The sequence below is a fragment of the Mytilus galloprovincialis genome, chromosome 10 (genome assembly GCF_965363235.1).
Source record: "Mytilus galloprovincialis chromosome 10, xbMytGall1.hap1.1, whole genome shotgun sequence".
In the NCBI taxonomy this organism is placed as follows: domain Eukaryota; kingdom Metazoa; phylum Mollusca; class Bivalvia; order Mytilida; family Mytilidae; genus Mytilus; species Mytilus galloprovincialis.
This window is the reverse complement of record NC_134847.1, coordinates 47060347-47204525: the sequence shown is the minus strand read 5'-3', so window position 1 is coordinate 47204525 and position 144179 is coordinate 47060347. Positions and strand designations below refer to the sequence as shown.

At 31.6% G+C, this 144179-nt stretch overlaps 6 protein-coding genes across 10 annotated transcripts; 4 read left to right on the top strand and 2 right to left on the bottom strand.

The window, feature by feature from the left end:
* The first annotated feature begins 12367 nt into the window (after nt 1-12367).
* On the top strand, nt 12368-22230 carry LOC143047686 (glutathione S-transferase A4-like). 2 transcript variants are annotated; one of them, XM_076220893.1, is made up of 6 exons: nt 12368-12505; nt 17019-17070; nt 18894-19026; nt 19432-19564; nt 20662-20796; nt 21840-22230. In XM_076220893.1, exons 1-6 carry the CDS (start codon nt 12425-12427, stop codon nt 21954-21956), a joined length of 651 nt encoding a protein of 216 aa, XP_076077008.1. In that variant the 5' UTR covers nt 12368-12424; the 3' UTR covers nt 21957-22230. The 2 variants fall into 2 exon arrangements, with proteins under 2 accessions (XP_076077008.1, XP_076077007.1); XM_076220892.1 differs by lacking the exon at nt 12368-12505 and adding an exon at nt 14786-14943.
* Nucleotides 22231-26827: 4597 nt separating this feature from the next.
* LOC143047685 (glutathione S-transferase A4-like) lies at nt 26828-31237 on the top strand. The gene is made up of 6 exons (XM_076220891.1): nt 26828-27036; nt 28493-28544; nt 29403-29535; nt 29905-30037; nt 30700-30834; nt 31035-31237. Exons 1-6 carry the CDS (start codon nt 26956-26958, stop codon nt 31149-31151), a joined length of 651 nt encoding a protein of 216 aa, XP_076077006.1. The 5' UTR covers nt 26828-26955; the 3' UTR covers nt 31152-31237.
* Nucleotides 31238-38210: 6973 nt separating this feature from the next.
* Nucleotides 38211-53363, bottom strand: LOC143047684 (large ribosomal subunit protein bL19m-like). The gene is made up of 6 exons (XM_076220889.1): nt 53259-53363; nt 45149-45296; nt 44055-44179; nt 43214-43348; nt 42004-42191; nt 38211-38486 (listed from the first exon to the last, which is right to left on the bottom strand). Exons 1-6 carry the CDS (start codon nt 53311-53313, stop codon nt 38238-38240), a joined length of 900 nt encoding a protein of 299 aa, XP_076077004.1. The 5' UTR covers nt 53314-53363; the 3' UTR covers nt 38211-38237.
* A 4708-nt stretch (nt 53364-58071) lies between these two features.
* LOC143047682 (serine/threonine-protein kinase 40-like) lies at nt 58072-72348 on the top strand. The gene is made up of 9 exons (XM_076220887.1): nt 58072-58140; nt 60697-60884; nt 61201-61286; nt 61712-61846; nt 62562-62795; nt 63625-63793; nt 67310-67454; nt 67868-67987; nt 71358-72348. Exons 2-9 carry the CDS (start codon nt 60770-60772, stop codon nt 71692-71694), a joined length of 1341 nt encoding a protein of 446 aa, XP_076077002.1. The 5' UTR covers nt 58072-58140; nt 60697-60769; the 3' UTR covers nt 71695-72348.
* LOC143047683 (uncharacterized) lies at nt 65143-66031 on the bottom strand. Its single transcript, XM_076220888.1, has 2 exons — nt 65855-66031; nt 65143-65565 (listed from the first exon to the last, which is right to left on the bottom strand). Exons 1-2 carry the CDS (start codon nt 65943-65945, stop codon nt 65273-65275), a joined length of 384 nt encoding a protein of 127 aa, XP_076077003.1. The 5' UTR covers nt 65946-66031; the 3' UTR covers nt 65143-65272.
* A 10992-nt stretch (nt 72349-83340) lies between the features above and the next one.
* Nucleotides 83341-141821, top strand: LOC143047681 (uncharacterized). Of its 4 annotated transcripts, none has more exons than XM_076220884.1 (8): nt 83341-83434; nt 113496-113707; nt 128468-128591; nt 132372-132518; nt 134462-134605; nt 138906-139097; nt 140155-140364; nt 140871-141821. In XM_076220884.1, the coding sequence occupies exons 1-8, from the start codon at nt 83356-83358 to the stop codon at nt 141275-141277; spliced, it is 1515 nt and encodes a 504-aa protein (XP_076076999.1). In that variant the 5' UTR covers nt 83341-83355; the 3' UTR covers nt 141278-141821. The 4 variants fall into 4 exon arrangements, with proteins under 4 accessions (XP_076076999.1, XP_076076998.1, XP_076077000.1 ...); XM_076220883.1 differs by having other exon boundaries at nt 83374-83676; nt 140871-141818; XM_076220885.1 differs by lacking the exon at nt 83341-83434 and adding an exon at nt 87478-87578 and having other exon boundaries at nt 140871-141818.
* Nucleotides 141822-144179: the final 2358 nt, after the last annotated feature.

Below are 144179 nucleotides of genomic sequence, written 5' to 3'. Positions count from 1 at the left end.
ATCATAAACTACTATTTATATTAAAAATTGTAGAATGTTATTATTACAGTTATCTTTGAGCATAAGAAAGTAAGTAATATAATTATTTCTTTGATTGCAGCAGTAATATGATATTTTTTCAAAACAAAAATTGATGCCAGAGTTGGTTCTTTGAAATTAAAGTTTCATTTTGAAGTCTCTTTAACACCTAAAAGCAAACAAAAAGCTTAATAATTGACCAAAAAATTGATATTCTGTTTTGGTATTACTGCTTTAAACCTCTATCAATTATTAGTGGAAATTAGACTAATTATAAAATTCAACTTATCAAAAGGTCATCTCAAGTTAAACCCTATATAGGACTCATGAACCTCTGAAGATTTTTTTCCTATTCCACTTCAGAGTTAATATGTTTCATTTTTTCATTTACTTCAGCCAATGATAGGATTAACATATATGACTTGGCTTTGTAACGCTCTGAAAAAAAAAAAAACAACATTAAATATAAATACTGACCTATTTCTTATGACAGATGAAAATCGAAATATTAACTTGATGTGGCTTCAAGATATTTACAAAGTTGTTAAATCTGTCCTGTATTTCATAGAAAGGTTGCCCAATTTATAACTTGTAATTATTCAACAGTTCTGCATTAAACTTTTTCATCCTTTTTCCAAGTTTATAAAGTTCAACTTGTAACCTCTGTTATTGATAATATCATGATCAGTTCAAGATGTATTCTTATTTTTATTAAAAAGTTCTTTATGCAACTCCAATGATATGAATCCAGAAAAGATCAGTCAGAACAATAAAATTTAAAAATCGTTAGAGATTCTTTAGACAAGAACTTTCTCAAGATGAAAAAGAACTAGCTAAGAGATGATTCAGACAGGAAGAAATTGTTTAGACAAGAACTTCCTCAAGATGACAAAGAACTAGATAAAAGAGCTGATTCAGACAGAAAGAGATAGTTTAGACAAGAACTTTCTAAAGATGACAAAGAACTAGCTAAAAAGGCTGCAGTGAAAAGAATGAAGATTGTTAGACAAAAACTACCTCAAGATGACAACGAACTAGCTAAAAAGGCTGCTATGGAAAGAATGAAAATGTTTAGACAAGAACTTCCCCAAGACAGTAGAAAAATAGAAAGGAGGCAAAACGTAAAAGCTTTGAAGGAAAATCATTACCTTATGATAGACTTCAAGATAAGTTGAAGTTTCAAAGAAATCGAATGACCATACTAAGACAGAAAAGATCACTTGACATTTATCATAAACTGAGATTATTTAGGAAACATATTAGTGAATCTCCAGAGTATATTTGTACAGTATGTAACAGAATGTTATACAAATCAACAGTTATCAGACTAAAAAATGATAAATTCAAGTTTAAAGACATGCTGGCGAAATGTAGGACTGAGAGTCAGTCCAGAGATAATATTGAATACATATGCAAGACCTGTATATGAAACATATCCAAAAGAACAAAATGCCAGCACAAGCAGAAGCTAATAACATGATGTTGCCAGATGTACCCAAAATAATTCAGGATTTGACACCACTTGAAGCACGCATCCTATCTACACGTTATCCATTCATGAAGTTGTTAGCCTTACCAAGAGGACAATAAACAGGAATAAAAGGAGCAATGATTAATGTGCCAGTTAATGTACAACAAGTATGCACATCTCTTCCACAAACTCCAACCAGTGCTGGAATTACACCTATCAAAATTAAACGGAAGAAATGTTACAAGGGACATGCATTTTTTCAAAACATAAGGCCCAAAGTAATACTTGAATGCCTACAATGGTTTAAAAAAAATAATCCTCATTATTTTAATAATATGGAAACCTCAGACTGGGAAAATACAAGTGCAGGTGAAGATAAGGAACTTTGGAATGCTATTACTAAGGATGATAATAACATTACTAATAATGATGATTCCAATGACCACAAAGATGATCTACAGGATGAAGAATCAGAAGAATCAGACGATGGAGATGAACCTGATACTTCTAAACAAAAAATGTCTTATATGATACATGCATTCAACGAACAGATCCTCATTTGGACACAGAAAATATAATAACTCTTGCACCAGGTGAAGGAAAATCACTAGTAAATATTATGTTGAATGAAGGGTGTGAAGAATTGTCTTTTCCACAGCTTTTCACTACAGGTCAATTTGGCTTTCACCGGCACAGAAATGTACACCTTACACCTAAAAAGTACTTTAATGCAAGGATACTGAATAAAACTGGAATGTTTGCTAAAAACATTGAGTATCTCTTTTTTGCCCAATACGTAACAGAATATAAACAAATTATGGACTCAATATCAATAGCAGTGAGAAAGGCCTATAGTCATTCATTAGGAGAGGCTGTCAATGTTGGTATGTTGAAAGATCCTGTACGCCTCCAAAGTTTAATAATGAAAGACAAGGCATATAGATTTCTGCAAACAATACGAGGTACTCCACCATATTGGCAAAAAGCAATGTATAAGTTGCTATCTCCAGTGAAACAACTTGGTATATTTATCTCTTTGTCACTTTATCTGCAGCTGACATGACACAATAATAGTTATTACAAGGCAACAAGGAAAGTCAATGTCCAAAGAAGAAGCAGGTAAACTCACATGGGAGGAAAAATTTGGAATTTTGAGATAAAATCCTGTGACAGCAGCTAGGCATTTTGATCATAGATTACAGTGCCTGTTGAGGGATGTTATACTTACTAATGCTGAACCTTTAGGAAAAAATTCTCATTATTCTTATAGAATAGAGTTTCAGCAAAGATGATCCACTCATGCGCACTGCGTGCTTTGGGTTGATAATGCACCAAATCCAGATACACCTGTAAAAGATCTTGTCAAATTCATTGACAAATACATAAGATGCTCAATACCATCTGTCAAAAGACACCCAGAATTTCATAATTTGGTTAAATCTGTACAGTTCCACAATCATACAGCAACTTGTAAAAAGAAAGGCACATACTGCAGGTTCAACTACCCAAAACTACCTTCATTAGAAACAATAATTGCTCAACCATCAGATTTTCATAACCCTAATGAGGCCAAATTAGCATTGGAAAATGCAGCTTTAATTCAATCCTAAGTAATTGAAAAATTAGAGACAAAAGACTATACGTCATTGAATCATCTGTTAAAGGATTCAAACATTTCACCTCAAGAATACAAATCAGCACTAGAACTATCAAAACGTGGAAAACTTATTATTTACAAAAGAAACCCGACTGAGATTCAAATAAACTCATACAATAAACATTTACTACGTGCATGGGAAGCAAATTTGGATGTTCAGTACTGTTTGGATCGATATGCTTGCATTGCATACATGGTTGCTTATATCACCAAAGATGAACGAGAGATGAGCCAGATCCTTCAAGCAGTGTCTAATGAAGCAAACACTTTAGATTTTAAGTCATCAATGAAAAAATGTGCTTCTGCATTTTTTAATGCAAGAGAGGTTAGTGCTCAGGAAACAGTTTACCGTTTGCTGAGTTTTCCATTATTCAAGAGTAACTTTTCCACTGTATATGTTCCAGCAGACAAAACAGAAAAGCGTATATGTTTACTTAAACCTATTTCATCGGTCAAAGACAAGGAAGCTGAAGATGAAGATGTTTATCAGACAAGTATTTTGGATCGCTATGCAGCAAGACCAACAAAGTTAGAAAATCTCTGTTTGGCAAAATTTTCCATCTGGTATACATATGATAACAGTAAAAAAAAAGTGAAAGCTGTGAATATGATATTGAATCAGCTAAACAATACAGCATCAAGTACTATAACTCTTAAAAATGAACTAGGACAAATGCGAAAGACAAGAAAACCAGCAATTTTGAAATATCATAAATACTCAGAATTGAAAGAAAAAGAGGATTATAGTTATTCACAATTATTACATGCCTTGTAGAAATGAACATGAAGATCTAAACAAACTTGATATGTATTAGCTCTATGATAATGTGTTTGACATAATTGACAGCAATAGACAAGATTAAGAACATCATGCAGACATTATTGAAGAAGCATTAGATCAATTTGAATCTATTGGTCCACCTGAGCATAGTTGGGATACTATTGCACTACAAGTAGAGCAGGAAAACTTTTCCTTTTTAACACACAGAAGAAAAACAAAAACAAAAAGAAAAGCCTGTCATATGTAACACTGTTCCTGTTGGCATGGCAGTAGAACTGAGGCCACTATTTTTGACTGATATAGGATTATCGTGAAATAATTCGCAGCCTCAATGCCAAACAAAGAGACATTTTCCAAATATTATTGTAGTGTTGTGAGAACCTAGCACATATGGACATCTCAAAGAAGGAGAGTGACCCACTGCGTATGTTCATTTCTGATGGACCAGGAACAGGAAAGTCTCATTCGATTTCTTGCATTTATCAGATGGCATTACGCAAGCTACAAACTATTGGAGGCAATCCTGATCATGTTCATTTCCTATTAACAGCCTCAGCAGGTACAGCTGCTCACAACATTTCAGGTGTGACATTACATTCTGCCTTCTTGCTACCTTTAGGACAACTAAATCATATATAAAATTATCAGATGACAAAAGAAATGCATTAAGGTCAAAAGCAAGCAAAATAAATTTATTTCTATTCCGTTATATTTGGAATTTCCCTATTCTATTTCTATCTTTAGACTTGTGGTACAAGTTTGGCTAGTATGTAAATCAGAAGTGGTCTGATGTTACTGTTGTTTTCTGCACGAATATTTCGAGGGCGGTAGTACGGGTGGGGTTTTATAAGTCCTGATTACGTTTGATTATTATCGATGTGCTCGAGTAACTTTGATAGACGAAGTTAACGTTAAGCTCTGCATAATATGTCCGAGGAAGGCTCCGACCATGATGAACGCCGTGCTACTACTCAACATGCTGAAAATAGTAACGAAACAGAGTTAAGTACGGACGGGGCTATTTCGCTTTTCACTTCAGCTTTAAACAATGCTTTAGAGAAGCAAAAACATTCCTTGATTAATCATTTCGAAGCTCGTTTAGGAAAAAGTGTTAAAGCAACCGGTGTCGATCAACCAGAATTTGTATTCCATAGTGAGGGAATTAAAGTGCAACATTCGTTTAATACCGAGCGTCTGGAGAGGCTTGCTGCCGTTGAAAGTTGTATAAAGCTTGGAAACGCTTCCGAAGTTAGTGAAATCATTTCCCAGGAAAAGGAAATCATAGTGATTTGCGTGCTGCTATTTCCAGGGCTTCTCGTAAAAGAAGTTACAAGCCGTACAGTAAACCAGAATCTTCCAATAGTGGTTCCGGAAAAGGAGAATTCAATTGTAGGAGTTTTTTTCGTGGCCTTGGCCAAGTCAGTGATACCGAGTTCTCCAAAGCAGGCAAGTCAGAAAGTTACAAGTGTTTCTATTGTAACCAGCCCGGGCACTTTGCAAGGAACTGCCCCGAAAAAAGGATTCCTACAGCGACAGTTGGTGCAACAAAGTTCCAGGAACAGAACACAGGAAAGACCCAGTAACAAAACAGATACAGACATAGATGAAGTTGAGTATTGTTTTCAATTTGTTAACAAGTATGAGAAAAAATCTGGTCAAAATCTTATAAATGTGAAAGGAAATTTAAGAAAACATGCATTGTTTTGGAAAAATGTACTTAACGCTAATGATTTTATAATGAATGTTATTAATTTTGGTTATAGAATTCCTTTTCTGAGTGAACCACCGACTATTTTTCTAAGTAATAATAGATCCGCGTTAAAACACTCAGAATTTGTGGAAAATTCTATTGAAGAACTTTTAACTAAAGAATGTATAAAAGAAGTAAACCGACCATTTGTCGTTAATCCACTTACTGTGTCGGTAAATAGTACGGGTAAAGAAAGATTAGTCTTAGATTTGAGACATGTTAATAAATTTGTCGAGAAACAAAAAGTTAAATTTGAAGGGGTTAAAGAAGCTATGACATTTGTAAATTTTAGCGGTTTTGGGTTTAAATTTGATTTAAAGTCTGGTTATCACCATATAGAAATTCACCCTGATCATCAAAAATATTTAGGATTTTCTTGGCAATATGGTGATACAGTGCGTTATTTTACTTTTTTGGTTTTGCCTTTTGGAATTTCATCAGCTGGTCATATATTTACCAAGACAGTACGTGTGTTAGTTAAATACTGGAGATCTTTAGGATTTCCCATGGTGATTTATTTAGATGATGGTATGGGTACAGCAGAAAATTTTGATACATGTTTTGAATTATCGAAAACAGTAAAAAATGATTTACTACTTTCCGGTTTTATTGCTAATACAGAAAAGAGTGTCTGGGAACCAGTACAAAATATTGATTGGTTAGGTTTTGTTTGGAACTTTAAAGATTGTACTTTAGAAATATCGCTTAAAAATTATTTGCTTTAAAGCTGGTAATATCGAGCGTAGTAGATGGCAAAACTATTTTGACTTATAGATGTATTGCTAAAATATGTGGAAAAATCATTTCTATGATTCCTGCTCTTGGTAATGTTTGTCAAATGATGACGAAGCATATGCATATGCTAGTCTGTTGTAGATCTGCATGGGACGATGTCATCCCTATAAATGACAACATTTTGAAGGAACTAAAATTTTGGTATTTTGAATGCGAGTCATTATCTTTCCAACGCATTGTACCTATAAATAGAATACCACAGCGTGTAATTTTCACTGACGCTAGTCAGTATGCCGGAGCAGGGTTTATAATGAATGATAACAAAATTGTACATTTTATGTTTGATAGTCATGAAAGAAGCAAAAGTTCTACATGGAGAGAATTGAAAACTGTAGAAAAGAATATTTCTTCTTTTAAATCTGATTTAACAGGAAAATTTGTTAAACTTTATACAGATAACCAAAATGTAGTACAGATTGTTAAAAAGGGTAGCATGAAAGTAGAATTACAAGACATTGCTTTAAGCTTATTTCATATTTGTTTGTCACATAATATTTTCTTGGATGTTGAATGGATACCTAGAGATAAAAATACTTATGCAGATTATCTGAGCAAAATTTTTGATTATGACGATTGGGGTGTTTCCTATCAAATTTTTATATATTTTGATAAATTATGGGGACCATTCACATGCGATCGTTTTGCAGATTCGAAAAACAAAAAAGTAGACTATTTTAACTCTAGATATTATTCACCGGATACTTCCGGGGTTGATGCTTTCGCATATGATTGGTCTGCTCATAATAACTGGTTAGTTCCACCAGTTTGTTTAGTTAGCAAGTGTTTAAATCATATGCGATTATGTAAAGCTAAAGGCACTTTAGTTGTACCTAAATGGCCATCAGCGTTATTTTGGCCTATCTTAGTGAATAGGTTTTCAGACAGATTTAAATATTTTGTTATAGACTTTAGAGAGTATGTAAAACCTATGAACTTTTTTACAAAAGGTTCACAAGAAAAGAGTATATTTGAACAGAGACCTTTTAACAGTAATGTATATGTTTTGTTGTTGGATTTCTCGAAGTATTGAGATTTATGCATTGAATGTTGTATACAGACTGTAGTTGATTTAGTTTTCTGCGATGGTTATTTGCCGCAGTTATCAGATATGAGACTATATTCGAAAGAACGTTAAATTTAACATTGTGATTTTTTAACTGCAACAATTAGATATATCATTGTTAACATTGTTGATTAATTGTTTATGAATACAGTGAGGGTTAATGCCACTGTATATATATAAGTATATGACTTTTTTAAATACTGTGAGGTTGAATGCCACAGTAAGTGTGCGAGGAAAATGCCGCATTCATTTGTTTGCGAGGAAAATGCCGCACTCATTTGTTTGCGAGGGAAATGCCGCATTCATTTGTTTGCGAGGGAAATGCCGCATTCATTTGTTTGCGAGGGAAATGCCGCACTGGGTTGTTTGCGAGGGAAATGCCGCATTCATTTATAGTAGTAATGTTAATTATATTTACTTTGTTTATAGTTATTACTTGGTATTCATTATTATATTTATTTTACAGATCAATGGAAACAATTTGAGTGTTATGCCAATGATTCAAGATTTGCCAGTATCATACGAGATTTACCCTCTTTTGTCGAATCGTCTAGATCAAATTCTACAATTAAGAAATACAAGTGCTATTTTAAAAAGTTTGAAAAATGGTGTGTTTCATGTTCACTTGAGTGTTTACCAGCGACAACTACTACGATTTCTATGTATATAGGTGGACTCATTCAACAGGGATCCAGTGTTACGATTTTAGATGCAAGTTTTTATTCAATAAAATGGTTTCATGACTTTAATTTCAAATATAATCCTTGTTCAGACAAATTCCTTGGTCTTATTTATGAAGGAGGAAGGAGATTGCTAAGTAAACCTATAAACAAAAAAGAACCTATTACGCCAGATATATTAAGGAAAATTGTTTTGAAGTTCGGAGATCATAATAATCTCAAAAAATTGCGTGTAGTAGTATTATTTCTGTTAGGATTTTCTGGATTTTTGAGGTATAGTGAATTGGCTAACATTAAGATGAATAATATTGAGTTTCAAGTCAGTCATGTTAAAATTCGCATTGATAAAAGCAAAACTGATTTATACAGAAGGTGTAATTCTGTTGTTATAGCTGCAACAGGTACAGATTTATGTCCAGTTTTTTGGTTAAATAAGTATATCAATTTAGCTGAATTGAGTAAAAATTCTGATAGCTATATTTTCAGAGCACTGTCTTTTATGAAATCGAAAGATGTTTATAAATTATGTAATGTAAATAGTCCATTGTCCTATACCAGAGCGAGAGAAATTTTGTTAGAGAGTTTATCAGATATTGGTTTAGATAAGCTTAAGTTTGGGCTTCATAGTTTGAGAAGTGGTGGCGCTTCTACGGGGGCTAATAGAGGAGTCTCTGATAGGTTACTTAAAGTCCACGGTAGATGGGCTTCTGATAAAGCCAAAGATGGGTATATTAAAGACAATTTAAAATCTCAAATGGCTGTTTCCTTGAATCTTGGCATATAGTTCTCAAATTATTTATTCCTTTGTTTTATCGAAGTTACTGCGAGCAAACAAACCTAAATTATGACCTGTCTCTTATTTAGCCATGTATTTAGTATAGAAATGTTTTAAATTCGGACGAATTCATGAGGGAGAATTTAAATTTATCTCTATTCCGTTATATTTGGAATTTCCCTATTCTATTTCTATCTTTAGACTTGTGGTACAAGTTTGGCTAGTATGTAAATCAGAAGTGGTCTGATGTTACTGTTGTTTTCTGCACGAATATTTCGAGGGCGGTAGTACGGGTGGGGTTTTATAGGCATATATAAGTCCTGATTACGTTTGATTATTATCGATGTGCTCGAGTAACTTTGATAGACGAAGTTAACGTTAAGCTCTGCATAATATATTACAGTTATGTTTGTATTGATATGTATTTAGAGGACATTGTGAATGTATATAGATGGAATTGTGGTATATTTTTGTAAATTGTAAAATGTTCACAAGATATTAAATGTTGTTTCGCTGAGAAAATAAGAAAGTTACTGCGAGCAAACAAACCTAAATTATGACTTGTCTCTTATTTAGCCATGTATTTAGTATAGAAATGTTTTAAATTCGGACGAATTCATGAGGGAGAATTTAAGACTTCTTATCATTCATGAGATATCCATGGTAGGATCAGAGCTGCTTCTACAAATACATTACAGGCTTTTGAAATAACTGGAATCAATGAAGCATTTGGGGGTAATTTAGTTCTGGCATTTGGAGATCTTTTTCAATTACCACCAGTTATGCAGCAGTTTGTATTTAAACCATCTAAAGACCCATTAAGTCGTATGTCACTTTCTCATTATATGAGCTCACTGAGATAATGAGGCAAAAGGATGATTTCAAGTTTGCTGAATTATTAAATAGAATTAGAAATGCTACTTTCACAAGTGAAGATATAGAAGTATTGAAAAGAAGAGGTACAACAATTCATTCATTAAGACATCCCATAGACTGTTTACATGTATATTTAACTAATGCAAAGGTGGACCAGCATAATACCAAAATGTTGTCAACTTCAAAGGAACCCATGGACATATTAAAAGCAATTGATAAAAAGCCTCATGACTTTAAGAACATAAATCCAAAAAATGATCCTAGATTTACTGATGGCTTGCCTGATGAAATTACAGTAGCAGTTGGAGCAAAAATCATGCTTACAAGAAATGTTGATGTAACAGATGGACTTGTAAATGGTGCTCAAGGAACAATTAAAATGATTATAAAGCGTAGAAACAATTCCTCTACAATTTCAAATGTAGTTGCTTTGTTGGTACAGTTTGATGATGCAAATACAGGATCTAATGCAAGAAAACAATCTCGATTCCCAGTTGAAAACAAACAATTCAGTTCAGCCACACCTATTGCACGGAGTGAAATTTCATTTACATTATCATAAAAAAACAAAGGACTAAAGATGTCCCGTCTGCAATTCCCTATCAAATTAGCATGGGCCTGTAGCATACACAAGGTGCAAGGGATAACTGTAAACAAAATTGTTGTATCATTTCAGAACACGTTCTTTGATGGGCAAGCATATGTGGCGTTGAGTACAGCAAAACATTAACTGGATTATATCTAGAACATTTTGAGGAAAAAAAGATTTAAGTAAACAAATCTGTTCTCAAAGAAATGGAACCTCTTGGGGGGGGGGGATGTGTCACTGATCGATTTTCACCTTCTTTAAGGAAGACCAAAGAGAGTTTTTGATATCTGTTATCAACGCTCGTTCCTTTCTACTACATGAGAAAGATATTCTGTCGGATCCTTCTCACTCAAATAGTGATGTGATTATAATTACAGAAACATGGTTAACTGAAAAATTAAAACAACATCTTTAGAACATTTCAAAACACATAACATTTACAGAGTCGACAAACCTGGATACAGAACTTGTAGGACAGCAGGTTTTATTATAAATTATAAGAAATGACTGTAATATTTTTTCTGTCTATTCGAAATAACATAAAAAATTTGGTGCACACTGAATAACGCGCGTAGCGGGTTATTTAACAGTGTGCACCACATTTTTTATGTTATTTCGAATAGACAGAAAAAATATTACAGTCATTTCTTATAATTTAATTCTAAATTCCATTTAACAATGCCATCTAAGTGCGAGGTTTGGCATGCCACAAAACCAGGTTCAACCCACCATTTTTTTCTTTAAAAATGTCCTGTACCAAGTCAGGAAAATGGCCATTGTTATATCATAGTTTGTTTTTGTGTGAATAACATTTTTACGTTGTGTTACCGTTGTGTCGTTTGTTTTCTCCTATTTTTGAGTGTGAATTCACATAACTATAAGACGTGTCACGGTACTTTTCTATCCCACATTCATGTATTTGGTTTTGATGTAATATTGGTTATTCTCATCGGATTTTGTCTAATGCTTAGTCCGTTGCTGTGTGTGTTACATTTTAATGTTGTTTCGTTGTTCTCCTCCAATATTTAATGTGTTTCCCTCAGTTTTAGTTTTTTACCCCGATTTTGTGTTTGTCCATAGATTTATGAGTTTTGAACAGCGGTATACTACTGTTGCCTTTATTTTTAAACCGTAGAAAACCTTGAAAAAACGTTGATGACGTCACGGTCACATGACTAAATTATGTCTATGGTCTGATAACAAAATAACGTCGGCCAATTAGAAGACGCGTTACATCCAAAATTAAATTATTCAATAGTAATAATCAGCCTTTTTAATGAAAGTAGTATAGTATGAGTTGTAGTCTATCAACCGGTAACTTAATACACAGGTTACATTTATCATTTCCCCCTAAAATGCATTACAAATTAGGATGTTACCCTCAATTTCATTAGACAAAGAGAATAAAATGTGAGCGGGACATGGTGTCTTTTGGGCACATACTCTTGTTTCTATATGAAATGTTGTCTATATATTTCGTAATGTATCGTTAAAGGGAGGATACTTAAAATTATATTTTGTCTAGGCCTGTTTATCGATACAACATGGATAGATTGTCATGATATTTTGTTTCATTGATATTAAGGGAGGTTACTATCATAATATTAATTAGTATTTTGAACAATGATAGAATGAAAGTGTTTTAGTTCAAAATAACAAACAAACCGAAGTTAACTATATTTGTTTGTGTAATTCTCCCATATATAAATTCTAAAATAAGCTAGTATATATGATTGTTGAGAATAACTGTAAAAACATAAAATTTTAAAGAAATATTGTCCATGCAGATGAGGTTTAAATATCGTAAGTCTGGACATCGAGTCTCTAACACGAGAAAAACGTTCCCAAATGGCAAGAAAAATTTAAGTACGAACTTAGGTAAAATATATAATAGCTAAAAATAGAAAAGGGATTTACAATAACACGACCCATATAAATGTAACATATAGTAACTGTTACAATCGTTATAATGTCTACAAAACTAACATATGCTAATGGCAGGGGTAAAGCGGAAATAATAAGAATCATTTTGGCAGAAGCAGGGTTAGAGGTATGTTACAGACAATCAAAATTATCGACATTTGTAAAGTAAATTAAAACACACTCACGGTGTGTTTTGTGTAGCACGTTTACATTACAGGTATATAATTTGTAAAGCGAATAAATTGTCCGATGAAAGGGTGTCTCCAGCGCAAAATTTCTTGTTTATGTATTATTTTAATTTTAACTGAATTCTGTTTCGGCCTACAGATCGAGACATAATTTCCGAGATTGATTGTCATGAAATTTGTCACATTTTATAAAGGGAGGTTATATATAAATCAACATTTAGGACAATGTTATCATTACCGTGTTTAACCTAGGATAATTGATTGATATATGAAATGCTTGCCTTATAAGATATTTTCAGTTATAAATCTCCAGGTAATTCTAGAATATGCGTGGTTGTGAAGTTGTGTACTGAATATTTGTATTATTCAATGCAATATGTCATTGTTATATATGTTAATTGTGTACAAATTATCAGGTTGTACAAATCAATTTGTACAACAAATTTGACTTAATTCATTTATAACTTGTACGATAATTTATAGTATGGATTTTGATATAAAAAAAAAAGCATTGAAACCGAGTTTAATCCACGTTTTTTCTACAACAGAAATGCCTGTACCAAGTCAGGAATATGACAGTTGTTTTCCATTCGTTAAAAGTGTTTGAGCTTTTGATTTTGAATTTTATAAAGGTCTTTCCGTTTTTTATTTCCCTTGCAGTTCAGTATTTTTGTTAATTTACTTTTTTTGATACACACTATCAAATTTTTAATCAATGACCACACAATAAAAATTATTTACAAAATACAAAAGTAGTTCTGCATCATTTTTTTGAGCACATGAATGAATTGTGAATTGATGGAATTTCACATCATCTTTTGCTTTTAACATTAACATTTAGAAGTGCAGTAACCCCTGTACATTGCATGGAAGTAACTTCTGACTTCGAGTTTGTTGACGCCTTTTAAGTGTTTCACATAGCGAAAGTGCAAGCTCGTGAACCGTTGGCTCTTACAAAGATGTATCTTTAGCAACTTCAATTTGATTTCTCGACAAATATCCTGTTGAAACCCCTTCAGCTGCTCAAATGCGGTTCCCAAATTCTCCAGATTCAATTATTACACCTACTATATTACGAAGATCAGTGTGGGCACGAGCACACTGAAAAAAGGTAAAATGACATTATCCGCCCACATCAAGTTCTGGTAATCTTCGTCTCGTTTTCTTAATTAGATAGTCGGCTTTGATATGTTGACCAGACAGCGCACGCTTCATTAATCGTGAGATTGGTGTTCATCCTGATTGTCAATCAGTCAATTTCTATTCTACTCTCAGAATGGTTACTGGGGCCGATTTCTATTCTAATATCAGAATGGTTACTGTGTCCAATTTCTGTTCTACTCTCAGAATGGTCACTGAGGCCAATTTCTATTCTACTGTCAGAATGGTTACTGGGGCCAATTTCTGTTCTACTCTCAGAATGGTTACTGAGGCCAAATTCTATATATTCTACTCTCAGAATGGTTACTGGGGCTAATTTCTATTCTACTGTCAGAATGATTTCTGGTGCCAATTTCTATTGTTTTATCAGATTTATCTGGCATGTATGTATCAATATCATTTCTTGTCTCCATCTGAGTATATATGTATTTTGTAAATAAAGTTTATTGTGAGGTCATGAAATACAATTTCTATAGCTTGTATCAATGCTTTTTTATTACAAAATCCACACCATAAATTATTATACAAGTTATATTAGTAATTGAATCTTAGTCTAAAGTAAACACTTTTTGTTCAAATTATGAATTAATCAAGCACCAATCAATCAATTAGCCATCTCTGTATTTACTTCTATTTGATAATATGGAGAGGGAAAGACAACAGCAATCTAGGAATGAATATAGTGATCTGTAGCTGTAGGACGGGATAAAAAAAAATCTACCCCACAAAATACAGGAGTTATTAGGAATACAAAAGATAACTAAATTTCGGACGATATAAAGAAGCCGACCTAGTAACACATGAAACATAATATTCAGCCCGATGGGGATGGAAATTTTTTACCATCTTGGCTGGCTATACAGCTCTTGACTGACTATCTTTGAATTATAATAATACTAGGAGTAATTAACATCTCTAGCATGTTGCTTTTAAAATGAAGAGGACTAAAAATAAAAGTTTAACCCTTTCTATGTCAGGAACAAATATATTTCAAGAGAGTGCAGACAATATTAGAGATGCAAAAAAAAATCCTCAAATATCCTCTGACCTTTATCAGGAGCGGTCCCAAATGGTAGCTCCTCTGACGAGAACCTTCGTGTTAAGAGTTGCATCTACTTATAATTATCAGGAGCAGTCCCAAATGGTAGCTCTTCTGACCTCAACCGACGTGATAAGAGCTGTGTCTTCTGAATTTTATCAGGAGCGGTCCCAAATGGTAGGTTTTCTGACATCAACTGACGTGATAAAAGTTGAGTCTTCTGATAATTAAAGTCAAGAGTAGTATACTGCCGTTCAAAAATCATAAACCAATTGAGAGAAAAAATAATCCGAGTTATAAATTAAAACCGAGGGAAACCAATATGAACACGAGCTCTGCAATTGCAGTTTTGTTTCCAATTTTGAATATATACAAATTGTACAGTTCAACCATGAATGGTAGCAATGTAATAAGGTTTTGTGAAATTTGGAAGCACTAGAACTAGCTCTAATATTCTTGGATTCATTAACAAAATTAGATTGTTAACGGCTATTTTACATAAGGAAACCTCAGAAGTCAGGAGAAGGGATTGCCAATGTTTTACAAAGTCTGTACGTATGTCAAATATTATAACTGAGGTGGAAAGTTATTCCCAAAAATCTGCTTTAAAATATTTCCAAAAAGGTCAAGGCCATACATGGTTTCTACAGCATTTGTTCAAGATGTCAAAATAAAAAGGAAAGATAATATAATATCTATAAAATGTTGTTTTTTTTTAATTCAAACATTAAGCTCACAGGCACTGAAACCAATATACTGGGGATTATCCATAGATCTATGCATATTTTCAGATACCTTTCATATAGTCTTCATTCGAATTGCATGCATATAGGCTCTCTATTCAGCATTTTCTTTACAGGTTTCAGACTATGCCATTGGGATTTGGGTTGCCCCAAGTTTTTTTTATAAATAGTAATGGATGTAGTGGGATCTATTTGTGATGTGAGCCGTATGGATGTGTCCGGTCGATCGGCCTTGAGAAAGAAAAATGTCACATGTTTTTTTGCAACGTCAATTGTTTCAAACATCCAATCTCCATGTAGATGTGGGTCAAGAGGTCAATCTATAGACAATTTAGAGTTCATACCCACCCAATATATTGTGTATCTAGGAGCAGTATTCCATTTAAAAGAATGTATAGTTTTCCCTTGGAATATATATTAATTTTTGTGGCGATTCAGCAGGCTATAAGAGGACAAATATCAGAATAAGGCTTGTGTGTTCTACCAAATACTTGGCTTTATGGCTTTGTATAAACATGGGCTCCTTCCTCATTTACATATGGGCCCAATTCAGTTGTAGTTCCTGTGTATTTTGCGCCCATAATAGGATGGCCTAAACATTTTGAATCCCAGTAATTCAATATATCGGTAATGATTGATTGCAAAAGAGACACCATTCGTACGTTTTTATTATCATTTTCTGGTTTTTTTTAACGGATGTGTCTCAATGTGGATATGGAACTCGTTAACTCATTTTTTCCTATAGTCAGTGGACAAAGAAGTTCATACTTCAGCATGTCAACCTGCTAGAGATAAAGGCAGTTTTTAATGTTCTGAAAGATAAAAAAACAACAACATTTACGGTTATTGCAATTTTCACAAAGTAATGGGACACCCCTAAAGAGAATCTGTGTTTGATGGTGGGATATGCATCCGTCACATCATTCAGATACATGCAGTTCACATAACGCAGAAATAAAAATCTCGTTTTGACTGCTTTTCTCAGGATAGAATGCTACTGAACTCTTCAAGGGGAACATTTCCTACTAACGAAACTTTGAATTTTTGAAATACTAAGGTTTTCTACCTCAGGAATAGATTACCTTAGCTGTACCGGGAAAAACTTTTTGGTCCTCAATGCTCTTCAACTTCGTTTTTTATTTGGCCTTTTTAACATTTTTTTATTCGAGCGTCATTGACGAGTCTTTTGTGGACGGAACGAGCGTCCGGCGTAAATATAAAATTTCAAGCCTGGTTTCTATGATAAGTTTATTTCCATACATTATAAATATAGGTGCTATTTTTTAATATAATGGGATGGTTTATTTTCCTCATTTACTATACCCCTACAAATGAGACTAAAAATCGGAGCACTCTTAGTTGCTTTCCTGGGCAACTTATGGTTGATATAACAGGTGATGATTAATAAATTATGTTTAAAAAATAAAAACATGTCCACGTATGCCTTTCTCCCACCAACTTCATGGAACTTTTCATAGAAATTCTTCTGTTTACTATTTATATTTTCAGTACACCGAGGAATATCTTACCAGCAAAGAACAATGGGAGGACTTAAAAAAGAGTAAGGATTACTTTTAATTATCCATAAAGTCATTAATTTTCAGTGTTTCTTAAATTCACAGGTGCATTGTGAAAGAATAACGTATGTCATTAATAATTCTTTTGTTGTTGCTCACTTCAGAACTGAATTTTGTAGTAACCTCTCTTATGATTAATTTTCAGTGTTTTTTTAAATTCCCAGGTGCATTGTGAAGGAACAACGTATATCATTATATAAATAACACATAGCTGAGAGGGTGATAGAGCAGATTGGTACCCCGAGAAAACATTGTCAACCGCGGCGAAGCCAAGGTTGACAATGCTTTTTCAAGGGGTACCAATCTGCTCTATCACCCTCTCAGCTATGTGTTATTTAATTTATTATACTGAACGTCCTACCATTTTTGTCTTTTACAGATTAATTTTATTTCAAAAGGATTTTCAATGACGTCACGTACATAACAACGTTACGAGTATTAGAAATAAACAACAAGATGGTTTTTTTTTATTTTGACAGTTAAATAATAAAATTTGATCCAAAACGTAAAACTTAAGCATTGTATTTAACTACTTGGTGTAAATTCAATCCATTGTCCTTTAAATTGTCGATTTTTGATTGGTTTAGACGAGAGGGTAACATTCAAAAAAATTGTCACCCTCTCAGCTATGTGATAGAGTAAAATGACACCCTCGTCTTAGCCAATCAAAATATGGCATTTTAACGTGAAGTATAATAAAAATAATTGTTTTATTGTTGCGTCCTTCAGAAATGAATTTTGCATAAACCTCTCTTATGATTAATTTTCAGTGTTTCTTAAATTCCCAGGTGCATTGTGAAAGAACAACGTATATCAAAAATAATTGTTTTGTTGTTGCGCACTTCAGAAATGAATTTTGTATGAACCTCCCTTATGATTAATTTTCAGTGTTTCTTAAATTCCCAGGTGCATTGTGAAGGAACAACGTACATCATAAATAATTGTTTTGTTGTTGCGCACTTCATAATTGAATTTTGTAGTAACCTCTCTAATGATTAATTTTCAGTGTTTTTTAAATTCCCAGGTGCATTGTGAAGGAACAACGTATATCATAAAGAATTGTTTTGTTGTTGCGCACTTCTGAAATGAATTTTGCATAAACCTCTCTTATGATTAATTTTTAGTGTTTTTTAAATTCCCAGGTGCATTGTGAAGGAACAACGTACATCATAAATAATTGTTTTGTTGTTGCGCACTTCAGAAATGAATTTTGTAGTAACCTCTCTAATGATTAATTTTCAGTGTTTTTTAAATTCCCAGGTGCATTGTGAAGGAACAACGTATATCATAAAGAATTGTTTTGTTGTTGCGCACTTCCGAAATGAATTTTGCATAAACCTCTCTTATGATTAATTTTTAGTGTTTCTTAAATTCCCAGGTGCATTGTGAAAGAACAACGTATATCATAAATAATTGTTTTGTTGTTGCGCACTTCATAAATGAATTTTGTAGGAACCTCTCAAGTGATTGTCGCTCCGTAGCTATATATTTGTGGATTCTTTGTTGTTCTCGTCTCTTGTTCATGACATAGTTTCTGTAGTTTAAAGGAGTAAAACAACAACCCAACATCACATAATCATCTAGATGTGAACATATAATGTCAGCAGAATCAACCCATATAAAGATCTATATTGCCCGAGTTTTTTTTTTTTCAAATCATCTACAATCACAGCATTTCAAATCGTCTACAACCCCTTCATTTTAAATATGTTTCAACTACTTTTTTCATTATAATGGTTATTTTGTCTAAAACGGCCAAACATTCTGTATTAAAGCAATGATATAATTGACGAACATCATATTACAGGTGGTAAATTACTATACAATCAAGTACCTTTACTGGAGATAGATGGTTTAGAATTGGTACAGACTGGAGCTATTGTCAGATATCTAGCTAGGAAATACAACATGTATGGTTCAAACGATCAGGAGGCTGTCAAGTAAGTTAAATAAAGGCAACCGTAGTAAATAAAGCTGTTCAAAAGTCATAAATCGATTGAGTGAAAACAAATCCGGGTAGCAAACTAAAACCGAGGGAAACACATCAACTTTTAGAGGAAAGCAACGAGACAACAGAAACCCTGGAGAAGTGCAACAAAAAAACAAACGAGAAGTTGTTTTGGGATCCAAGAGAAACATGGGTTCCCATGCATTGATGGAAGAATAACTATATATACATAGCATTTAGTTAAAAATAACTTAACCCAACAAAGTGTGTTTACATTGTCTCGGTCTTAAATGTTCAGACTGAAATTTATTTCTCAGAAATTTATAAGACGTACCTATATTATAAATATTGCATATTGTACTTCACTATGTTTAGTATGTTTTTCCATTTATTTTAGAGTAGACATGTACTATGAAGGATCTAGGGACTTCTATGCAGTTTTCTTAGCTATGGTCTTCACTGATGAAAACGAATGTCTGAAAAAAGCGAAAGAGGTTATGGTACCAAAATATTTTCCTGTATATGAAAAGGTATAATCGTTTCAAAGTACATGTGCAGTATATTCTCTACATTACACAATATTTTATCCATTCCTAAAATCAAAAAATCAGTTATATATGACTACAAAACTCGTGCGGGGTTCAACGTAATCCTATATCTCGATTGCTGCAGTCAGTATATATATAAATAAAAGTAAAATCCCAAAAATACTGAACTCTGCGGAAATTTCAAAAAGGAATTCCCTAATCAAATGCTATAAGTTCAATGTTGACCGTAAAACTGTTGAACCAAGATATCAGTTAAGAACGGAATTAAAACAAAAATCTTTCTCATTTCTTGAGATGCTATTTCTGTATAAATCAGTTTTGTCCAAGTTTTATAATAATCGAGCTATGGACTCTATTTTAGTAAAACAAATTATTTGAGACTATTTTGATTGAAAAAACTGAGTCGACCTTTCAGTTAAGTTAAATATATAAATAAAAAAATAGGTGATACATTGTGTGCAGATACCTAAAAAAATATCCTTGAAAAATTAAAGCAAAGTCAACTACTAGATGCTTTCATTATATATTTTTGGATTCATTTTTTTAAACGAGTGATAAATTAAAGTACCGGGTAAGGTTGATTTTTGGCATGTATACCAGGTTTAATTCATCATTTTCTACAAAAGTAAAAAGATATAAAAAGATGTGGTATGAGTGACAATGAAACACATTTCCATCCAAGTCACAATTTATAAAAGTAAACCATTATAGGTCAAAGTATGGTCTTCAACACAGAGCCTTGGCTCACACCGAACAGCAAGCTATCAAACTATAAATGTCTGTACCAAGTCAGGAATATCATAGTTGCTTTCCATTCTTTAGATGTGTTTGAACTTTTTATTTTGCAATTTGATTTCCGTTTTGAATTTTCCTTTGAATTCGGTCATTTTGTTTTTACTTTTTACTTCATTGTTTTTTATTCTAATTCGATTCATCATGTCTCAAAAAAGTAAAAAAAAAGTCCATGAGTCATTAGATGGTGGCTATTTAGTAGTGTCCATAAATGAATTCGACAATCTTGTGATTTTTTGTTTTATTGAGAACAACACATATTTTTGAACATTACTGTATGATTTTAGATTTTGAAAAGTTGCACTACAAAATACCTCGTTGGAGATTCTATAAGTATTGCTGATTTAGGGCTGCTTGAGTGCCTGTTGGCTGTAGAAGAATTCCTTGGAATGGAATTAGTAGATTCATACCCTAAACTGAAGGTATTTATATCGCTTTAAAATACACTTAAAAAATAGTGTGTAGATCCTAAACACAATTATAAGCACATCTTTTGTGTACCTTTTCTTACATGTCTTGGTTTAAATGTGTCTCAGCACAATGTGTTTATGATTGTGTTTAGAATCGTTTTTAGCTTTAAAATAAGTGTTTTATTCCTAAACACTTTCATTCTAAAACACATTTAAAAGTATTCAAAAATTCAAACATGTTTACATTTTACGTGCTTACTACGAAATGTGTTTAGAAATTAAACACAATCCTAAGCATGTATTACAAGTGTTTAATTTTTAAGCACGACTTTTACAGTGTAGCCGATTAGTCCATTAAATATTTCATGATCTTGCAGTGCTATAAAACACAAAGTTATTTTGAAATGATCTATCTTTATTAAAAACTAACTAAAATTAAATTAATACTGTTTCATTCTGTTCCTCCACCTCTTGAACATCAAATGGTTTTACCATCTTCTTATTTCACAATTAAATGCAGTCACATAATTTCTTTTTCCTGTTATAATTTGTTCTAGTCATGAATTTGAATCTTTATTTGGGCATCTGAGATTTTTAACAGTGAAATATTTAACTTTAATAAGATAAAAAAAAAATCAAATTGAAATTAATGGCATAATTTTTAATTACAGCTAGTGGTTGGTTTTGTATAATTAAATATACATGTATATTATATATACATGATATATGTTAACAATATTAAATTGTCTTTATACTTAAAATGATAGCTAGACCATCATGTTATTTTGAAAACAGAGCAATCTTCTAACAAAAGTTCTGACATAAAATGACTGGAGTTGCTATTGATGTTGAAGCATCATGTATCACAGTGCATGTCTTAATAATATCAATATCCTCATAAATATGGTGTTCTGTTGTAAAAATATGCAAAATAGACTTGCAAAAAATAATTATGATACATAGGAGCCTTTGAAAGTTTGCCTTTTTCATGAAGCCAAACAGAAAAGACACTCTTTACAAATTACATTTTAAGGCATATAATATTTTCTTTCTAGGAATACTATCTAAAACTGAAAGCTTTAGACAGAATATCCACATTTTTGAAAGGACCACACAGAAAGAAGAGGAATACTGAAGAATATGTGGCCGAAGTCAGAAAAGTCTTATTCTGAAGATTTATATCCATACCATGTTATTGCGTGTAATGTTCATGTTTGCTCTTAAATAAATTCATTATCACGACTTATTGGTCATAGCCTAAGCATGGGCAAGGGATGGAAGCACCTTTCCAAAGTGACAGAACATTAAGTTTCAAAAAAAAGTAATTAGCTATGGCATGTTAATTGCAATGACATTTCAACACATTTGTAGCCGTTTGAGTGATTTGCACAATTTATTTGTATTTCTCAAAAGAAATAAAAAAAATATTCTCAATCTTCAAAAAAATATTCTAATTCACCCTGCCTTTATAGCTTTCTTTTAAAGTCAAAACATTGTCTTGAAACCCTTCGCTTCACAATTTGAATACATAAAAAGAGTGCAATCGCTAAAATGTCATGACTGCTTTACTTATCAATGAATGAATTTCATACCGTACATCAAATATAGTCAGCATATTGCTTATAGTATCTGACAAACATACCAAATAAGAAGCACACGCTGAAATGTCTCACCTGCTTACTGACCATTAATTTTATGTTGAAAGATTTAAAGATAAAGGTTTTATTAAAAGCATTACAGAAACTTAACATTTTAAAGATCAATGACAGTGAGGTCTAGGTCAGATAAATCGTGTCACACAGCAGTCTGATTAAAATCAAACCTCTCAGCGCAACATATCAGAAACAGGTACGCTGAGTGGTTTGATTTTAACCAGACTGGTCACACAGATATTTACACCTTACACTTGTTATATAAACCAAATATATATGACCTGGTGTGTATACTTTTAGAAAAAAAACGAAAGAAACACAAACACGTAACATAGATCAATGTTAAAGGTCAGGTGATATATGCCAGATAGACATGTGTATCTTTTAATTATTCCATACACACAAATATAACTGACCTTTTGCTTTAAGTATTCGAAACCGGACAATAACACAAAAACTTAACGTTGACCAATGAACCATAAATATTAGGTCAAAGTCAGATGATACCTGCCAGACAGACAAGTCTACTGTACAATCATGCCATGTACCAAATACAGTTGACCAGTGACACACAAAAACTTAACATTAACATACAAACAAGCAATTGCATAAGGTCAAGGTCAGATGATGCCTGCCAGACAGACATTTACACGGTACAATAATTCCATACAACAAATTTATTTGACCCATTGCTTATAGTACTTGATACACAAACACAAACATACAAAAGCTTAATATTGACAAATGAACCGTGAAGGTACGGTCTTGGTCAGATAAAACATGCAAGACTGCCATGTACCCATTGGACTACTAACACAAAGGTTTCTGGTTCGATTCCCGTCTGGGATGAAAATTTCAGGGACTGAATTTTCGGCTCTCCCTTGACACCATTTGCGAGTATTGTCTTGAGGGAACGATGATAGTCCGTCAGAAGGGGGCGGTAAATGGCTGACCCGTGTCAAGAGCTCTTGCACGTTAAAGACACCCTTGTAGATTTTGAAAAAGAGCAGGCTTATGCCGCCACAAGGCAACACGACTCGCACCCGCAAAGTGGAAAGGGATTAATATAAGTTGCAAAACTTGTTTCCCAATCCATTAAATAAATATGTTGAAACTAAACTACCCATCCCAATCATTACATACACCAAATTTAGTTGATCTACTGCTTATGGTATCTGAGAAACGGACAAAATCACGTAACTTGAACCTTGATCACTGGTCTATGAAATGAGCTTGAGGTCAATTGAACTTTGTCTGACGGATATGTGGACGTTGCAAGGAACACATTTACAAAATATAATTATCCTAGTACACATTACAAGTGAGAATTTCACATGACAAAAAAAACTTGTTTTTTTTATCTGTAGTCGCTAAACAATGAAAGTACATTGGACATATTGTTGACAGAAACTGATTCATAAGGTATTGCATAAAAGATATGAAGTATCCATTCAAGTCTTCTACCTTCTGAAAAAAATAAAAACGCCTTATACAAATAGTTTAGGCTTAACATTCTAACATGTAGATTATTTACAGAAAAAGATGATGAGATTATTTGAGGTGTTATGGCCAAATGCAGTGAGGCTCGTGGATACTTTTGATTTCTGTAATCAAAAGTTGGAAAGCTGTTATGTCGTCTGCACAACAATATAAACTTCTATTTTGCGGAAGTAATTTTTTTGTTCTTCCCCGCAAGGATTGTAACTCATATTTATCAATTATAGACTTTTGACGAGGTCATTATGTTTTATATGGACCTGTTCAAATTAAATTGACCACCAATATACATATAATAGAAACATAGCGTCAATATAACTTTAAAAAAAAACAAGGCTATAGATACGTAAAATAACATTTGAAACACGTGATAGTAATATACAATGAAAATAGTAAAAAGATACACCATATGTAATATTTATATATCTATCTAAACGTTCTATGTAAGTACGTCTGAACCAGTGCCAAATCGTCAACAGATTTTATCCATCGGGTAACCAGTGACGGTGATACAAGGCTGAAAACACATTTCGTATATTTAAATCGTCTAAGTACCATCTCGACAATGTTAGATCTGTAAATTTTCGGAAGCAAATTTTTGTTCTTCCCTAGGCGGGATTCAAACCCGTCCTACTGATATATCGTGGCACCAAATCGCCTTGTGCTAGTCGACTCAGCAGTAAGATTCCATCATCATGCCTTATTTGTCATGAACTGTGTTACGTCGACGCTAGATAAAACAAATGACAAGGTAACACTTGGCCACCGAAAGCTTGATTTTTGTCGAGCCTACGTAGTCGAGTGGTCAAGCGCGACGGACAAAGTGCAAGGCGATTTGTTGCCATGATATCTCGGTACCAGTTCAGGGAAGAATAAATATTTACTTCCTCAAATTTACAGATCTAACATTGTATATATAACGTCTAGAAATTATTAGTCAAAGATTTTTCTAACGAGGGCGCTGGATCTTTACGAGAAATGATACATGTATACAATACATTTAATTTACACCAATACTTAAGAATGGAAACATTAAATTCAATAATCCTTAGATATTTCGGATAATCAGATTTCCTTCATTACTATGATTATGTTGTAAAATGATGTGTTAGATATTATCAAAACGTTTACTTAATTTTTCCATAGATATAAAGATTTGGTTTTGAACTAATAGAAAACATTAAATATTTTAATGAAACTTTGTTTATGCAAAACTTTTGATTATGCTTGATTTAAATTTAACTTGCTACAACATATTTTACTTAAGATCTTGATAAAAAATTTTCAGAATGACAGGTTACTCCTTCAAAGAATCAACCCGGACAATACCAGTTTCCATGAATTATGATATAAGGCGTAAAATAATGATCTATGTATAAAGGTCATTATTTTCCACTATAAAAATGCAAACTATAATATACTTCAACGTTTATTTCGTTTGATGATTGGTTGTTACCAATTTGGAGAATTATTTTTTGATATTCCATCTCTGACAATGTCTGATAGGTTCAATGCAGAAACTATGTTTTCCTTCGTATGTGTAGACTGCAATACAAAACAAATGACTCGCATTTCATATTTCAATAATTACATTAGATGTATGTTTGGTTATAAAACTTAATTCTGATTGGCTAACTGCACATCACGTGTTATTCCTTAAGCAATTGCATTACTCAATAAAATTTATCATTCATAATAACACGTGGTCCCACAATAAAGTGCACTGGTGAATTAAATAAAAAAAGAATAAAATTCGTGTTTTCATGATCATAGCTGAAAAATGTAATTATAAGTATTGAATGCTTCTTTTTGTAACTTCATATGGTTGTAAAAGCGTTGACCGTACGCACATTTTTAGAATGAAGCGCGGAAACAAAATGTACTTCGGTCAACGCTTTTACACCCCAATGAAGTTACACAAAGAAGCATTCAATTCTTGAATACAAATGATGTGAAGTTTTGTTAATTAGTCACTTCAATATATGTACACATATTTAGATTTTTTGAATATATATTTCGATTTTATGAACATGTATTCGTTTGTAAGAACTATAATTTAACATTATGGACACATATATTCTATTTTTGTAAGTATTGCAACGTTTGACACGCCATAGGTGACAAGCCTTTAAATTCGATCAAAAATGCACCTGTTAAGGTAGCACAATACAAAGATTTTATAACTCCAACTCCCAAGTTTTAAAATGCTGTAACTTTCTTAATAATGCTTGAAAATTTATAAAAGTGGTAGTTTTGGATAGCTAACAGATCACTCTTTCAAATAAATGCAATGTTAGTATTATGCAACAATTATGTAACCAATTATAATGTTAACTGTGTCTAAAATATTTTTCACCAAATTTCCACTTTCAAATGAAATTAGCTTCTGCATAGGTATCCCTAGAGGGATGATTTTATTATATGTTATTCCTATGGCCATTATCTACAAAAGGGTGTCTCAGATTTCAGATAGAATGAATAGAACAAATTTTACACCTAATTGAACATTGTCTTCTTTTATGTGGTTAGGATGTTTACACTAATTAGAGATTTATGAGAGAATGGAACACCATAGAGACAATCTGAGACACCCTTTTGAAGCCCATGATGTGTTGATTAAGATTCCGTTAAAATTTTCTGTATAGTTAAAGAGATGATAGAGCTAAATTCATTCAAGTGAACATACCCTTATTTTGCCACTAATTACATAATAATTGATTACATAATGATTGCATAATAAAAATATTGCAACCATTTAAAAGAGTAATCTTTTATCTATCTATATATACCTCTTTTATTATTTTCTATGCATACATAAGAAAGTTACAGCATTTTAAAGGTTAGTGATTGGAAGTAAAAAAATCTTTGTATTGTGCTACCTTAAATGCATGTGTATTAATTTTGACCTGTACCGGTTAGAAAAAATAAGTGTGCTGATATAAAGTGTTTACATTTCGTCTGTATTTAGTGTGACACATGAAAGATACTACATATTTACGAAAATCTAGTTACAATAATTACAATGGCTACAAAACTGACTTATGTTAATGGCAGAGGTAGAGGAGAACTTATCAGGATAATATTGGCCGGAGTAGGGTTAGAGGTATGTTACAGACAATCTTCAAATATCGACATTTGTAAAAGAAACAAAGAAACAAAAGATAGTTTTTTTTAAATTTGTTTCATGTATTAAATACTTGTCCTACAACATATTTTCAGTTATAATTTCTGTATAATTCTCTCAGGTATTTCTTAAAGAGCGTTCTGATGTACTAAAGATTTGAATTATTTGATGCAATATGTAACGTTTATATACATGACATACTGTCACGCTATGGTGTTGTCAGTTTATTTTCGATTTATGAGTTTGACTGGTATCTATCTTCCCTCTTTTATATTTATTTTTATGTCAGTTGTTTTTATCATTATTGTATAAATTAAAATTACATTTAAAGTTTAATACTGTATCATTTAAAATCCAAAGTAGTAACAGTTATCAAATTTACAACATCTATAAACTGCAGTCTCAACTATACAATGGCATAATCTTACATTTCTTACGTACACTTCTCTCGTATACAAAAGCGTAACTCCCCTCTATTATATACGGCATACCTGATATGACTCAATACATTTTTTTGTACAAAGTAACAATCAACTGGGCACTATAGGAGTCAGGAGCAGAGGTCACCGGAGCTTGGAATTGATGTCATTTCCCCGATTCAACAGACAATAATGGAGAATATGGATAGATGTCAGGATAATCCCTGTTTATTCCACAGAATGTTTGTGATTATGGCACCTGTACAAACATGGTCACCTTCTCTGTTTGCATTTGCGCCAAATTCAGTTGTACCTTCTGTCTTTTGGCAACTATAGCGGTATGGCCTAGATGTGTTTAATCCCAGTACTTCAAGCACTACGGAGTCACTTATACCTTGTTGCAACAGAAACACTATATCATAAATGACGTTCCTCTTCCATCTCGTTCTCAATCTCTGTTTGAATAGACACTTATGTCTCAGTGGGGAGGGGGAACTATTTCAAACCAATTGTTTGATAATAGTCAGTGTAAATAAAAGTTCATACTTTAGCATGTCAACCTGCTAGAGCTAAAAGCAGTGCTTAATATTCTGAAAGACTTCTAGTCCTCAAAATAAGAAAGTTTTGATGAGATACTAACAGTTAGTTATAAAAAAAATTGCAATTTTTAACAAGCAATGGGACAACCCTTAAGAGAATCTGTGTTCTACGGTGCAGTGTATGCATCAGTCACATGATTCAGGTTTATGCATCTCACATAACGTAGACTGATTTACTCGGGAGAAATTACAATTAATTTCTAAGATCCGGTGTTGAGGGAAATATTTCCGACGTGGGTTTCCCAGTATAGACCAAGAAGTTGACGATATTTTGTTGCCCGATTCAGATCATTATGGTATGTCATGCTATGCTCTCTCAATCATGTGGAAAAAAGCATGTTCATTTATGCCTTTCTCCCATCCACTACATGTAACTTTTCATTGACATTCTTTTTTTTTTGCTATTTATATTTTCAGTACACAGAGGAATATCTTACTACCAAAGAACAGTGGGAGGAGTTGAAAAAGAGTAAGTATTAGTATTCACTTAGTTTCGATAGCGTACGTTTCAATTATAGTGTTTCTTTAATTACCAGCTGCAAATTGTGAATGTACAACATAGATTCACAACAATAGTTTTAGTTGAAATCTCTTTCGTCTGGAATCAATTCCAAAACATATGTTACAAGTTGCTAATAGCAATGAAGTTATAAAATGTTCTAATCAAACTTAAATCTGTGAAAAAATTGTGTATTTACAATGAGTAGTTTTTTAGTAATCAAATTTTCATATTTTATTATCAATCAAGTCAGTCTTTTTAGCCTAAATGTTGAGAAAATGGTACAAGAAATGATTTTTAGCAGAAACATGGACATCCCATATCACTATTTTTCATTTCAAGTTTCTTACATATGTATGTTTTTAATCATTTCAAATAATTATGTTTTAACACTTTTTTGTTCAAGAAAAGAGCGTGATTCACAAGGCTGTCCATCTTGTTAAAAGGTTTTCTGACTAAAAAGTATAATCACAAAAATAATGAACTTCGAGGAATATTCAAAACGGCAAAATCAAACGCTCAAACACATCATACGAATGGATAACAACTGTCATAGTACTGACTTGGTTCAAGCATTTTCTAATGTTAAAAAAGGTGGATTCAACCTGGTTTTATAGCTAGCTAAATTTCTCACTTTTGACAGTCGCATACAATTCCATTATATTGACAACGATGTGTGAACCAAACAAACAGACATAATAGGCAGAAATTGTCAAATTAGGGTACAGCAGTCAACATTATGGATCATTATGCTATAATCTTAATCACCATGATCATTAAAATGACGGACATTCTATAAACATTAATGCTGTACTTAACGAATTACAGGTGGTAAATTACTGTACAATCAAGTACCTTTACTGGAGATAGATGGTTTAGAATTAGTACAGACTGGAGCTATTGCTAGATACCTAGCCAGGAAATACAACATGTATGGTTCAAACGATCAGGAGGCTGTCAAGTAAGTTAAAACTGTCAAGAGGTTGTTATGGCATCCGAGAGAAACACGGATTGCCATGCATTGACGATGAATGCACTTTGCAATCCTTAGTGAAATTTGTTTAACCCTACAACGTATGTTTACGTTGTCTCGGTCTTGGTCAGATAGGGATTAATTTCCCAGAAGTTTATAATAAATACATGTACATATTATAAGTATTGTTTAGTATAAAATAACTCAAATACCGAACTCATATGAACATTCAAAACTGAAAGTCATTTAACAAATGGCAAATTCAAAAGCTCAAACACATTAAATTCATGCGTGCATGGAACACAACTGTCATATTCCTAATTGTACTTAATGTGTTTAATACGTTGTTTATTTTAGAGTAGACATGTACTATGAAGGATCTAGAGACTTTTATTCAGTTTTTATAGCTATGGTCTTCACGGATGAAAACGAATGTCTGCAAAAAGCGAAAGAGGTTATGGTACCAAAATATTTACCTGTATATGAAAAGGTATAATCGTTTCCAAGTAATTATATTCATTATATTATAAATCGTCATATATATCAGTGTTTGAAATGGAAACTGAAAAACAAAACTTTCAAGTTCTCCAGTAGAGGATGTATCAATTAATTGAGTTTTACATTGCATTTTATTGTAATGTATAATTGAATACGTTATGTTAACACGGTTTTTAGTTCTACAGTGTGCAAATAATTTATCCATTCAATTGTTAAAAGAAAAGATGCGAATCTGACTTTAAAATTCTTAAAGTTCGGCATGACATATATAAGTAGGTGATACTTTATGTATAGATCCTTCATAAAAAATCTTTAAAACTAAAGCAAAGGCAACTACTATATACATATTGTATGTGATTTCAAGAACTGCTTTATGATTAAATTTCCGAGTGGTAAGGTAAGTTAAATGTTTTATAGTATATCAATGTACACATGATGTATATTATAAAAGAATATTTTTTTTTAATGTATTGCATTCTAATTTGATTTATCATGACACAAAAAAGTCAAATAGCCACTGATATTCATCAGATCGCTAATTGCTTTGATAGAATAAAATGTACAAGTGTCATACAGTCTGGTATTTTGGGGGGTTTTGTTTGTAAGTTTTATTGAGAACAAACATTTTTTTTTTACATTATTGTATGATTTTAGATTTTGGAAACTGGCAACACAAAGTACCTTGTTGGGGATTCTATAAGTATTGCTGATTTAGGACTGCTTGAGTGCCTGTTGGCTGTAGAAGAATTCCTTGGCATGGAATTAATGGATTCATATCCGATACTGAAGGTACTTATTTTGATTAAGCATGCGGTAAAATAGCTCAAATACTCAACCGAAAGATATACAATTAGTCAAAGATGCTGATTTACAAGCAGTATTTACTATATGAAGGTCTAAATTGACTTTTTAAAACGTTAAATGAAATCTGTTCTTTATGACGTTATACTGGTTAAGCAAGGTAGTGACATATGATGTTTACATTCTAGGAATACTATCAGAAACTGAAAGCATTAGACAGAATATCCACATTTTTAAAAGGACCTCACAGGAAAATGAGGAATACAGAAGAGTATGTGGCCACTGTCAGAAAAGTCCTATACTGAAGATTTATATCCATACGAGATCCATAACCAAGTTATTGCATGTAATGTTCATGTTTGCTCTTAAATAAATTCATTATGAAGACTTATTGGCCATAGCCTCGGCATTGCCAGGGGTTTGAACCCCCCTTTTTTTAAATGGATAGACCCGAACCTGCAAATAAAATATATCTCATTGTGTAGTATCAAAAGGAAGTTAGTTATGGTATGAGAAAGAAAATGAAGTTTAACACATCAGTAGCAGAGTAATTGGTTCAAGTTTTGGGTATTTCTCCAATGGAAATTAAAAATTATTCTAGACTTTCTGGATTTTTTTTAATACACCGCTGCCTTTTTATGGATCTCTTCTCATTTTGAATATATAACAAGTGTGCATACGCTAAAATGTCTGGGCTGCTTTACTTATGCTTGAATTTCATACCATACACCAAATGACGTCAGCATATTGCTTATAGTATCTGACCATATAGCGATTTAAAAACTGATGAATAAACAAAAAAATATGATTTCAAGGTCAGATGAACTCTGCAAGACAACATCAGCACCGTGCAGTTCTTCCATACACCGAACATAATTGACTTATTGCTTTTAGTAATGACCAATGGACAACGAAAGTTAGGACAAGTTCAGATAACACCTGCCAGGGACATTTCATCTCACAATTATTCCACATACCAAATACATTGAACCTATTGTTTACAGAATATGAGATGCAGACTTAACCACGGAAACCTAACCTTGATCACTGAATCATGAAATATGGTCGAGGTCAGATATGTAGATCTTTCAAGGATTTTTAAAATATACTAAATATATACGTGTCCTATTACTTATAGTAAGTGAGTATTTCACTCGTCAAAATAACTATAGAACTTTTTTTCAAGCAGTCGTTGAACCATGACAATTAGTTCATATGACAGTTGTTTTTCATTCATTTTATGTGGTTGAGCTTTTGCTTTGGCATTTGATAAAGAAGTAACTGTTTTGAACTTTCCTTGGAGTACGGTATTTTTGTTAATTTAATTGAAGTATAACACATTAAAACTTTATTTTAAAGGGCAATTCAGGAAAATGGCCATTGTTATAGTTCGTTTCTGTGTGTGTTACATTTTAATGTTGTGTTTCTGTTGTGTCGTAGTTCTCCTTTTATATTTGATGCGTTTCCCTCAGTTTTAGTTTGTTACCCGGATGGTTTTTTTCTCTCAATCGATTTATGAATTTCGAACAGCGGTATACCATCGTTGCCTTTATTTACAGTCATCACTATCTATAATAATATACAAGATAATAATTAAAATAAACTGTTATCACAGACGGGAGGGATTGTGCCTGATATTCATATGATGAAGACATAATCTTTCAATCAGTTTAATTGAGGTCTGGAGCTAGAATGTCAGTTAAGGTGGCTCGGGCCTATTCGAAGTTTCTATCAGAAGTGCCGTATTTTTTGTTATTTTATTTTTTACAGAAAGTGAATCAAATAGGTTGAAAAAAAATAGGGGGTCACGGACCATTTAAGCTCAAAATTTTACTTTTAAACAGGTATGTAAAAGGGAGCATTTTTCAATGAAATGATAGGGAAAATAGAGGTTTTGACATATTTTTATCGGAATATCAAAAAACGTTCTATGACACTTGGTCCAAAACTGTAATATAAAAAGCTGAAATATAGCTTTAAAGATTAAGCAAATAAAAATCATAGGTCACCGATGAGGGAAAAAAATTATTTTGCCTTAGAACCCAAATTTTGGCGGGAAAATGGTGAAAATGGGTTAAAGTCATTTTGACCCTTTTACAAATACGGATAATAACGAAAATATTATATATGTCACATGAGCTACAATGATTTAACATTTTTAATCAATCAAAATGTTTTTAAAAAAATATATCAAATTTACGACAAATACTTTTGTAATTCTTGCGTGAAATTATGCGCAGTCGAATAGTCCCGAGCCACCTTAACTGCTAGTAGTCTGTTGTTATTTATGTATTATTGTCATTTTATTTATTTTCTTTTGTTACATCTTTTGACATCGGACTCGGACTTCTCTTGAACTGAATTTTAATGTGCGTATTGTTATGCGTTTACTTTTCTACATTGGCTAGAGGTATAGGGGAGGGTTGAGATCTCATAAACATGTTTAACCCCGCCGCAATTTTGCGCCTGTCCCAAGTCAGGAGCCTCTGGCCTTTGTTAGTCTTATATGATTTTTAATTTTAGTTTCTTGTGTATAATTCTGAGTTTAGTATGACGTCCATTATCACTGTACTAGTATACATATTTTTAGGGGCCAGCTGAAGGACACCTACGGGTGCGGGAATTCTCGCTACATTGAAGACCCATTGGTGGCCTTCGGCTGTTGTCTGCTCTATGGTCGGGTTGTTGTCGCTTTGACACATTCCCCATTTCCTTTCTCAACTTTATTTGTAAATATTCAAAGCTAATGAACCATGACTTGAAAGTACATGGTTAACAATATCCATGGAAAGGAGATGTGCCAATGCTAACACAACTGCAAACCAAATACCATTGATTTATCATAAGTAGTCCCCTTTAAACAAATCTAAACACATACGTATACATGTAAACTGATATACATGACTGAGGGGCCACGCCAAATAATCTCCTTGGAAATGAGATATGCCAATGTTTATGCAACTGCATACAAGTATCATTAACTCTTAACTTACAACTAGTAGTTTCCCATAAACTGACCTCATCACAAACTAATATATGAAAACTATACAAACATTTCAAAGTCAATAGACCATGACTGAGGAGGCGGGGCCAAATTATCTCCATGGAAATGAGATATGCCAATGCTTATACAACTGCATACCGATTAGCAAAAGTTTCAAGTCAATAGACCATAACTGAGTGAGCGGGGCCAAATAATCTCCATGGTAATGAGATGTGCCAATGCTAACACAAGTGCATACCAAATATCTTTGACTTACCACTAGTGGTTCACCATAATAGTTATCGAAGGTCCCAGGATTATAATTTAGTACGCCAGACGCGCGTTTCGTCTAATACTCATCAGTGACCCTCATATCAAAATAGTTATAAAGCCAAACAAGTACAAAGTTGAAGAGCATTGAGGATCCAAAATTCCAAAAAGTTGTGCAAAATACGGCTATGGTAATCTATTCCTGGGATAATAAAATCCTTAGTTTTTCGAAACATTCAAATTTTTTTAAACAGGAAATTTATTAAAATGACCACATAATTGTTATTCATGTCAACACCGAAGTGCTGACTACTGGGTTACTGATTTCCTCGGGGACGAAACGTCCACCAGCAGTGGCATCGACCAAGTGGTATAAATAGTTATCAAAGGTACTAGGATTATAATTGAGTACGTCAGACGCGCGTTTCGTCTACATACGACTCATAAACTAGACCTTTTCACAAACTTATAAAATTGAGAATGGAAATGGGGAATGTGCCAAAGAGACAACAACCCGACCATAGAAAAAAAAACAACAACAGAAGGTCACTAACAGGTCTTCAATGTAGCGAGAAATTCCCGCACCCGGAGGCGTCCTTCAGCTGGCCCCTACACAAATATATACTAGTTCAGTGACAATGAACGCCATACTAATTTCCAAATTGTACACAAGAAACTAAAATTAAAATAATACAAGACAAACAAAGGCCAGAGGCTCCTGACTTGGGACAGGCGCAAAAACGCGGCAGGGTTAAACATGTTTGTGAGATTTCAACCCTCCCCCTATACCTCTAGCCAATACATTGTTGACGTTGCCGCCGACGCCGGATACAGTAACCTATGTCTTGATTTTTGACTGCGTCAAGCGAGACAAAAGTGCAACAATCCCATGTCAGATTTGCTCTAAATGCTTTGGTTTCAGAGGAATAAGCCAAAATCTAAATTTTACCCCTATGTACTATTCTTAGCCATGGTGACCATCTTGGTTGGTTGGCAAGGTCATCGGACACATTTTAAAAACTATTCACCTATGAGGATTGTGGCCAAGTTTGGTTAAATTTCAGAGGAGAATATTTTTGTAAAAGTTAACGGAAGATAGCGAACAGAGCCAAGAGGTGAGCCAGAGACATATAATACATAGTACATAGTATTATATGTCTCTGGGTGAGCTAATAAAAAAGGATATTATAAATGTTAGATATACATTACTGAGATAGAAACTAAACTGATCTAGTGGTCAACCACAAAAAAAAAGTGAGATCACAAAAATACTAAACTCCGAGGAAAATTTAAAACGGGAAGTCTCTAATCAAATTTTAAAATCAAAAGCTCAAACACATAAAACGAATGGACAACTGCCATATTCCTGACTTGGTACAGGCATTTTTCTATGTAGAAAATGGTGGATTAAACCTGGTTTTATAGCTAGCTAACCCTACAATAGACAGGTGTGAATACAAAAATGTATCACAGTGTGTCCTTATAATTATGAAAAATAAGGTAAACAAGAGTGCACACACTCAAATGTCTCGCCTTCTTTACTAATCATTGATATTATGTTGATAGTCCTTGATATAAAGCTTTATTACAACTGTCATATAAACTTAACATAACCAAGAAAACTAAGCATTGATCTTTGAACCATAAAAACGATATCAAGGTCAGATGAACCATGCCAGGCAGGCATGTACAGCTAAAAATTCTTCCATACAACAAATTTAGTTGACCTATTGCTTATAGTTTAAGAAAAACAGACCAAAACACAAAAACTTAACACTGAGCAATGAGGAACTGTGAAAATGAGGTCAAGGTCAAATAAAACCTGTGTGACTGACATATAGATCATAAAATATTTACATGCACCAAATATAGTTGACCTATTTCATTTAGTATTAGAAAGAAAGACTCAAACTCAAAAACTTAACTTTGACCACTGAACAATGAAAATGAGGTCAAGGTCAGATGAACCATGCCAGCTAGACATTTACACCTTACAATCATTCCATACACCAAATATAGTTGACCTATTGCATATAGTATAAGAAAAACAGACCAAAACACAAAAACTTAACTATAACCACTGAACCATGAAAATGAGGTCAAGGTCAGATGACACCTGCCAGTTGGACATGTACACCTCACAGTGCTTCCATACACCGAATATACTAGACCTATTGCTTATAGTATCTGAGATATGGACTTGACCACCAAAACTTAACCTTGTTCACTGATCCATGAAATGAGGTCGAGGTCAAGTGAAAACTGTCTGATGGGCATGAGGACCTTACAAGGTACGCACATACCAAATATAGTTATCCTATTACTTATAAGAGAGAATTTAACATTACAAAAAATCAGAACTTTTTTTTCAAGTAATCACTGAACCATGAAAATGAGGTCAAGGACATTGGACATGTGACTGACAGAAACTTTGTAACATGAGGCATCCATATACAAAGTATGAAGCATACAGGTCTTCCACTTTCTAAAATATAAAGCTTTTAAGAAGTTAGCTAACGCCGCTGCCGCTGGATCACTATTCCTATGTGGAGCAATTATCAATTTATGATTTCTATATCCACCCATATAAATCAAAGATGTCACTGCAAAACTGTTTGATTAAAAACACATCTAAGCAAGTGTAAATGGTATTTTTGTGTAAATGTTGATCATAATAGGAATTTTTCAACTAAAACAGCTAAAGCTATACTCAGATTTATCTAGACTATAACATTAACAAGCAAAATGCTAAAATGGCGTGCTTGTGTACTTTACAGAATTACATTTAATCAATCAATGATTCATTGGCAATCATACAACATCTTCTTGTTTTTAAATATTATGGTATATAATTATTATGAATAATCTTATTAAAAGTCAAACATTGAAACTTTCAGGTTTTCGTTGATAAGTAAAATATACTTTTATCAGAGATATGTCTCCCCTTTTTGTAATTTTGATATAATGCAAATAATGAAATTAAAATAGCAATACTTAAAACATGTTAGTTATGCAAATATTCAAAGTCGATGAGCCATGACTGAAGGTACAAGGTTGAATCATCTCCATGGAAATAGATTTTCCAATGTTAATACAACTACATACCAAATACCATTGACTTATCATGATAAGTTCCCTTTGAACAAACCTAAACACAAACATTAACATTAACTTGTAAACTATGTGAAAGTTTCAAAGTCAATGAACCATGATGAGGGGGTGGGTCTTTATAATCTTCATGGAAATAAGACTTGTTAATCCCAATAAATTCCATACCAAATATCATTTAATTAACATTAGCAGTTCAGCTAATCACAAACTAATACATATAAACTAAGCAAATGTTTCAAAGTCAGTAGACAATGACTGAGAGGGCGGGCCAAATATTTTACATGGAAATGAGATGTGCAAATGCTTATAAAACTGAACAGCAATTAACATGGGCCTACCACTAATGGTTCCCCTTGAACTGATCTTATCACAAACTAATTCATGTATATTAAGAAAATTTTCAAAGTCAACAGATATAAAAAAAAAAAACAATTAAAACAAGAAAACTAACGGCCTGATTGATTAAAGGGGCTGATACCAATAATCTCCATGGAAATGAGATATGCCAATGCTTATACAACTGCATACCAAATATAATTGACCATCACTCACTAGTGGTTCCCCATAAGCTGACCTAATCACAAACTAATACATGTAAACTAAGCACAAGTTTCAAAGTTATTAGACCATAACTGAGGGGGTGGGGCCAAATAATATCCATGGTAATGAGATGTGCTAATGCTATTAATACAGCTGCATGACAAATATCATAGACCTTCCACTTGTGTTCACCATAAACTAGACCTTATCACAAACTAATTACATTGTTGATGCCACCGCCGCGGGAAACAGCATACCTTAGGTCCTATGTCTCCCTTTTTGAATCTGTTAAATTTTAACTTAAATTCACATATTCAAAACATTTAAGGTTAATCTCAGATGTTTTAATACTTTGGTAATCTGTTTCAAAATAAGCCATAAAAGTGTGATGGCAACAGCTCACACTCTGCCTTTAAGACAGTTAATTTAAAAAAAAAAAACAGACATCAAAAGAACAATATGAAAATATAATATTAGTTTTAATGGTTTATTGTCTTCTTTGTGATTTTGTACTTTTTTTCTTTGTTTTAAGAACTACTTCTTTTAAGGCTGTCTGTACATCATCATCGTTTATATTTTCACGATATTGTTTCATCAAGTCATGTTTCTCCCAAGGTTTGGCACTCCTTTCTAGTCGTGTGGCTGCTCTCTTACCCAATACTCTGTTTGATGGTTGAAGTCCTTTAAAATTTTTGATATCCCATTTTTTATCCCATGGTCTTGGACCAAGGGGCACCTGCAAAAAAGAAGCTTCATTAAACCAGTGTTAAATGGTATACAGTGGATTCCTTATTATTCATTGGATACCAATTTTTGTGGGTTTTGTGGGTACAATTGAACCACGAATTCAAACGTTCAACAACTTACAAATTTTCTGTAGGCTTTGTAGGCAGTGATGGGCAAAACCATGAAATAAAATAATAAATTACAAGTTTTTTTCAATCCACGAAATTTGATACCTATGAAAATAAATGAATCGACATTATGTAAAGTATTGTAAGCATCTAAACAATATTTAATTTGTTTTTCATGTTACATACTTTGTGTCCAATATTCATTAGTTTCTTCATAAGTATTTAGTTTTGATGATAATCATGATAAATGATTACTTTCACATCCAGTAGCAAATAAATTGCATATTCGGGACCTGTTCTGAGAATGAACTTTGAACCTTGAGGCAGGCATGCTACAATGTGACCATAGAGGCATGTCTATTTAGTTTTGAACATTGTAACATAACTTGAAACCTGCACCTTGCCTTCGATAGACAGTTCATTTGTACTTGGCAGAAATCAGGACAAATGCTTAGAAGCCTCAAATCTCTCAGAATATTTTTTGTTTATTCAAGACAATGTATATAATGTGGATTCATTTATTTTCGTTGGAACCAATTTTTGTGGATTAAGGAAAACTTACATGTTCATGGATAATTGATTTCGTGGTTTGGCCTAAGTCTACATTCGTTGACATTTAATTTTGTGGTTCACCTATACCCACAAAAAATTGGTATCCAACAAATATAATGAAGCCCCAGTAGTTTATATATGTATATATTTTGTATGTATGAATACTTTATTCCTTTGCAGCCCTTCATACATCAATGACTTGACAGAAGATCCCTCATAGAATATTGGTACAATTAAAAATGTCTCACTTTAATAGAACAGTTTGTGATTTATTGCTGAAAGCTGCAGATTAAGATTTTATGGGGTTTTTTTTACATACTGTAATTAAGGGGCTCGCGGGTCTAAATCATTTTTTTTTAAATATAGGATTTTACTATTTTTTTCTATAAATAAACTTTATCCTATACTTAATGGAAAAAATAGAAAAAATATGGGGTCACCGTTCATTTAAGCTCACAATCTGCCTTTGAATGAAGCATGCATCTTTGTTAAGGTCCTTTTTTTTCTGTTGAACAAATAGGAGAAAAAAAGGTAAAATCGAAATAAAAAAAGAACTAAATTACAGAAATCGCTTTAATTTTACAATAGTTTAGTTTAAGAACAGTTCTTTTGAAAAAAAATAATAAGAAAATATACCTCACCAATGTATTAAAAAAGTTATTTCAATTTTTATGCAAAACAAGAGGCTCTCAAGAGCCTGAATCGCTCACCTGGTAAACAATGCCTTCGGCCATGTTTTTTGACGAAATAGAAAATAAAACACAAACTTTATTTTATACACCCTACTGATCATTCAAATGAAGTTTGGTTGAATTTGGTTGAGTAGTTTTAGAGGAGAAGATTTTTTAAAGTTAGCAAATATGATGAACAAATTGTGAAAAATTGTCATTAAAGGACAATAACCCCTTAAGGGGTCAATTGACAATTTTGGTCATATTAACTTATTTGTAGATCTTACTTTGCTGATCATTTTTGCTGTTTACAGTTTATCTTTATCTATAATAATATTCAAGATAATGACCAAAAACTGCAAAATTTCCTTAAAATTACCAATTAAGTGGCAGCAACCCAACAATGGGTTGTTTGATTCATCTGAAAATTTCAGGGCTGATAGATCTTGACCTAATGAACATTTTTACACCTGTCAGATTTGCTCTAAATGCTTTCGTTTTTGAGATATAAGCCAAAAACTGCATTTGACCCCTATGTTCTATTTAAAGTAAGGGCGGCCATGTTTTTTGACGGATCAAAAATCGAAGCACACACTTTGTGCAGGATAATCTAAGAAACTATCATGCTAAGTTTCATCCAAATCCATTCAGTAGTTTCAGAGGAGAAGATATTTTAAAGTTAGCAAATATGATGAACAAATTGTGAAAAATTGTCATTAAAGGACATTTACCCCTTAAGGGGTCAATTGACAATTTTGGTCATATTAACCTATTTGTAGATCTTACTTTGCTGATCATTTTTGCTGTTTACAGTTTATCTTCATCTATAATAATATTCAAGATAATGACCAAAAACTGCAAAATTTCCTTAAAATTACCAATTAAGTGGCAGCAACCCAACAATGGTTTGTTTGATTCATCTGAAAATTTCTGGGCTGATAGATCTTGACCTAATGAACAGTTTTACCCCACATCAGATTTGCTCTTAATGCTTCCGTTTTTGAGATATAAGCCAAAAACTGCATTTGACCCCTATGTTCTATTTTAAGTAACGGTGGCCATGTTTTTTGACGGATCAAAAATCGAAGCACACACTTTGTGCAGGATAATCTAAGGAACAATCATTTTAAGTTTCATTCAAATCCATTCAATAGTTTCAGAGGAGAAGATGTTTGAAAAATTGTTAACGACGACAGACGACGACGACGGACGCCAAGTGATGAGAAAAGCTCACATGGCCTTTTAGGCCAGGTGAGCTAAAAATGGCATTTTTTCACCAAAGGGAGATAATTTGAAGCTTTTTCAATGATATAAACATTTTAAAAGTCATCTGGGGCTAAAATGAATTGATTATTTTGGTGGATTTTTGTACCATATCATACAGTAAAAAATAATAGTGTAATAAATTAAATTTGGAAGGAAAAAACAAATGTTTCAATTTTTGCTGATTTTTTGTACCCTCGAACCTCCTTAAAGTGTACAACAGGATGACAAAAGAATATCTCAAACAACTATGTTCATCATAAATTTTAACTTATACTGTAAGCAGGAAGAGCATTATTTAAGGATAAAAATAAAGATAAAAATATTATTAGGTCATGGAGCTCCTTTACGAGATATTTGATTTTTAAAATATGGCAGGAAAAGGCAGACTTGGACTTTTACCTTATATTTCCACGGTATTATTTGGGTCTCAAATCAAACGAAAGAAAATCTAGAATCTGCTTAAATTTTGCTAAATGACTATGTATGGGGTATTAAGTCTAATATGAAAAGATATGATTGATTTTTGGTGTTTTAACGCCACTTTTAAGCACCGCATTTAGGCTATTTCGTGGCGGCCAGTTTTTATTGGTGGAGGAGTGTCCGTAGAAAACCAACGACCTTCAATAGGAAAACTGACAATCCTAGTCAATTAAGATTGGAGTCGAGTGCACCCGCTCGAGCGGGGTTCCAACTCACAACCTCAGTGTTGACCTGCTAGTGATTACAGTAGTAACTACTTAGACCACTTGGCCACTGAGGTCCCTAATATGAAAAGATAAATACATGAGTGTTATGGGGCAAAATATTTTATCTTAAGGAAAAACACCAAGGAATCCAAACATCTGACACAAATTCCAAAACCTGACCTAAGTACATTCTTAACATGTTACAAGTACCTAAAACAACTAACCTTTATAGTATTTAGTGGAACAGCACTTCCTGTAGGCAGATGAATAGGCTCCATATCAAATTGTATGGTACTGTATTCTGGGGGACAATCTCTTAGGTAAAATAACTCATCATCTAATCTTTTCTCAAGTTTCAATACTTCTATACTCTGTAGTAATGGACTGTACATGTCATATTTTATTTCTATACCTGAATAGAAAAGAATTATATTTTAATCCAAATCATAATTTTTCTCAATAAACTGAATGATAGCTGTGTTATTTATGTAAATTCAGAAATTATTGCTATGTTTTCATTATTGCAAAAAAATGTGAAAGAATTATAATTGCATTATTTTAAACTCACATTTTGAAATTTTTATATGAGTTAAACAAGATTATTTTTTTTAAAATTAAGATTGCATCTCAGTCTAAAATGACAAAATCGCAATAAAAAATGCACGCAATATTTTCTGAATTAAAAGTATGTGTCTATCTTTATTACAAAGAAGAGGTTTAATGGAATAAAAGTATTAGTGCATAGAAAACTAGAGAAGGAGGTGGCACAAAATTGTTTTTCAATAAACAGAGTTATCTCCCATGCATATGGTTTCAAAAATCAAATTTAAGGTCTGAACCATCAACCAAAGTTGCTCCAATGAATTTATAGCAACATCAACATATCGTGTACCTGTATAAACCAGATACCTGTATCAACTAAACAAATTCTTCAGTCATAAAAGGGGTTCTTGTAAAGAGGTTTCAGAGTATTTAATAAACAAAAAAGTGAAATAATCATGGATGAACAACCATTTGGTTCCAACATGAATTGCAACTTCTTGAAAAAGATCAACATTAATGCCAACCAAAATGTAAAATTTAGGTAGCTATGGTTATGTTAGATAATGGTTGAAAACATCATATTTTCAATTTCATGTTTAATGAAATTAGTTCAAAGGCAGATCCTTTTTATGGGAAAATATTGGTTGGTTATATAGGGATCACTGAAGATTGACTGGAACAGGCCCCCTCTAAAGGCAGTCAGTGCCCCCCTCCTCTTATAAAATTTATGAATCCCATTGTGATTTCATTATTTTCACATGTATATAAAGAAATATATGATTTGAAAATATTAAAACCATAATTTTGACAACTTAATGTTGCCTTTTTCATGAGTTATCTTGATTAAAAGGTCAACTGCAGATGAAACATTGACAGAAGTTTTTTTCTTACCATTTCCATCAATATGGTTTCTCAGGATGAAGTTTGTTCGTAATCCATCATTTTCTCTACTAATACAAATGCCTACAAATCTTGTGTTTTTGCTTGGTGCATATGTATCTGCTACATTAACTGCTAGAATACTACCTAAAAAATAAATTTAACAAGCATTCTGTGAGTATTGCATGGCAATACATAGTCCCCTACGGGTTAAAAATTTGATGTAATGGAACGAAATTTCAACTAGATCCATAACTTGTCATGCATGGTGTAAACTTTGTAAAAATATTAAGGCAATATCTTCAAGCATGACAAAAAAAAATGTTGAAAACTGATTATTTAAGGCAGTTCACTTCTCAGTTTCAAAATAATGAACTTTTTAAAACACTAGTTTATATTGATAGGGAACGAATAAAGAGGTCGATGTGCTTGTTTTCAAGATATTAGCCATTGAACTTTTGGCAGGAAAATATTCTCTCTTGACTTTTCATAGCATTATCATTGACAAGTTTAAGTTCTCAAAAACTATTAAAAAATAATTAAAATTTTATAAGACTTTTACAGTTAGCTTATCATTATACATGTAAAAATTTATTAAAAAAAATGGGGGTCAATGGATAATTTTCTTTATGGCATACAAATGGATAAAACCAGAGGATTCCGAAAATCTGACAAAAATCCCAAACATGACAAGTGAACTTCCTTAAGTGAATTTTCTATGTTCAAAGACCATAACTCAGCACAAAATCATCTGACCTTGGACAGTGACAAATGACAAAGCTCATCAGAATACTTACAGTAATAGATCAAAAACCATATTAAATTTTCGGTTGAAATACTAAAATCTACAAACCAACATAAAATTCTGGAACTTCTATCATTGTCCTTCTACTAAACATGTCTTGTCTCTCTAATTTCTCTCTTATTCTATCTCTGTGACGATAATTTGTTGGTGGTAAAAATTCTGGATACAGATATCTACAAAAAGAAATCATTATTCATTATTATTTGTACCTCGTCAGATACATGTACTATCATCTAGGCTAGACAAGCAATTTCACTGTATAGAACGAGGTACCAATATTTAGACTTTATCGTTGATCATCTCAAAGAGATTGATTTTCTAGCTTGATTCATCAGGCAAAAGTGAGAAAAGCAATTGAGTTAAGATGACCAAGATAATCTGTTTATCCCTATTTTGCATATGACGACGTTGTTAATTTTATTGACAAGGGGCACGTGTTTCTGTCAATAGTTTTTCATATTACTCTACTGTGCTGAGAAAGGAAATTATCTGTCAGTAAGATCAAATGAAAATTTCGTAAAATAGCTATAATCTAGATTGTTCAACATTAAAACCACTATCACAATATTAAGGCTAACTGATTTAAACAATTCTTTTAACATACTTAAGTGTTTTAGATATATTTTTTGCATGAATTGTAGTTCATGAAGATGATGTAATTTTGGTGTTCTTTTCCACTTTTTAAAGTATCTTTTATTTATTCATTGTTTATACAGTATCTCTATTTCAGAACCATCTTGCACCCTCTTGAGAATAGCCTTTAACTATAATCCAGATGTTCTATATTTAGACACATGAATATATATCATTTGTATATATTTAAATAATATTACAAGTAAAAACATTTATCATAAGTAAATTAATATTGAATGGTTATATCCTTTTTTCAATTAAATAAACATTCAAATAAGTTTTAAAAAGAAGATACTGTAAAGTTAGCATGCATATGTCTCACGGTTTAACATGCAGTATGGGTATACATGTATGAAATTGAATTGCCAAAGCATACTATCAAAACACCATGATACTTTCAGTAAGAGATACATCTTAAATTAATTTGCTATGGAAAAATAGACATGATCATGATGATAGAGAAACAAAGCTCTTCACAAAAGAAAATTAGCTAAATAAATCCTTAGTACTTGTAATCTCTAGGAACCATAATAGTTTCTTGTTCAATGTCATCTTCTTTCTCAGGTTGTTGTGACAACTGTGATTTTCTATGTTTATCTAAAAGCCAGTTTAACACTGTAGCTTGTCTTGCAGGCACAAATGACAATGGAACATTTCCTGAAAGAAAAGATAATACAAGTAATGCCTCATATATGGATATTAGAACTTAATAATGAAAGATATGTAGGTCCAATTTTTTAAAATCTTTGTGAAACAAGAATGTGTCCATAGTACACGGATGCCCCACTCGCACTATCATTTTACATGTTCACTGGACCGTGAAATTGGGGTAAATACTTTAATTTGGCATTAAAATTAGAAAGATCATATCATAGTTAACATGTGTACTAAGTTTCAAGTTGATTGGACTTCAACTTCATCAAAAACTACCTTGACCAAAAACTTTAACCTGAGCTTCACACTATCTTCTTCTTTGTTCAGTGGACCATGAAATTGGGGTCAATACTTTAATTTGACATTAAAATTAGAAAGATCATATCATAGGGAACATGTGTACTAAGTTTCAAATTGATTGGACTTCAACTTCATCAAAAACTACCTCGACCAAAAACTTTAACCTGAAGCGGGACGAACGAACTGACGAACGAACAGAGGCACAGACCAGAAAACATAATGCCCCTCTACTATCGTAGGTGGGGCATAAAAATGATGATTCATATATTGTATGTATACACGTATGTATGTAATACTATGTAAATAGAACTCAAAAGACTTAAAATTGTCGATGTAAAAGACAACTTTAAAATGTAATAAAAATAACTTGATGATTCAAGAAGGTGTTTCTAAATATTTTATACCAACGATGATGTCTATTTCTGTTAAAACTGATTATTTCAAAATTATTATTATTATTTTTCTGATTTACTGTTTCAGCTTCATTTATATTGAAGATTATGAACAGTTGGGCTTGCACAGAGTATGTGATCAAAATTATCATTGTACAAAAATTGTTTTCTTGCTCTAGTATATGTTGGTATAAAGACTAGTGATGGAATTGCAATAAGACCATGGACGACTTTGTAGAATATAATTAGTCTGGATTTGAGGAGCACTCAGCAAGTGAGATCCATTGGAGATTGTTTTTTATGGAGGTAACACTACTGGTGTTGTGGTTGTTATTACATACATAACGCCGCACACCTCTGTACCATTTCTAGCTTATTTTTGTATTCTGTTGTGTGTGGATCCCATAAACTACAGGCATATTCAAGTTTTGGTCTCACTATGGATTGGTATGCACAGGATTTGAAATTGGTGCTAGATATTCTGTACTTTTAGATTTCTCTTCAGGAAGCCGATAGATTTGTTTGCATTTGATTTGGTGTTGTTATGTGTTCCTTTTTTAAGGTTTAACAGCAGCTGCATTAAGATCTGCTTGCAGTTCAGTACAATATTGTTGATATTTTATTTCAGGAGATATAATGCTACCGTATGACAGTGAAGAGTCGTAATTTGCTGTGATGGAGGTATTCTAGAAGAGTTTACAAGAATCTACCAACCAGTAAACTTAATAGGTATTGGATCATCAAAGTTGACAATACTACACAAACATGAAAAATTATATGAGTCTAAAAGATTTTGTAACAATACTGATAAATAGATTGAAAACAAAACACTAAGGGGTCATCCATAATTGTCAACCATTTTCCAAAGTGTACAAAACGTACACTTTTTCAGACCCCCCACCCTCCCTCAAAAAGTGTACATCAACCATTTTCAGATTTCAAGAGAGGAATCAATCATTCTTAATAAAAAGAAGATCCTGTTTATTATATTTTAGTTTAATATAGAAATTTACATTGAAAATAAACTAACACAATCTGACTGTTTTATTTGATGACATCTATCTGTGATGCCTGTGTTTTGTTAGAATAAAGAGTTCAAAGATTAGTGTTTCCCCTATCACACAGTGGTAACTCCAATGAAAAAGGGCACCTAGAGCATGCAAAAGATTAACAAAAGGGCACATAAACTATGCTTAGAATCAAAGAAAGGGAAATGCATGGTTATATTGCATTGGTAAAGTATGGACTGACAGTTGTTGATGGAATCAGAGCTCAAGACAGCAATCAATAAAAGTGTAATGTTTTAAAACATTTTAAGTTTTTAAATTTCCCGCCTGTATTTCTATTTAAAAGGTCCCTGTAAATATGCCATTCATGGCACTATTATCGTTTATGTATATATATATACTGTAACGTGTACATATATTGGATAATTTTTAAGGTTAAGGTTAAACTTCATATGGAGGTGCTCCTAATTAAAGGAGGCTTATACTAAGAAAAATAAGTTTACTTCCGTTTTTATATTGGTTTACTGTTTTGGAATACATTACAAGGAAATTAAGCGAAGGACCAGTTTAAAATCTTTTTCACAAAATGACATCTTGTCAAAATCAAAACATTCAAAGAATTTAGTGTTTCCATCAGTTTTTTGTTTATTAAACAGAGTGAAACGATAAAGATTTATAATAAAGCAGGTGAAATTGACGATCGGGGGTACTGAGAAATGCTTGCAAACTTTTTGTTTAAAATTTTTTACAAGTTTACATTTTTGAAAGATTTAGTTTTCATATGATTTGATGTTTTAAAAGTTCAATCCGGATTGAGGAGAATTATGATATCGTAATAAATATCATCAAGTGACAATAATAAAGAAGAAATAAGAAGAGAAACACACCCAAGCCAATTCTCGATTTTATACATCGACCTTCCCTACGGAAAAGAAATAAATTCTGGAAATAAAAAAAAAGCGTACGGTAAAAATGTTGATTTTTTAACCCCCTCCCCCCAAGTGTACGTTTTGTACACTTTGGAAAATGGTTGACAATTATTGATGACCCCTAAAAAGTGTTGAATATCATCGCACAAAGATGGAAAAACTGAACAGATGATATAGACTATACAATAACAATATATATATATATATTATATTTTCGTTTGGGTTTGTACATGTATCATATATATGGACCCTAATTTGCTATTGGGCTCATTTCCTATAACGATAGAAAAGTGATAAAAATGTGTATTACTGTAAGAAAAGTTGTAACTACATCTAAAGATGCCTTTATTTTTATCAACATACAAGTGTGTGCTACTCTTCCCTAGATTAACAAATTTCAAAGATTATACGACCGTATTTTTGTGTCAATTCTCGCGTTACTTTTCGCTTCCGAAGTGCATAACGCTGACTGATTTATAGATAATCGTCACCGGCAAATTCGTAACTATTGCTTTCAAATAATAAAGAACATCGACCAATAAGAATAGTCAGAAGAAAATGCCGAGAACTATAAGTATTTCTGTAGCAGGTGTAAGAACACTAGCGTTACTTTGGTTTCCGATTTCATAACGCAAATTTTAGATGATGTAATCTGCTTTGTTGTAATAGAATTCTTTATAACAATATGCAAATATGAACTCTCGCGAGATGTTCAAACAGGTAAATCATAGATGATTTACATTCTAGTTTTGTTCTTCGTAATAATTAAGTTAGAAAATGATGTTATCGTTATGCGTTACATTTCACACGAAACAGAAGTCCAGTTATTTCCTTTTTTTTTATTAAAATTGTTTTTGTCTAATCATTTCCGGTCATACGTGAAACATGTGACTAACATGTGATCACGCCCTTACGGCGGGATATATGAAATACTAGGTCTAAACATTGTTTTTGTTTCCAACGGGATGTTAGCAAACATAATCTGTAGACTTGTTTCGTCTTGTTTAAAAAAGGAAAATACAATTTTCAAAGAGATTGCGCCGGGGCCTATTATTTTTCCTATGTGCATAATGTTACATACGATCTTGTGTGAAAATAAATTTATGCCCAATGACTTGACAAAATCGATTTCAGATTTGACAGACGTTATAACACACTTCGTTTCCAGATAACGATGTAAAGGGTCCTTGGAAAATTCAATCAACATTACGTCTCTTATCATTGTGCCGATGCTCGTTGGATTGAGTTTGCTTCAGCAGTAAATATTACTGGATATTTTAGGTGAATAAAGATAATTTAATAAAAAATACATGTTAATATACCGTTACACTTGGAATGTACAAAGTTGGTATCTTTGTCACAATTTTTAATTATTTGTTTTTATTCATGTTCTGCAAACACTTTTCAGAAACGCAATAAACTTGTCAAAGGAGAAGTAAACTTTTACCATGCTTGACTTGAAAGGAAGTACTTTATTGATTTTAGCCCACTAAAGTAGGTTAAAATGTGGAAACCATGTAGATGGTGTACAGGTCACAAATATCACATGGTGCCTATTTTAAAGATTTTAATTACAAGTTAAAAGTTTTTTTCTTTACTGGATTTAAAGAATTTTACATTGCCAATGATTTGGAATAAATTGTATATAACTGGAATTTCAAAACCAAATATAAATACATTTTTTTGGCTAAAACATCAAGATACAACGATTATGGTATCCTGTATCAATGAAGAAAATATGGAAATTTCTGAATAAATTATACTAATTGTTTTCAAAACAAGCACATATTTAGGAGTTTTATAATACTGTTACATTTAAGATGGATTTTACAGTGAGTTGACTGTTAGTGTTGCTCTCCACCAATTGCAACTCATTCAAAATTTTGACCAAATTGCAATTTGTTTTATTAAACCAAATTGTTCAACTGGTCAGAATATTGAACAAATTGTTCAGTCAAAATGTGAAAGTGCAAGGTGATAAAATAAAATATACTTACAATCTTATAAGACTTTAACTCCACTTTAATGATGTTGTGACAAAATTAGTTTATCAGTTTGTATAGTTATATTATAGTCATTTCCATGCTGAAGAGGAACTGTTTATTTTGAATTGCTATAAAATTGTCCAAACTAAGCTTTCATATAGTTTTTCTTTCTAAAAGTATTCTATATTTATAAGAATCAGATATCATTTAAATAAAACATCATATATTCAGTAAAATATGTGTGAAATAACAATATGCTATTGATAAGTTTTCAGGGGAGATAACCTAAAATATTATTCTTTTGAATAAAGACTTTTTGAAAGAAAAGTTATTATCTCCCCCATGGAAACTTCCTACAAACATATATTGCAATTTTACACATATTTTACTGAATATGAAATGTTTTAATTCACATAATGTCTGATTCTTATAAATATAGAATACTTTTAGAAAGAAAAACTATATGAAAGCTTAGTTTGGACAATTTAATAGCAATTCAAAATAAACAGTTCCCCTTCAGCATGGAAATGAATATAATATAACTATACAAACTGATAAACTAATTTTGTCACAACATCATTAAAGTGGAGTTAAAGTCTTATAGGATTGTAAGTATGTTTTATTTTATCACCTTGCACTTTCATGACTTGGCTGTGGTTTTCTACAGCAGTTGGTTCAAATTTCTGACCAGTTGAACAATTTGGTTTAATAAAACAAATTGCAATTTGGTCAAAATTTTTAATGAGTTGCAATTGGTGGAGAGCAACACTAACAGTCAACTCACTGTAAGAAAAAGTATACTGTTCAGATTATTTTGAGCAGATTTTGCAATAAAATAAAACTTAAAAAATGCTTTCGGTTTCTTATGGTTTCCTGTCGCGTTTAAAAAAAACTTTAATTTAACTTTGAAAATAGATTTTAAATATTAACATGAAGCAAGTAACACTAGTAATGGTGTTCATTTATGTCTTTTGAAATATATTGTGCAAAATAAAGAAAATAAAGATTGGTTTCCTGTTTGGTTTCCTGTCACGTAAACGGTGAATCAAAATGTATTAATTTTTTCTTGAAAAACTCAATTGTTCCATTAATACTATTCTAACACCAACACAACCCACAGAATAAAAGTTAAAGTTTTAGAACTTATAAAAAAGGATACAAAAAGAAACCAAAGGCCGAATACCAAATTATGGTCCATATATGATCCGTTCATCCTATATTGACTCTTTAAAATTCAAGAGTCTATCTAAAAATGAGGGTACTTTTTATATGGCCTTCTAAATACCGTTTCGATCCCTAACATCACTGAAGAGACATTCATTGTCGAAATCCGGATCTGGTGTACTAAAAAAATATTTACACCGTATGTTTGTGGCATAACATCTTGGCCACAAATTAATTTTTTTTTCTGTTAAGCATTCAATTTATCCATTTTGTTACATCTTGTGATCAATTTTATTTGGCAATCCCCAATGGCAGTCAGCAGGGTTAAAGAACATCAGTTGTTCCACCTGTTAGTCAAATGCATTTTGTTTAAATATACTTTTTCACTTTTTTGGTCTTTTGGAAAATGTTGTTTGTGCTGTTTTTAGACCCTTCTACAAAGAAATTTGTTTTACATGCACACATATAAAAATTGCGGTTTTTATCCAACGCAATCATAGGATTGAACGTAGTTTATTTATATATATATCTGTGAATGAACTGATCTAACATTCAAGCAAAAGTAATGTTTTCCGGATACCTTTTTACTTAATGCTAGCGCAGCAACGAAATAACCAAATTAACCCAGGTTCTTTACATAAACTATGAAGACCAGTTCTGCCCTGGACACCTTGTCACACTAGGTGACAAGTGTCTACAACAATCGACATAATGGACAATTCTCTGGGAGGACAAAGCTAATACTTGACCAGATAATGATTTGGACAAGTATAAGCCAGTATTCTAGGAAGGGAAGTCTTAAAGAAATAATACCTAAATTATCATATTTATTTCATACCAAAATACACAATAGATATTCTAATACTATGACAGTAAGTTGTACAACAATACAGAAGTTAAATGTCTTACTTTCAGTAAGGGTTTTTTAACTATCATTTAAACCATTTTATACCCAAGTCCTAGCGTTTGAACCCTAAATAATGCCAAAAAATTTAAGGGACAAATTGGTCCAGAACAGTAATAGTAAACAGCATGGCTGTAATGAATCCTGATATTTACCAGGAAAGTATGATTTCTAGACAATGTTTGAAATTGAGTCCAGTATATAATTAATAACAAAATGACTTAACAAATGGTATTTTATTGAAATAAGATTTGCAATTTAACCAATTTCCAACACCATCTTACCTTTAACTATGAATAATCGGTTTAGAAAAGGAGTCAATTTATTGTGTACATAAACACAGGTGAAAGTCTTCATGTAAACAATTGAAATTATATAAGATGTAAATCACTCAAGCTAACAAGGGAGCTAACAAAATAACTCTTAATTTCAATATTGCCACAATATCAAAAAGTGTACAGGCCCAAGGACAGTACAAGAAGTAGAAGTTGTCTTGAATGCCATAGTATTTAAGTTGGTAGAGTAATCATTTGTGGGGTACTTAATCTTTGAAGATTGCAAAAAATTATGAAAAATTGACTTTAAACGTGTTAAAGGGCAATAACTCTGGATGGGGTCCAATTAACATTTTTGGTCATGTTGACTTATTTGTAGATCTTGCTTTGCTGAATACAGTTTATCTATATATCTATTATAATATTCAAGATAATAATCAAAAACTTAAAAATTTCCTTAACATCACCAATTCAGGGGCAGCAACCCCAACAACAGGTTATCTGATGTGTCTGAAAATTTTTAGGCAGATAGATCTAGATCTTGACCTGATGAACGTTTTGACCCCTGGTCAGATTTGCTCTAAATGTATTCCTTTCAACAATATAAGCCAAAAAAAATCATTTTACCTCCATGTTTTATTTTTAGCTATGGTGGCCATCTTATTTGATGAACGGGGTCATCCAATATTTATTTTTAACTAAATACCCTAAGGCTGATTTAGGCCAAGTTTAGTTTTATTTGGCCTATATAGTAGTTTCAGAGGAGAAGATTTTACTTTTTGGTAAAAGTTAATGGACAATGACGGACGCCAAGTGATAAGAAAAGCTCTCTTGGACCTTTAGAGCCAGGTCTAATGCTTATTAAACAATTTTTTCTAGAGCAGACAAAAATTCTCTGGGGGACCTTCAGAACAATTTTGCATTCCCATTGTTGATTTTCAATCGTTCAACGAACAATTGGATAGCTAAAAACGCAGCAATAAATAATGCAATGTTTTAAGGTGTTTACCACTGTTGCATTTCTGTAAAAGACATCTACAAATATGTTTTTGGATTATATTCATGTTGCTTGAGTTTTAATGGACTCAATGTTGAACAGACGCTTGAAATTTTCGATCTAGCTAAAACATCACCGTCCCTTCCGGACGTTAGTCCTGTTAAGGATACGATCATTTCATTAACCAATGGTTTTATTAAATACATTTATGATTTATCTGTTTAATTTAAGTATTTTCAGATTCAAACATATGTCCCTAAGAATAGTAAATTGTATCTCTTATAATTTATAAGAGATACAATTTACTGTTCTTAGGGACATATTAATTTCAAATGGACGAATACAGCAGTCAATTCAATGGCAGTGGCGGATCCAGAGAGGGGGTTCCGGGGGTCCGCACCCCCCCTTTATTTTGGCCGATCAATGCATTTGAATCGGGACATATGTTTGCACCCCCCTGCACCCCCCCTTTGCCCTGGGCTAGCACCCCCCCCCTTTCGAAAATTCCTGCATCCGCCACTGAATGTACCATTTATACAATGTTATATAATCGTAGGAACCATTGATCCACTAAATAGCGTCCTTGTTCGCATCATTATTAATGATGAAAGTAACACAAGTTATGTAACATCGTGTCAACTTGCAGAAATATAAATAAATACACCATATTATGATTTAAAGGGGGCGTTTCTTGAAGTTGCGATGTGTACATAAAAATGAAAAGTTTACAAATGGAAACGGTTTTGCCGTAAACTAATTAATGTCTCAGTCGACCTCAGTATATTTACATTTACCATCCCGTTTGCAAGTTTGTACATCATTGTGAGTCTTGCTGTTTTTCTCTGGTCTTCAAGGGTTTTCCATTCTAGTATGGTAATCATTTCACTAACCGAGATGATGTGTTGTAATATCTGTAAGTAACATATCTTGCTGCTCTTCTTTGTACTATTTCTAGCCGGTGTTTGTTGTTCTGCTAAAAAGGGTCCCATATACGGCATGCATACTCCAAGGTTGGTCTGACTGGGGATTTGCATGCAGTTTTCTTTATAGTAGTGTTACTGATATTGAGGTTTCGTTTCAGAAATCGAATGGTCTTGTTTGCTTTGTTACAGATGTTTCTGATGTGTTCGTAAGTCTAAGCTAATGGTACACCCTAGATATTTGGGAGATTTAACAGTCTCCAGTGTGTGTCCGTGCAATTTGTATTCTCTAACTATAGGTTTGCATTTTCTTGTGATTGTTAATACATTGCATTTATCAGGATGAAAGGTCGTTTTCTATTTTGTTTCCCAGATTACAAGCTTGTTGATGTTCTCTTGTAGGTTCACACTAACTGCGTCTGATGCAATGGTCAGATAAACTATGGTATCATCTGCAAAGAGTCTAACACTTGAGCGAATACCTTCTGGTATGTCATTTATGTAGATTTTGAAGAAAGAGATTTTATGTATCTTTTTATCTTTTACTGATGATCATCATTTGTCTATAAAGATTGGTGGACTGATATCACGGTGCGTCCAAAAGTACTGACACTAAATTTCAAATTCTTCAGAGATAAAACATCGTCCTTATAGCGGCACGCTATAGCTTCTTTTCATTTTTTTTGGTTTCTTTCTCCCTTTAAAAGCTCCTGCATAAACTTTATTTAAAAAAATAGTTGATGCAAGCTATACTTTATTGTAGTTTTAACATGGGTAGCATTATATTTCGTGATTATTTTTGCCCGAGCGAATAGAATGCCTATTCATGTTAAAATTACAATAAAGTAGTAGCTTGCATCAATTATTTCGATTCTGATTAGGACAATTAGGGCAATTTATATGTCCGATTGTTATAAGTGTAGCGTTTTTGTGTAGGCTCTTCCATGAACCATGAACCTCCTTTTTTTTTGTTTATAAACCAGCAAACGACTGGCAATGTGATTTTTCAGAAAGAGGAGTTTTAACAGCTAGCATGAACGGTTGTCGTATCTAGGTCAAATATACAATTTACAAATGCAACACATTGCAGTCATAACAAATGAATTAGTAACAATATGTGCATCATTTAAGAGTTGGGAAGTGTTTTAAATTAATGAAATATATTAAATGCATAACAATTTGATAAAATTCATTATTCTGCAGTTTTCAATATACGCACGTGCAAACAAATTTTATTGGATTTAGAGCATAGGTTTATTCAAAAAGCAAAAGGAGCACGTCATGATTAGATTCGTTTTTATAGTGATTAAGATGATAACACAATGTTGACTGCTGTTCACCTATTTTTTACATTTTTACAGGGGATGACTTTAACATGCTTAAGGTCACTCCGATGTATTGCTTTCGCCTAAATTTCCATCATGCATAAATTAGACAAATTAGTTTTGGGTTTTCAACCGATCTATAAAAATCATAGACCCGCGGTCATTACAAGTGAAAAAAGTGCATTTTTATACCTGCGATTTCCGTTCTCCGGTCTTACGATGTTTCAACAAAATATGGAATCATTTCAGTTGTTGATTTTGTACTGAAAATTTGACTGAATTATGTACTATATATACCATGGTTCTTACGAGTAAAAATTTTTAAAAACGAATCCGAATGATGAGTTTGTTTAAATATGTTAATGCCGAGTAAAACACATGGTAGAATAAAATGATATGATATAAATAGATGAAAATTATATATACATGCAACCGTAATATTAATATAATATATAACAACAAATCAGTGTATTCTCTGGGACTATTATTATATTATTTTAATAGTCCAAGGTATACTGATTTGTATCACTACAATATAATAGTTAGTACGGTGAGGTTGAATTTCCTGTCATTTATTTTTCATCCAAGCACGAACTTGTATCAGAAAAAAAATATCTCTGTAAATTAACCTCAGTTTCAGGTATAGAGATGTGATCTGTTTTTGTGACATGTGCTTTTGACCATCCACAAGAACCTGCGGTCATCCGATGTTCAGTACTTCAGTACTTCAGTACTTCTTGTACCTATTGTGTCTTTGTTTTGTTCACGCATCGTTGTCAATATATTGGAACTTGATGCGACTGTCATACAAGTTAGGGGTTTAGCTAGCTAAAAAAAAACAAGTTCAATCCACCATTTTCTAAATAAGACAATGCCTGTTCCTAGTCAGGAATATGACAGTTGTTATCCATTCGACGTTAATTTGATGTGTTTCAGCTTTTGATTTTGCCATTTGATTAGGGAATTTCCTTTTTGAATTTTCCTCGGAGTTCAGTATTTTGGTGTTTTTACTTTTAATACTACGATATTACATATTATATGTATCTGTTCAAAGGTAGCAAACATTATTCAATAAAAAAAATCAAGAACTTTGATGGTGTCAGTCTCAGAGAACATTTTGTTTCAATCAAAATTGGTGTTAACAAAGACGTATAGAAATATATATGTCCTAGTTTTGAAAATAAAGTATGGGTTACTTTTTTCTAAAATAAGATCAGCTATTATTTTGCTGATTGACTATCAAAAAAACTGAATTGCTTTCCGCAAAATGCAAGCACTCATAATGAATGAGTTAATCTATTTTTGTTTAATTGGAAATTCAGATTTCCATACTTTACATCTGTACATCTATAAAGTACTCATGTACAATGCACATCCATTCAAAATGTAATTATCAAAAATGTAAAGCACATTGTACAACAATTCAAAAATCAAAGTACTGAAGTACTGAACATCGGATGACCGCAAGTTCTTGTGGATGGTCCGACAAGCAATTGTCTCAGAAAAAAAAATAACATCTATTTACCTGACAGTGAGGTCAATGTGCAGATATAATTTTTTTTATCAATTATTAAAAAATGTAATGTACAACAATTTATAATCAATAATAGTCAAAATGTAATTATTAAACATGTAATGTGCCACCATTTAAAATGTATCTATTTAAAATGTAATGTACCAAAATAAAAAATGCAATTATTCAAATTGAAATTGTAATTTACTACAATTAAAAATGTAATGAACCACAATTCAAAATGTAATATACCACAATCCAAAATGTAATGAACCACAGTTCAAAATTTACCTTCAAATATTGCATAAAACTTAGTCAAACATTTACATTTGTAACCGAAAACCAATTCTTTGATCTTGGTGTGTTTCTTTTTGATCGGCATTCAACAAGTGTTGCCATTCTCGACATGAGCTGCAAATTAACTGACCTGTTGCATCCTTTTCACACATTTTGCAAAAGAACATTGTATCATCCAGTTTTTCCAATTGAACAGTTTGTTGACATGTCTCCATGCCTATTTGAGTCACAGTACTTCGTTATGAGACCAATGTTGATTGATCAAAACAAGATAAGGGACAAGTTCTTGTATATTTTCAGCAAGGTCTTCTGTGATCAAGAAATCTTCATTAATAGCTTCAGCATCAACTTTACTCACTTCTCAATTGTGCCTGACTGGTACTTGTGCATAGGTATTTAGGGACAGCACAATTTGTGTTTGCCCTCCCTCATTTTTTGTAAAAAATCTGTTATTTTTTCGTTTTCTTTTAATTTCAATATTACGCATTGTTCTGTATTTTGAAAACATAGATACACTGCAAATAGCTATACTCAGAGCGTGTACGTATTTGCTATTTACTATCAATTCCAAGTTTACAATTACTTACCTCAGCAATGGTAACCGTAAATAAATTTTCTTTCTTTAGCTCAGTAACGGATACATTATTTTAATTTAATGACGAAGGGAAGCGATGTCAAAGAGACGTTAAACTATTTTTTTAATCTATTAATTACGGGATCGCGTGGTTGTATTTAGGTATTTCTGGGAAAAATTTTTAAAACATCTAGAAGACATTGACAAAAATATCACTTCCGGCTAGTTGCAATTTGACAGCATGATATTGCAACACAAAATACAAGTAATTTACTAGATACTATAGGTTCACTGGTTGATGTCTTCAAGATCACATTTTAAAAGATAAGGGAAGATAAAAAAAATTAAGGAAATGATCATGCTATAAATCTTTTCCATCGTTAATTCGGATTCATCTCACAAGCTCTTGCTTTAATTTGTAACCAGAGAGCTAGACCGAATGATCTGTCTCTTGTGTGGGTACATTTGTCCACAAAAAAAAATTAAAAATTAAATAGCCAAATGATGAAAAGAAAACATGAAATGACAAATGTACCCACACAAGAGACAGATTATTCGGTCTACCAGAGAGCATGTATCCAGGTGTGTTGATAAGTCGTTATCCTAAGGCTATTTTTTTCTTATTTTTTCTGTAGACTTAGCTTTCATTTTTTATTACCATGCATTTTCAAGCTTGGTAATTCATAATTGTTTCTTAGTAACTCAATGTACGATGCTGTCCCATACTGAACCTTCTGACCTTGTTTGTTTACAATCAAATTTCAATGGCGTAAAACTCACGTGATGTCAATTCGTTCTACCCAATCAAATTGCTCTACTGTCAATTAGGGGATTTTTCAGTCTACGGCAATTACGTTATTTCTTTGTGGGATATTGCTTAAAAATAGTTTGCAATAATTTTGGGTTTTATTTAACAGGAAACCTCATTTTTTGCCATCCCTATCGACATCAATGGAATTTTGTATGAATATTTACCTACAGTCATGATGGTCAGAATATCGATCTTTTTATAATGAATAAAAAAAAAAATTCTATGAAAAATAAATGTAAATTGTTTTTTATTAACCTTCTCTATATTCCTGTACAAAATTATAACATGGACATCGTTTTTTCATATAGTTTTTCTTTCATTTCGGTCGGGCTTTTTTCGCTGGAAAATCGCGAAAGACGTAATTAAGGAGCATGTCATTTTAAAATTCCTAAAAATACGATTTTCTTGACCTGTATTGATTGCCACAAGACTGATGACGCTGAATGGAATGTACACAAAGCAATGGAGGCCGGAAGTGGGATTTTGTGAAGTTCTAGAATGTGTTTAGACATTCGAAAGTCGGGATTGAAACAGGCATTAGAAAATTGGCATTTTAGAGCAATAATTGAGAACAACAATGAAAACTTACCTTTAGAAATGTTTTTTTATTCAAAAGTGCAGAAAAAACGTATTCTGCACTGTTTTTCTACGCCGGAAGTAGCGTAGTGACGTCAATGCGTAGTTTCCCCGTGTGTTAAGTTCAAACACAAATACCTAACGAACTGACAAGATGACCGATTTTAGACTACGGTAGGATATCTACTCTACAAATTTATATCATCACCACCGGGATTCGAACCCCGGCCACTTGCGTGACAGTCAGTGCGTTAACCCACTGAGCCAAAGAATCGATTCCCTAGCTCAGTTGATTAAGACTGGCTTCATATGTTCTACCTGTACTAAGGAGGGGAAGCAACCCTGCTACACTATTCCCCCACCACAAGAGTCATCATATCTTTATATATGACTCTAAACAACACAAACGCTAGCTATACTCCAGATAACCATCGTGGATTTTTTAGTTGGGCGCCAAATGTAACTAGAGAGCATGTATCTACTCTACAAATTTATATCGTCACCACCGGGATTCAAACCCAGGCCATTTACGTGAGTCAGTGCATTAACCCACTGAGCCAAAGAATCAATTCCCTAGCTCAGTTAATTAAGACTGGCTTTATATGTTCTACCAGTACTAAGGAGGGGAAGCAACCCCGCTACAAATTAATAAAATAATATGAGTCCGGCATTTACTGTACCTGTAAATGAAGATGAAGTCTGTATGAATTTTTTTTTTAATTCAAACATGTTCATAAAAGAAACGGAAATATTGTAACGTTTTGGATTTTGGTTCTGTTGTTTGGGATTAAGTTGTGACGTTATTAAAGTCATATGAAACCAGTGAGTGGTGAAAAATACTGTTTATCTAATTCTTGAACCAATGCATGTATATATCATAAACTTAGAACTCTGTGCACGATTTTGTCATTTTTTACACAAATGTATCGTATAATCGTCAATTTTTTTCTCTCTGTCTGTTATGATTTAACAAATATGGCTGCTCAATAAATGCTGTGTTTTAAAGCCGAAGTTTACCGATTGTCACCTTATAGTAAATAAATAACAAAAAGCATGGGTATTGAGCACGTGTTTAACATGTACAATCAGATAATTGTTTATTTTAATGACAGATCCATGCGTATTGCGATCGGAATTTCACTTCAGAAAGTCAAGTATGAATTTTGTTCCAGTCTGATGATTATATGCAGAGTTATGGTCCTTGGACTTTGAAAATTCACTTAAAGTTTTCAAAATATTTTTTTCATCATGCTTGAAGACACTGAATTGATATTTGTTATATAGTTTACACCATTACAAGTTATAGATCAAGTTTTGTTCCAATATGATGATTTTTTGATTACACATATGCTGGAATTAGTCTTCAAAATAATTTTTTTGTAGTAATTAATAAATGAATGTACATGTATCTAGTTAATTAACATGTCTTTATAGATTTAAAGCGATTCTTTTAATCTGTGGATCAACCATGATGACCAAAGAAAGAATACAGTTATGATGGAATTAAATGATGAAAAGGTCCTTAGGAGTTTCCTCCTTAAACCAGCAATCCACTAGTAGTAAGGTCCAAAGATTAAATCCACCTTCCGCAGAAGTCAGGAAAGCTGGACCCTATCTGTTAGGTAACAAATTAACAAAATATTGAATTAGACAAGATAAATATATAATTAATGTCAGTTTCTTGGAAAAAATATTATTTTACACATTTAACACGTGTTCATAATTTTCAGTGTTGTCACAATTCAAAAATATTTTTAAATTATGAAGGGCAAATGTTTAAATATTTGAGAAAAACAAAGTCTTGGAAATTTAACCAAGCACAAAACTCAATGCCCTTGTTTCATACAAGTTGAATCAGTTGATATTTAATGGTGATAGATTTTAGTGAAAATGTCTAAAGTTGTCTTCTTATGATAATATTAGGAAATCTTATTACAGGACCAAGACAAGGATCTTCTCCTGTAAGAAGTATTGTACAGTGTTTGGCAAGAAAAGATGGAACAGATAAATTCTACACTATAAAGGTATAAAATGGTTGCCATGCTGGAAATCTTTATTTTGCTTCTATATTTATAACATGTCTTTTTCCTTTTCTGTTTCCAAAAGGTATATAATGTTGTCCAAAATTTTATTTTGGAAACAATACATCTAGAACTACATTTTGTAATCAGAGACCCTGCCCAGATTAAGCCAAAGCTTTTATTATATTAGCAGATCGCTGGTCTGTCATTCTTAAACACCTATTTATGTTTTCAAATGCAATACATTGACTGAAACTATTGCAAAACATTAGTGGATTTGAGAACTTTCTACATATGTTCCTGTATGTGTAAATTTGTTTTTAAGGGGACAACCGTTTGAGTATTAAAGACAGATTTCACTCCTATCCATGTGAGGAATTGTCAATTGTTGCTTTATTACTGCATATTCTACATATTCTATGTTCTAGATTTTAACCCTGTCTGACCCCAGAGAAGAGAGCCAAGATGATAGACAAGGGAAAATGTTGTTACACACAGAATATTCTTTGTTGTCTCTCCTTCACAACCAAGATGGAGTTGTACATCATCATGGACTGTTTAAGGTAAAACCAATCTTCATGCGATTCAGGTTCTAATGGTGGTGTAAACTATTTCAAGAATCTTCTTCTCTGAATCTACTGGGCCAAATACCTTCAAAGTGTAACTGAATGTTCCTTAGGGTATCTAGTTTATAAATCATATGAGAAGTTTTGATCTGTTATAATGTTCAGCATATTAAGATCTACAAAAAAGGGAATATGTCCAAAATTATCAACTGACCCTTAAGGAGTAATTGCCCTTCAAGGACAATTTTACACAATTTGTTTATCATGTTTTCTAACCTTTAAAATAGTCTTCTCTACTTGAACCAAATTAAACCAAACTTAAGATGAATGATTCTTAGGTTACTTAGAATAAAGTTTATGTTTTATTTTCTGTTTTCCTCAGAAAAACATGGCCCCAATGGCTGAAAATAGAACATCAAGTAAAATGCAGTTTCAGAGTATCTAGTATAAATTTTGTATTTTATTATCATGTACGTCAAGTAACATAACCATTATGGCTAAAATGGAACATAGCGGTAAAATGCATTTATTTGCTTTTGAATAAATATGACAGATACAAAGAACATTTACATGGCATTTTTAAACCACTCATTTATATATTTAAAAGCAATGATAATCATTTAAGCAAAAAAATTATAGGTAAGCAATTCAGGCTCTTGAGAGCCTCTTGTTTCTTCTAATATATCCATAAAAAAATGATTCCCTTTTTCAGGATGAAGCATTAGAGGATAAAGAAAGTTCCAGATATTATCCTGGCCAGTCCGTCCCTAGAAAGAGAAGACGACTCTGTCTGGTGTTAGACTGTCTGGTTCACCATGATTTTAGTGACGAAAATCAAGAACTTGTCAACCTACAACATTATGTCATTAAAGAGAAGAAACTGTCGGAGAAAGAAGCCATAATTGTATTTCTTGATATTGTTAGAGTTGTGGAGAGTTTACATAGGGTATACTATATCATTTATAACATATTGTAAAGTGTGAAAGATTAATTTTATTTCTTATCGATTTCAGCATTAAGATAAAATCTTGACAAAATATCCACTTGCATACATTCCATCTTTAGATAGATCAAAAGTAAATAAAAACACCAAAATAAAACCTAACAGTCAGTCGTTAGTTTTCTCATTTAAATTGTTTTACATTGTCTTATCGGGGCCTTTTATAGCTGACTATGCGGTATGGGCTTTGCTCATTGTTGATGGTCATACGGTGACCTACAGTTGTTAATGTCTGTGTCATTTTGGTCTTTTGTGGATAGTTGTTTCATTGGCAATCATACCACATCTTCTTTTTTATAGGTTTAGCTTTTGAAAGCATGAAATGTTACTGTATTTTTGAATATTTGTTAGTATCATTGATTCTAATTTTACTAATGTTTAAAGAATGTTAACCACATCAATGAAATCACATTTACATTAACCCAAAGGGATTCAATGCACTAAAAAAGAAATAGAAAGATGTTTATTTTTTATGTCAAAGATACAGCAAATCAACAAAAAATAAGGAATAAAAAGGAATCATCTCATTGTAAAGTTAAAAATACTGTTTTCAACTACAATGTACACACTTGTGGTTATACTGTAAGTCAGATGCCTCAGTGAAACTATTTGTGACACTTGACCTATTGACATTATTTAAAATCGCTGTGGTTATATGGCATTTCTATTGTAACTTGAAAATTTTACAGGATCATTTGTTATGTCTTTCAATGGTTGACAATAACTGATGAGTTGTCGTCTCATGATTATTGTATATGTGAAATGTATATTTCAGAAAAATTTGGTTCATCGTGATTTAAAGCTTGGTAACATGGTACTGAACAAGAAGACAAAGAGGATAACAATAACCAATTTCTGTCTTGGAAAACTTCTGGTCTCCGAGACGGATCCATTAAAGGACCAAAGGGGTAGTCCTGCTTATATCAGCCCTGATGTCTTAAGTGGTAGGTTCTATAACAAGCTCTTGAATCAAGGCTTATCCTTTTAAGAACTTCTCACCCTTATCATATATTATGATTCTTGAAATAGGGACCTACACCAGCAGCTCGTTTCAACCACTGTCTGTATGTCCCATAATTGGTTTTTCGTTCTCTAAGTTTATTTTGCCTCAAATAAATGTTGTGAAACTTATACACAGTTCTAAGTAGCGTGAAACACAGATAACTTTTATCATTCTAAAGTTATGCCCCTTAAAAATTTTGTTTCCATTTGAGATTTGGTGGCCTCAATTTTCCTTTCTAGAGTTATGCCCAATAAATTGAACAATTGCCATTTTTTTTGTTCTCTAAACTCAAGTTTGACAAGCAAATGTGAACATGTATTTAGTTCAAATTTTGGTAGTGCCATTTTTACCATTGTTGAGTTACATGTTTGTCTGTTTATAATCATAAATGCAGCTCTTTGAATCTTATTCGAGTTTATTAAATTTTGTGACATTTAAATTCACAAGACCAAAAACAAATGTCAGATTCATTTTTTTTCCATATAGAAAACATAAATCATTGTTTGTTTGGGTATTTTGGAGTTCGGTTTTTTTTCCATATAATTTCAATATTTTCTTGTACATGTTTTTTTAAATTCTGTTGGCAAATTTTTCAGCTGTGAATATAAGGTACATGAAAAGGAGTATCTTTTTTAAGTTAAAATAGTATAGTGATATACAATGAAAATTAAACTCTTAGTCTCATACAAATATAAGGATCAAAACAGAATTGTATTTTCATATTTTTTTAACATTATGAAAGGATAATGACCTTATCCAATGATAAATGATGTATGTTCACTAAATCCATTTCTATATAAGTATGTACAGGCTGACCCAAGCTAAGTCTTGTAATAGTAATCAATTGCTATCAATGACCAAGAATAAAGATGAAAGGGAACTTATGATTGGTACTTTATTTTGATTTTGTACATTAATTAATTTGTTGAGTAATATTAATCACTTTGGTCTTCTCAAGTGAATTTTTTCCAAATAAATTATCATAATTGAGTTTAAACAAAATAAAGGTGAATTATAGAATATTTTTTAACTCTTTTTTTTATACAAATATACTCCCTGAAAATTAATTTAACATTTATATGTTTTTTGTCAATTTGTTTTTCTCCCACATAATTAATTTGTTTTATTGGTATTCATAATATATATATAAATTGTTGTTGAGGCAAATTAATTTCGTAATTTTTGTCTGGTATGTTTGTTATTTTAATTGTGTATTAACAATACTGTAGATCTTCTGAAAATATTTTTGGCAACAATGATATTGAGAACATAAAACAAATTATTTGATATATTAGTTTATTAAGCACTATTCAATAGTCCATAAGCACTAGCATGCATACACTTCATTTAGACATAAAATAACAATACATATAATCAATTTAAACATTAGCACTGAATTTTACACAATAACAAATTGTCACTAAGCTGTTCTTGAGTAAGCACAGAACATCTCTGTGAAGGACGTTGCCATGGTATCTGTTTCTGGTTGACTGTCTGTTGTGGCTGTTGGAGTAGGATGACTGGGGTCATTGGACTGTAGAATCAGGGCAGACAACTCTTGGATTTCTTGCCATTTCTTTGTCTTTAACTTTTCAAACACCTTTTTGACGCCAACTGTAACTGACTTCTGGGATTGTAGATGTACACCATAACCACTGGCTCCCTCTATGTTGGCTGTGAAGATCTGTTGGTCTAAACGATGAATCTTGGTATCTGAAAAATTAAAATAAACAATTAAGTAATTTGTTATATTTAATAGAGTCAAAAAGATCACATTTGTATATTTTTTAAATTATATAAATTTTAATTTATTTTTAACTTCAAATGAAAGATAAATTACTATTGCTACATGTTGATTGAAGATATAGTTTATTTTTATTGTTGTGAAATACATTAGAAATAAATGAGATTTACCAATCAAATTATATATTTTAGATAAATATATTTCTTTTTGAATGTGTCAGTAAAAGGGAAAATTTACTTTTCACTATAAGTAACCTACCTAGCATAGAAAGTTGTACAACAGAATTGTCATAGACAATAAGTAAGGACTTGAGGTCAGCAGCATAGGTCAGAATGTTACTGAGTTCCATTGTAATAGTAGTGGGTAGTGAAGTAGATATTGGCAGTTCAACTGTTGAGCAAGTTATGATTTTTCCAACTTAGTGCTTCCTTTTTATAACAAAAATTGCTCCAAATGAATTCCTTGGCTTTACCAAGCTGAGATAAATAATAAGTAATAATGAAAACATGAAAGACTTCAAAGGGTAAAAATAATTACTAATTTACTTTGATCTTGCACTTTCACTAATGAGTTGTGTAAACTGCAAGCCAAACAATATTATGAATAGGCATTAATTTGTCTTGAGAAAAGTGTAAATTAATGTATTTCTTTGTGTTCCGTGAGACAAATTGTAATTGTTAACAAAACATTATTATTTTCAGTTGTAAATAATTTAGTAATGAATTGCTATTATAATAACATATGGGAATATATTAATTCCATATTTGATATAATCATCATTGAAGATTTATCTGCTGAATTTAAAATTCAAGTTTATACATAAAAAAAGATAGATTAAAAATATAACTTGAAAAGTCAAAAATAAGTAAATGAATGAAAAATAAAAAAAGGCAGAAATGAATGAAAAATAAATAGAAATAAATTTCCATCTGTCCTTAAGTCTTGTGAGCTCACGTCCCTATATCCGTACAATTCTTGCCAGATTTATATGAAATTTGATGTTATAGGAAAACATGTCTTGAACTTATTAAAAAATAAATGCCAAATATTTTTTTAAGGAGTTATTCCATAGGGAAATATAAGTTGTATGGAAATTTCATTGTAAGTGCTTTCAAGCTTATATTTCTTGTAGGATTGTTATAAATTTTTTCAAAGATTCATTTCAGTAATTTGTGGGACATGTTCAAAAATGAGCACTGATCAATTATTTTTACAGGAGTAATGTCCCTTGGAAATTAAAAATTATATAGGAAATAATAAAATTGCATTGAAAGCACTGTCAAGTATACAATTCTAATAAGATTTTTATGAAATGTATATATAAGGTTTATATCAACATCAGCAAAGTCTCAGATTAGTCGTAAGATTAGTGCCAATCAACTTTTTATTATGAAGTAAGCCCTTCTGAAATATGAATTTTATGAAAAATTGCATTGTAAGCACTCTCATACATACTTTTCATTTAGTATTGTTTTGAATTTTACATCACAGTTTATATCAGGAATTTTCAGGATGAACTTGAAAATTTTCTCTGATCTATGACATTTATTTTTAATAGAGTTATGTCCCTTTGGTATGTAATTTATATAGAACATTGCATTGTTAGCTTTGTCATGCCTACATTACTTGTCAAATTTTATTGAAATTTATTTCAAAGGTTTATTCTAGAAACATTGAAACACTGTTCCTTTACTATGTTGTGTATAATTTTAGGCAAACCATATCTCGGCAAGCCAAGTGACATGTGGGCCCTGGGTGTAGTATTGTTTACCATGTTATATGGACAGTTTCCATTCTATGACAGTCAGCCACAGGAGTTATTCAGGAAGATAAAAGCTGCAGAGTTTACTATGCCAAGGTATGATTATTTATTTTGAATGTTTCAATCAACACAGCCTCAAATTTCAGCTTAACAAAATGAATCTTTTGTCTTAAGTTCAAATGATACAGTAGAAATAATGAGAATAATAATATGGTCTTGGTTCATTCATACTTTATCAGTAGTTGATAGAGTAAGACGATATGATTAAAGCATTTAAGTATTCATGTATTATGTTGTCTGCTCTATGGTCGGGTTGTTGTCTCTTTGGCACATTCCCCATTTCCATTCTCAATTTTATATATACATTAAAATTAAGAAGAAAAAAATCCTATCCTTATAGCTATATAGAATGTTAACATGTACAGCTAAAAGAAGTCTTTTTAATTATTTAAAATTTATAGCATGTGTCCCATCCATCAATGCTAGGAAGTATATTTCATTAATTTCAGTGATGGGAGAGTTTCTGAAGATTCTAAGTATATCATTCAAAATCTTTTAACATTGGACTCTGAGAAGCGTTTAACAGCTTTAGAGGTCATAGAACAGTTACAGTCACTTCTTGATAAATGGTGAGTGTAATAAAATTTAAAGTTTTACACTATTAGGTACGTATGTATAAGAAAAAAATTTCATTGCAGAAAGAAAGAGAGGGGGGGCGGGAGCAGGACCTTTTTCAAGACGTCGGGATTGAGTGTTTTTAAACTTGGGATTTCAGGATAGACCCTTTTGGGATCAGGGTTTTTTTTTTTCGGGATGTCGGGATTTAATTATTTTTAAATTTGTGACTTCAGGATTTCATGATTTAAAGCCCCGGATTTCTGGATCATACAGAAATTAACCACTATTGGTCAATGTACAGCCTTCAACAATAAGTTAAATCCATAAAGTATGTACATTCAAAGAGCACATGTACCTGGTATAACATCCTTTGTTCATCTATCATCGTCATTCGATACTGGCCATGAGGCAGAGCCTTAACCTTATTTCTATGCCAGGTACATTGTTTGATAATAGGGAGAAACATACATGTTCTCAGAGATGCAACTAATCGCGGACCTAAGGGGCAGAATTTATGCAGGTCCGGCAAACCTCGTTGCTGTGTAGGACCTGATGGCCAGCAATATTTAAGTATGCTTTGGTCAGCCAAAACTTTTAAATTCCCTGTTGGTCCTGGCAGCTTATTTTGTACATAAAATTGATTTTACAACCACGCATGATTACATAGAACAACATTCAAGGCTTTGATTACATAATAGTGTTACGAATTTACAGTTTAAGAAGTTGAAATATTTCTAGTTGTATATTTTTCGAAACCTCTTTGAATTTTTCATTTGATCTCTTTATCATTGAAAACGGCATTAAAAATCATCCCTTTATCCTTTGTTGCTATCAGACGCTTTACCTGTATAATTGTTGCTAGGGTGTTCTCTTCGAGGTCCGCGTTCGAAGTATAAATAGTGGGTAGCTTTCAGTTTAAATCGTTTAAATCATTTGTACCGAAGACAGCAGACAGTAAACATCAGAAAGGAAGTAGTTTATAGCAGGCAGAAGGTTCAGTTTAAGTAAAGTGAAGTGCTTGGAACCTGCGGACAGAATAGAGAATGGGCTAAGACTGTCCAAACAGGGCTGGTGCGTCTCACATCTCTCACTATTGCAGTGAGTATTTGCTGACATACCATGCCTTAGTGCTACCCTGTTGTTCCGACAGTTATAGACATGTTTATTAAATACAGTTTTATACCTTTTAGGTTTCAGCCTAGTTTGATACATTTAGGTTTAAGCCTGTTTGATACGTTCCGGTTCAGCCCCGTTTTATACATTTAGGTTTAAGCCCGTTTGATATATTTCGGTTCAGCCCTGTTTTATACATTTAGGATTCAGACCCGTTCCATACATTTAGGTTAAAGACCAGTTCCAAACATTTAGGTTTCAGACCAGTTCCAAATATTTAGGTTAAAGACCAGTTCCATACATTTAGGTTTCAGACCAGTTTCATAAGTTAGGTTTCAGACCAGTTTCATAAGTTAGGTTTCAGACCAGTTTCATAAGTTAGGTTTCAGACCAGTTTCATAAGTTAGGTTTCAGACCAGTTTCATACATTTAGGTTTCAAACCAGTTCCATACATTTAGGTTTCAGACTATAGTTTCAAACAGTTGGTTTAAACAGTATCGGACTGAAAGGGTTTTAAACAGTTTTAATTCAACAGGTTCGGGTTAGGTTGATAGGTGTTGGAATTCGTTTTATGTAGTATAGTATTTGTTTCATATTTGATAGTGATAGTGTTAACTTTTTATTGACTTTAGAACTTTTGAATTGCTTTTTAAATCCCAGGAAACTGATACGAACCCGAGGATAAAAATATCTAAATGTCCCAGCCGGGTTACACGTTACAATAGAAATCGGGAGTTCAAACTGTTTTAATCATAAATATTATAGCCTGACACAACTTCCAAATATCCTTCCTTTAAAAATAAAAAGTAAACCTTTGGCAGTATAAATTTCAGTTTTGAAATTGTATGTTTGACATCGTTAATTTATTGAAATATTTATATCAAACGCAGTTGATTAGTTGTAACAGAGAATACACACCATTGGTTTGAAAAACGATGTAACTTTGACCTCAGTATCAGAGTTAAATAAATATATGGGTCACTGAATATTCACAATATATTTCAGATCGTCTGTTGTTTTGATGTCAAAGATTATTTTATTTTTTAAGCTTTTCTTTCAAATTAGTTTTAATCCAAAAAAAAAGTAAAAACATTGCTTGACTGTACCTTAAGTTGAATATCTATATCCAAATTAAATTAATTAAAGCTGTAATCCATGATCACAAATTGAAATGCTTTGTTTTCAATTGTTGAAAGCCATGTGCTTTTTGGAGGGTAAATTTGGGAAACCCCTTAACACGAAACAGTCACATTTCATTGTTATTTATAGACAGTAAGAATTTCATTTTGATTAACTGCTAACTGCTAATATTTATTCATGAAAAATTAACAATTTCTTAGGGTAAAACTGATAATACTTTAATTCACTACATCTAGGGATGTGTAAAATGAAAAAAAAGGGGGGGGGGTGCTGTTGTTTTTTTCTTCATAATATTACAAACATAGATTATTTTGAGTGAAAATATAGGTTTGGCAGAAATGTGATGGGTCTGGCACAACTTGGTACCCTGTAGGCCCCAATGTCTGACAGGGAAAAAAAACTGTTTGCATCTGTGATGTTACATTACTTGATAACTGTTTTAATGTGTCCTTTTATGAACACAATTGTGTATTGTAAGAGTACATCAATATTTTTTTTGTTTTTAATGTGTCCTTTTATGAACACAATTTAATTTAAGAGCAAATTGATATTCTTATCATTATTTAAATCTATTTAAAACATATATAGCTATCAATGTTGACTCCATTGGTTGGCATTAAAAAACAAAAAAGCAATGCTGATGATATATTTTTTTTTTTGGGTAAAGATGGCATAAAATGCAATCTAAACCGTATGATTTTGACTTGATTACTTAATCTTCCAAGGTTTATCACTACCTTTTTGATACACGAAATATTGTGCATTGATCATAACATTCTATACATCCTATCCATGAACATTTCCAGAAATTTATCAATTTACTAATGCTCAAATGAGATAGTCACAAAATTATGTTACACTTGTCAAGAAATTTACAAAACTCTTGCAAGGTGCAGGAATCTATTATCTGTCCTGAAAATATAAATGATCTCATTGTTAAGTCATCTAAAAAATTGGAGTTATCTTCCTTTGTCCAGAATTATAGTTGAATTAACTGCAAAAAAATCAATGCTTTATACCATGTATACATTCTATATTTAATTTTACTTCCCACTGATAAATTATAGCAATCTTTATCCTTCAGTGCTTACAATCACTTTGATTTAATAACAATTATTGTTTGACAGGAAAGCGATGTCTAGTATAAGTGGTCCTCTACAAGTAGTCCCTGATATTGATGACAAGTATGTTAATGATAACAAGGGTGAAGAGGATGAAGGTTCAGCTATACTTCTATCAGACATTCCATCTGTTGATGGTGGCGACACCTCCACACAGATCACTGATCTAGCTCATGGAATCACTCCAGACAATGACCGACAACCCAAAGAGAAGGTACCAGTCAGAAGACGCAGACACATATCATCCAATCCACCAATCCACCGGATGACAGACGATGCTCAGCCACTTACACCTACAGAGATGACGGCACATAGACAACTGTTGTCACAGCACAGAACTTGAAGTTACTACTAGGAAAAGAGTAGACAGGGTTGTTCTTAAAAATGTTATCTGTTGTCAATGGCACACCTCATGTTTTTCTACAGCTGTTGTAGTGTATGTGATTATGTGATGTGATGTCTTGGTTTGATATTTATTGGTATTTGATGTTATGACTTTGTTATGTAGTCAGAATGTGTAAAATTGTATATTGTAGTGGGTTCTCATTGACAATTGTCATAGGATATGTAGATTAGGAAAATCATGATTACTTAAATGTTTACCCCTTTTGATAGATCCTTGCATAGGACATTAGGAAAATCATGGTTATTCAAATTTTTACCCCTTTTGATAGATACTTTCATAGGACATTAGAGGAAAATCATGGTTATTCAAATTTTTACCCCTTTTGATAGATACTTTCATAGGACATTAGGAAAATCATGGTTATTCAAATTTTTACCCCTTTTGATAGATACTTTCATAGGATGTAAGCCTACACAGAAAGTTTGCATCTTTCTTTTCTTTTCTTTTTTAAGTCTTATTGCATCGTCTTACTATACAATTTCACAGAAAAATTCTACATTTGGTCTTCACTTGTTTGCTTAGAGAATATACTGAGCTTTTATTTTGAATTGCTTCAATGCAATATTTCTTGTTATTTCTTATGCAGCAAAAATACTGCAATCTGATTGGTTGACTACCCCGGTGTAAATAACACCCCACCCTTGTTCAGCTGGGGATAAATAATTTTTTTTTTTTTTTTTTTTTTTGTAAACTCAAAAGAACACAAAAATTTCTGTATTTTTCCAAATATAAAGTAAAAAAGTATTTGACACTGTGCAGCAACATGGACATACATTGAAATAATGTTACGCTGGAAATTTTTCATTACCATTTTTACAATTTTACGTCCTGGTTTCAAAATGAGTAAAGGAATTGTTCATAAGAAATAAATTCGTTATCTTGGTGTAATCAGGGGTGTACGGAATTTTACACCGTTGTTGAAAATTCATACACCCATTCGGCTGTGCCTCAGGGTGTATGAATTTTCAACAACGGTGTAAAATTCTGTACACCCCTGATTACACCAAGATAACTAATATTACCGGTACGCAAAAGTACTATTGAATAGTTAAGAATAGTTTTATTTGTCACCTTTTATTTTATTTTAGAGATACAATAAATAAATAAGGTGAAATATATCAGTTATTTTTGGGTGATCTGGGTATAGTTATCACATAAGATTGTCAAAGCCTGTTGTAAACCATGGATAGTTATTTAAAATAGTCATCTTTTGATGGGTTTAATTATTGCATGATTATTATGTAGTTTGTATGTTAGAGTGTTTAATGTGTGCAATCATTAAAATTATAGGGCAGTTTTAGGTAGATAGCAAGTGCTCACTTAAAGTTTGAAAGAGAATGAATGGGTCAAATATTTTTAATTGGATATATATAAAGAAACAAATGCTTTCCTTATGAAAAAGTTTACTGCTAAAATATTAACAAATTGGCTTATTAACAGATGAAAAAAAATATTACTTAATTGGAGGAAACCAGCAATCAGTCAATAATAAGCTATTTCAGCAAAAAACAGTATGCTTTTTCCTGATTTGCCAAGGTGATATGGATATATTTATTATGATATCATAGATTTGTAATTTTATTGCATTTCAAACGTGTGCTAAATTATTCGTTATTTATTCTGTGATAGTGTGTTATTGTAATTTTCTTAGGCCATACAAAATTAATCATCTGGATCTAAGTTTCTGAACCAACAAAATAAGTTCTGGATTATTTGATTCAAAGACAAATTAAATGTTAATTCAGAGTAACTTGATTAGTGGTGGTTGAAAGGTTTAGATCATCAAAATTTTGCAAGGACTTGGACAATTTTGGTAATTTGCAATAGAAACAAAAATAGTGAGAACCAGCAGATTCCAGATAAAAAATATTTCGAAAACACTGTCCATTTATATGAAATTCCTGTCACATATGAAAATTGGAGGGATCTAAACTTTCAAAGAAATTTCTGAAACGAGATGATTTATGTTGTATGACCTTCATATAAAATATAGGGCTATTACATAGTAGTTTAGAATTGTATATATCTGTACAGTAAAACCTTTAAATTATCTACTAGCATGTGGGAATTTGTTTCAATATATATATATAGTCACCAAATACTTATACAGAATTACAGATTTAAAAAATTAAGATAACATAGGGGAAAATAATTCTTTGTCAAATGATAAAACAGAAATGTATTCGTAGAACTTAATTATTCGAATATTGTTTAGACTGGTTCTTTAAGGAGGTAAAATGAAAAACAATAGGGAACATGTTCTTGTTTTACTGCTAGTAGAAAGTTAAATTATCTCCCCTAGATTTAAAAGCATATTCTCAAAAGTTATCTTCGTTACTCCAATCTTTAACAAAAATCTTTTGATACATGAATTATTGAAAATTATGATATACTACATATTCAGGGTACATCTTCTTTTTTATACATAGGAAACTTATTAAGAATTCAATAAAATATTTTTAGCATGTGCATGTTGAAGAAACAATTTTAAATTCTCAGTTTTGTGGAAATGTTTGATGACAAATATAACAAAGGGAAACAACTGAGGATTGAGCCACCCCTAGTTGCTCAGTTAAGGGCATACGATACAGTTTTGAACCTGTATTTACAAGTTGATGAAAATTTGCATATAGGCTATTTTTTACCTGATTAAATCAAATATGTAATAAAAAATATACCTTCATGTGCTACTTTTTGAGTAAAATAAGGTCGAAATTTTGTATATTTGCTCAAAATTCAGATTTGTGTCCGTATTTTCTTTTTCGAAAGAAAGACATAACTTTTTTGTTTTAAAAGATAAACACAAAATGGTTTTTGTTAAATAATCGGTAATTTCTGCATTTTATAAGTATCATTAAAAATTATGCAATTTTTATTCTATGCAATTTTTATTCCGAAATAACTCTATATTTATCAAATGTTCATGAATAGAGGAAAAAACATCATTTTTTGCTGCATGTTTATCAAAATTAAAAAAATTGCGCTATTTACAGTTTTATAAAATTTGGGTCACATAATCTCCTTGCAAAATGAAACAAATTGCTGTTTTAAAAAATAGGGGTCCATGCACTCGTTTTCAAATTAAATCAGTTTGAATGATAAAAATCAGTCGAAAAATGCATCTTTTCCCGATATGTCAGAGTTTGACGTCGCGAAAATAACATTTTATGTTAGCAACGTCATTACCTTCACTGTAACTGTATCGTATGCCCTTAAAATGTGTCTATCTAGGTAAGTCTTTCTGCTTTTATGAAAGTAGTTTTGTTCCAAAAGCAAGTTATTAAACATTTAAACCTCTGTTTTGAAAATCATTTATTTCTAGTTTTGCATGACAAATTTATAAAGTTAATTTTAATACACAATCAAGTATCTAATTATTCTTACTGAGTGCATGTTTAAATTTTTAAATGGAAAGTGAAATAGCTTATACAATTATATAAGGTATAACAAGTATGTTGTATCTGCAATATATTTATAAATAAATATGAATATTTAAGATAGTGACAACCAATAGAAAAATATATTTTATTGTTTTCGCTCAGCATTTGATTGTATAAAAAATGTCCTGTAAACTTACAATGTTGCTTGAATTACTGTAAATGCAAAAATTATTGCGAGGTTTTTATTATTGCGAATAATGCGACTGAGTTGTAAACGCAATAATTAAAACTCGCATTTTGTAATATTTTAACTGAATTAAGCATGACTTTTCTCAAAATCGTAAAAATTAAAATCGCATTCAAGTGTAAAATGACAAAAACGCAATAATAAATGCACGCAATAATTTCTGAATTTACAGTACTATGTATTTTTTTTTTAAAGTAATGTTTGTGCATTTATGAAGCATTTGTGCAAAGCAAACAAACTTTATTCACTAACCTTTCATGTATAATTTGTTATTTAAGTTCCTAAATATTGGAGTATATAATCATGTATAAATTATAATTAGTTATTTCTGTAAAGAGGAGATAGAGAGAGTGTGTTGTTATCTAAGTTTGTGTGTCCGTTAACTTAATGTAGAATAGTATTTGCATCATACTTAGAACTGAACACAATTGTGTGTTAAAGGTTTTGTTCATTTGAGTCATAGAGAATTATTCCATGTAAAATTTTATCACGATATTCAAGACATTACTAAAGTATATTATTTCTGATTATTTGTGATATAATGTTGTATAAGAAAAGGTTGTATATCATGTAAACAGGTCATATATGATGATGTACTATTTCATCCCTGTGTCCATTTCTTTACATGTGGCGTGGATGTTGTAATTGTGAAACTCATTTAGATATATTTCAGCTTCCTCTGCCAACAAAAACTGGCCGCCACGAAATAGCCCAAAAGTGGTGCTCAAAAGTGGTGTTAAATTACAGAAAACCAAACTAATTGAGAAATATATCTCAGCTAACTCTTCTTATTGAAACAATGTTTTTTTACCTTATATTTGCATTGGTATTATTTGGGTCTGAAATCAAAAGAAAGAAAATCAAGAATCTGCTTAAATTTTGTTGAATAGCCTTTTTATGAGTTATTAAGTCTTATATGAAAAGATAAATGGGTGTTATTGGGCAAAATATTTTACCTTGTATCCTATGGAAAAACACCACAGAGTCTGAACATCTGTAACAAATTTGTAACCTCACCTAAGTACATCCTTAAGAGAAAATAACTGTGGAATTTTGTTTGAGAGATGTTTTTGGTTAAAGTGTTGATAAGTGAATATCATTCATAACCAAAGCTGTGATTACTTCTACAGTAAACCATGTTGTAATTTACGCGCTCCTCCTTGTGATAGTGTACTGTTTAGAATTGTGTTGTGAAGTTTTCAAATTTTATTTAAAGATTTTTAATCGTGTCTGAAATAGAAAGCTGTTTTGAAATTTCATCCAATTCTGCATTCAGTTATATTTTTTTTGTAATACTTTTTCTAGTCTTATGGAAGAACAAGACATCTGCTGGTTTATGACTTCACCACAAAATAAATGTTTCAACTGTGCATGTATGAAGGAAAGACAAAAAATAAAGAAAGAAACCTAACACAAAAAAAATAATGAGAGAACACAATACAATAAAAGGTTGGCAGATAATGACAGGCAAATATTTCTACTTAAATGGTCCTTGTAAAGTTGTTGTTAGAGCTGTTTTCCTAATACATGTTGTTTAAAGGTTTCCTTGGCTTTATTTGTAACCAAACTAATCCTTTAAACTACATGTATTAGGAAAATAGCTCTAATAAAAGATAATGTTTGGAGATGCTCAGTTTCTGTGCCATTTGTCTTTTTGAACAATTTAAATATGTTAAGAACTAAGTTATCAATAAAGAAGTAAAATCATCTAAGCTTTCTACTACAATCTAGAATGTGTTTTATATAGGAGTTGTTAAACCTTAAAAGAGCTAGGAAGTGAAATATTCTTGAAAAAAAATTTGAAGATTTTTTTTAAAGGGAGGTAATTCTGACATCACATGAAATAACTTTGTTCATTTGCTCTTTGTTCACAAACAAATATTAAATCTGTTAGGATAAAAAAAAACTTCATTTTAAAATCACAATTAAAAAAGCTCTATTTTTACTAAAGCTCAATTTTGAATTTTTATATCACTTTATAACTCTCCTCTCCCAAATCAACACATGGTTAAAACTTTTCATTAATCAATTGGGCTCAGCAAGACTACTCTCACACACAATCAGCATGTGCATCTCCCATCTCTTTTACAACTTTTTTTTTTCCCTTGAAAGAAGAGTGATAAAGGCAATAAGATGTACTTCTAAAAGTCTGTAGAATTGGATGAAATTATGAGTATTGAAATGAAAAATTACTGATGTTTGTAAGAAAACCTGTATGTATGGATGTAGAATGTTTCTGTTAGAAATCCAGGTCAGTAGGGAAAATGTCACATTTGTTATCATTAAAAAATATTTTATTTACTTATTTATTTTTATGGCCAATTGAAGAGCAGAGTAAAAAAATTGTCGGACTGTTTTTTTTTATCTGTCTATCAAAGTTCAAAAATGGTTTAAATTGGAGCATAAGCTATTTAAAAAAAAAATGAAGTGATGTGATGTTACTTCAAACGAGAAACCTATTCATTAAGACAAATGGACAAAAGCTTAAAACAAGATGTGTCATAGGGCAATTAATAACCAGAGAGAGCTTGGAAGAAAGACAGACACAACCGTAAAAAAGAAAAAAACAAGTCCACAAAACATTAGACAGAATATTGAAGATTTTAATAACACAAGCCCAATCATAAATCTCAGAGGAACTCAGGTGAGTCTGATAGTCCTCACCTGATAGTCAGCAGTACTTTATCCACAAAAGTTTTCAAATATACTGCTTTAAAGGTCAGTAGGGAAAATATTCAAAGTTGGTTAAAATTTCATAAGTGTGGTATTAATCAGATTTCATTGCACAATATTCATATGTTTTGAGGGCCTAAAATTGGTTTGAATAGCAAATTATTAGGACTGTATTTGATAATTTTTTTATTGAGAAACATCCTGATTAATTTTTAAAAATCTGCCCTTCGTATTTATAGCTACAAAAAACGTCCATGGTCTTGTCTAAATTGACCTCAAAATCACGGTGGATGTGCATAAAACCCAAAGCCGATAATCTGTCATTTCTCAACGGGCATTGTTAGAACACACAGTATTGTATCAATAGACGGATACAATGCGGGGTTAACTATATCAAGCGTTTGACACAGTGTTGTCGGCACTTTATCACTAGGTAGGATTCGACAGCGAGCTCACTAGCTTTCAACCTCTCTCTTGAAGTCTTCTAAAGACAACCCGATATCTATCAGGTATGTCTGATGAATTGTGACAATTTGGTCATTATTTATTTGTCAGACTACACACAGAAGAAGATATTGTGCATGAAAATGGTTTTCTGAATTCAGAAGTCGAGAATCAAGTTCCGTCATCATATGATCCAGAAACGGATAGTAGAGTAGAGAGAAATTCGCCAGTAATCCCTAGGTGTTTCGGCTGGATGGCTAGCTCTCGAGGTTTGTCTTCAAAACCACCTAGGAACATTTTCAACTATATCAAAAGCCTCTGCTATATCTAGAGCGATTTGGTATAGCTTGTTCCAAACACTCATTATCACCATTTCGCTCGGAACGCAACATTTCAGTAACGGACTAGTACTGCGGAATCGGATGAGGTCTTGAAAGGCTATTTTATTTTATTTTTAATGCGATGACGCCTTATTTCGACAGGAAGGTGTTAAAACAGAACAATATCAAGTAGCCTTTCAACACAATGATTTAAAGAGGGAATTCAGATTAATATTTACCATTATCGTAATTTACATATAAAAGAGGGGCGAAATATACCAAAAGGACAGTCAAACTCATATTAAGGTTATTGTAATTCGTTAAATTGTTCAGGGTTGGATCCAAAGTTGAGAGATAAAAATGGAACAAACGTCAATTGGTCATTTTTTTGCCAAAATTATGTACGAAAGTTACAACCCTCATCCAAACAAAAACGTGGGTTTACAACCCCTGCAGCCCTGTTAGTTCAACGACGTGCATTACATTTTTTTTTCTATTGAATATCCTTTTCGGAAATTTGAAGGTGTGGACATCTTTCCATTTGTCAGTCAAAAGTTGTAACTTTACATTTTTTCCTAAGGATTTCGAATCTTTCAACAAAGAAATATCTGGATAAGATGGTCCCAGATTTTTTTTGTACTGGCTTTGACATTGACACTGATGTGGCGCTTATGCTACAGGTTCATCGTAAACTTTTGACGTTTCAGAGTCTATATTGACATGATTTGTTGCTGGTTGTGTTTCTGCATGCCTATCACCGTTGGTACTGTAAGTAGGCATTCAAGTTGGTGAAAAAATTGTCTAAAATTTGCCCTTTTGGCTTGTCACGCTTTGAATTGCTCATTTTACGCTGCTTTTTTTACGTTGAGTACCAGAAAAAATTTCTCGCAAATAAATTAAAAACTATTTCGGTCAGGGTTGATTTTACATACGGAAATATTATTGTGACGTTATCAAAATAGTTATACTGTATGGTTGTCTACGTTTCTTGTTTAAGTTAAATTTTACATTTTTTACTCGTTTGTATTTCTATTTTATTTTTCGGCGTAAATTATTTTTTAGACCCCGCGATGTGCACGCCATGGCATGACAGCGTATACGGAGCTACGCCCCAGTAAGGTAAAAAAAGATGGTTTGTCTGCATGCAACTTTGACAGCTACCCCCCGAAAAATGACATAAAAGATAATTTTACCTAGAATCTAGGCTGTACAGTTACCAATAACTGCTTCCATCCACTTCATTTGAACTTTGGTGTATAGATGTCTCATTTCTAATCATACCATATCTCCCTTGGTCAGCTTGTTGTGTCTATGACACATTCCCCATTTCCATTTCTCAATTTCATTTACTTCTAAAAAATCTTGATGTTTCAAGTACAATAGAATAATGTTAAAAAAAACTCATATTTATTCTGAACTGAAACTGCATGTAATATTCATAACACTTTGGAGGTTGATGAACTAAAAGCTTAAGAAAATACAGAATGACTTAAATTTTAAGAGCAGTTAATATCATATCTAATAATATTACCATCAAGTAAGATTTGCAACCACCAAACAAATACCTAAGTTACATTTAAATGAAAGATGTTTTTTTCTAATTTCTTTGAAGTATTATGATATAATAGTATAATCATTTCAGATCATTTCAATGGATGTTACATCTCACAGGTCTTTGTTTTTTTTATTTTAAATCTTTAAGCATTACATTTGTTTATCATTAAATAAGAGGATCTTCTGAGATCAGTGTTACTTTAAATTATTAGAAAAAAAGATACCCTGTGGAGATTGCTTAATGTAGTTATTCTTTTTTCTGTAACTCATAATCTTTTTCACCTCACCCCTCTGTGATCTGATTACAGTATTTTTATTCTGAAGATATTTTTATAACTTATTGCCAAAGGTTGTTGTCTATGAACCTTTCTACTCTTCTTTCTATCTTTTTACTGCCTTTTTTTATGCAATTGCCTTATATGAAGAGATGTAATTTCATTTACTGCATTCTGTTTATGCATATATTACTACAAATAACGTAATCCAGGAAGAAAGAAACATTTGAACAATTCCAAATATGCTTGGTGATCAATTTCCTTTAAAAAATGAAATTCATAGAAAAATACCCTTTTTTGGGCGGGGGAGGGGGGCATAGGAACAAAGAAACCCTTAAATAATATTAAAAATGCTTGCCAAGCAAATCAATGTCCGTTTCAATTGAAACAGTCATATTTTTTTTTCTCAATAAGAACATCAACAGCCTTGTAACTACAGCTAACTAATTTTACTATATACCGTATTATATCATTTGATACTCCTCAGCATACATGCAAGGTTAACTAATATGCGTGACAAGAGTCATACAATTTAAAATTGCTATTATTTTTTTTAGGAAATTCTTTCATTTGTATTCACAGTGTTGACAAAGAAACAATTGATGATTTTTTTTTCACTCTTATGAATTAAGATACTGTTTTACCAATCCTTAGATTAGGGTTTAATATAAGTATGTTAAATTCCGGGTAGGCTTACATCTTATATCAAAGTGACTCATAAAAGAGATATCAATTAGCAAATATGTTTCTACTAATGACTCTGAACCTTCTAACAATACTCTTTATGTATTAGGCCAAATAAAAAAAAATTTCATACCTTCCCTATATTTTAAGTTTAGAAAGAGCCTACCTTAAAGTTTGTGTGTTCATTTTTCAATAAGCACTGCTAAAATCAAAATTTCTCTTCCATAGACTCAATTGTTGTTCTTTAATTGGATGTTGAAAAAAAAAAATAAAAGGGGAAAACTTAAGAACATGTTGAGGAAACATATTAAGAAAGAGTCCAAAAGAGAAGTGACAGTGAGCCCTGGAGAGATAAAAGAATCTAAAGAATAAGATGGAGTTACTGGCAGCTTACAGCTGAGCATTACTTATAGATATACCGATATTTAAAAAGACAACATGTAAATGTGCCTGTCCACAGCAAGGAACCTTAGTCTTTAGTTGTTTGCAGAGGAGATATCCCATGTGCCTCAAGTTGAAGTCCACTTAAACTATATATGATTACTCACTGCTGGAAGTTAAACTTCCCAGTCAAGTTTAAAACACAGTTCATAATCATATCACATTTAACATGTTCTTGTCCTGATATTCATGTAATTACTGCCACTGGCTGTTGAACCTATCCAATCTTCTCTTTATCATCATTATATTTTCACGTTATTGACCTTTGATGATAATTTCTGTGGAGCCTGCAACTTTTGTCGCAAAAGCAAGACATAGCGATCATTCATTCCGTTGTCAGTGTCATCATAGGCAACGTCCACAAATATTCACTCTGTGGTTAAAGTTTGTGAAATTTTAATAACTTTCTTAAGTATCCTAATTTCTATCAAAATTTGACAGAAGCTTGTTTTTAATCATAAGATCTTCTTCAGAATACGGGAGTTGACACCTAGGTCTAAGCAGAGGCGGATTTATGGGGGCGGATTTATTCAGGGGGCCAAGGCCCCCCTTTTTGGGAAAAAATTTGGTTGCTTATATAGGGAATCACTGAAGCGTGATTGGAGCACCCTCCCCCCCCCCCCTTAGGCAGTCAGTGGGCCCCCACTTATGATAATTTCTAGATCTGGCAGTGCTAAGATAGTACCCAGAAGTAAATTTTGCCAAACAGTCCTTTATATCCGTATTTGTATACATATAAATTGACTTTTCTGCCAGTTAACATTACATTCACTCTTCATATCATATACAGTAGGTGATCCATATATTTCAATAAGGGAGGGCCCACTGACTGCAGGGGTGGATCCAGCCATTTTAAAAAGGGGGATTCCCAACCCAAGATATAGGGTGTTCCAACCACATGTCCCCATTCAAATGTTTGATCGTCAAAAAAAAGGGGGTTCCAACCCCCAGAACCCCCCTGGATCCGCCAATGCTAAGAAGGGGTCAGCTCCAGTCATGCTTCAGTTATTCCCTATAGAATCAACCAAATTTTTCCCACAAAAGGGAGGTGTGGCAGGGCACTCTGGTCCCCTCTAAATCCACCTCGGATATAACCTAAAACAATATACACAAAGACTTATATCAACTATTTTTTTATATAAATAAATTTGCATTTTGTGATGTAATAAAGGAAGAAAAGAAATATTGTATTGCATTTATTTCTCTGGAAAACACCTCAGGCAAGCTGTTTACTAATTTTTACTATATTAAAGAGCTAATTTGTTTCTGGATAACAATTTATTTGTTAAAGCTCCTATGAGCCTCAAGTTTTGAATAGCAAATTTACATTTTAATCACTGTATTACAGTAAACCTGGGACATAGTTAACATAAAAAATAGACCTAAAGTAATTAATCTTTTTTTTTTTTTTTTTATCAAATTCAAAAGTTAAACTGAAAGGTCATGTAAATCATTGTAAAATAGTAAACAGTTATAAGTTACAAATGTTTACAGCTCATACGATAACAGGTATGTTTGGCTTTTACCTGCGTGCTTAAATACATTTCGCTTCCCTTTATTTTGAAGACCCGCCCACAAGGATGACCACATGTGGTTTTTACTGTGACGTCATTTTGTCAATTTCTCAAATATGTAAAGCATGGTCAAGTTGGAATAAATGTAAGATGTGAAAAGATGAATTTAACAAAATTAACAGAATGACAGGGATTTTCAATATGTTTTGGATTAATTTCTATAATTTATACACGGGAAAAAATATTACAAAAGATGAAATTCTGTGGTTAAAGTGGTTTTACAGTGTGAGAACTGCCGGGTAAACATGACCCCAATACACAGGAATTTATATCAAATATTTTTTACAACACTGTTTATTTTCTTCAGCGACGTAGAATCTTATTCAGGTAAGATAATGTTTACATATTAAATTTAGTTTATTTGTTTATCAATTATCGATTATTATTGATCAAAAGGAATTAGTTACACAGTTTTACTACTTTTCACATGAAATCCCATAGTAGATAAAGGTATGTTGCGGTTAAAAGATCAAAGGAACCAGGTAAACATGGATCAACTACTGAAGAAAAAAATGGTATACGAAATGTTTTTGCCCAAATAAGCTTTTGCCGTGTACTTTGTCAAAATAAATAAACTAAATTTACACAGTTGTTACTTCAATACAGTATACTTTGTCAAAATAAATAAACCATTTTACACATTCGTTACATAGTAGTTTAAATCGGACGACTTCAATGTTATACTGATGTATACTGTGTTACATCTTTAACCACCTGCATAATTTCAACTTTGATCATCTCTTCCTTATTGTTTAAGGATAAAAGGTTTAATTATTTTTAAATCTTAAAAAATACCATTAGCCTAATTCCATACTTGTCACCAACTTTTAAATATTTCCCCTTAATTAAGTTACATCTGTCAAATTTGACTTTTAAGAAGCATTAAATTATCATTAACTATTAAATTCATCTGATGACGAAAGGCCATTGGACATTAATATTGACCATTATATTCAAAATATTGATTTATTTCTTACAAAAGTATCCCTTTAACATGCTGTCAAAAAGGTTTCAAGTTTTCAATTAGAAAATTAATTTACTAGTCATTTCATTATAATTGAGGCAATTTACTGGACAATAAGATAGAAAGAATTTTATAGTTTATGTTGGGGTGAATTGATGGTGTGGGATTTTATGTCAGTTTTCTCACATTATACATAGGTAATTCAATCTTGCAAAATATTTGACCAATAATTTATTATGGGCTATAAAAGGTGTCAGAGTATCCTGATATTTGAAGAATTTTGATTTTGCAAATTCACAAGTACTGTATAATGAGTCCCTATTATCAAAATGGGCAGTGTTTGTCTTATATTTATTATTTTAGACTAGACTAAGAAATATAGAATTTTGATTGCAAATTCACAAGTACTGTTTAATGAGTCCCTGTCATCAATCTAGGCAGTGTTTGTCTTATATTTATTATTTTTGACTAGACTCCTTGTTTAATACAACAAATGGAAGTTTTTAACGACCTTGACTGGCTATACAGCCCTTGTTTAATGATTTCCTAAATGTACTTATAAGTGCTTTAATCCTTTGATCCCCAGAAAATCTCATTATGTCAGGTGACTTTAAGACTTGACATTTGTAAAATATGTATACAACATGTATATATATACAACTTGATTCAAACTATTTATGTAACCTTTTATAATTTTTGTGTAATAAATTCATGAAAATTTATTGTGGTATGTCAGGCGTTAACATGTGAAAGGGCATGTATTAATGCCCTTTCTTGTAACGCTAATGTCATTTTAATACGAAGATATATTCTTTACTTAATACTTTGTACTAAAATAAACTTGGTTTATTGAATTTTTTTCTTTGGCTTTTATTGTGCTCTTAGTTGTAAAACGCTGTTGAGGTGTGAATAAATATCTTGTTTGTTTGTATACAGATTAAAACAGGATTCAGCAATAAAAAACCCTGAAATTAGAAGTTATGCGGAAATCTTTGAAATTATTTGAGTCATATTATTTTAATACAAAATAATTAACTAATAATTTTATACGAAATTCAAATTACACAATAAAAGTAAAATCTTTTAGATATTAATGTTCTGGATGCTTTACAAAAAGTAAAACATAGTTTTGAGATGATGTCAGGAATAAGAAAGGACATAAAAAAAAGGACATAAATTTGGAGGTAAACACCTTGATTTTAATAGAAATACAATGAAAGAATTATAGACAGCTCAAGAAAAACAAGATATTTTAATACAACTTTCCTTGCTGAGTTACATACATCCTGATTATTCATAAGCAGTGGGGGATCCAGAACTTTTCATTGGGGGGGGGGGGGCTGACCTAAGGCTGCTCCATTCAATTTCATGCTTCAGTGATTCCCTACACTATTTACAACTAAAAGTAAAGTTTAGCCAGGAGAGCACACACATGAATTAATATGTCTTATAAATGTACATAGCTTTTTTAAATATGATTGTTTTGTCGTATTCATTACTTCCTTAAATTTAATTATGTTTGGATAATCAATTTAGCAATATACTTTTGTCTTTCTATAGCCATAAATTTACACTTCATTACATAGTGGAATTCATCTCCAAGATCATTAAAGTCACATAGTTCGCATATTCTTTTATCTCTCTGAATTTTTTTCCATCTTCCACTTTCTATAGGTAATCTGTAGTTAATGAGTCTAAATTGACCTAAAGTATAAATATCACGGGTTTCCAAAATGTCCAAATACTTTTCGAATCGGAAAAGTTCCTTAAAAAGGCGATAATTTAATGTTTTCGAGTTCGATTTGAAAGATTGACATTGTCAGCCGACTTCTTATTGGAGTTATTGCCCTTTAGTGATGGATTTTACTAATTTTAAAACTGAAACAGATAAAAAGAAGCATTTGATGGAATAGTGATCAACAAGACAAGATCTTCAAACAAATCAAATTGTTGAATTCATTTTGACTCCTTATAGGATTTATTGCCATTAAGGACAATTTAACAATTTTCTTGTGCCGTTATCTATTATTTTGATTCAATAATAGATAGAGAGAAATTTTAAATAGAAAATCCCATGATAAACAAAATAAACAAAAAATTTTTTTTAGTCATGAATAATGTAAAGGTCTACAATGTTTAAAGTGTAAGTGGCAGATACAGGGGGAGGGTTCTGGGGGTTGCAACCCCCCTTTTTTTTTGCTGTAGTTGAGTTATTGGTTCTGTGGACCCATCATGATCTAAATTTGACTTTGATGCCTGAGTTTTAGTGTGCACAACACATTTGTCAAACACTAGTTGTAAAGTTCAGGACATCTGTGTTTCATAGTAGAAATATTAATTAAAAAAATTATGGCATATATTGATGAGTTTATTGCTGTCACTTTTTGACAATTGCCACATGTACATATACTTTGATTTATATGTGCATGTGCATCTATGGAAATATCTGTACATGCATATCAATCATATGCATTAATTGATTCAGGAACATATATATTGTTAGATATACTGTTTCCAGATTGATTAAAGTCTTCTACTAACAAAAGTTGAGTGATCCCTTAATTTAAAAAAAAAAAATTAGAATGGAAATGGGGAATCATGTCAAAGAGACAACAAACGGACCAAAGAGCAGACAACAGCTGAAGGCCACCAATGGTTCTTCAACGCAGCAGAAAATCCCACACCTAGAGGTGAACCTCAGCTGGTCCCTAAATAAAATTGTGTACTAGTTCAGTGAAAATGGACGTCACACTAAACTCCAAAATATATAAATGAACTAAGACAAAAAATATACAAGACTAACAAATGCCAGAGGCTCCTAAATGTTTCCACATTCTATTAGATTTTTCTTCTTTTTAAGTGTCATATATATATTTATATATAACAATAAAAAGCTAAAAGTTTTAAAGCTCCATTAGCAAACTTACTTAATGGTTCTTAATAATTAAAACTCAATACATAACTGAAATGTTATAATCAAAATGTCCAAGAAATCAATATTTATTGACAATAACATCAAATGTAACCACCTAATGTGTATTTAGTCCAGATTAAAACATATGGAATGTTGTGTATTTATTGGATAAAACAGATAAAGTGACCATTGTAAACAAATGTAGGCATGTGGTCATTTGATAGTGGACATGTAGGCAGATTAATGTTCAAATTGGCCCCCAGACTGGACCAGTTGTATTTACTAGGAGTTCTTTGAGACATTTAGGAACCAGCCTAATACTTTAATTCTTAAAGATAAACCATTGACTTAGTAAGTGGTTTTTAAAATAGTGTAGTGTATAGCTTAGATGAATGAACCTCTTAAAATTACTCCTGACTGAATTAAATATTTCCTCTTTATGGCTGAGTATGAGATCTTCTTCTTCCTAGTACAGGAAAGATTCTGGTGCGGGAGTGTGAAATGTCTCAGAACTGTGGTACTATGTACATGAAAATAGAGGATGAAAGTTGTGATATCAAATATTTGCCACAGTCCAATTACAATTAAAATAGCATAAGTTGTAGCTCAATGTTAAACATATTTACATTATATACAGTGGCTAAAAATTAGCCAAACAGGATCCTCCAAATGTTAAGATACCACCTTTGAAGGATTCTAAGGATGGTGACATGCAAATTGCCTCTGAGAGATCATTCCAAACAGCAAAAGGGGTTGGGAAAGCCCTTCATCATTTATTGTCGAGCCTGCAACTTTTGTTGCAGAAAGCTCGACATAGGGATAGTGATCCGGCGGCGGCGGTGTTAGCTCACTTCTTAAAAGCTATATATTTTAGAAGGTGGAAGACCTGGATGCTTCATATTTTGTATATAGATGCCTCATGTTACGAAGTTTCCGTCAGTCACATGTCCAATGTCCTTGACCTCATTTTCATGGTTCAGTGACCACTTGAAAAAAATGTTCAGAATTTTTGTAACGTTGAATTCTCTCTTATTATAAGTAATAGGATAACTATATTTGGTATGTGCGTACCTTGCAAGGTCCTCATGCCAGTTAGACAGTTTTCACTTGACCTCTACGTTATTTCATGGATCAGTGAACAAGGTTAAGTTTTGGTGGTCAAGTCCATATCTCTGATACTATAAGCAATAGGGCTAGTATATTTGGTGTATGGAAGGACTGGAAGGTGTACATGTCCAACTGGCAGGTGTCATCTGACCTTGACCTCATTTTCATGGTTCAGTGGTTATAGTTAAGTTTTTGTGTTTTGGTCTAATTTTCTCATACTTTATGCAATAGGTCTACTATATTTGTTGTATGGAATGATTGTAAGGTGTACATGTCTAGCGGGAAGATGTCATCTGACCTTGACCTCATTTTCATGGTTCAGTGGTCAAAGATAAGTTTTTAGGAACCAGGCTTGTTTTAAATCTTGGTTGAAAAAATAACTATCTTGCAATTTTTATTTATCAGGTATAATGAGTATAATACAATATAGTACAATCATTTGTAGATAAGTTTTGATCTTTTTATCTAATATTATATGCCAAAGGTCAACTATATTTGGTGTATGGAAATATATTATGATCTATATGTCAGTCCTGCAGGTTTTATTTGACCATGACCTCAATTGCACGGTTCATTGGACAGTGTTAAGTTTTTGTGTTTTGGTCTATTTTTCTTAAACTATAAGTAATAGGTCAACTATATTTGTTGTATGGAAGCATTGTTGGCTGTACATGTCTGCCTGGCATGGTTCATCTGACCTTGACCTCATTTTCATGGTTCATTGGTCTTTGTTTAACTATCTTGTTTAATGTTAAGTTTATGTGACAGTTGTAATAACGCTTTATACTTAGGACTATCAACATAATATCAATGATTAGTAAAGAAGGCGAGACATTTCAGTGTGTGCACTCTTGTACTTACTCTATTCTATGTACATACATTTGTATGTACTCCACCTCCCCTCAACTTAGAGACTTAATTCTTTCAAATAGAAGGAACTGGAAAATTTTACTTTTTTATTCTTGTAGGAACCAGGCTTGTTTTAAATCTTGGTTGAAAAAATAACTATCTTGCAATTTTTATTTATCAGGTATAATGAGTATAATACAATATAGTACAATCATTTGTAGATAAGCATCAGAGGGAGGCTTTGCATTAATCTTACAACATCAAATAGAATAGAATTATCACAACTCAGCTGGGACACATATTGATCTTTTAAGTAAAACAACCTTATATGATACTATCCGATACATTTGTACTTTTGTAAAATGTCCCTTTAAGGGTTTTATAGTTAAGAACAAAAGAGAGAAAAAAGGGGTGGGGGTGTAGATCTTACCATTTATTTGCCACATTTTTGCCAAAATTGATGTTAAAATATAAATAAGGATGGTTTCAAAATAGAGAAGGTTTCGTACCTTTGATGTCAATGGCTGATCCAAAAAGAACCTTTTTTGGCTACAATTAATCATAGTGTATTTGAATGGGGAAATATAGTTGGAACCTCCCTTTTTAAAATGGCTGGAATGAGGTATGAAGATGCAGCGGGCACATCAATTTATCTAAGCAAATCTCACTCATAAACATAAACTCAGAAACATAAAAAAGATTTTAAATATTTGTATAATATTATATTTTGGGTTTGAAAGTCCATGTACATACAAATAAATCTGAAAGTTTACAATAACACAGTGATTATTCTTACTTAAAGTATGCATTGTATACTTTTAAAAATCCTTCGGTTTTACAAATATTTTACAAACTCTTAAAATTGAAAGAAAACAAATCTTGAATATCAAGGTATAAAAGTTCTCAGCAAAAATGGTCTAGATCATTTTTGTTTTTAAAGTGGAGTGTAATGTCAAGAGAAAATAGATCTTGAAATTGATATTTTTCTAAGTACTTTCTTAGTTATGCAGAAGTATTATGGCGACACCTGTTTATTGACTTTTCCTTAAATCGGCAAATTTTAAATCTGTTGGTGAGATATAAATGTGTATGACAATATCTATGCTCAGTTATTATCATTGTTGATATAGATCTGTTAAGATTTTGACACCTTTAGATCTTTTAACATTACTTTATTAGGGTTTTATGAAATTGAAAATCATGATTTGTTTAAGAATGTATATAACAAATTGTAAAACTTTGGTCAAATTATTTTACAAAAGTCAAAGTTAAAGATTTTATTGATATAAAATCAGAAATCTGGATTTTACATGATAGTGGGTGTAATTGAGTCATACGATTTTCACAAAAAACATGTCATGAAGTATTTCGCTTTAAATGTAGAACACAAAATATATATGCTATTGATACAGCCACCATGCAAATATATATGATGTGATATGATATGATATTCTTGTATAAGCATCGCTTTTGGGCTATTTCGCGGGGGCCAGCTAGTATTTATTGGTGGAGGACCCTGCAAACATAAGAAAATAAGAAGATGTATTCTATAGTAAAGAATGGAAAGGGGGATGTATCAATTCAAAGAGACAACAACTCAATAAAAGAGCATAAAACAACTTTTAAAGCCACTAAGGTGTCTTCCACACAGCATGAAAATCCCATGGTGGAGGTGACGCCTTCAGCTGGACCCTTTAAAAAAAAAATTTCTATAGTTTAGCAAAAAAGACGTCACTCTTACATGTAATGATTTCTAATGAGACAAATATCCACCAAAGTTCAAATGAAGTGAACGTAAGTAATTATTGGCAATCACACACTGAGGGGAATAAAATAAAATATATCTTTTCTTGTCCTTGTGTACAAACTGCACTAAATACACCCCTGGGTTAACAAGATAAACAGAAAGGACAATTTATCATATGGTCATTAGATTCAAAGGGGATAATAAAAAGTGATGAAGTATCTAATGTTTTTTGAGTGTGTGTTGTGTGAAATTAATGACACAAAACTGATTACCCTGCCACACACCTGTTCTTACCTGAAAATTTGCTTCATCCTGAAACAAAAAGGTTTTATATTTATAGATATGGCTCTCTTTTAAAACGGGTCAGCCATTTATCATCCCCTTCCGACGGACTATCATTGTTTATAAAGACCATACTTGCAAATTGTGTCAAAGGTGATCTTTGAAGCACCTTGATACACAAGGACCCAGTAATTTAGAATCCCTCAAATGACATTTTCTCTGAGGGGTTCATGTATCAACTATTTAACTTTATAGAATGTCATTGATCCATTGGTGTCCTTAATTTACCAAAGTAACTTTCTAAATACTTTAAATAAAAGTAGTCAAATAATATTGGATCCCCAATATTTTTTTGTTTGTTTTGGTGCCGTTTTAATTTTGAAATGTCTGTTACTGTTTCTATTAATATGCTGGCACATTCCATTCATAAGTTAAAACATTGGTTTTTTTTAACCAAGACAAAATTTTAGACAGTTAATTTACCACAATTGATCATTCTAAATTGTAGGAATTTTAGTATAGTACATTCACATACATCATTATATATTAACATTATACATTTGTATTACTAGGCTTGTTATATAGAAAGTTAAGATCCTGTTTTTTTTTAAATTCTATTAAATCTTTTGGTGTACCTTCAGTCTACAATAGCGTAATGCACTTAAGACTAAATATATTTTGTTGTTTTGAGAATTGGAAAATCCAAGATTTTTATCACAATAGTTAAAAAGTTTAAGAATGTACCAAATGTAAAATAACTTGTTGATTGAATAATGCATGAACAAAATATATTAAAAAATTCTGATTTTATGCTGATTTGAAATTTAAAAAAAATCACAAATGCACAGTTATATATCCTGTGGTATTTACACCAATCTGTTTCTGATGATAAAGTTTGATAAATATAGTTACATGTATTTTATACAAGTCTGAGTTATCTCATTTATTTTACTTTACTGTTACAAAATCTAAATGCTTTATAATATGAAACAATGTATAAAACATTTTGTAACATTCAAAAAGATTCACAAATACAAGTTACATTTATTTGTCCCATGTATCCATATAGCTTTCTAACTTACAGATCTTTTTCTTTAACGTTGAGATTTAAAAACTTGATATTAGCATATTCTCATTTTACTTAAAATTTAAGGCCTTAAGTGTCTCTTTTTTGTAAAGGAAAATATTTATCTTGATAAAGCAATATTTTACTTGAGAAGAGATCAAAGCATTGTGGGTAACTTTGATTGTGATCTGTGAAAAATGATCCTGAAATATTATCCAATCAAGTTTAGAATGAAGTAAAAAAGATTAGGGAATGGTCTTTATTTAGAATGGAGGCATCTATTGTCGTTTCTGAATTCATTATGCGTTATTATAGTGTTATCTGCATTTTAATTATCTTAATTGGTTCTGTGCACTAGAATAATGATTTTCTTCCTCTTGTTAAGTTCAAATTTTATCTCAGTGTGGATTGTATTCAAATTGAAAACTTTGACATAAAGGAGAGTTAATGCCCTTGAATAATTGAAAGTAAAATGTGATAAATCAATAAAAATTTCAATGTACATCCTTAACTGCATGAGCTGTTATAGAATGCATTACTAACAATTAAACATGAAGTTTAGTTATCTTTGCACTACAAAAACTCAGCAGCTATTTGAATTTCTGTGAATACTGTGTAGATTTTTTGCAGAACATACAATGTGTTTTGTTTTATATACTGTTAATTCAGAAATTAATTCATTTATTATTGCGAATCCCTGAAAACTAACTAAAGCATGAAATCTAATAAATGAATTTACAAAACTTTGATATTAAAGGAAAATCCAGCTTCTGAAATTATTATGATTGCAAGTTTTTATTATTTCAAACCTGACACAGCTTCGTTTTTCGCATCTATAAACATTTCTCAATAGTAACAATATTTACAGAAATGAAATGCTATTTTTCTGCTGGTAATCCCTGGTGTATCAGTGGTCTATCCAGCCATTTTTGAAAAGGGACCATTCCCAACCAAGGAGAAGAGGGGGTTCCAACTATATGTCTCCATTCAAATGCATTGATTGTCCAAGAAAAGGGGTTGAGTTCAGACCCCATGAACCCTCCCCCTGGATCGGCCACTTTGTATTGTACTTTAAAAATAAAAAAAATCATCAAAAGGTTAAACTTATTATGTGTGGTATGAGATAATGGATTAGAACAAATGGACTTGTTGACAAAATCCACTGATCACTGTCTGTGTCATGGAGGTACTCTTGTCACTCAGGTATGTCACAACATGGAATTTTATGCACAATCATAATTTTTATAATATGGCCATAATTTGTTTTAAGTAGGCCTCTTTCCGCCACTGTATTATGTTTTGATTTTTTTCTAGTTCACATGGAAGATTTCAAGAAAAGTCACGGTCATTTGAAAAGACATCCTTTTCAAACTTTGTTGATTCTTTCAAATCTTAATTCAACATTTATAGTTCTCTTTTAACTATAATATATACTGTTATAAAACACCTGTTGTTGTTGTCCTGAAATTCATTAGAAAGAGAAAAAAAAAGTCAATTAAATATTCTTTTAAGATACCTACAGTTTATAAGATGTCACATTTGCAACGGTTTACAGGTGTTTGATTTTATTAATAAAAATATATGCACACCTTTTTAAAAGGTCTAATTATTACCTGCAGATTTTATTGCCGTTTGATTAAACGATTTATGGGCTGTTGTTTTTTTGCCTGAAATGTATACCTGATATATCAGCGTACTTGATCAAAGTCAAATAGTCGAAGAACTGTTCCGGATTATGTAAGAAAGTAGTTAAAAGGTGACAAGTTAAAGATAGGATCTGTTAAAAAGTAATTGTTCACAATGTGTTGATACAACTCCAAAGGAAAGTTTCACCTGATATTTTACCTGGAATGTTCAACAGATTAATTGATTAAGCATCTTTGTTTAAAGCAATCTTAATATCCTTTAGGTACATGTACTGATGAATAGAAAATGTCACAATGTGCACCATTTATCTTTGTTAATTAGCTTTAAGCAGTATCACAAAATACTTTTATTGTTTGTAATACCAGCACTAACTAGTACTATTATGCTTAATTCATGAGTATATCACAACTATATGGCAGTTTTAAATCCAGTAGATGTTGAAAACGGGGAAGAAAGGGCAAAAGGGGAAAATTTAAAGATCTAGAAAGAAGTCTTTCATAAGTTCATGTAGTCTTTTATTCAGTAGTGTGATAGTACTTTCCGACTGGTTTAAATCTTCAAATAAACATAAATGTCCTTTCCATTCACGATTCTCACAAATTATCTGAGAACATCAGCTATAAAAAAGCATAAAAACAAGAATAATTTTTTTGGTCACTAAGTCAATGTCTTAACAAGAAAATAACGAGGTACATGGTCTTACTTTGTGAAAATAAATGTTTTGGTATCATGTTAACCCATTGTAGACATGGTAGATCACATGTCTTACAATTACTTCAGAGAAATTGAGCTGTAATGGAGATGATAGCTGCAGGGCACAGTCATGATGGACAGGCACAAAAATGACTATCCAAGTAGCCATTCTACCTGAAATAAGATATAATCCTTGTAAGCTCAGGGTGAAATAAATCTGTTTTATTGGAATTTTATTGTTGAAAATGTGAAAATGATAGCATTATTAGGCCTCAAGTGAACTTTTAACTTAGTTTGATTACAGTGAAATTTATTTTGAAATGTTTGACCTCCAATTATAGATACATGTTTTGAAGCCAGGTATGTAGAAGGTGTGATAATTATATGGTCAAGTAGGTATCATTATATGGCCTGATATAAAAAATTCCTTTGGAGTATATCATAGTTAGATTTTCTGTATTTGTTACATTTTATATTGCTCTTGTTTATGGAGGATATTGACACTTTCATGTCTGAATTTCTTCATTTTATCATATTTTAGCTTCATAATTCAAAATGAAACACTCAAACAGAAATAGTCTATGGATTATCTAATACATTGATACTCCATTATAAGTTTCTAATGTCTGTACTTCTATATAATGATCTGATTTAGCCACAAGAAGGTTTGTGGTCAAATGAGGGTCTTTAGGCAGTGTAGGAGGCTTTAAAATTTTTACAAATCGTTGTACCGGTATACTACAGGTTTATGATTTTTTAAATATTTGAACCAAAATTTGAATATTTTTGAAAAAGGAAAGAAATCGATATATATGTCATAATAGAAGAGATTTGAAAATGTTTTTTTTTTCACCCAATATTCTTATGTCACCAAAGTGTTCGGCTGAGTAAGGGGTATTTGGCATTTTGCTTGAAGTCCAGGTTACTGTTGTATTTTAAGGGCTGAAGTTATGTGTTTGCTTTGAAGGTACAGCTTTATTTGGAATAAAACTAACGTATATGATAGAGGAAGCTTGACATTTAATGATATTACTATTTTTTTTTAGAAGTAATGCACATGAGTTGATTGAGACTAAAAAAAGGATTGTGTTAGAATTAATGCTGTATGCATCAAGTAAAATTTATGATTGATACAAACCATTTTAGAGAGAAAAAAAATCACTGAAAAGACTTATCTTGGATACAAGTAACGATATGATAATGTAATTAATTTTTACCTCATGTTTCATATTGGTGGAAATGATAAGTTTGGGAAATTGAAGAAATTTGTTAAGTGAAAAAATGATTGAAAAAAAGATAATTTACAGTTTCATCACAATCAAGTTGTACCAGTGAATTCATGTTTCAAGATTTAATTTTGTTTGAAATAAATTTTTGACATGGTAGTCTTACTTATTTAAACGACTGGTTATTTCTTAGATAATAATACCTTTAAGTTTATAACAATATAAATCCTATAGTCTCCCACGGGTGGAGAACATTAAATATTACATCATTTTATTTACCATTCATTTAAAAGTAGATCAGCATGAGGATTTGGGTAGCCACTGTATTTAAAATTAGCTGCTGGTCAACAATCTTTAGCCATAATGACCAAATATATCAAAGCTTGATCAAACTTTAAACTCATTATGTTGATCTCTAAATTTGAACTTAATTAAAGTTGTAATTTAATGGCAGAGCATAAATTCCCACTGTTTACATTTTAGAGAGGTCTTACGCCACAAGGTTAAATGCCAGGATTAAGATCTGACCATTTGGACGTCTTTGAAGATAATTTGGGTACTCTGTTTCCAAGGAATTCGATTAAATTTCAGGATTTAACTTTTAATTTTCAATAAGAAAGTTAATGTATTATTTTTCTTTTGATTTTAAAATATGTAAATATGGATAATGAAATGGCTTTATAATGTATAATGGTTCAGAGGTCATAATTGATTGTAATTCTTTGCCATACAACAAATTTTCTAACATTTCTCATACATATACTATTTTTTTGTCAATTTCTTTTACCCTATCCTGTGAGGATAGTTTTTGACAAGTAGCTCAGCATATAGATTCTGGCTAGCTACTGTATTTAGAAAAAAACGCTGAAAGGTCATCTAACTTAGTAAAAAATTCCAAATCAAGTACAAGTCCAGAATTTTATATCACGGGAGGCACTGACCTGAGATTAAGGAGTTGAAGGACCATATTTTGATTAAAGATTTTATTTAAAATTTTCCTATAAGTTATATTTTTTTAGGGGGGGGGAGGGGGGGGGGGGGTGTGCACGGCTGTCTAAATCAAATCATGCAAAAATATTTAAGGTTGATTTTACTCATTAAGTTGATCACTCATGTTTACCTTATCAAGTACTTGTAGAGTTTGATAACTTTACAACATGGATCTTTTTAATTTATTATCAAAATTTTGTCTTGTAAGATTATACATGAATTTTACATTAAATAATCTTTACCATAGACAATACTGAGTCCCATATGATTTTTTTTGTAATTTTAGAAGAGAAAAGGATTACAGTTGATCAAGGTTTGAAGCAGTATAGAACTGACTGAAAACATGAAAAAAAACAGTAGGCAGTTTTTGGCAGTTTCAGAGGCAGCATCATAAAATACATAGATTTCAAGAGTTATGTATTTTATGATGCTGCCTCTGAAACTGCCAAAATAGTAAAATTCTTCATAGTTTTGAAATTGGACTATTTTGTGCAGAAATTTTCATTTGTAATGTCATTAACTTTCCGAAATTGACAAATGAATTAAATTTAATTGTTTGTTTTTTATGATAATTGAAAAAAAGATAATTTCCATTTAGAATACTATAAAGAGATTGGCATCAACATGACAGAACAAAAAAACTTGTCTGATTGAAATGATATTTAAATGTAGTTGTAAAATATTGCACCTATATAATTTAAATATATTTAATTCATTATCAAAATAATTTTCTTTATTATGATAATTGATTTTCAATAAATATTTCTAACTATGTTTGACCATACAAGCATTTGTCCAACTGCCCTTTTGTTAGATTATCTAAAATGTAAATAAGGAGCAGCTGCCAATCCTATACAAAAGTGAAATGGCCATTTTGCTGGCCAGGTGGAACACATTTAATTAATATGATTAAAGTCATTATTAGTTAATAGATTATTTCAATGATAAATAAATGAAAACTGTTGGATGTAAAAAAAATATTTAATAAGTTAGATCTATGAAAAACTTGGAATTATGTATGTTTTTGTGTGGCCTCGACAAAGTAAAAAAAGAAAGACTGTGGCTTGTTGCTTCAGTGTTGGTGTCAAAAATGTATTACCGGTAGTTTGTGATAAGATTAGATCAATGATATTAGATACACAATTGTATTGGCACATCTCACTTCCATGGTGATTATTTGGCCATGCCCCCTGAATCATGGTCAATTGATTTCGAAACTTTTTGAATAGTTTTGCCAAGTTATTGTTTTACTTGTAACTGATTGCTGCTTACTTTTACATTCAGTGTCAAATATTTGACAAATGCCAAGCATAAATCTGTAAAGTTTGGTCAAGCAATTTATTGGCCTGTAATTGATTTGTTGTTTGCTTGAAGATCCAGTTTTGTTCCATGCATATTTAGGACAAAATAGTTTATGAAAATGGAAAAGCACCTATAAAATACTTGTTTAATTCTGTATAGACCTTAAGGCAGTTTAACTACTTATAAATAAACAAAGAGTTTCATGAACATTACACTTTTAAGCCATAATCATTATTTCCTTTCTATAATTTTTAATGGAATATGGGCTTCAGAGACAGTTTAAAGTGTTCAAGTGAATATAAAGAGCAAAGAGACCATAAAACTTATTTTTGTTGTTTGTTGTTTTTGTTGTTGTTGGATAGATATCTCATTTGACTTAAACCGCTCTTTTTAACTTAAATCACTGTTTGTCTTAAACAGCTTTTTGACTAAGTAAACTACTCTGACTTAAACTGTCCTGACTTAAACCGCTCTTTGATTTAAGCCACTTTGACTTAAACCATTCTGACTTAAACCACTCTGTGACTTAAATCACTCTGATTTAAACCACTCTGCGACTTAAACCACTCTTTGATTAAAACCACTTTGACTTAAACCACTCTGACTTAAACCACTCTGCAACTTAAGCCAATCTTCGATTTGAACCGCTTATCATCCTCTGTAAATTGTCTTTTTTCTTTACTCAACTAGATATTTTTGATTTTTTTGTACAATTTGTAAATAAAAAAAGAAGGCAAAAGATTTCCTGCTAAATATCAACAGCCTTAAACTTATATAGTTTAGGTGGTGGAGATGCAAGGATCCTTGACTGCCTTCTCCAGTTATAAAAAGAGTTTTGTTTTGCCAAAGTGAGGCTTTAAATTGAACTGTTACTTCAGCTAAAAGATTACCTAAGATAAAGAATTACAGTCTACAGACCCATATATGAACCTGATACAATAAATTCCTATGGTAAATAATGCTGTTATTAAACTGACAATTAAGTGTGAATGTTATGTAATAGATGACAACTTATCCCAAAGTAAATAGTGCAGTGTCATCATGAAGGATAAGATAGAGCAAGAACTATTATTCTATCTTAAAATTTGGCAGGTGACTCACTCTGATCTTGACAGTTCTCCTGCTGAAGATTGGTGGTTCTCTTTAACCACCCAGATTGCTACCTCCACTAATAAAAACTGGCCACAAATATATCTCCTAGAGTGTTGAAGGTGGTGTAAAACACCACAAATCAATCAACTAACTTATATCGTACATGTGGCTGTCAATATGATCGTACATGTGGCTGTCAATATGATCGTACATGTGTTTGTCAATATGATCGACACACATTCAGAGGCTTTTTTCAGAGCTAATACACTGAATTTGACTCCTATAAATTATTTAGTACTCTAATATCTACTTATTTTAGTCCAAATCAAATATGAAATAAACCAATGGGATCAGGCCTCACTTGTTATAAACCAATGGGATCAGGCCTTACTTGTTATAAACCAATGGGATCAGGCCTCACTTGTTATAAACCAATGGGATCAGGCCTCATTTGTTATCCCTTGGATCTATTTATTGTCTGTTGAGTAAAACCAAAATATATGGTGGGGTTCCTAAACATGACATCATGAAAACAGATGAATTACCGAACAAGAAATTATTGTCTCAAAGGGAAATACAAACCTTTTTCACATCATTTTATCTAGAACACATGAATGAGTGCTATAAATGTCCCATGATTTTAGTTTCATGTATTTCCAAACATGGTCAAATTTCTTAGTTCTTTTCTTAGTAAATAAAAGACCTAAATTTTTGCCAAAAATAGGATATGAAAACAATATTTTACTAAATTCAATTTGGCTGGTTACTGACTGAACTAATTTTGGATATAAATATTTATCAAGCAATCATTACACTCAGACTTGACTTGCTCATAAGTTATTATCTAGTTCAATTGTTTACTAAACACTTATATGGTCAGAGCTTTGATTTAGGGTGATGACATTTCTTGATAAAAAGTGAATACAATCTTATCTTGAACTTCTGTTATGCTTTTAGTCTTCTATGATATCTAATTGTAAAAATGTCACAGATGTTACAAGACCGTCTGCTTGAAAATGATATAAAATGCTGAACCAAATTTTTGATATCCATTTATAAATATGTTCACAAGAAGCATATTGCTGTGGATTCATTATTTTATACAACAACAAAATCACCAACAATAATCAAGTATACGTACAAAGAAAAATAGTTTGAACATGTATAAATTGTAAACATCTAAAGATTCTACCACTGCATCGAGTTTGATCATACGATATTTATCCACTCGAGGCCGTTAAATTTTCAAATTTAAAAAGCGAGGCTCGCTGAGCGTTTTAAATATTTAAAATTAAACTGTCGAGAGTGGATAAATATCGTATTACACGAGATGTGGTGGTAGAATCTGTTTATCTAATGATTTTCAAACAATATGCAGGCAAACGTATTCCTTTTTTTCGAATGATCTGCAAAACATGTGTTCTTTCTTTGTGACGTCATCAGGCATTTTTTTTCATACCGTCACAATAGGTCCGAGACCACAATTGTCGTCCCTTGATTTTCGTTGTTCACGAATATAGTCCCTAGTGTTAACAGTGGGTTACTTGCCAATAATTTTTATACCCCTTCCAAATTTATTTCTCCATGTTTAATGCCTCAAATTGTAAGTAGGGGGGTGAAATTACACTGTAAAAAAATTTGGGTCCAGAATTTTACAGGAAAGTAGTGATTCGGTCCAGCTGAAAAAGGTTAAAAATTAGCACTTCGGAAGCTGTCAAAAGATTTCAAGACACCCTAAACACAAAATTGTCCATATTTTGAGTTTGAGGCGATGAAGTTTTCTATAATTTTAATATAATTTGTCCCAAAAGTAGTACAACACACTGTAAACATTTCATTGAGAAAGCGCAGGTGGGATTTTTTTAATTTTCATTTATGTTCTAAAAGAAATGCACTACGAATTAATTGTGTTCTCGGACCTAAGAGGTGAAGTCTGTAAAAATAGAATCTGTAATTTGGCAACTTCCCTAAATGATTTGGTGGTGTCAATTTGTCAAATAGCATGAAACTAAAGGATTTAAACTTTTATTTTATAGAATTTCTGCAAAAATTACCAATTTTGGCATTTTATGGTCAAAATAGGCATTTTAAGGCTTTTTCAATATTGATGCATACATGGCATCCTGACTTTCTATCTGACAGGTTTTCATGTGTCAATACTTGTGTTTCTATGCCTTTATCTAGTTCTTTTACTTGTTTATGAACTCAGAATCTACAGAAAAGAAGATTATCTCAGACAATATGTACAAAATGTGTTGTATAAATGACCCTTGTCTAACGCCCTGTTTGGATGAAGTCAAAAGTGGGGTTCTTGGTACATAAAATTTGAAGTCCACAATTAAGACCTCACTAAATTTGTATCCAAAGCACTTTACAATGTCTATTGTACCTGTTCCATCTCACATAATATCTTTTTTTCTTCTGTAGGATAGCAAGTGGTTTAAATATAAGCCTGTTGAGACTAAAATTGCATTCAAGTATTTCATTAAAAAGGCAAAAATCTTTGTATCAGACCATACTCTCTGTAAGAAAAGTTAATTGCAAGAGCCTTCTTGTGCTCAGATTTGTTGTATCATGTCACATGAGTATAGAAATGATAAAAAAGACACAATTTTTTATTTCTTATAGCCTCAATATGCATTTTTAAATGTAAATATGTGGCACGGCCTAAATTGACCCTTATTTTTTTCCAGTCTTACTTGGCTTAAGACCCTTTTAAACTAATATGATATGTTATTTGTGACTTTTCTTTCCATTTAAAGTACATTCAATACATATGTAAGGATTATTTATAACCAAAAAGCTCCACAAATTTAAAATTGCTGGAAAATATTACATCTTCATGTAAGGCCCCGTTTCATTGAAAAACCTCAATTTTTAGGCCCAGGCTGATATAAATTTCACTTTTGAATAATTATGCTAAGTCTGATAAATCAAATGAGTACTCTATTGCTTTCAGTACATAATAAATGATATATTAGGGCATTTAAAAAGTATTTTTTTGCAATATTTAAATTTTCAAAGCCCATAATGTTGATAGTTGAAATTATTCAATTTTAACGTCAAAATTTAACACGCAAAGATGAGTATTGAATTTAACATATTGTCTATAATATATATCCTATTGTTATGAAACTTTGCAAGCAGTGTTATAATTAATTAAGCTTTGGTCATACCAAGTTTTTTTAAGATTTGTCAACTCTTTCTATCCTATTAGGTCCGAGACCACAATTGTCGTCCCTTGATTTTCGTTGTTCACGAATATAGTCCCTAGTGTTAACAGTGGGTTACTTGCCAATAATTTTTATACCCCTTCCAAATTTATTTCTCCATGTTTAATGCCTCAAATTGTAAGTAGGGGGGTGAAATTACACTGTAAAAAAATTTGGGTCCAGAATTTTACAGGAAAGTAGTGATTCGGTCCAGCTGAAAAAGGTTAAAAATTAGCACTTCGGAAGCTGTCAAAAGATTTCAAGACACCCTAAACACAAAATTGTCCATATTTTGAGTTTGAGGCGATGAAGTTTTCTATAATTTTAATATAATTTGTCCCAAAAGTAGTACAACACACTGTAAACATTTCATTGAGAAAGCGCAGGTGGGATTTTTTTAATTTTCATTTATGTTCTAAAAGAAATGCACTACGAATTAATTGTGTTCTCGGACCAATAGGAAATTCAGAAGAAAGCAAGAAAACTCGACGTCATAATCGGAATTTAATCAATGAAGATCTGAGATCAAACGAACCACACGTTGATTAAATTTTTTTTAAACAATGGGTGCAGAAAGGGATAAATTAACGAAGAATTAGAGAAATATATATATCTGTATATAAAGAGCCTAGAATATCATCCTAACAATGTTAGAGTAAATCAAATTCTTCACTTCCTCCAAAACCGGGGCTTGAATTTGTATTTTAGCATTATACCTAGCATTGTACAGACACCTTACCCTCTTACTTATATATAATAATAGAATGTGTTTCACAAGGTAAGTATTTTTATAAACAATAACACCAAATTGCAAGGTAAAAGTGAAATATTTTTTTCCAAGTTCAAAATATAATACTGACAGATCGCACTATATAATGCTGCATCATGTATTAATTTCTTCGGTTTAAATATTAATGAGAAATTGATCTGAATAGTTAACTCATGGAAATACTATCATTTTGAAGGAGCTACCATTTGACTTTGTAATTGCACACTGTAACAGATTATAATTGGTTTTAAGAAACATATTACTTGATTTGATTATGATAGGTTTTCATTTGTGAAAGTGTGAATAAATTTTTTTTTTTTGCTTTAGCTTTTGAAAAAAATGAAAAAATAGTTTCCAACATAAATTACTGCTTTTATCGTAGTCAATTACTCTCACAATAAACATATAGTTGAACTATATATATAAGTACTGATTTTTTAGAACCTAATAGTTCCGACATAAATTTAAATTTTTGCGTTCTCACTTATAAATCATTTTACTTTGTGATGTCAGAATTAATGTATTTAGTGAAAACATGACCTTAATGCTAATATTTAAATAGTACATAAAATAAAGACAACATTTAAGTACATATGTTACCAATCTGTATACTGTATTAAGGGAGCTACCATTTGATTTTTATGTGGGGGCAAGGACAATATTTGAAAGAAAAGCCATGATAAAACACTTTGCAAAAACAAGAAGGATGACAATTTAGGTAAATAAAAGTCAGAATAAACTGAAAAATAAAGAAGGCAGGACAAAATAGAGAGAAAAATAAAAAAGCAGAGGACAGAAATTATACAACTTAAAAAAATGCAGGACACAATTTTTCATCCTAGTCCCCTATAAAAATCAAATGGTAGCCCCCTAAGTCCTGTTGACATTGACTGTATTCATACATATTTCAGGTCTATAAAAAAAGCCCCCTATTATTATACATTGGTCTCCTATACCTCTAAGTTGAAAATTACGATTTCTACTTAAGTTGACATATTTGGTACCAAATTTTTAGTATAACGTTTAAGAAATAATTCATGGGGGCTTGAATATATCGTGATTTTACCACGGGTTGGCCCTTTATGACAAATATTTTACCCCTGAGCGATAGCGAGGGGTAAAATATCGGCATAAAGGGACAACCCGTGGTAAAATCTAGATATATTCAAGCCCCCATGAATTATTTCGATTCTGATAGGACACATACGGCAATTCTTTTGGATCGAAGCGCTCTAGGTGTAGGCAAATATTTGCCGTTCCCATAAATAAACGCACTAATAAACTAGCGTAAAAGAACGGAGCAAACTGCATTAGTGACATGCTTAAACTATTTAAAATAATGTATTTAGACAGTTTTGGATGAATTTGAATGATAATTTATTTATATGTCTTATATGATGTACAATAAAGGGCTTTTGCCACATTTTAGCATCATTTGTGTATGTTTCCTTGTGATGATTTTCGGATTCACAAGCGTGTATTTTCCCGTAAAATGCTTACATTCTAACGTCATTGTTCTATGACGTCGGGTATCTCATTCATAAAAAAGCATATGACGTGGGAGTACTGGCAATATATTCATATTTTACCACGGGTGTGTACTCAAAGCGTTTGAAGGACGTCATGTTAGAATAACTGATTTCTCACATATCTTAAAAAATTATTTGATGATGGATTTGATGTGTTGTCCTTCAGTACCTGGTAGTTCTTCGACCACCCTAGTCAACTGAAGACCTAAATTGATACCCAAGTTGGTTTATTTTTTATGATTTCAGAGTAATTGACCAACAAGGTTATCATTGAACGATAATTAAAATCCCTTTTTTAATAGCTAGTTATATTTTGTCAACCTGAACAGAAATTGCATATATTTATTTAAACTGTGTGCGCAATGCATAGCTGTTGGTTTGGTAGAATTTGTCTTAAAATAAAAATATACAAAATTACAAATTTAATTTTAGTATTTTTTATTATTTTTTTTTTCATTTTTAAAATTAACATATTTTAACTGGTAATAGAAAAACTAAATTCCAGAAAGGTCCAAATATGTAGTCTAGTCTGAAAGTTGGTAGGGCTAGAATTCTTAATAGTCTTGTTAAATCAAACTTTTAGAAAGTACATGCAGAACATAGTAAAATGTTTGTAAGGTGTAGAGATTTATGTAGGAATTTTAATGTGATTTATTCATACAGTAATTAGAATGCTTAAAATAAATTTAAAAGTTTAAATTGATTTCCAGATATAAATAGACAGGGTGGAAGAATAAAATGTGTTATGATTCATTAAAGTTGTTTACTAATTGAAGGAGATAAATGTCTTATTTCCGTGCTATTACTTTAATTGTGTGACCAACTATTTAAAATTAAAGTTAACTGATTGTCTGTATGAATAGAGGTTTTATTGTCCAAAAGCTAGTTGATCAAATTCTTTAAAAAAAGAAGAGAAATTAACAGTAAATAAATACACTAAAAAAGTTGCATAGTTTACCCGAAGATAGTATCAGATTATATTGAGGACACTGAATAAAAAAATTATATTCTACAAAAAAATCTTGTATACAAATTTGTTTTGTAACCAGGATACTTTAGCGCATAATTAACTATAATTCAGATCTGTGTTGTACATAATAAGAATTTAAAGAGGACATTATACTATGGGGATGTTGTATGTAACACTGAAAGGGATGCCACTGAACTAATAACACGGCATTATGATACATTTTGCATTCCTAAGACATAATTTACAGACAAATCTGCAACACTATAGTTTTAAAAAAAAGTTTGTTCTACCAGTAACTGAGAACCATGGGACACAGAGTTTGTTCTACCAGTAACTGAGAACCATGGGACACAAAGTTTGTTCTACCAGTAACTGAGAACCATGGAACACAAAGTTAGTTCTACCAGTAACTGAGAACCATGGAACACAAAGTTTGTTCTACCAGGCACTGAGAACCATGGAACTCAAAGTTTGTTCTACCAGTAACTGAGAACCATGGGACACAAAGTTTGATTTACCAGTAACTGAGAACCATGGAACACAAAGTGTTCTACCAGTAACTGAGAACCATGGAACACAAAGTTTGTTCTACCAGTAACTGAGAACCATGGGACACAAAGTTTGTTCTACCAGTAACTGAGAACCATGGAACACAAAGTTTGTTCTACCAGTAACTGAGAACCATGGAACGCAGAGTTTGTTCTACCAGTAACTGAGAACCATGGAACACAAAGTTTGTTTTACCAGTAACTGAGAACCATGGGACACAAAGTTTGTTCTACCAGTAACTGAGAACCATGGAACGCAAAGTTTGTTCTACCAGTAACTGAGAACCATGGAACACAAAGTTTGTTCTACCAGTCACTGAGAACCATGGAACACAAAGTTTGTTCTACCAGTCACTGAGAACCATGGAACACAACGTTTGTTCTACTAGTCACTGAGAACAATATAATACAAAGTTTGTTCTACTAGTAACTGAGAACCATGGAACACAAAGTATGTTCTACCAGTAACTGAGAGAACAATGTAACACAAAGTCTGTTCTACCAGTATCTGAAAACAATGTAAAACAGTTTGTAAAGTACCTGAGGTTTTACCAGTAACAGTACAATGGAAAACTCAGCTTGATCTACTAGTAACTGAGTACAATCAAATACAAGGGTTATTCTACTAGTAAATAAGAAAAATGTAACACACAGTTTGTTCTAAAAGTAACAGAGAACAAAGTAGCATAATAACAACAACAATAACAACAACAACAACACTTTATTTTAAGAGGGTTACACAGTTAGCTATATAACTAATCTTCCCCTGAGGCCCTCGTCATGAGAAATTCAACAAAATGCAAACTATTATAAATTACATACATTAGTATAAAAAGTAAGTATGATAATAATGTTCAATACAATTTGATAAAATGTGATGAAAAAAATTAACATGATGACATGATCAGTTTTTAATATTATTGATACAGCTAGGTTGATTTCAATAAATGATCTGTTATTTTGTATTTGAAAGAATTAACATTTGTAATATTTCTTAAAGGTATTGGCAAATTATTCCACAAGAATGGTCCAGAATACATAAAAGATTTTTTGAACAATTCTGTTTTTGGTTTAGGGAGTATGAGGTTTCCTTGAACAGCATTTCTCAAGGTGTATGGATTTCTGTCTGAAACATAATGAAACTTGTTAGTAAGATATGATGGGGCATCATTTTTAATGCACTTAAATGTCATCACTAACTTATGATATTTTATTCTCTGTTCAACTGTCATCCAGTTTAAGTGTTTGAATAAGGGTGCAGAAGGAGTGAATGGGTCTGTTTCTAGTATTAATCTAGCAGCCCTCTTTTGTAATTTTAATATCCTTTTTAAACCCTCACTGCTACAACTACTCCACACTATACAACAATAATCAATTAGTGGCAAGATATAACCATTATAGAATAATTTTCTACAGTCTAGATTTAGAAATTTTTTAATCTTTAATAGTAGATATACCCATACAGAAAAAATGATCACTAGGCCAACTGCATTGCTCAACTGGCCGCCAGTTGAGCTAACAATTGAGGGACAGTTGAGGGCTAGCTGGCCATCAGTTGAGCAAATAGTTGAGGGCTAGCTGGATTTTTGCCATGCAAATTAGGTAGCCCTCAACTTTCAATGCTCAACTTTATGCAAATTAGTTGAGCAACGTTGAGAAAATATCATAGTTGAGGGCTAGGTGTCCAACAGTTGAGCAATTAGAGTTGAGGGCTACCTGGCCAACAGTTGAGGACCAGGTCATTAAAAGTTGAGGGCTAGGTGGCCAATAGATGAGGGCCAGGTCATTAAAAGTTGAGGGCTAGGTCTTTAAAAGTTGAGCATTGTGTGGTAATTGCACACTGATGACTACACATTGTAGAAAAAATTTAAATTGTGTATTTTTATAGCCAAAATACTGCTGAAAGATCTTAACTCACAACAGACTGCATGAATGCTTTATCTTTGCCTTTTAGAAGTTATCTAGCAAATAAGAATAGATCTCTAGTTTTATACCAAATTCATTATATTAGAATATTCTTATTTTATTAGTAATACTTTCTAAAACAAATTGTCTTAATAATAAAATAAACATGTCTCCTGTCTTACACATTTTGACATTATATAAATTAATGCATAAATATATTGTCTAACTTTTTTCTTCACTCTTTAAAGTTTATAAAGAAAACACTTTAAATATCACTGTTTTGACCTAAAAGAGCATAATTATACACTTATTCAAAATGGTGGAAATCAAATCTAATCCAATGTACTTACCAACAGATGTTTCCAGAAATATGTGTTAAAACATCAATCTAAATCCAAGAGTCATGTCATCAGAAGAATACACTGCACTTTTCAATGTCAATACAGTTATTTGTAACTTTTTTTTATCTACATTCATTGTAAAACTCATATTTTATTCATGATAGCTCAGAAGACATCTTTGCTTGCCATGTGCATGCTCAAACCCAGTTCAAATTTTAAATGTTTGAGGTTCTTTTGGGTATTGTGACAGTGTGATCACTTTGAGATTTGCCCCTAATAATAACTGTTTATTACCTAAATCTTGAATATTTGATATATCTTATAATAAAAGAAATACTGTTTGTTTTTTTATCTTTATGTCAAAGATTTAGTTAAGTTAAAATACAGAAAAATGAATAAATTTGAAAACATGTGCTTCCCTTAATTTTGCCTCAAACTTTGTGTACATTTATAAATAATACTTCCTGTCCATTTGCACTAAAGACAGATAAAACAGATGGGACATAACATTTATATCACCAGGTCATATTTCTAATTGCTCAACTTTTGCTCAACTATTAAAAAAAAATCAAAGTCTGAACGCTCAACTTTTCCTCAACTACAAAAATTTCAAAGTCTGAATGCTCAACTTTTCCTCAACTACAAAAATTTCAAAGTCTGAATGCTCAACTTTAGCTCAACTACAAAAATTTCAAAGTCTGAAAGCTCAACTTTTGCTCAACTATATAAAAACCAAAGATCAATTGCTCAACTTTTCCTCAACTTAATGGCCAGCTTCAGTTGAGGGCCAGTTGAGCGACATCTATCCAACATACAGTGCTTGGCCAGGTTTGAGTTGAGCTAAGATGCTCAACACCTAGCCCTCAACTATTTTGCTTAAAACAGCTAGCCCTCAACTGTCCGCCACATGGCCATCACCTGGCCCTCAACTTTTTTTTCTGTAGGGGTAGTCTAGATGATATTTTTGAGCAGATCACATCAATTTGGTTTGTCCATTTGATGGAAGGGTCAATTTTAATGCCTAAAAGATTTTCGCATGTGGAAGATTGTATCACTTGATTGTTAATAGTTAAACAACTCTCATTGTAATGTGGCATTGCTCTTTGCTTCGTTCCAATAATCATATATTTTGTTTTATTTTTATTGATGAACATATTGTTATCATTGCACCATTCCTCTACACCATGTAAATCTTCTTGTACCTTTGACTGTAGAGTTTGATAACAATTACCAGAAAGATGTAAAGTTGAATCATCGGCATATAAATCAGTGTAACAATTTTTCATATAAATAGGAAGGTCGTTTATGTATAATATAAACAGAAGGGGGCCTAATATGGAGCCTTGGGGGACACCATACTTGATATAAAGTTTTTCAGAATGAGCATTACGGTACCAATTTGTACTTGTTGAGTTCTTTCATTCAAATATGATTTAAAAAAAGAAACAGCAGTATTATCAAATCCATAAATTTCAAGTTTTTTACAGAGAATATCATGATCTACTACATCAAAAGCTTTCTTAAAATCCAACAGGACTGCTAAGTTGATATCACCATCATTCTTTTCTATCAGTTGCTGAGAATAATGAAACATATATAGTGTTGAAACTACAAATTAAGTGTATTGTAGGCACTGTCAATGTACACTTAAGGACTTCTTGTTTGTTAAAAAATATTGAAATACAAAAATTACAGGGACTTTTTCAACCTACTTTAAGTTTTGAGTTTTTGTTGCCAAGGAAATGCTAACTCAGTTCAATTATTTTTCCATTTTAATGGTACCTTTGTTTACTAATGTTAATATATTGGTATGTGCATAAATCATGATCACATTACAGCAGAGGACATTTATTGGTGTCATTATGACCTTTGATAAGAGGTCACATTCAAATGTTATTCAGTGTTTTTGTCATTCAGATGGCAAAAGTTTTAATATGATTAATGTTTTTTTTTTCTCAAAATTTATAACATTTAAAAGACAAATTTGAAATAAAAATAAAGTCTTATGTTTCCTTTAACCATTAATTTAGTACATTCACATATTTTTATGGGTATAATAATTGATTTCATTGGTTTTGAAAAATTCTGCTTACTAGTGTAAAGGATTCTGTTATTTTGTAAATTATTTTTTTGCTATACCAATAAAAATCCAAGAAAATATTGTTCCCTGGGAATGAAAATGAGTATGTAGTGAATTTGTATGAATAAGGTATATATTTTTCAAATACCTTGCAGTGAACAAGATTTTTGGATACTCTCGATATGAAAAATTATTAAAAGGAGAACATGTTCAAGTTGAAGATTTTTTGCAAAGGTTGAAACTAATTTACAAACAAAGCATTTATGATGCGTAAATACATAATATTTTTTTGTCCAATTTATTTCAGTTGTTAGATGCTTTTAAATTGAAGTTTACTAAGTGACTGCATTTTATTTGGGTGTTCTTTTTTCTTAACACAAAATAACAGGTTTGATGTGTCAAAAAACTACAGTTGTTTATTTAAATTTCATACTATTGCATTTCGTCTAAGGAACTGAGGTTAAATTCAAAATAAACATTCCTTTCATTGAATAAAACTGTCATGTTTTTAGCATCCCCTTTAATTATTGGACAAGTACAACAGATTTTCTGTTACATAAGGTTGTCTTTTTCGTCACTTGTAGACTTTGACACGCAATCGACACCACAATATCTGTAATTTTCTGTGAAAAGATTATGTGGAAAATTGTATGTTTACCCAGTTGAATTTGAAAACAGATAAATCTTTAGTTAAATTTATTCAGAAGTTTGAATGGGTTTTCTCTAATTGATCACAATTAAATAAGTTTACACCAAGCTGTGACATTCAGTTTCCCTTCTTTCTCATTTAAATACTGGGGACACATATAAGTAAAGCAATATTATATGGAAATTATCCAAATTTTTTACTCACAAAATGATCAGTTTCATGTTTACTATTCTTAAAGGTAGCAATTTATTCTTAATTAAGTGGATCAGGTTTACGGTAAAGTGAAAATAGAATATAATTTTAAATACGGAATACCGGTAGATGCATATGTGTCATGATCACAAACGTTCCTTTTATAATATTAATGGATTATTTGTTGCCTCAGAAATATCCATATCAAAAAGAATCAGTAATATTTGTAGGTTTTTTTGTAAAAAGAGAGAAAGACATTTACTTTTAACCCCTAAATGAAAAGAATAATTAAAAGATGAAAGATGAAAGAAGAGAAAATGGAAAATTCATAAGGAAGTGACTGGTATAGGAAAAGAACTTGGGGAAACTATCTGTAATATTCTAATTCCACTATACATGTATACTTTATTTGCAATTGGTTTTATTTTTTCTTCAAAATTTGAAATATTTTATACATCTGCAATCTTTAAATGCTCCATCAAATAAAAAAATTCTGAAAGCTATCCACAAAAATAACATTATTCCTCAATTTGCCAAAAAAAATGGTATCAACAAAAAATAAATGAAGCCACAGTAGGTTATTCGGAAAAAAAATACCAATATATAAAGTAGTTAAAACATCTGTCTCTTTGTCCATGTAGACATAGGCAGATCCACGGGGCCCAGGCCCCACCTTTCGTGGGAAAAATTTGGTTGATTATATAGGGAATCATTGAAGCATGACTGGAGTGGACCCCCCTTAGATCAGTCAGCGGACCCCCCTTAGGAAAAGTTCTGGATCCGTGACTGGTAGATAATATAACAGTGTTGTTCATACCTGTCCATTTGTCATTCCAAAATCCAACCATTGTCCATATCTATGATTGATCGAAGACAAAATAGAGCTAAATAAAATATGGTTAGAAAATTATATCTAAATAGCATCTTCTGCCTTCTGTTGCATATATTAAATATCGGACAATTTTTAAATGTGGCGCACATGAAAAAGAAAAATCTGCTTTAGGAAAATATCTGTGACAATTTTAAAACCCCCCAAAAGTGATTACATCTTGTAAGATGAGCCTTCCTTAAAAATGATAGGTTCAAATTTCATCCTAACTATTTTTTTGTGTGAGCAAATAGATTAGCACATCCAAGGTCAATTGTGTACTGGGATCTTCCAATTATGTAGGAGACAATCAGAACAAAATTCTTTAGCAATTCAAAAGAAGTAACAGATAATAGATTGAATATTAATTGCTATTAAATATCACATATATCAAGTTAGATTTCACAGATTATAATGAATGTGTTGAAATATTTCTCTCAAGTACCTTCTTTAATAACATACAGATGAAACCTTTCCCAAGATGATTATTAAAATTTCATGTGAAAACTTGAAGGTGAATGAAGCAAGTGCTTTGATTTTTTTTTTAATAAAATGGTTATCTCCCCTTGAATTAGCTTCACAAATATAGAATGAATTGATTCATGTTTGCAATACAATTGGTTGATATTTCTGTCTAATTTTCCATAAAAAAAAGCTTTTTGCAGCTTCATTGTACATGTAATAGAACCAGAGGTTCATCTGAGTTACGGTACCTGTACTGTATAACTTGTTTTCTGATCCCCTTCTCATTGTTGAAATATGTTTTCGTTGTTTGAATTAACTGTGCAGGGTATTATAATTTTTTACACCAGAAAGATATGGACTAGTTATAGGAAAAGAAAGGTTTGTGCACATATGAAACTAATTTAACTCCAATTGGCAGATCCAGGGGGTTGGGATCCCCCCTTTTTTTTTTATAATCAATGCTTTTGAATGGGGACATATGGTTGGAATACATCCCTTCTATCCTGGGTCAGAACCCCCTGTTGAAAACGGCTGGATCTGCCCCTGACACTACCATAATTTGTGGTTGTTATGATCTGACATACTGTACAATATTTTTTGTAGTTTTTGTTATCCATTCTAAACTTATGGTCAAGTATGACAAAGTAAGAGTCTTTACATATAACAGTCACAGGAGTAGATATTAATAAAAGAAAAATCAATCATTCATTGGATTAACCTGTGAATATTTTAATTTCAGGTCTCTTAACAAGTACATTAAATACATTTGATGTTTATGCCTGTGACGGAGAAACATTAAAAATAAAGTGTCCCTATAACACGATGATCAGCATTCAGTTCTCTCAATATGGCCGACAAGTTCCCAGTACTCAACTGTGTCCAACAGAATCAACAGACAGTGATCTGTGGGAACCAGAAAATACTAATTGCCTTGCTTCTACCTCATTAAGGGTAAGTATCAAAACACAACAGTTGTGGAGCAGAAATAATATTTTGTATAGCGGGTTATTTTGGCGGGTGTAAATTTTGACGATTTTCTTTGATTAAAGTATACAAAATATTTTTGGGTTATTATTTTTGTGGATTCAATACTTTTATCAATACTTTTGCATGTGCACTTTTGAATTGGCAGAATTTATTTCGACAATTTTGGGCTATCCGCTAAAATAACCCACTCTATGATATATCATAAATGACCTTCATTGTAGGCTGGCCTTATGGTTCAAGTGACCTTGTTTTCATGGTCCAGTAATCATTGTTAAGTTTATTGTTTCAGGTTAAAGGTAATTTTAATTCAGGACTATGATATCACATTCTTAAGAATATATCAAGATATTAATATCACCAAGGATTTACATTACTCTAAATAAATGTGCTTGCTACTTAAATGATAAAATGACCTCAATTTCATGGTTCAGTAATCTTGGTTGATTATCTAAGTCAAGTTTAAGTTTTAAAAGCAATCAATGTTAAGAAAATGTTCATTGCAATTCATCATCACCACAGTACACATTAAGATATGAAATGATTCAATTCAATTTCATGGTTAAGTGATGATATTGAAGTGAGGTATAAAAGTAGATCAAGATTCGGCTACAGTTAATACATGTTTACCATTAAATTTGGACCAAAGTTTAGTGGGTACATTTTTCTCTAACAAATAAAATCAGAAATGAATTCATAGTTATATTTGACATAAAAATGCTTTGAACTGTAGCATAAATACAAAATATTTATTTGCCAAAATTCAAAATTTGTAAGTGAAATTGATTTTGGGGTTTAGGCCTGTAAGTTTATTTGCATTGACTCTTTATTGACTCTTAAAACCCATTTCCTTATAAAAACAAAAGGTTGTATCTGTTGAACTTTTCATAGGGAAGGGGTAACCTGTCATAAATTTGGTATTAAATTATAATAATTTTATAAAAGTTTATACTTACTAAATCACAAATAGGTTAAAATTGACTGGATAAATATAGCTATTTTTTATTATTTTTTCCCGATGAAAAAGTCTTATTCAAACCAGGATGTTTGATTTTGTCACATGTCATGTTATAGATGTTAAAATCTCATTAGCAGACCTTAGTACTGTGTTGACGGGTGACAATGATCCTTTAATAAAGAATCCATTTTTGACAATTGTCATATAAAATTATTTATGAAGAAAGATAAGATCAGGGGGTTAAGTTCTCTTGAATGAAGCTTTTCGTACCTGCCTCACAAGGTAAACTTCTTGTCATGTTTATTTCAATTCAAAATTTCGAGGGTCATTGCATTTTTTTGAATTATTCAACGATTTGTGAAATTAGGTTGTCATAACATGTTGAGAACAAAATGATATCTCGCTTGTTATGTGCACCAGGTTTGTAAGGTAATATTCTCAACCTTAAAAAGATAAAAACTTAATGAAAATGTAAATATGAAGATTAAAAGCTTTTGAACATCTTTGTTTGAATGCTAATTAGCAAAAGGTGAACAGAAAGGTCCATGCTTGACAATTAAACCTATTTTATATAGCAAAGATCAAAAGAATGGACCAACTCCCACCTGTGAATATATAAGGAAATTAAAGATTTTATTGAGATACTTCCGATGGCAAATAAACATTCTAATATCTATAAAATTCCACACAGTATCTGTGGAAATAATAAATTGAAATTAAACTGATACCTTGTTTAAAACCTCTCCAACAACACTTGATATTGAAGAAATTTAAATCATAAATTTAATAGGCATTCTTCAGGGTTTAATTTTCTTCCTTTGACCAAAGATCTAAACTAAGAAATGAAGTTAATATTAACTTATTTCAGGGGTATATACTACCATATATAAGTTAATTCCATTTCTGGAAATAGGTCAGGTCAAAGTAATCCCTAGACATATGGTGATGGATTGTACAATATAGGAAAATTGACATTACTTTGACAAAAAGCCATCAATGAAATTTCACCCATTTTTTCAGGTTCTCTTGCAAATTTTATGATTAGAAATTGTTTTTTCACAGTTTACTCAAAAAGATAAAAAGGTTTTTATTCAAAATCTATTTTCTTTAAAGAATAAAAGGAAACAACTCCATGGCCAACAGAAAAAGACAAATAGAACAGCAGTAAAAAAAACATATGTTTTGATAATCCCTAACTTGTGTTGGTATTTCACTTGACCACCACCATGGAGGTGTAACTTGTTTATTTTCTTATTTGACAGAGAAAATTGAAACATATGGTACAAAGAAGTCAGATAATGGATTCTTACTAGATAATCCTCAATAATCATTATAGTGAAGAATTATAACAGAGGTTAAAGGTCAGGTTGCAGATTTTGTCAAATTTTGAATACAGTAATCATGAATGTTTAACTTGATCTGAAATCTAAAGAATAATGCATTTATCTCTTTTCTATCGATCTGTATTATTTTCTGAAATTTTAACTAAATCAAATATAACAGAAAAAGTGAACGTTTGTATAGAAAGCATATAAAATCATAAAAAATCATAAAATCATTTACTGCCAACATGGCGAAAAAGGGAAATAACTCTTTCTAAAATGTGCAGAAATGTGAGTAATATGTTCCTCCATTAAAAAATGTAAACTATATCATTAGTTGTATGTGTAATGCTACTGATAAGAAGCAATACTTTGGTAAAAAGTATTTATTCTATCATAGGTTGTGAAGAAGGAATGGAGACCAAATGATATATAATGGTCATCTGTGAAATTGCTTCATGAAAAGTTGTACAACGTTTACCTTTAATGAAATGATTATAATGAACACTTCAGAATATAGGGTCGCTGATTTAGTGTGAAATCATCTAAAATACCAACATTTTAAACATTGCTTAAAAAAAATATTAGGGACCCATTTTTGTCGAGCCTTCGACTTTAGTCGAAAAAGCGAGACTAAGCGATCCTACATTCCGTCGTCGTCGGCGGCGTCCACAAATATTCACTCTGTGGTTAAAGTTTTTGAAATTTTAATAACTTTCTTAAACTATACTGAATTTCTACCAAACTTGAACAGAAGCTTGTTTATGATCATAAGAAAGTATCCAGAAGTAAATTTTGTAAAAATAAAATTCCATTTTTTCCGTATTTTACTTATAAATGGACTTTGTTTTTCTGCGAGGAAACATTACATTCACTCTGTGGTTAAAGTTTTAAAAATTTTAATAACTTTCATAAACTATCCTTGATTTGTACCAAACTTGGACAGAAGCTTGTTTATGATCATAAGATAGTATCAAGAAGAATATTTTGTAAAAATAAATTTCCACTTTTCCGTATTTTACTTATAAATGGACTTAGTTTTTCTGCGAGGAAACATTACATTCACTCTGTGGTTAAAGTTTTTAAAATTTTAATAACTTTCATAAACTATCCTTGATTTGTACCAAACTTGGACAGAAGCTTGTTTATAATCATAAGATAGTATCAAGAAGAAAATTTTGTAAAAATAAATTTCCACTTTTCCGTATTTTACTTATAAATGGACTTAGTTTTTTTGCCAGAAACAAAACATTCACTCTGTGGTTTAAGTTTTTAAAATTTTTATAATGTTCTTAAACTATCCTGGATTTCTACCAAACTTAGACAGAAGCTTGTTTCTGATCATAAGATATTATTCAGAAGTAAATTTTGTAAAAAAAAAATTCACTTTTTCCGTATTTTACTTATCAATGGACTTAGTTTTTCTTCCAGTTAACATTACATACAGTCTGCAGTTAAAGTTTATACAACATTTATTAGATTCATAAACTATCCTGGATTTTTTACCAAACTTGGAAGCTTCTTTCAATCAAAAGACAGTATCGAGAGGGAAATTTTTATTGATGTTTTTCCTCATTTTGTTGAGTCTGCGATTAACAGCAAAAGTAGGCGAGACACTGGGTTCCACGGAACCCTTACAAATTTTTTTTTTAATTATTTATTTCCAGTAGCATTGAAATTTTAATATTTGTAAACATGCAGGGTTATGTGGGAGGGTTTTTATAAATTTAAATGTCAGTATGTAAAGTTCAACTTTAATCGGAAAGTAAAGTGTGAATTAAATTTTTCCCACACTTCAGTTAATTATATATGCATATCATTTAGTTACAACTTAAATGATATTAGGTTTATTTCTGTTATTTTTAGTTGTGAATTTATCAAAATGAAACACGTTTTTACCTTTAAACAAAATCAAAGAATTTATAAACATTCTGCAAGAGGCTTTTTATTTTGATTCATCATTACAATTTGCCCTGATGAAATTCATTAAATACAGAATTAGCTTCTCAAGCTGTGGAGCTAACAAAAGCAAACACAGGTACATTTTACTTTGATCAAGGTTAGCTGATCTTTTGAATGTTTTTAGATCTTTTACTTCAGGTGAAATCAAATGTATTAAAACTGGGGGGCCTTATGATTGGAAAATCATTCCTCTAGTGTCTACATGTACTAAGTCAGGACTAAGTCATTTTATCACCAAATTGAAAAGAATTTTTCAAAACTAGCAGTTAATAGGGACATTGTCTTTATTTTTTAAAGAAGACATGAAGTTTAGAACATTATTATCAGAAACGAGCCAGTACTGTGAATTCTTCATGATTTGTTGGATACCATTTTTTGTGGCTTTCGTGGATACAGGGGAACCACAATATTATATTTTCAACTAATAACAAATTTTCTATAAGCTGACGCAAATCCAGGAAATTAAATATTCACGAAATTATAAGTTTTCCTTGATCAATAAATTTGGTACCCAAAAAAACTAGATGAATCCACGAGTATGTGATTATATCATTAGGATATTTGAATTCTTTACATCTTAGTTAGTAAATGTCCACAATGTATGTCATTTGACCTTGATTTTATTTTCAGACATCAGTGACCCAGTAACAATTTGTTATAGCCATTATATTTCTGTCTTATATATATGTCATGATGATATTGACCTAATTTTCATGGGCCAGTGGTCACACAGTAACTATATATTATATCACAAGGTTATATCAAGTATATATGTTGTGTCTGACATGTCATATTGACTTGCAGTGACTAACAGCTTTACATATTGAATAGACACATGTCTTCATTGCTGAAGACATGGATATGTTGACCTTTTGATGTATCTAAGTTTGTCATGTCATTTGATTGCTGTCTCCATGATCTATTCTTCATGTCTTCTTTCATTTAAATTGCATTATAAATAAAATATAATATAAGGCATTTATTGAGACAACAAATGATAGAGGTAAATTTAGATGAATGAGGGGATTTTGTTTAACAAGGATCAAATCAAGATTTTAAAATGCTGAACTGTAACTTTGCTATGAGAAACTATAAAAACTACTGCATCATAAATTATTTGATTTTAGACCAAAATGCAATTTTATATTCGTAATATTTGCGATATTGAGAAAAATTCTGTTTAATTCATATGAAAAAATTACAACAAAATGCATGTTTAAATTATTGTGATTATAACCCTGTTGCATTTTTTGCCAAAAATAAAAACATCACAATAATTTCTGAATTTACAGTAGTGCTGAACTGTAACATTGCTATGAGAAACTTTTAAAAACTTTTTTTTGAGATGTTCTATTCAGCAAAATATGCAAATCCATCTTTTAAAATCTTAATGTTGCTAATCTTTTATAAGTCAGAATGAATCAGTGAAAACTGTTAGTTATTCCATAGATGTAATTACATCTATGGTTATTCTGTCTGCACTAAGTCATAATGCCAAAATATCATTTATCAGTGGTTTTGATATAACTATGACAGGAAGTTTGATAAACCTATAAATTACCTATACATCAATTTTGATAAGTCCATTAATTTTGATTATTGGTTAAGATATGAATAAGTTGATTAAGACAGATACAAGGTGACCTTGATAAGGTCCTTGGGGTCACTTAGTTATAAAAATTAAGATATCCTGTTTACAAAAGGGAGGGACATTGTTAGATAGGAGTTTTAAGTACTAAAGCCATGTGTTTGGCTTCTGTTTAATTGAGTTATGTATAATGTTTTCACCTGAAGGTTGAAAAGATGAACTCTTTGACCTGTTTAATTATATCAGAGAATATTCGATTGCATAACTTTACCTTAAAATTAATGGTCAGTACAGTCAACTAAAGGTGACCCATAATGAATTGATAGAAAAAAAATCTGATATTTTTTTAATCTTCTTTAGCCCATCTGAGGCAACAGTGAACATCATTGCCCCCCCTTTTTATGACCAATTCTGAAACTTCCAAAGTAATCATTTGAAAACACTGATGAGCTGTAAGGTTCAGAGTAATAATAAAGAATTTGATCATTAGCTTAGTAATGTTGAATGGCAAAGCTTGTTGGCTTCTTTCTGAAAAATGTGGCTTTCTCAATACACTTTCTTTTATGCTGGAAATTCAAGTTTCACATGTTTTATATTGAAATCCAATGGAAGCTCAAAACTTCATTGATAATTAGCAGCTTTTTATGAGCCTTCATGGTTTTGTTATAATTGGAACATGCTTTATTGTACTTGCCACACATATATCTAAGATTTGATTACTTGTAATTAATCAGTTCCTGTCAAACAACTGATTGATGGAGGGAAAAAAGAATTAGTGAGAAATTCTACATGCTGACCAGAATCTTAATCATTTGGAAAACTAACATTGGCAGAGAAGATTAGGAGGAATTATTAGGATTGACAATTTGGACTTCTGGGAAAACCCACATGGGTAAAAGAGGGAGCAAAAGATTAATATGAACAAAGCTAATAGGGAGGAGCTGAACATGTCATTAAGTGCAGCTTTTGTTTTTAAAAACAAGAGATTAAAGAACTGATTTATCCTACAAAAACAAGGATATTGATAAAAATATGTAAACAAAAATATCATATTCTTCATATCTTTGGCTTTAAATATTGACTTTTAAAACGGATCATTTAAAAATCCCCAAACACCTGCAATCTACAGTTTATTCAACACTTCTGATTATAAGCTAACTGGCATTAAGTGATTAAAATGTAGATTATTTGAAGGCTGAAGATGTTATGTTGAAGGAAGAAAAAAATTGTACTTAAATTTATGGAAGTATAAAATTTAATTGATATTTATTTTCATATACATTTTGTAATTTTTTTTGTAAGTGTTTGGGTTTATTGATTTAAATTTATGCAAGTGTTTTTAATAATATGACCTTTGTGGTTTATACAAATAGTAGCTGTTTTTGTATTGTATTTCCAAGGTTTACATGACTATCCCACTGAGAGTGACCACAAAAATACAAATATTTTTAACAAATGGAGCTATTTAACTAAATTTTGAGCTATGGCACTATAGACTGAATTAATTACACTCCCTTGTACAGTTCTTTAGTGACTTTAGTTCATATGATATCCAGTCCACAGATCACGCCTACATTGTACTGTTTTTGGAGCAGATAGTTTTGTCACTACAGAACACAAAATAGTTATTTAAATGGTTTGATCGTTTTTATGAATGGATCTACATTGATTTTTGAATAGACAGGAAGTGATAAGGGCTGGACAGACCAATGGGTCAATGTTAATCTAAGAAATGTGAGAAACCAATTATCATTAGAGACCTGGTGTGATTAGAGTCATTAGACTGTGTGCTAGGACAGTGTCCATGTGTAAATGTATGTACTTTACAGATCATTAGAGACTGGTCTGATTAGACTGTGCGTGCTGAGGACATAGTGTCCATGTGTATGTACTTTACAGATTATCCTTATCAAGACTGTCCACATGGAATAATAATTAACAGGGGATATCATATTTATAGAAAATCTGTGTTTTGAATGAATTGATTGTGTCTTAGGCTTTTAGAATCATTATAGAAGACTGAAGTTGATGTAATTATCGTCAAAACCTTAGGGTATGTGACATACTGTTCAAAAGACAAACAACTTAGTAATTAAAAAGGAGGATTTAGATATTGATAAAAATACTAAACATTTTGTATAGGAGGTTTCTATTGTAGACATAGAACAGGACAATTAGATATATTGCTTAAAGGCAAATTTTATTTAACCATAATTTGCAGTGTATAAATCACTTATATTTAAATTTGATTTACTTATCAGTGATATATAACTAAATAATTAACATGAAAATTAAATGCTATCGACAGCAACGGTGATATCATGTTGAAGCCATAAGACAGGTTCATGATATTTGGATTTATTCATTCTCAGAGTTGTGTAATTCAGATCTGTTATTGTGGGAATTATTGATAGTTTCTGCATTCTAGGAATCAACCATTCGGATATTACACTGCAATTAGGTTTTTTTCTTGGTAAAGAATTGTAAATGGAATTGACTACTTGCTTAGTGTAATGCTTTTGATCAGGAAGCTAGACAAATTACACAAGTCATTTACAGTTTCTTGTGCATGCAAACTATCAATAAATGTAATGTTTTAGAGAAAGATTAATCAGAGTTTGAATGAGCGAGTAAAAAGTGACAATTTTATGACTCAACTTGGGTCTGGAGAAATTCCGTAATATTAACATTCTACACAGAAATTTCATTGAGAAATCTAATTCCCATTGTGTCTCATCGGAAAGACAGCAAATTAAATGTTGCAGTTTGGGAATTCTAAATATTAAAAGTGGAATTGTGAAACTTGACTGCAGCTATCGTTGGTATTTTAAATTAGGAATATTATTGGAATTTGGAATCGATCATTTTGGAGGAAACAAAGTATCAGTTTTATACATTATTTATTTGATTATTGGAGTTTGTCTTTTATCTTTCATCATCTATTATGGATTTTCACGTGCAGAATGTATAATTCTTCAATCTTTTAAACAATTGTTCACCTTTGGTATCCTAGGCAACAAAATTATTCATTAATTGATTATTTTCATTGTGGAAAAGGCATCCTTGTCAATAAATGGCATAACATTACAAATTCTGTAATAGTTTGTTTGGATTTAAAATTATAAGGTGTATGCACACAAGTCATTGATTCTATGACAAAGGGAAAATCCACCGATCTGAATAACCTGAATGAAATGTAAATAAACTGAGGAACCTTTCTATAGTAAATGTTTATAGTAGAGTGCTGATTTAGTCACTATATGATAACTTCAAGTTGTGCAAGATTATAAACACTTATTATCTACTCATCAACAACATTATACAGCACAATGAGACACTGTTAGATAATGTTAAGTCAACTACGATTTTTTGGATTGTATCCCATAGCTTTTTATAGAACGTTACTATAATTAGAGAGAAAATTTGAAAAACAACATGTAAATGAATTTTATATATAATCAGTGACACCAGGGTGTTGAGTGGTTGGAGAAGGATGGTTGATGTTATCTGCGATTATGTCCTTAAATCACTTGTATTTACCTTGATAATACAGGTATGTAAGACCGTTATGGATAATGTAAATATTGACTTGATGAAAACTTTGCTTGTTGTATGTTCAAAATAACTTCAGATTTTAAGTCATTTCTGTACAAATATGATTAATAATATCTAATCTCTTCTTGTCTATTCAGGAATAAATTTCTTTCCAGAAAATGAAATTAATATCTGTTTAATGAATTCACACTTGGTAATAATTTGCCATGTTTTTGCAGGCGACAGTAAATAGCTGCCACTTTAGTTTTTGCTGTTAAACAGGTGTCTGTTTGAAATTAAGATGAATTTTCACTGCACAAATTTAACTGGCTTTCTACAGGCATTTTATGAAATTGTCTCCCCTTACCTGCTAATTGATAAAGTACTGTTATTTGTATTATCTCCCTTTGATAGCCATACCCTAGCTGAAAAGGGTCAAACTAATTACAAGTTTATAACCAAGCAATTTGTGAAAAAAAATACTAACTGAATGCTACAATCTGTTTTGTACATATGTTTGTTATTGTTATCAGTGGTAAAAAATGTACATTTATAGACACAAATGTTGAGAATATATTGGAGCTGTTATACTTTCCAATCGGGAAGTGTTTTCCTAAAATACACAGCAAGTTATCAGTTTTTATTTGAGTAAATGAAAATAGCCTATTTGAACCACTGTCTAACAACAAACTTCCCACAATTGCAAAAACAATAAAAAAAAAATCGAAGTTTGACCGAAAAAATGACTGAATATCGCTATTTTGGGAATACTTACCAATTCATGGGAAAATTTTTCCTCTCCATTATCATGATTATACTTATTACAAAGGCAGTATTGAATGATAGATACATACATCGGTTAGTATCTACTGGATATCTATTTAGGAATTCTCTTGACAAGTGAAAGTATTACCACTAATGAAATGATAATATGTAAATTAGAAATTGACCCTATGATCAATGCACTGTGGCTCAGTTGATCAGCTGGTGGCGATAATTAGAAGTCTGACTAATTTGTCAGTTTCTATTGTTTCTGACATAAGAATGTCCATTTCTTTTGTACTACTGACTGATAAAGCATGTAAAATGTCAGGAATTGTGTACAAGGAAGAGAAATATGTGAAAAGTGCAAAAAGGTTATTTATCATGTTAATAACAACATATTAAAGATGATTCTAGGCTAATTTGCAAAATCTTTGATATTTATAAACCTTAAATTTCCCTGGAGTACCAATTACTTAACTAGTAAATGCATTTTCTGAGACAGCGGTGGGATTTTTTTAGGACGAATTTAGGGCCAAGTGGTCTAAGTAGTTACTACTGTAATCACTAGTCAGTCAACACTGATGATGTGAGTACGAACCCCTCTCGTGCGGGTGCACTCAACTCCAATATCAATTGGCAAGGATTGTCAGTTTTCTTATCGAAGGTCGTGGTTTTCTCCAGGCACTTCTGCTTCCTCCAACAATAAAAATTGGCACCACAAAATAGCCCAACAGCAGTGCTTAAAAGTGGCATATAAAACACAGAAAATAAAATCAAATATTAGGACCCATACAGCATGTACAGTATGGCATTTATAAGTATATTTACTGGCATATTTGTTATATTTGCTAATGTATCAATCAACCAGTATACATCAGTGGTAATCATGTCCTTTAACAGGAGGAATTTTGCTTACTTTAAACCTTAACATTTGTTTAGATGATCAAAATGATAGTATTTTATTCAAATAAAAAATAAGATTTAAAAAAAAAAGATAAATTTGATCTCTTTTTGGTTTATTATTTCAAGAAATGAAACTGAAACTGCTTGTTATTTCTTGAAATACCCATGACAAAGTTTGAATGTTTCTCACAACTAAGTCACATGATTTCTGTTTATTTAAGTCGGCAGGATATCTCATGAAACAGCTTGAAAGAGTCTTCTTCCTTATTAAAATGCATATTATAGTACGAAAAACAGTCAGGGTCACAATTCGTAACATGTTTGACAGTTTAACTGTGTCTGCCTTCTTTTAGAAATTGTGTATGCCTTTTTCATGCTAATAAGATATTTATTTTTGTAGTACTTGTTTACATTTAATTTAATCATAGACATGAGGCTGTGTTGAGACGATTTACCATTGCATTCTTTAGCCTGGGGTGAATGCATTTAATGCAAGGAATGCATTTCAATGTTAAATTGATGAAATTTATTTAATGGCAGATTAACTTTCATATTTGATAAACATATATGAATCAAGGGAAATGAGTTTGTGTCATGAAGACAGCAACACAACAACAAGAACAACTAAAAGTCATCTAGAGGTCTGTCTTCAACGAAAGACGGCTGTCTATACAATATCTAGCTAGAGGTTGACATTATTATAAGTCTGTCTTGAACAATAGACTGCTGTCTATACAATATGTCAAGCTCTATATCTGGCTTGAAATAATTATGTTGCATATTGTCCTATTAAGAATGACAATGATTTATAGATAATCAGACAGTACTGTGGAATTTTTCCACCTTGCATTTGTCATGTATTGTCTATAAATAAAAATAGAAGTTGGCCTTTTTGTGGGGTATCACATTTTTGTTTAGGGGCCAGCTCCTCAGGGTGTGGGATTTTCTCGGTGTGTTGAAAACGCATTGTTAGCCTTCAGCTGTTTTCTGCTCTCTGATCTGGTTGTTGTCTCTTTGACACATTCCACATTTCCATTCTCAATTTTATCAATGAGATATTATTTTCTCTGTGGTATATAGTTTCAACTTATCAATGCTGTTTTTCACTGGAACATTGTTGCATTGTCAAAGAATCAAAATATTATGTCAGTGAATCAGACTTTGACAAACCTGTATTTGAATGAAATATTTCAATTATACTTTTAAATGAGAGCATGCAGCGAACAAATTTGACTGAAAAAAAAATAGATAAATTATCGTCAAAACTAATTTATGTACATATCAAAAATGCAGGTACATGTATATATGTACACTCATCTGGTATAGTTGCACAAATCTAAATATTAGGTGCATCACTGATCAATAAAGTATTTCATGCAATTGATCTTAGATATTTAGAAGCTGTGAATTGGTTAGAAATACTTGCATAGTAGCTAATAAAAGAATGTCTTATCCAGATGTTATAACATGATTTATTTACAATTACCTTTTTATTGCACTTCCTATATCTGATAATTCTATATTGCATTCTAATTGGTGAAGTGTAGTCACTTGCATCTGTAATTCTATATACAACTTAACACTAGGTCTTATATATGCTAAAAAAAGAAGATACACTTTGAAGGAAAAGGAATTGTATTGGAGTCTGTTTGAAGTTTATTCACAGAGCAATCTAGTATTCAGCTAGACCAATTTTAACAGTGGTTGAAAGTAGTGCTATATATAAATAATCCAGGGGTGGATCCAGAAATTTTGGAAAGGGGGGTTCCCAACTCAGGATAAAGGGGTTACCAACTACCAATTCAAATGCATTGATCGTCAAAAAAAAAGGGGAGGCTCCAACCCTGGAACCCTCCTCAAAACTGTCACTAATCCATAGGTGCCAGTCAGTCTTATTATCCATACTTCGTTCAATTGGTAAAGAAGGTTAAAAAAAAAGTAGCCACTGCTTTAAGAACATAGAAATATTGTGTTCCTACATGGGATTCATCAAGTTAGTGCCACACTGGTTGTAAATTGTAGTCATGTTTGTGGGGCTGACTGACCTAAGGATGGGACCTCCAGCCACGCTTCAGTGACTCCCTATATAATCAACCAAATTTTTCCCACAAAAGGGGGGGGGGGGCAGGGCCCCCTGGATCCGCCTATGGTTTGGAATTTTATTTGTTGATTGTGGATGTTAGAGCCATTGAAGTATCTCATCTGTGATTATAGAAAAGCGACCGAATTAAATAATTTAATGTTTGACTTTTGTGCAAGACTTTACAACAGTTTCCAGAAGTTTTGTTCAAGTTAAATTGACTCTTAGTAGAACATTGAATAAATAAACAAAGATAATTTTCTCCTAAAAATATAAAATATTCCTTTTATCTGTGATTAAAAAATATCTGTTTGTCTTTTTATTGGCCAAATATTTGTGACTCAAGTCTGTGTACATTTTTGAAATGGGTGGAGACACACAATTAATCAATGTTAAAGATGAAAGTGTCGCCTAAGTAACAATTCTTTGACAATTGAATATGTTTAAAAGGTGACTTCAAAAGTAGTGTTGATTTTTGTTTGGTGTTATTTTAGAGGGGAAAGGTTTGTTAATTTTAATGGCATAGGAAGAAATGTTCTATTGCTACAAAGGGGGTATTTAACGACCTTGTCTACCCATGAGGGTCCTGCACCATTTCAGGGCAATGCATAAATTCTAAGAAAACATTTCATTGTTAGATTTGAAATGCATTCATCAAGGGCTTTTTACACATGTTCTATTCTTAATGCCAAGTAGTGACAAAAATTGATATTAAATCATTGAATTGTAGCAATAAATTTAACCATTATCAGGGTTTTATAGATAAGTGGGAAAATTAGACAGTGGAGAAATGAGCTGTAGCCATTATCCCCTATCAGTAAAGATAAAGTAGAACTATTATAAATGAAGTCTCCCTAGTTAAGTGTAAAGTATGACAACAGTCCTTAAGATCAATCATCTCACCTGTCCCCTAGGTATGTCAATTATTCAATAAGGTATACCACCAGGTGAAACATTGACTTTGATGTCCTAATTAGGTAGTAGACTTTAATAGTGTTGTTCCCTGTAGTTTTGCAATAATTTAGTACAACTGATGGCTCTTTGGTATACATCAAAACGATTGTATTGAAAATAAAGAATTTAGACTATAGGTTAATGTCATATTTCAATGTTTTTTTATTTGCTTATCATTTTGATGTGAGAATTGGTGTATATGGATGCTCTTTGATACTATCTTTTTAATTTATTCATACCTTTTAGAGAAAATTTAAAGCTTGACATGTTGTATGGATTTATTGCTGTTTAACAGCACTGCAGTACTATATAGATATATATATTGTTGCAGTCAATTTTTATTGGTGGAGCCCAGAAAAGTGACATTTCTAGTGAATTAAGATCGGAGTCACACCGAGTTACACACATCTGCAATGTGCAGGGTTCGAAATCACAATGTCATTGATACAGTAGATAAACTACTTAGACCACTTGGCCAACAAGGCCCTCCATGTGTTTGTACATATTAAGGCTGTTTATAAAAGAATATGTTGCCCTCTAGATTTCATTGGTTTACCTTTCTTGTTAGGTTGCTATCTCGTTGACGTATACCCCATATATATTTTTTTTTATAAAAAATCATCAAGCTGTTTGTCTTATTAACATTGTTTCCTTTTTCCAGGTTTTATTTGATGCCTGTCAGAACAAACAGAGTTGCCAAGTTCTAGCCAGTACCTCAACTTTTCGCCAAGATCCATGTGCTTTCACCTCAAAGTATTTAAAGGTCAAATACAAGTGTAGTCCTAGTGAGTATACATAGGTTCAGCAATAGATCAGTGTATAAAGCTCCATATTTCATATTTAGAAAAGCTTGATAATACGTCATTTCTGGAATTGTGTATTTCCAGCACTTTCAAAATCGTCATTCTGTCCGGTAGTATAGAAATAATTTATGTTCTGTAAGTACGTAATCTTGATTTTCATACGACTGAGGAGGGGTGACCATCTTATTAGATATTCATTTCCCTAATATTTTGTGCATTGCTCAACACGTGCTGAAAGTGTCAATGCCTACATTTTGGTGATGTGGTGATGGAACTCACATGACACATTCAACTAAAAACCATATCCTTGAACTGCCATATTCATATCTGCTATCATGGTTATACTGATGCCTTATGGTCTTCGCTTACTGTCTGTCTCATATACTTTGTCCTTGGCTGGAGTTTCATGATTCAATGATCAACCTTAAGTTTCTGTGATAAGTTCCATTTTTCGGATGATTTAAGAAATGGTTCATCTGCATTTGGTATTTAGACTGGTTGTAAGGTGTGCATTTTGAATCAATATCATTCATCCAACCTGGATTTTTTTCAGGATTAATTGGTCAACATTTATAGGAAAGATAATTGTAAGGTGTACATGTGTATCAGTTTGACAGTTTATCTTACAATGACCTTATTTTCATGGATAATTGATAATGTGCTACATTTTGTATCTGTATTATACCTTGATCCTTTAAATGATTTTCCCTGGATTTCAATCATAAGTAACGCTGTAGTAACATTTCAACACATTAAAAAAAACACTTTAATTCCTTTTAATCTTGGGAGTTAAAAAAGAAGTGGAGGATGGAGGGAATATCTTTAGGTCTTGCAAGATTCATTTGACCAGGACCTAATTTTCATGGGTGATTGAACAATGTGAAGTTCTAGTGGTTAGGTCTGGGATTTTTTGGAATTTGAATATTTCCAACTACAATTTGGAAACTGCAATCCTGTTGGGTGTTCTCTGAATGTATCCTATCAAATTATACTTATCACTGGGGTTGTACTTACATGAGTGATACGACGGGTGCCACATAAGGAGTAGGATCTGCTTACCTTTTGCAGTACCTCAGATTTCACCTGTTTTTTGGTGGATTTCATGTTGCTCAGTCTTAAGTTTTCTATGTAGTGTTTTGTGTACTGTTGTTTGTCTGTTGAACAGGCTATTATTTGAACTTGGAATTATTATCAATTATGGAATTTACATAATTTCTTGGTTTGAAATTTTTTTTAATAACTTCCATGTTTATTCTATACTTTAATGTTCTGTGCTGTGCACAACACTTTCTATTACAAAGAAGATAGTGCATTTTCAATAGAATGCACTGTGCCGTGCACAACACTATCTATACAAAATGAATTGTATAGAAAGTGTTACGAACAGCTCAAAACATTATAATACCAAATAAACATGGAATCTATTAAAAATTTCGAGCACAAGAAATTAAGCAAATTCCATAATTAAAAATAATTCCAAGTTCAAATAATAGCCTGTTGTTGGTCTTTTTCTTTTAAATCTATGGCGTTGTCAGTTTATTTACGACCTTTGAGTTTGAATGTCCCTTTGATATCTTTAGCCTCTCTCATCAATAATAACAGAGGGGTATCTGCACGGAAGAATGCGAAATAAAATTGCCATTTCACGATGAACAAACAATTAAAAATTTCTTGCACATCAATCTTTTTACTGATTTCAGGAACACAGTGAATAACAAACCCTTTTCACGGCTGCACGTGAAATTAAAATGGCAAAACTTGTTGCACGAAAATAACCCTTTACCACCCTCATAACAGTTTACAAATTGACTCCAAGTAGAAACTGATAGATTTGTTCAGTTAAGTTTCATACATCACCATTGACAGAGTAATTTTATGTAAGTAATGATATTATCATATATATTGAGTTCTGACTTACATCTGTCATTAATAAATGGTAAGATAAGTATGGAACATTCAAAACATTATTGTTAATGTCCATTACCGATTACTTGCAGTTCAATAGATTCTAGACATGTAATGTAGACATGGTAGATATAAGGAATAGGAGATGGTGAAATCAATGATCTAAAAACACATTATTTGCACATACACTTAAAGCCTGTAGTACTTCTTAACTCAATAAGATGTAGAAGTTGCAATTTTGTTTTTGAATTAAGTAAATTCTATATATTTTTTATGATTTCTACTATGTAAAAATTACTATATTGGTTTCACTTTTTGATATCTATATATAGGTAAGAGAACATATAGTTCTGTCTTGTAGCATGCTAATGCCGCTACAAGGCAGCATCCGAACCTGCAAAATGGAAAGGGATTAATATAAGTTGCAATAACTTGTTTCCCAATCCACTATAAATAATTATGTTTAAAATAACATAAAGAAAAAGAAGAAAATAATGGATCTTCTTTCAGCACTCTTTCATTTTCGTTTGACCATCAAAGTGTATTGCCTGTGATACACCATCTTGAAATTCTTTGACTATTACTTAGCTTATAACACCAAGCCTTTGATTTACACACAACAAACAGTATCTGGTGTAAGTGATTTAAAGAGTTAACAGAAGAATCATCAAATTTGAATATATTTGATCTTTTAGTGGTAGAACGATTGTAAAATATTTTATTGCATAATACAATCATTTAATGAATCTTCTACCATCTGTCGGCCATTTCACAGAGAATCATTTCATTTTTTAATAGTGAAGATGAAAATTTAATGGTTACGGAAATGGTGCATAAACAGAGGATAAATTATCAGTTCACACTGGACATGAAAGGTCCAAACTGATTTTTTTATACGATTATCGAATATTGAAAAAGCAAGAAATTCCTCTTTTTGAAGTTGATACTTCTTAGTAATTGCATTCAATAATGGCAGCGTAATTAACAGTAATGGATGAATTCATCAACAGTCATAAGAGACTATTATAGATCATTATATGCTGGTTCTTTGTTGATGATAACAATGTTATATGAATTCATTTCAGGGGAGATAACTCCTTACAACTTGTTTTACCCTCTTAATGAAATCAAATCCTTTCTCTCTCTTCATAATTAGACAAATTTTGTGCTTCACTAAATTGTTTGTATTTTACATCTGTCAATTTGAAGAGCTACTTATCAAACCACTACAAAGAGGGGTACTGGTAACATGTTGAAAATTCTTGAAGATTAGTGTTTAAAGTGTATTCTTGTAGCAGGTTTTCTTTACACAGGTGGTTTTTTAATGGACATGTTTTCGTGTATACTTTTTAAAAAATTATCACATCCAAAGGCAACAACCTAATAGGTGTCTGAAGTTTTCCCTTTTCAACATTGAGAATATTAAGAGATCATAACACTTTTCAAAATAGCATCCATGAATAATATAACCAGGGGTGGATCCAGCCATTTTAAAAAGGGGAAATGGGGGGTCCCTCCCCAGGATAAATGGAGGGGTTTCAACTAATATGTCCCAATTCAAATGCATTGATCATCCAAAAAAAAAAACAGGGAGGGTTCCAAGTAAAGGAATGCCGATCTGTATAAATTGAAAACACTGATCCCCTGTATAAAGTACTGTCTTGAAAATAACAAACCTATTTAATTGGAAACCATTTGAATCTATATGGATTATTTGATTTGCAATTACTTATTTATATCTAGTCAGAGAAAACTCTATAAAATATATATAGATGTATCAGAAATTCTCTGAACAAAATTTCAACATATTGAATGAAAAATACATGTATGCCAATTCAATTTCTCATTTCTTTTCAGGTGATTTTAAGAACATAACAGTGTGTGAAAACCAACAGATAAATATTCGTTGTGAAAGATCTCAAAGAATTGCAATCTACTCAGTGTTATTTGGTAGAGCTACAACAAATACACCAAAGTGTTTAAAAAATGGTATTGGCTATGCAGGTAATTATCCATATTTCTTGTCAACAAAATCTCACAAAAGTTACATTTTTCTCCACTTAAACAAAAATAAACCTACAATAAGGTCAAAAATTAATTGATGTTGCCTTGCTTTATAAGGGGGTCTCATTGTGTGGGGGGTATCTGTTCCCAGATCCCGCTTAAAGTTTAATGAGAAACCTGTATCCCACTTCTCGTTGCCATAATAGCGCATGTAATTTCCCGTGTACCGCCAGACTTTGTTTCCTGTTTTCACGCTTAATTATTGGACTTTCATGTGTCATGCTTAAAAAAAAATTGGCCAATCCCCCATCACGCTTAGACCCCAATGAGACCCACTTATAAGAGTTCTTGACTATCTGAAATCAAGGCCTTTATTCATAAAACCATCAGTGCTTGGTGTACAAAAAGTGTTCATGAGTATTTTGGTTGGTTGAATCTTGAGTCTGAGTAGAATAATCGTACACCTGATTTTTTTGACTGCAAGGCCTTAACTCAACCAATATCTTACAAACTCTTACTTTCTTTTTTACTCAGACAGAAAATACCCAAAATTCCAAATAAAACAGCTCAGTCATTTTTCAGGTCAGAAAAACAGAACATTTGTTTTCAATCTGAATTCAACAGCAATAATGTTTTTTTTAAGATCTAAAAAAACTGCACGGAAAAATCACCACAGAAAAAACATTTATTCAAGATATATTGAAAATTTATGTAAACAACCGGGTTCATTTTTTGCATTGAATATTAGGAAGTCCTTTCCAAAATTGGCGATTTTTATGCATATTAAATTTTAAACTTTTAACATTTTTTTTGCCAGTATTTTGAACTTGATACTACATTGTATTTCACAAAAAATCTTTTTTTAGTTGTCCCAATATATTTAGTGTAAAATTTGTGATGATGGTGATTGTCAGGTGATAGAATCAATCTCATTGGAGCCTATGATGTCTCAAGATTTTTTGAAGGTCGTAAAAACAAGTATAAATTTTATAATAATGTCAATATATTTTATCTTCAACAAACTAAGCAAAAAAAAGTAGAAGAATGCTCTGTTTGTGATATTCACATAAATAGTTTTAAAAAATGCCCCCATACTAATTCATTTGGTGCCTGATAACTAAATACTGTGAAGTCTGATACTGAGTTGTAAGTGTATGTAAATAAAATATATTGTGATCATTCAAATTGTTGACATTTTTATTTTATCACTTCGTAACAATTTAGATATGTGTTTTGATATTATCTTAGTATGTTCATAACTAATTTCTTAAAATGTCACACTGCAAGGTTAATCTTGTTGACACGTTAAATCATGGAGGGTCAAATTATTGTCAGTTTTATATAAAAAAGGTTATCATTTTTCAGTGCAATAAATAGCTTTTAATAATAATATATTCTTGAATTCATGATATAGTGTTGATATATTTGTTTGCTTTTCTGATTAATAAATTATTCACAAAATGTCCAATTAATGAATTTGTGGAAGCTTATCTTGCTGTGAATGGATATAATATATATAGTTAAGTGGCAATAATCATTTATCAAAGCTTATTGAAGTCACTTTTTTTGTTTCTCATGTAGAAGTTTTATGAGGAAATAAATTTTTGATCTTGACTAATACTGTCTACGTTATAAATATCGGCACACGGCCAAACTTAATTTGTGCTTGTAAACATAATACGCCTAAACGGTTATTTAGGGTCAATTTTCTACTTCCTTATCTTACTAATATAAAACAAGGAGATGTGGTTTGAATGCCAATGAGAAAGCTATATATATATATATTAACATACAAATGACTCTAATTTAGCAAATACGGGAGCCTGTACAGCCATCAGCATTGAGCAAAACCCACAACATAAAGTTAAGATTGAAGGACACAATTTCCTATCTATATATAATTTTGTAAAAATAAACCACTTTAAAAAACTTTTTATTTGCAGATTGTAAATCAGCTACTGCTACGGAAGAAGTTATGAAAAGATGTCATGGTCGTAACCATTGTGTGATAGAGGCTGAGGAATATGTGTTTGGTAACCCATGTCCTCCAGGAGTACAAAAATACCTATCTATATCTTATACATGTGGTATGTAATAAACAGGGTGTACAAAAAAAACTATCTTTATCTTATACTTGTGGTATGTAATAATCAGGGTGTACAAAAATACCTATCTATATCTTTTACATGTGGTATGTAATAATCAGGGTGTTCAAAAATACCTATCTATATCTTATACATGTGGTATGTAATAATCAGGGTGTACAAAAATACCTGTCTATATCTTTAATATACATGTGGTATGTAATAATCAGGGTGTACAAAAATACCTATCTATATCTTATACTTGTGATGTGTTATACATATGTAATACAAGATACCAGTAATCACTGTAATTGGTTTAAAAAAAATACCAATCCATAATGGAACAAGTCAACTATTTTGACTTAAAGAATATCATTCTCAATTTTATATATTGTTTGATGCTTAAAAAGTGAAGGCATTAAAATATGGTTTGAATATTTGGCAGATTCCTGGTTTCTTAAAAAAAGGTGACCCAATATGTAACTTTTCAAGTAATTTTGTATTGAAATCAAACACTTTTAAATAAGGTAAAGGCACATATTGACTTCAATTACTGGTTAACTAAAATGTAAATATGAATGTTAAACTTATTCAGAAATGATCTTAATCAGAAAACATAACATTAGGTGTCGACTCAAACATTTCATATAACACAAAAGTCTAGATAGTAAAATATGACATAGTTCACAAGTAATATGTTTCCTTTTGCACTTCTAATACTATTTGCATATTGTGAAGATACAAGTTGATATTCTTTACTTATACATTCATTTAAAGTCATGCTGTTGAATATATTAGATTTAATATCCAAACGTTTGATTGAGCATATGTAAAATTGAGTTAATTAGCATCCCACTATATAACTATTTCCTGATGATCTTCAGAATACTAGAGTATGTAAAAAGAATACCCTCAAGATGATAATTTCCTTACATAAAAATCACCTCAGGTGAAACCAATGGACGGATTATGAAATATTTAATACTTGTACCGTATTACCTGATTTAAATGTTTTATATTAAAATTCCAACAACATCAAAGCAAACATAGCTTTAAATGATTTGTATGGGAGAAATGTGAATCGTAGTTGATTGATTGGAGTTAAGTTTTCCTTGAGAAGTTTGAGATGTTGTTGACGAATTATTTTTTTTCAACTCAAAGTACACAGTATAATTTTGCACTTTATATTTGCATTTCATCATAATTTATCAGAATACAATGTTTATTTGTATGATTCAGAATGGAAAACAAATATTAAAGTACAGGCCAGAAAAGTGTGATTCACAATTACCAAAAACAGGAATAACCTTCTAAAATGGTACACCCATGAATTTAAAAACAAACAGAAATAGGGTGTGTGTGGGTGAATGAGTATCCAAACAACACAAAACAATATTATGACATATAAAGATCTGCAAAAGGTTTTATTCAAAGCACAAGAACTATTAATTCAGTTGTAGGGATAAATTACTGGAATAGGTCACTAAAATATCAATAGATATAAGAAGATGTGGTATGAGTGCCAATTAGACAATACTCTCTATCCATAAGTTGCAATTTAAAATAAGTAAACCATTATAGGTCAAAGTACAGCCTTCGACATGGAGCCTTTGCTCACACCAAACAGCAAGCTATAAAGGGCCCCAAAAATGACTAGCGTCAAACCATTCAAACATAAAAACCAACGAAAGGTCTAATCTAAATAAAAAACGAGAAATGAGAAACACTTATGAATCACATAACTTTACTTGACTCATGTGATTAAATCATATATGTATCTGATATGAAATTTTTCAAATCAAAGTGGTGCTAACAAAATGGGCATATGGACATTTGCAACAAAATGATATTAAATAGTTTGTATACATGTTTTAAATGTATTTTGTAAATATAAATTTTCATAAACTTCTGAAGGGAAAAAAAGCAATCTTTGTGTTTTGACAATTTATCTGGGAGGTTTTCACTGGTCAAACACATTAAGCTGATCCCACATCTGTTTGGTACATCATATAACCTACAGTTATTTTGTAAACAACTATTTACTTCATCTGACACTTTTATGGCAGACATGCATTTAACAAGATGGAGTTACACTGCCTGCAGAGTGATGCACATGATCTGTTGAGCTCAATGAAAGATGGCTATCAACAGCACTGATACAATCAGACAGTGTACATATGTCTTGACATCTTTAAAAGGTGTAATATTTCAAGTGGTTAAACCCTTACATGACCTCCATTTGTAGAGAAAGAATCTGTGTGTGTGTGTTTTTGCCTTGAGTATTGAAGGGTTAATCTATTTTACTGTTTGAATGGGAATCCCATTCCATTGTGATAATCATCCTATCTATTTTTTCAATGAAATGATTTCCTTTGATGACATGACAGTGTATATTAATAATGGAAAGATGTTTAAACATCAGATTTCTAATTCAATATGTATACCAGGATAACTGGTTAAGATGGCTATTGATAGAAAAAATGTTTTAATGGGAGATATAGACCACCGTGTGTGCATCAACAGTGTTAAAGTAAATTGCCCTGGATCAAATTTTGTAAGGAAGAGACAATTTTAATCTTCATCTTTTTTTAAATTGCTTTGCACTTGTTTATCTTCTAAATTTCATGAAAAAATGAACAAAAAGAAGGAAGCTGTTTGAAGGCTATGTTGTGTAATTATATGTATAGCGTAACAGGCAATTTATTTTTTATGGATTTGATGTGACATTGTGTAACCGACCATTGTGGAAAATATTTACGGTTTATTTTAATTGAATGAACTAGAACAGAATAGAAATAACTGGAAAAATGTTGGCTTATTTATTTGATGCGTCAAAATTTATTTTCACTTTTTGATTTCATAATGTCAAGATTATAGTTCAGTTCTTACCGGTTCATGGTACTGTAAATTCAGAAATTATTCGATGTTTTTAATATTGCCAAAAATGCGACGAATTGATAATCGCAATGAATTAAACTTGCATTTTGAATTGAAATTGCATTTTAGTCTAAAATGACAAAATTGATATAATAAATGCACGCAATGATTTCTGAATTTACAGTATTCATTTTCAAATTCTTTCTTAGAAGGTCAAAGTCACCAAAACCAAAAAATCGACAGAAACTACCGGTACTTGTTTCAGAACTATATCCTTTAAACCATATATGAAATCTTTACTTATCTATAGTTAAGTTGAAAAAAGTCCTTTCAATCCATGATAGGTCAAAAGTCAAATTTACAGCAGCATTTAATAGACCATATTGCTTTGTTTTCTATCATTTGACATAAATTTCTTTTTGCTGTACTGGACACCAAGCTCTATTTCTCTCCCTAAAGATTAAAACTCTGCTAATGTATACATGATCCTTCTGTGATTTTATTGTCTTGCCTTACCTTGCAGAAAGTTAGTCAAAGGAATGTTTATCTGGTTAGAAGGTGGCATTAACTTTTGGTAAAATCTTATAATTCTTGTAGCTAAAGACCTCAATACTTCATCCTTAAATACAGATATTTTATGTTCTACAGTTTCCGTCTGTCTTATGTCCATTGTCCTGAATCTCAATTTCATGGGTCATTGATGATGTTAAGTTTGTGTGACACTAGTACATGTAATAAAAATTTATTTTAAAGTCTGTCGACATAAATTTTGGCATGATCATTACCTTTGGAAAAAAAATTAAGTGCTCTCTGTAAAAAGGAAGTAGAAGATGAATATCATTTTGCTTTAAAATGTCAAATTTTAGAAGAATGTAGGCAAAAACTTTTTCAGGAATTGGAGAGTATAGTTCCAGATTTCACCAAAATGTCTGATGAGGAAAAATTTGCATTTATGTTTACATTTAATGAGTATGATGTAACTAAAATTATTGTCAAGGGAGTTAATGATTTATATGTATTAAGAAACAGCCTAGCTGATAAGAAAAAATAGTCGATGTAATAAAGTTGTGACTATTTTATATTTTATAACAATTGCATTATGATTTTTTGTACTTGTACTTTCAAATTTGCAAAAGTATCACCTCCTCCAAAACATTTAAATATAGTCTTATAGAATATGAATGTTGTTTAAATTTAAATATTATATGTTTGTAATGATTGTCATGTTTGTCTTGGCAACAATCCAATATTTGGATTTTTAACCAATAAAATGATTTGATTTGAATTGATTGCAGTAAAGCAGGAGAGACATTCAGCATGTACACTCTTAATAATTCTGACATCAAGTCATTTACAAGAAATGCAATTGTGAAGTAGTGAGCCAGGCTACTGTGTTTTGGTAATTTTTTTTTTTTTAACTTTTCAGTGCCAAAGAAGATTTTAAAGGACAGATTAAGACACCATGGAAAAAATGGATTTCATAGAAAGAAAAAAAGGAAGAAGAAAAAGCCGGATAAAAAAGAAACAAGTTCAAGCATTCCACAAACTGTTACCTTTATAGAAAAAGTGCTAAATACTGAGCCCCCTGTAAATAATAATAATAATATGTATCCAGCAGGTCAGTTTTTCCTTAATTTATTTATAATAAAAAAAGGAGACCAATGTGTCCACATTATATGTTTGCCACTAGACATTATACAAATCACATTTAATCAATCAATGTGTCAATAGTTGATAAGTGGAAAAGGATAGACAACACCGTTTGTCAAAAATATAAAATAATTATAAAAACAATCCACTAAAAAAACTTATGATTAAGCAAATTGTTCCCCCTTTCACAGGCAAAAACTCAGGTGATCTGGAAGGGTACGTAATTCCTGCCTCACTTATTGCACCAGTTGCTCTTTTGTAAATTGAATATCTAAGCACACAACGTAGTAAATGCTTTTGTTAAATTCAAAATGTGTTTATCTCAAATCTGACATTGACAGAAAGTCAAATTTGGAGATGATAATCAAATGTAAGGACAGGTTTTAAACACTGCTCGTAGGAAAAGAAAGACAACAGTTGCATAATACACAACAAAAAATCTGATGAAAAGTTCATGTGTGCCACATGAGATATTTATCCATCTGTTATCCATTGTAGAATGATTTTATTTTAGCATAAGCTTATTATTTTTATATGAGTTCAGTGCAACTCATAACATTATTTACCTAAAAGAATTTACCTTAATTTTAAAAAGTAACTGGGAGACTTAAACAAAACAAGACACAACTTTGAATTACAATATTCTATTATTTTCTTGTCTCTTACTGAATACATTCTAATCATAACCTGCCATTCAGCATCAATTCATTCATCCTTTTTATTCATAAATTTAACAAACTATATACTAATGATATTCAAGATGTGTTATTAAAAGGGGAGATAATAAATAGAGCACACTGAAATAATGAAATAGTTTTAAAAGTCTTTCAAATTTGTCATTTAATATTGATTCTTTATCCTACCATTATCCTATTTATCCTTTCGTATATAAATTTTCCAAATTAATCATGCTAAGAATTGTATATGTAGTAAAATTTAAGAAAGTAATTAAGGGGAGATAATCGAAAGAGAACACTGTAGAAAATTAATAATTGATAATTAAAATAATCAAATGTGTCTTCCAGATGATGCACAGCAACAAGACCTAGTGAGGAAGGGCGAGCTGCAAGTAAATCCAAACAAATCCTCCAAGACTCAGGAGGAGGTGGAGAAATCCGATATATCTACAGTGCTATGTATAAATACTACAATCAAATCTACAGTTAGTCAGGGAAGAAACAATGGTGCTATTGGACTGGTTACAGACTGGTTCAATTCTTTTAACTTCATCTCTAGTAAGTAACTATGTTGTTTGATTTTCATGTCTCTAGTATTTGAAAATGGACAATACTTGATTTATCTCATTCCAAATCATACAACATCTTCTTTTTTATATGAATGAGTTTGAATAAATATTAACACATTTATATATTAACTTATATTCAAATGAAAATAGACCAATGAACGAATTTTCAAAAGTATGAAAAGATTATGGTAATTTTTTATATGAAAAAAAGAGGTTGTGCCAATGACACAACACTTCAGAAGACCAAATAATATAGAAATTAGCAACATTAGGTCTCCGTAAGCTTTCATCAATGAGCAAAACACATATCAACCATATAGCAATCTACTTAGTTTTCTTTATTTTTGTTTCCTAATAGCTTAATGTTTTTGTTTCTTAATAGCTTAATTGATTAAATTAACAAGAAAGAAAAACATTTTTTATGTGAAAAAGAAAAAAGTGATTTTACAGTTTAGTGAAATTACCAAAACATTTATTTGTTTGTTCTATTTTCAGAAAATGAAGAGAAAGCAATTCTTTATCTTGTGATTGGTGTTTGTGTTGGGATAATTTGTCTCTTAATTGTGGTTGTGATAAAACTGATAATCAGAAACAAACATCAACGCAAATCAAAACTGGACGTTACTGACCCAGTACATTGTAATCCACCTCCCCCACCAAATCATACTGATGTTCCAACTATGTCTCGGACTGACTCTGTAGACAGGATAGAAGTTGTCAGGTTTGAACCTCGTGGAACTTTCAGAAATGGAGAACGTTACCGACCACGTAGCATGAGGAATCTTGATAGTGACGATCCATTTGATTCTACCATTGTAGATCATGGAGATCCTTTTCAGCGACGAGGGACATTATTAAGTCTTGATCAGAATGACAGAGTGATAAACAATTATTATGGCTAAGTCACATGATATTAAGGTGCTCTATTTTTTACCTGTGTAACAGTTCAGATTGTAATGTAGTGGTTGAAATGTAATAGTAAATGTGTGGAATGATCTGATTTGAAAGCTATGTCTGAATATTTGATGGTTCGTAGCTTGATCAATACTATGTCTGAATATTTGATGGTTCGTAGCTTGATCAATACTATGTCTGAATATTTGATGGTTCGTAGCTTGATCAATACTATGTCTGAATATTTGATGGTTCGTAGCTTGATCAATACTATGTCTGAATATTTGATGGTTCGTAGCTTGATCAATACTATGTCTGAATATTTGATGGTTCGTAGCTTGATCAATACTATGTCTGAATATTTGATGGTTGTAGCTGGATCAAAACTATGACTGAATAATTGATGGTTGAAACTTGATCAAAACTATGTATGAATAGTTGATGGTTGAAGCTTGATCAAAATTTTATTTGTACAAGTGAATATTAAATGTTCAAATTCAAGTTTGTGTATGCTTTGATGGAAAGGAGTAGGTCCGGTAAGGACCGATTTTGGCCTCAAATTTTAGGTTCATCTGACGAAAGATTTTGACCACTTTTTAAACACGTTAGTGTCTATTTCTTTTGAATCAATTAGTTTATGTGAAAGATTTTAACTGATTTAGTCATTAAAAACGATCCGATTCAAGCTCAAATATGTAAAATCTACCAAATATTCCAAAAAATGTCATTTTTCAGATGGTTTTTGTCAAAAATGAAAGTGGCCGCATCCGTGTTCATCCTCAACCTTTATATATGTTATGTATTACTGTAAAATACAACTTACATTTCAATATTAAGGATGAACACGGATGCGGCCACTTTCGTTTTACACGAAAACCGTCTAAAATTTAACTAAAATGCTAGAATTGTGAAGATTTCAGTAATTTAGCATGACTTAATGGTGCTAGTACCCGATATATGTGCATTGTATTGTCAAAAAGAGCCCATATTTATGTAGCAGAAGCATTCTACTGTCCAATAAACCATTAAAAGTTGACATTTTTACAATTTTGTAAAACTGCTATATTTTGGGGCCGAAAAGGGGTCTTACTGGACCTACTCCTTTCATATTTTGTTTGTTACTGTGTGTTTGAAAATATTTTTAATAAATTGCAATAATATACATTTATTTTAGGGTAACAAAGAATGTTTACATGTATTGAGAAGCATCTTAAAAAAATTTAGTTGTGTATCTATATTTTTTTGTCTTCAATATCTTTCTTTTAAAAAAAAAAAACATATTGATACATTTTAGGTTATGTTGTGTCTTATTAGGGAAAATAGGGGAGGGAATTTTTTCCTGTTCATTTAATATTTCTCATTGCAAGTATGCAAAGTAATTCAGATTCAGTTGCCGTCTTAGAGTTACAGTTCATTCAAGATTTTTAAACCTTTAAAAAAGTTAATTTTTAGCATAAATTTTTTCATAGAAAGTAGTTCTTATTTATTTATCTAGGTATTACCATTAAGTTAACATGAGGCAATTAATGTCTATATTTTATACTATTGTTAAAAGATACCATGAAATATGTGTGACAACGAATACAAGAACTCTATACCTCAAATGAAAATGTCTGATTGAAGGAATGTTTTATACTCTAAAATTAACCATACTGTCAATGGCTGTATCAATAAAAAGTGCAAAGTCTTTTAAAACTACCAAAGTTTAATGTTTGAACTGTATTCAATGTTCGTTTTTTTTTCTTTTTGTCATTTACAGTAGATATGAAAAGAATTCCACATAATTTGAAATAGGGCAGTGTGTAAGAATAATATGTGTTTTTGACTTTGTGAGTCTCTAATTTTGTTCCTGCAACTCTGTTTATAAACTGCATTATTTTGGGTGCACAAACAGACCAGGCCTCTCTGTCCATCTAGTTACCCTCTATTCTTTGTCAAACAATCAATTTGTATTGTCTTCTCCTTTCAAGTCATTCTTTCGCTTATTATTGTCGATTTCTTTAAGTTGCTTTTGCCTTGATGCAACATCTCATCTTCGAGATCAGATTTATAGCTGATATTAACCCAAATAATTCAGTATTTATATTCACCTGATCTACAGTTACTTTATTAACGCCTGAAAGCATAGACAATAAAAAGTCTTCAATCAACCATTCAGAAATAGCTCTGGATTTACAGATCTCATCAAAATTGAGATGATTGCTGATAGGTCCTCTCTTCTACAAGACACCAATTACCATCCAGGCTTAGTGAACATTTTTAACGTGTTAGGTATTCAGGCCCTCACAAGTAGGAGAGATGGATTAAGGGGAGGGACTGAATTGTTCAGTTTGAGCTGATATATGCATAAAATTTGGTCCACTTTTTTTTTGTACTGCTAGGATTTAGCATATTCTTCACATGTTTATTACCTGTGGCACAACATTCATTGTTTACCATAGAAAATCATGTAATACTATGGAAATTATGTCAGTCAATTCAAATTGCATATATAATGCAACTAGTTGTGTATATTTCCTAAATATAGTAACACAGCTATATTTTGTGCAAAGTCATTTCATCATGAAACACTTTTTCAAAATCAGGGGTTCATAAAGGGATAAAAATAAGTTTGTTACAATTTAAATAGCTATTAATGTACTAATTTAAGTTGCAGTTTAAAATAACATAAGGTCAATGTCATAAAAATATAAACTTTTATGTACTTGGCACAAAACCGTGGAAGGGTTTGGTACAACCTCACCCATCCCCAGTTTCTCAGCCTCATACAAAAAAGTTTATATGAAAGGATTCTACTGTAAGACAGATAAAAAAAAGGAAGTTTGATGTAACATTTCATTTTGTATTTTATAATGTGAAATTGTATTTTGTGTATGTTGTTATATGCATGCAAGTTATTTATGTATGTGA

Excerpts from the sequence above, each read along its gene's own strand:
- LOC143047686 (XM_076220892.1), top strand. The coding sequence starts at position 14,797 with ATGGTAGCTCCTCTGACGAGAACCTTCGTGTTAAGAGTTGCATCTACT. Across the intron at positions 14,944-17,018 it reads ATCAGGAGCGGTCCCAAATG|TACACCGAGGAATATCTTAC; the intron begins GTAGGTTTTCTG and ends TTATATTTTCAG. Across the intron at positions 19,027-19,431 it reads AACGATCAGGAGGCTGTCAA|AGTAGACATGTACTATGAAG; the intron begins GTAAGTTAAATA and ends CATTTATTTTAG.
- LOC143047685 (XM_076220891.1), top strand. The coding sequence starts at position 26,956 with ATGGCTACAAAACTGACTTATGTTAATGGCAGAGGTAGAGGAGAACTT. Across the intron at positions 28,545-29,402 it reads GTGGGAGGAGTTGAAAAAGA|GTGGTAAATTACTGTACAAT; the intron begins GTAAGTATTAGT and ends AACGAATTACAG. Across the intron at positions 30,038-30,699 it reads ATTTACCTGTATATGAAAAG|ATTTTGGAAACTGGCAACAC; the intron begins GTATAATCGTTT and ends GTATGATTTTAG.
- LOC143047684 (XM_076220889.1), bottom strand. The coding sequence starts at position 53,313 with ATGAATATAATCCAAAAACATATTTGTAGATGTCTTTTACAGAAATGC. Across the intron at positions 42,192-43,213 it reads AAACCATATTGATGGAAATG|GTATAGAAATAAAATATGAC; the intron begins GTAAGAAAAAAA and ends TTTTCTATTCAG. Across the intron at positions 38,487-42,003 it reads TTCCACTAAATACTATAAAG|GTGCCCCTTGGTCCAAGACC; the intron begins GTTAGTTGTTTT and ends TCTTTTTTGCAG.
- LOC143047682 (XM_076220887.1), top strand. The coding sequence starts at position 60,770 with ATGATGAAAAGGTCCTTAGGAGTTTCCTCCTTAAACCAGCAATCCACT. Across the intron at positions 61,847-62,561 it reads ATCATCATGGACTGTTTAAG|GATGAAGCATTAGAGGATAA; the intron begins GTAAAACCAATC and ends TCCCTTTTTCAG. Across the intron at positions 62,796-63,624 it reads TTGTGGAGAGTTTACATAGG|AAAAATTTGGTTCATCGTGA; the intron begins GTATACTATATC and ends TGTATATTTCAG.
- LOC143047683 (XM_076220888.1), bottom strand. The coding sequence starts at position 65,945 with ATGGAACTCAGTAACATTCTGACCTATGCTGCTGACCTCAAGTCCTTA. Across the intron at positions 65,566-65,854 it reads TGTACAACTTTCTATGCTAG|ATACCAAGATTCATCGTTTA; the intron begins GTAGGTTACTTA and ends TTAATTTTTCAG.
- LOC143047681 (XM_076220883.1), top strand. The coding sequence starts at position 83,595 with ATGACCCCAATACACAGGAATTTATATCAAATATTTTTTACAACACTG. Across the intron at positions 83,677-113,495 it reads CGACGTAGAATCTTATTCAG|GTCTCTTAACAAGTACATTA; the intron begins GTAAGATAATGT and ends TTTTAATTTCAG. Across the intron at positions 140,365-140,870 it reads TTCTTTTAACTTCATCTCTA|AAAATGAAGAGAAAGCAATT; the intron begins GTAAGTAACTAT and ends TTCTATTTTCAG.